The sequence below is a fragment of the Gymnoscopelus braueri genome (genome assembly GCF_963280865.1).
Source record: "Gymnoscopelus braueri genome assembly, chromosome: 10".
Classification (NCBI taxonomy): domain Eukaryota; kingdom Metazoa; phylum Chordata; class Actinopteri; order Myctophiformes; family Myctophidae; genus Gymnoscopelus; species Gymnoscopelus braueri.
In genome coordinates, this window is record NC_137611.1 from 24,362,318 (window position 1) to 24,489,012 (window position 126,695).

Below are 126,695 nucleotides of genomic sequence, written 5' to 3' on the forward strand. Positions count from 1 at the left end.
GTGAGGAAGCCATGTATACGCACGTATGCACATATGTACGCACACACGCAGGCATGCACGCACGCACAATGTGCAACTATCAACCTTTTGTGTATGTCTGTAGGTGCTCATGTGTATTGTGTACATGTAAGTAGGAACCAACCAACCCACCACACCTACCCCCCTGAGCTAACAGTAATTATGTTTAGTGATCATTTCCTTATGGAGCCATTACAATAACTCTGTTTAGCAAACATTTGCATGATTTATTCATAATCGGATCTCTCATTTCTGGTGTAGTCTGACTCACTGGGTGGATGAAGTGAACAGACTATATTCATTTCAAAGTTATCGGTTAACTTGTACGTTCACCAACTGTGTAAAGACACTTCCTTTGAATGAGCTGTTAAACATGTGTCCAACCATGCTTATTCAATGTGTGTGGAATAAGCACACACACACACATTGAGAGCCATATACTGTGAATGGCTGCCCATATCTATCTCTCTCTCTCACACTCACACACACACACACACACACACACACACACACACACACACACACACACACACACACACACACACACACACACACACACACACACACACACACACACACACACACACACACACACACACACACACACACACACACACACAGAGAGAGAGTCCCACCAACAGAGACTTGTACAGTAAACTCCTCAGTGTTATTTATACATTTCTAATTCAGAGTGTACAAATATCCAAAATGTATTGGTTCCATTTGTACACTCTCAAGAGTTAAATGAACACTCAGGATTTTACAGCGTGAGACCCCACAAGACCACACAAACTGTATTTACATCTCACACTTCTCCGCGTAAACATTGGGTGCTTATTAATTGAGCTCGTGCTGTTTGTGGAGCAGAACTGTGCGTGTTTTTGCAGAGAACAAAAAGCGCTGGCAGAGAGAGGAGAGCGTTCCCTCTCCCTGTTGCACTAATTGAGTGATTCTGTACAGAGCTCAGACACACTGCCCCTATGAGTCTATCTCACTGGACTATTATCGGAGTGGCTGTCAGACATGGGTCCAGAGCAGCTCGTGTGGAATGCGGTCCAACTGCGGGCCAGAAACGGGCCCCTCTACGCTTCCCTACCACCACCACCCCCCCAGCCACCTCGGGCCAATCAGTCAACAGGACCCCAGGGACCATTTTCAAAAACAATCACTCTCTCTAAGTAGTCAAGAGGTGCCAGGGCTAATTATAAACAAACTATTGATGTTCTAGCTCTAGCAGAAGCCTGTGCTAGACCGTGCCAGTGCTGTAAATGTTTGTGTGTGTGTGTGTGTGTGTGTGTGTGTGTGTGTGTGTGTGTGTGTGTGTGTGTGTGTGTGTGTGTGTGTGTGTGTGTGTGTGTGTGTGTGTGTGTTAGGGTCACAGGAAGGTTCTGCTTGACAGAACATTCAATTGGCCGTTTAGCAGCACTCACCCACAGTCAGACAGCATCAAGTTAGCTTCAGGCTCAATGACAAGTGCTTGGGTTTTGCCTGGAAAGAAGAATATTGAGTGATGTGCTCAGAATGATTAAATTAAAAGTGCACATACTCCACACGTAAAGTGTTACATCGACATACAGTACATTATGACGTAAATATGATAATTATTGATGATCAACCAGCATGGTAAGAACTAAATTAAACAATGCTGTTAATGAACTTAAAGGCTTAGTTCAGATTTTTGGACTTAAAGCTGTAGGAAATACTTGCCATGAATGTAGTGGTTGCAAAGGTATTAATTGATTGCCAGAGTCCCGTGGTCAGAGTTCTGGTCCGGTTCTGATGAATATTAAGTAGTTCCGGTAGATCAGTAAATTTGGTGGGGGCCGCTCATTAAAAATAAATAAATACAAAAAAACTAGCGTCATTTGTATTGTTGACCTATTTCTACCATATAGTGCAGGTTTCGTTCAACTTTGACCCCTCTGTCACATGGTACTATTTTTTCTGTCATATATTTTGTGGGTGAGTAGGCTGCCGCGGCGCAGTGATTACCATGTGACAGAGGGGTCGAAGTTGAACAAAACCTGCACTATATGGTAGAAATAGGTCAACAATACAAATTACGCTAGTTTTTGAGCCTACTTTCACTCACAAAACAAATTTTCTTTTACTCCAATACATTTCCCCATGCCCCCTTCATGTACGTGACATTCTAGGCAATGACAAAATGGCTTTCCTTTGAAAAGAAAATGATGTGCAAACTCTTGAAGCTGGCAACATATTCAGCCTGGTCAGCACGTCACTGCTACCAAGACAGATGCACCTCTCCCTGCCAGCAATGACGACAATCTAAACCTGATTTATACTTTGATATGAGCTAGAATCGTACCACAAATCTACAAGGTTGCAATGCAAATTTGCGCTGCAACACATTGTGGGCTTGTAGACCTACTTTTTTCTGCTTAGTGTAATTCAACCTCTACAACCAGCAAATTGTCTTTGTCTGCCGTATGTGAATTGAAAAACATTATTTTACATACATATCTAGAATAATGTGAACATGGTACATTGTCCCCTCAAACCGCAAAGACGAAAACCATAGCGACAAAACCCAAAGTTCTATAGTGATTAATGATTCACTCATCACAGCTTTTCAACACAGAGTGACATCCAATGAATCTAATGTCACAGCTTAACGACTGAAGCCGCCAGGCTGTACAGAGCGTATTTGGGTCTAAATCACACGATAAGAGCACTGTAATGTAATGGGCCCGGGGCTGTGTGAGGGAGACAGAGAACAGAGTGACAGACACACTCCAGAACCAAAGAGTCCCATCCTCCTCTGGTTAAAACAACAGCCTTTTCCGAGGAGCTATCGCTCTATGAAACACAGTCTGATCCGAGAATGAGAGAGAGCGTATTTATTTTGGTAGGGGCTTCCATTTCTTTGCTTTAAATAATGAATTGGGAAAACATAGGGCCTGCAGTGGGGATGTGGGGATGTGTGGGAGAGAGCTGCACTCGCCGTCCCATAGTAGGAGGGAAGGAGGGGGGTCTGGCATGGTGGGATGTTGAGGTGTCCAGGGATAGGAGGACCTCGTCATACATTCATCCGTTCATCCATCCATTGACCAGTTCGTTCCCGTCTTTTCCAGTGTGTCATGTTCTCGGCTCACATACCTCAGTGGAACATGGGGGGACGAGACACATTGTGAGAGGTGGAGGGTGGTGGAGTTGAAGTATGAAGATGTCTCTACAAGACATGAGAAAGCTGGACATTTTGTTCACGACAGCATGTCACGGCAAATGCGACGTGTTGGCATGTGTATGTGTGTGCGTGCGCGTGTGCGCGTGTGTGTGTGCGCGTGTGTGTGTGTGTGTGTGTGTGTGCATGTGCATGTGTGCATGTGTGCGTGCGGGCGCAAGTGTGTCTGTATGCATATGTGTACACTGCAGAATCACGATTCTGTGTGTTTACATGTGTCCGCACGCACACGTCAGTCAGCCAGAGCATGGTTTTGTACAACTACAGTACCTGCATATTTGTGTGTCCCTTTGTGCGTGTTTAGGACAGACGCCAGGGTCTGGAAACGCGATAGTCCAGCCAAAGAGACTGTGGAACAGCCTCCACCCCACCACACAACACCTTCTTTTTCTCATCCTCTGCTCTGGGGAGAGGGGTTAAATAAATGTTAGTGATGTGATAACCAGCCTGTTTATTGAGGGGGGCCTGCAGCAGCACACACAGCTAGGAGGGCTGCCGGGGTTTCCTCTCTGATGATGTCATATCAACCCGTCAACCACCGCACGCACGCACACACACACACACACACACACACACACACACACACACACACACACACACACACACACACACACACACACACACACACACACACACACACACACACACACACACACACACACACACACACACACACACACACACACACACACACACACACACACACACACACACACACACACACACACACACACACACACACAGCACTTCGCCATCACTTCTTGCACCATCAACAAGCTTGTAAGCTGCACTCTAAAGGGTGACCTTTTAGGACAACTCCTTGAGAGACAATGTAAACCCTTTTAGCCATGTAGCGTGCTATTAAACAATCTTGCAGGTCTATCTACACGCTAATCACATGGAGAAATGAGCACTCCGGGTTTTACAGTGTAGGAACAGAGAAACGCAAAGAATGTGTTCAGAGAATGTTACAAAGTGCAACTATTTTAAGCTATTGAGAATTTGGCCACTTGAGCCAATTTCAAAAATAGCAAAAACAGGCGATCTACAAGCTCACAATGCGTTGCATGGCTATTTTTTAAAAGGTTAGAAAATCTCAGAATATTTCAGAAGACTTTCTGAAAGGTTTCACCTATAATGACATGCCTAAAATAGTCTTTGCCATAGTCTTTGTGTGATACTCCATGTGTTTTGTGTACTCACAGTAAATCTTACACAACCCCAAAAGATCTGAGGCACAGATAACCACCGCTAGAGAACAATAGAAAGTATTCATCGGATATGGCTCGTGAAAGAATTTGTCACCTCCTACTGTACTTCGTTCTAAAATCAGGCTGACCAATAGACTTTTGGTCAAAATTCCCCATAAAAGCCCTTTTCCAAAAATGTTCCAGCCCTTGTTGGTGCACTCTTAAAGTCTTCACTTTCTCCTCCTTCTTCCTGTTTCCCTGTGAAAAACACAGGGTGAGGCCTAGAGGTGAGTTTCAGTTCAAAGTTGAAAAGGGCACCATTTGAAAACACTGGCAGGTATTCAACGAGTAAGGCACATTTTATGATAACAGTCAGTTTGACTTGTTGCTCTGAAGCGTTGGCTGTAGATTCTGTGCAATTAGGAACACAGGGCTTTTAAAAAAAAAAGGGGAGAGAGAGAGAGATGAAGTGTGTGTCTGCTGTCAAGGTCAGTTTGTCAGCTTGAGTGCACTGTGAGAATCTGGAGTGTTAATTCATTTCATTTTCTAATGTCTCTCGGAGTTAACACTCCGTATTTTACAGTCACGGAGAGTGTGCTTTGTTCAACTCACTTGGCAACGGCAGCCCATACGGAGCAAAGTTGCTGCAAATACCACAGCATCTTTTTGGACTTGAATTGTAGCCAGCCGATTGGGCCAATGCAAGTAAAAAAGCAAAGCCTGTCCTCGTAACTGTTCAGTGTTAATACTGCGAAAATCCACTGGAATTTTGTGTTCATAAATGAGCACGGGAAAGGGTTAGAGTGAAGGCATAAATCAGAGGATTTTCTCTCTCCATCTCTATCTCTCTCCTCTGAATAAGTGACCGTATGAGTGTAATAATAAACATCGTAGGCGGAGATTGATGTTGGATGGGCCTGACTCAGGGCACGTACTTACTTACCCCGTGCACAGGCCGTGCCCACCTCAGACACCGCTCTCCTCACAATTCCCACATTATACCGCGAGAGAAACAGGAAGAAATGACGGATACAATTTCCCCGTGATCAAACATTGTTGCTCCTCACATTAACACAACCCGATGCAATCTGCGCTGGGCACAAAATAATTGAATGTGCTGAAATTGGGAACTATTTTGAGGTATTTCCTCTCGTTCGAGCGGCGGGGCAGATTGGCTTAATTAAGCGGGGAAAAACAGGAAGTTTTAAAGTCATGTCTATAATTAATTGGTTGCCTCAGCCAAAGGGTCTGCCTGGTCAGTCTGGGTAGGGAGGGATCATAAGGAAGGAGATAGGCTGCCACACTAAAGGCTGATTTATACTTTGTTGTTTGTCGGTGTTGCGCCCCAAAAATAGCTGATATATACATTTTGTATAAGGCCCTGGATTCACAGGATTCATGGAGTATAAAATAAGAAGCTGGATTCAGACTTACGACTTGTCTAAATGCAGACATTTCAATCTTTTACAACATAGTAAATACTTCAACCCGTATTATGCTACTTTGTTAATAATCACACTGATGATTTACATTAAAAGCCGCTTTGTCAGAGGGCATTGTTTGAACATTTGAAAAAGCTGTGATAAAAATAAAACACATGGCCGGTGGTTTTTTTTAAAAGCTAGTGGTCCTATCTGCTGGTTGGGAGCTTGCCATGCGTCAGACTTGATTTATTCTGGTTGCTCATTTTGTTATCAGGGGCCCTTAATAAGAGGTCTCAGAAGAGGGCCATCCAATCAGCAATCTCGACTGGCCCCTGGACAGCTCTCGTTGGGGTCTATACCGTATACTCCCAGATCACTGGTCACAGCATCTTGCATCTTATCCCCAATCCCCACTATGTGGCTCCACAGCTATCTGGAGCACTAGATGAAAATTTATTGCATTTCTATCCTTCAGTGAGCCAAATGATGTTTACACAGGCATACCTCGCTCTAAGAGAGTGTGGGCCTAGAGTCTGGGATGCAGCATTGCATTCTGGGCAGGAAGGAGGGGCCAGTTAAATCCCACCAGACCTCATAGCCTGTACTTGACCCAAATGACTCAAGCTATGACTCCATGTGGATTCTACAGAGGACTGATACCAGCCAAGAAGACACACACATGTGCACGCATGCACACACTCACGCACACACACACATGCATGCATGTGCACATATACTACTGTACACAGACTTATAACCTATATGTATGTATGCACACAAACACACACACACACACACACACACGCATGCACGCATGCCCGCGCAGACGCACACACACGCACACACGCACCATGACCATCCCTCTCTCTGACTCACCTTACATTGTACTCTCTATCTTACCCCACACACCAGTATGTGTGCAGGTCTGGTGAGACCCTTGCAGATAAGGTGTGTTTTTGCATCGGAGCAGTGAAAGTTGTGACCGTAGCAAAGGGAGATAGCAAAGGACAGACACTCCATACACAGTAAATGGTCCACAGGTTCATAAACCAGCCATGAACAACATCAGCACAAATTGAAACCTGGAATGGAAGATGACATCACCTATACCAAAAGTGTTTCCACAAACATGATTGACACATCAGCATCATCAGTCTAGAATATGATTCCCAGATGAGAGAATGACTAGCATTTTCTTTGTTGACATATGTTTAATTGCTTTAAACAGGCCTGCCGTGATTTCACTATTGTTTTGTTTTTAGAAGGCCGGGGCTCTGACAGAAATACTCCGGGAAGTATTGCATTTGGCGGCGAGCGGAGGTTCTCATACACTGTCGCTCTGAATTGAATTCAAAACGCCTTGGACACAGGGCTGCCCGTTGAGCTAGCAGGAGAGAAGAGATAGTGGTAACCTTGCTCTGAACTCTGAACAAGACTCACCGAGTATTCCTTGGATCGACGCTGCAGAAAAATACTTAAATGAGTTGTATGATTTAGTGGCTGGGTTTCAAAGTACAGGCTCGCAGACAAAAAGCTTGGTGATATTAAAGGCTTTTCCAGCACAGAGGAACAGAGCTCTCGCTGACAAAACTGACATTGTTGCCTGAGACCTATTTGATAGTCAAATCATGGTAAATGCATGGACAGATATTTTCTACGGTTGAAAGACAAAGTGAAATGCAAAGTTTGGCTGATCAGTAACAATGCCAGTGGGGGGGCATATTTAATAGTGATGCTGGTGAGTTGATGTGAGGTGACCATGACCCATGGACGTGCAGTACCAAGGTTACTGGAGTCCCATTTTTGTAGACTAGTGATTTCAAATTTCAATGTTGTTGGTTGTAGGATGTCCCTATATGCGCCACTTTCTGATTTATATATTTTTTATAACATGGCCTCAGCTCACCCTTAATGACAACACAAAAAACATACCACCATGTTGTTTTAAAACTTGTTTTTTGACAGATCAAATACTAAATGATAAGCAATTTGTTACCAAAGATGGAAACATGTTTCCCCGGATTGTAGATAAGTTCAGGTGATGTAAGTGAAAGGGGCTTTATGCAGAAAAGGGGGGTCTGGACCTTCCTTACCACTAGCATCAGGGCAAAAGTAAATTGGAATCTATTCAGCTTGTGCAATGCCACAAGGTAAGACTTTAACGTAATAGGGAGGGAATGCTCTAATGCTCAACACATGCAAATCAAACAACCGTCAGTTATAATTGTACAGTAGCAGAATAATGTTGTTATTTTGGTAATGATTTATTAGGTGATTAATAGTTTTAAAAAAAAGGAAGTGGCTGCACTATGTGTGTGTGTGTGTGTGTGTGTGTGTGTGTGTGTGTGTCTCTCTGTGTGTGTGTGTGTGTGTGTGCGTGTGTGCGTGTGTGTGCGCGCGAGGGAACAAAACATTAAACAAACAGTGAACAGTCTCTTCATTGGTAGGCTGGTTTACTCCTGGCATACTTTTATTTGTCTCTCTAATACTTCCTTATTACAGCAAAGAATGTTTTAGAGCACTTCCTTTTGCATCAGATGACAGACAGGCAGCGCGCGCGCCTGCACACACACACACACACACACACACACACACACACACACACACACACACACACACACACACACACACACACACACACACACACACACACACACACACACACACACACACACACACACACACACACACACACACACACACACACACACACACACACACACACACACACACACACACAAGGGATTTCTAAATAGTAGGCAGCAAAACAAAAACACGCTATTCAAAAGCCTGGATCTTGGAAAGGTATGTCAGTTCTACTGGGCACCTTGATTGACTGCTGGGCAGTATATTTGGACAGTTTATCTATGCTAATGTAAAAACAACTGTCAGCTAGGAAATTAAATTAGTCCACAAGCCCCTGTGGCAAAGAAACAAAACAGTAGTTTAAAGAGTTTATTACAATGGAGGTCCATCCATTGCACTCTTTAATCCTCACAAAGGATCCCATTCCCAAGTATCTCAGTGATGGGAAAAAAGTACATTAAGCATGTTACATAATGATAACAGTTAGTTTACTTAAGGTAAGCTTCACATTATAGTGCATACTTGCTTCACATTATAGTGCATACTTGTAGTACAAACCTGTGTTACAGTAAAGCGCAATTTGCTAAACACTGTATTGATAATATTGCATGTGATGAGTTGCCATTCTATTATTAAGTTGCAACGTCTCAACAACACCATTGAGGAATGACAAGGAGTGCATGTTTGCAATGCAGCTCTTGCTCATGGCAAACAGTCTTCGGAAACTACAGATTAGAAGAATCCTGAGCTTTAATACCGAGTCTCAGAGTTAAATGAACACTCAGGATATTACAGTGTACTGTAACTTTAGTCTCACTTTCAGGTCAGAGGTTGGTAGGTTGTCAGCAGTGACTGATATTCACTTTTCCTCTTTCCAAGTAAAACGGCTCTGTTCTTTTGCCCTTCCTCCGTTCTCAGCCTTCGAGCTCATCCCCTCCCATAAAGCCTCATTCCCTACAACTTCCTGGAAGAGGCGTAGGAGCACATATACTGTACACATGCACGCACACACGCACACGCGCATGACCATGGCCCTGTGTCCTCCTTTGATTTTCATTCTTTGCCCCATTACACAGTAAAATAGTAGTGTTAATTCAAGAGTGTAAAAACAGAGTTCCATTAACACTAAGGATTTTACTCTATGTCACAGACACCCAGTCAAACTTACTGTACATGGACTCACTCCCACAATTTCTTTGTGATGAGCAACATTCGACTGACTGGAACAGAATCGCAACCTTACCGTATCATTTTATAATGGTTGCTAAGGTAATAACTGTCACTCTGATTACAGAAAAGGGGTCTTACATTAGGACAGTGTTTCCCAAAAAGTGTGTTGGAACCCATTTTTGGGTCGCGGACCACGAGTAACTATACCTTTTCTCATTTACTACAACTTTTTTTATTTTAATCTTTTTCAAAAAGAAAAAAAATAATGTTTGAAAAAGAGCAATTCCATGAATAAAAAAAATAATCTTTGAGAAGCAGTGAAAATTGCAGATCTACAAGCTCGTTGTGAGCTTGTAGATTGCCTATTTTCACTATTAAATAGGGTTTAAGTGATTAATTAATTCATTTATATTTCTAAGTTTGAGTCCCGGGGAGACACCAAATTCAGGGTCTCGAGTGAAAAGGTTTGTGAACTCCTGATCTAGACAGGATGATATCTAATCCACACCGGACAGACTAATGTGCATTGTTGGTGCTTCGGATTATTAGAACACCCTTGCTTCTCGGGCAGCTTTGACAGTAGTGTGTCTAACTTGCACAAACAACTGCTTCTGCCTCTCAAGCAAAGAGTAAGCCTGTCGATTGGGATCAAGGGCATAACTAAAGAGTCTGATGACCTTTCACAATTGCTTGGACCACCTGATACATCTATGGTGCCGTTTTATAGCCACCCACACCATCAGCAGTGTACATTGGTGGTTGCATCTCAACAGACTTACACATTACCTTGGTTGGCAGGCCAGGAGGGGAACTGGAGCCAGCATCCGGAACCATGTACCTTCTATTGCAGAAGTTGAACTCTTGCAGGCTCATCGTCCACCATACCAACCTGGAAGTGAGTTCGGAGAGGTTAAAACCCCAGGACGATGCATGATCACTAATGACTTCAAACTTTCCCCTCCAAGTAAGATCACCACGTTTTAACTGTCCAGATCATTTCAAGACGTTCCTGTTCATATACTGAACAGTTCCTCTCTGCTGCACTGAGCTGACTGGCCTTCATCATCATTATCTCAAACTTCACATCTCTAAATGGTTTAAGTTGCAAGCATTCCACCATTTCTGTCTCAAATGCACATTCAGGTTTCCCTACGGACCCCTGAAAACACAGGGTTTACAATCTATTCATATACAGTTCCATAGTTACAGTACATAATAATATATCCCATGGTCACCTATGAAATGCTAAAGTGGGATTTTAACTAACCATTTAGGGAAACTGTTTCCTGTGAGTAATTCTTGACTGGTGTGAGGAAGGCACTTCCTTTCCGAGGAATTGCACGTTCTTTTTCTATTGTGCAGTTGCGAAATTGATTTAATAAAACAATTTAAAATAGAACACCCCCTGACATGTCTTGGATAGTAGACTTGGCCCTTCTAGGGATTTGGCCAGGCAAACACAAGACTCTGGGAGTACAATGCAAAAACAATAAACGCCTAATATAAGCCTTGAACAAAAAGACATCAAATGATTTGTTGTCCTTCCAATTCAACCCCCCCGAAGCAATGGCGTAATGATAATGGTTTTTCCCCCTAGAATGTGCCCTCTGTCTGTCGAGGAAACCCAAAAGGGCTGAGTCAGAGATCCCATCTCTTCCGGAGGCAGGGCCGGTGTGGCTCCCCTTTGAAAGGCACCGTGGAAAGATCAACGGGCATCTCCTAGGGGAGCCACTGTGCAGTGCTGCACCGCTGCCCATTGGTCAAACAGAGCTGGGATCTGCAGTGTGTCCACCAGCCAGTCAGTCTGCTGGCCTACGTTGTTTACCTTGGCCCCTGCCGCAGGACTTTCGATATAGCGCTGACCCTGAGATCTAACCCACTTCCTATCTCTTTAACTTGTTCTGGTCAGTATGTGTCTCGGTCTTGGTCACAGGCCTTGTTACTCATTCTCTGGCTCTGTCTGTTTTGTCCCTCTCTTTCTCTGCTTCTCCCGCGTTCTTCTCTCCGACCCCCCCCTCTCACCTCTGCCTCTCTCTCTCATCAAGTCTCTCAGGGAGCCCTCCCTCTCTGATTGCCTTCTAGGCGGCAGTTTGAATGTGTTGCCTGCTGTACTACAACCACTGAGTGACAAACACCAGCGGCTCATGGCACAACATTCCAGTTCATTATATATATAATTTATAATCTCTCTGCCTAAACCAGTGTGATGTCTGGTGTGAATACTTTAGTGCATTTGACTCTCGACCCTGTTGCACATCCATTTTTAAAAATTACGAGAACAGGGGGAGGACCTTCTGTGATGCTGTGTTTATGTTTCCTCCCTTATAGCACCATGGATACCGGTCAGACAGTGCCAAGCTGGGACCATCTCATAAATTCAGAAACCTATAAATATTTGCTCTCCTTTGTGTTTAACACCCGCTTGGATTTACATATCCCTGAGGTCGGTTTGTAATTTGTCCTGTTGGAAGCACATGGAGCTGTTCAATTCTTGAGCCTGGTGGTCTCTTAATACAAATTATGTTTTACATAACACCTCAAACAGTATATAGGTCTGCAAATGAACACGTACCAGTATTTGGCATTTGAAATAGCAAGGGCTTAGGCCATTGTTTGAAAAGATTGAACAAAAAGGCAATTTACAAATGATATGCCTGCAGTGAACATAAAAAGATTTCACAGCAGCAGTAATAATCAAAAGAAACAATCCGTAATAATTTAAAGCTACAATCCTGAAAGTTCATTTCTTAACCGGGATTTGAACCCAAGAATTGTCTCCCGTGTGGGAGATATTGTGCTGATGAGTTTTTCAGACAGGCAGTACTGCTTGACGACCAATGGGTGTCCTACCCGACACCAGGGTCTGCAGGGAGACCTCCACCCCTTATTTTTAAATCTATGCTCCACCCACTGCAAACGTAATTGTATTATTAACATGACCATACAGATGGATAAAATAACGTTTTCTTCATTATAGACCTACAAAAAGTTCCGGATCGCAGCTTTAAAAGAGAGAAAGAAGTGCAATGACAAAAACTTGACTCCAAATGGCGCAGGATCTGGCAGTTGAGCGGCCAGTCGAGCGCATTCCTCAGCACTCAATAAACTCGGCTAAATCAATATGTCAAAGAGCAGAGAGATAACGCTAAGCTGAGACATAAATCTTACCATCTCTAAAAAATCTTTTCGTCTACAAGCCGGTAGGCTATTACTCACGGGTCATATTCGCTTAAATACACCAAACACTGCGACAGGTAGCCTACTTTGTACTGGTGGTTCAAAAGGACACAGGGAAGTGGACTAAGCACGTGGAGCTCAAGGACCAGTCAGATGAAAAGGTGCCCTGGCTGGACCAACAGTGGGTCGCGGACCCATTTGTGGGTCGCGGACACATTTGTATGGGTCGCCGGTAAATGTTTCAAAAAGATTTTACCCTCAAAAAAGGGAAAAAGCTCAATCAGGAAGAAAATCTAACATTTTTCCAAATAAATTCATAAAAGCAAAGGAATTTCATGAAAAAAATACAATAACATTTGGAAGTAGTGAAAATAGCCGTGCAAAGCGACTTTTTCACTAAGTTTGGGTCCCAAACGTCAAATTTCTCTTTTGGGTCTCGAGCTAAACAGTTTGGTAACACGTAGGCCTACTACTGCACTGGACTAAACGTGAATAAAAGCCGACTATGGTGAAACAGAAGCAGGTGACAAACACCCAAAGAACAGGCTGTCTATGCTTCAATCCTGAACTGAACCCCCTCTTCTGACAAATGCAATATATATATTTTTACAGTGGTGTATTTAAGTATACATTTACTCAAGTACTGTACTAAAATACTTTTTTTTAAAGGTATTTTTTACTCTGCTGGAGTATTTCCAAGTAGGCTTTACTTCTACTCCACTACATCTCAGAGGCAAGTATTGTATATTTACTCCACTCCAATTATTTGAAAACTTTAGTTACTAGTTACTTTGTAGATTTTGATTATTATTACAAAACATACCCTCTTCAGCTATATACATTTTATTGTTTATTGTTTTATTGTACTTTAAGTACACTTTGATACCAATACTTTTGTACTTTTACTCAAGTAAATTTTTAATTCCAGACTTTTACTTGTAACAGCTAGAGTATTTCTACATGGCAGTATTAATACTTTTACTTAAGTAAAACATTTGAGTACTTTTCCACCACTGACTAAGCACATGTGCTCAAGGGCCAATCGAAGTGAACGTGAATAAAACCCGTCTTTGGTGAAACAGAAGCAGGTGAGAATACAAACACCCAAATAACATGCTGTCTATGCATCAATCCTGAACTGAACACCCTCTTCTGAAAAAATGCAATATTATATATATTTTCTGGCATGAAATGGGTTAATCCCAGCTAGATCAATCAACACGTTCTTTCAACAGCCTGGAGAATGGCATTGAGGTCTCTACTCTTTTCCCACCCACTTGTTTTCTTCACAATCAGGGAAATGTCCAAAGAAATGTACCTGGAGATGGAATTAAATCATAGATCGAGGAATGGGGAGTATAGGCTACAACGATTGATGGAACTGCCATGTATACAACTATGCTGGACTAGAGTGCTGTTGGGAAACAAGTTGGCCACTTTTTTGAACAATTTCACAACAGTTACGCCTATTCTAATTCTAATGTCTTTAAAACAGCAATGGTATAAAATTCACTTGTATCACCAAGAACAATTTATTTGAAAGATTTAAATAAAATATTTTTTATGCCATCTCAGAAATGAAACAACCAACAAACAAACAAGAAGGAAAACAAATACAATACCCAAACATTATAGGAAAACAATGTTATAATAAACATGATATTTCATAAGAAATAAATAAATCCAGAAAAATGACAGGCCCTATTTTTGATGAAGCAAGTTGTGGAAATAAAATAAAAACAAGTCTACGCCAGTTTGATAATGTAACTCATCATCATCATCATCATCAGACCTTCAAATAGCCACTACAGAAAGCATTATGGATCCACTGAGCCGCCTCTCACTCACACCCCTGCTGGAGCACTGGGAGAATTACACAGCATGATGGGTCTTCAATGGACAGTCTATAAAAAGGTGGAAACCCATGATACTTTGGACCCGACCCTCCATAACCTCCTGTTTACTATGATGAATATCATTTAGCCTGCTCTGATGTGAACGTTGACTAACCTAAATTAAAACACTTTCGTTTTGTTTTTTTTGTTCACTGGGTGAGTTCTGTTATCACTTTTATATCAGTGTCTTGCCAATGAAACCTTAATGGAGTATATTTATGTCTTTCAGTTCCCTTTTTTTGTTTTAGTTTTCAGTTTACAATTATGTGCAAAACGATGGGGACGTTATCCATATATTTCTTGATTTTTAACTTGTTTTCATCTCAATATCGTATTAAAAAATCAATTAGCCAAAGTAACAACCCTTACTTGACTTCATTGATTTCATTTTAATTTGCCTGTATGCTCAATTGTAGCAATACAATATTTCAATCCAAGTTTTTTTTTACATTGTGAGATGTCTGTAGTTTACAGTATCAAGTGTCAGTTGCATTCAGCAGTTATCTGTTCTAATAACATGGTCAGTCGGCCTGTGCATTCTGGGTGTCCTTTGTTCAAATAGTTCTACTAGCCTGTATCTGTCTGTTTTGCATGTAAAATGTCTTTAGCTCATTGCAGCTACTTTGAAACATCAGTCTACCATCGCTTTGAGAATAGTACCTTAACGTTAGCCAACAACCGACAATATGTTTTAATATCAAAATTATATCTGAAAAGATTATCTGGAAATTTCAGTAAATAATTCAACAAAAATTAAAATGGCAATAAGATGCCATTGTCATATTACCCTGTTTAAACCATACTAGTTTTCAGTCAGATACAGTAAGAGCTTTCAGTGGCAAAATGTGCAGATAAAAAAAAAACTATGCTACTAACAACAACTCAACAAGACAAAAATGAGAATAGAAGACATCAGAAATGTTATTTTTAAATTCTACTCTATATTTATCTCTTTATTAACAATCATAGCCATATTTTTAACAATGGAAGATTTATAAATACTTTCTTTTGATTCTTGAAAGTTGTCTTGGTAGTTGTAGCTTGATTCCAGTTGCAGAAAGAAAGAACAAAATAAAATAAAGAAGAATATAAATGTCCTTTGAGGATAGTGCTTCATCAAGCACTGGTATCCAATCAGCTTCTTCTTCAGAGGGAATCCATAACATTATGCACAAGATGGCGGTCATTTAAGAACCAAGGTTTGATTCTGCACCATGGACTGTAGAAATAAAAGAGTGCAGGACAGGTCCAGAGAGTATCCACGTCACGTCACGACAGGCCACAGGGAACATAATCTGGCCTCGTCCCAAGGGTTTCCCATGGCTTTACGCTGTTAAATTCCCCAACGCCATACTGGTAACCAACCCCAAATATTCCACACGTGTTTCAAGCTTCAATGGCAGTGAAGGTCGTCTCACCCTTCATCTTCTTTGTCCAACTCTCCGTGTGAAGGCGGAAGCAGTCCTCACCCGAGGCCACCAAATACTTCCACACGGCTTGACATCCAGAGAGAGAGAGAGAGAGAGAGAGAGACAGAGGACCTGGATGGGCGTCATCATCACCCAGATGTGGATGCCTCATGCCAGGCCCATGGTGCACCAGGGTTCACCCCTCACTGAGGAAGCTACATCTGATGCCTGGGAAAGAGCCACACTGCTGTAGATAGAGTCCTGGCCGGGGTACTTCACTGTTGAGCTGGAGCCTGTTCCCTCCCCTGAGCTCGACAACACAGAAGAATTGACCTGCAAATTACAATTACACATTGTTAATTATAATATTGAAAAATATTACACTGTACAATCCTCAGTGTTCATTTAACTCTGTCTGTGAGCTTACAAATATATACCAAAGGGTACCCATAAGGGTCCTATACTGAAGATTTTATCATGAACAAGAAGAAGACATAGTGGAAGAATATTTATCTTGTATGATTATATAATAACCATAATACACAGCTTGTAACAATGACGGTCACAGCAAAAAAAGTTTTAGTTTAACTCTGAGAATGTAAAAATAGACCAATTACTGAGGATTTTGTTGTGTAATAATGAGTTGGGGTGGGGATGAGTTATTACTGTCTCACGGTCAGTGGAATATGAGTAATATTTTTTAGAATGATACTATACTTAGATCTATTACTGACCACCGTGAACTTTATGCACATGCTTAGAACACAATGACATCAGATACATCTCCCATAACGTCATCACATTTAGTGCATGATTGAATCAAAACATCTACCTTCACACTCTCACACACACACACACACACACACACACACACACACACACACACACACACACACACACACACACACACACACACACACACACACACACACACACACACACACACACACACACACACACACACACACACACACACTTTCTTTCACATCTTTGCCTTGAGCAACAAAGTTCAGGAAAAAATAATAATCTAAAATAATATAATTTGCCAGATGTATTTATTATTTTATTTTGCCAGTGGTGTTAATTAACTCTAAACATTTTATTGACTAAAGGAATGTTCTAATTATGTTTTCTGCTACAATTTTTTTAAAAGCCTGTTTTTACATCTTTGCTGAAAATTACAAAATTTCAAGAATGTGTTTTTCACAGTCATTCAAAAATATTTCCGCTTTTCCCCAAAATGGTAAAATAGTAGACCTAAAAGCTTGCAAGCTTGTGAAATTCGCAAATGTCATGCAACATATGACATATGCAATAGGGCTTGTTAAGAAACCAATGACTTACTACAGACACCTGAGTGGATGGAGAGCTGTTTTTGGAACAATCTTCAGAATTGGATGAAGATGTAGAAGTAGGAGTCATGGGGACAGTGTTGCTATTTCCTATGAAATTACAAGATAAAAAAACAAAATCGTTGAGAGTCATATCAAAGGAAGTGTTTGCAACAGTTATTCTACTTCATTGTTGCGTTTTAATTATGTTAATTGTGTTGTAATACGTACCAGAGGATCCCTTTGGTTTATTCGGTGTTTTTGGCTTTCTTTTTCTGGTCTGGATTCCTTCTTTTTTCATCGCCAGCGGCCTAGGTACCTGGCGATTTGACACATATATTTTTATTAATTTATTTCAAAAACAAACATGACTTTTTTTTAACTCAATTCATTTTTACGAGGGAACTGTTTTGACTTACCCCGTGTAATTTAGTGTAGAGTCCGCAAGCATTGCATACTGGTTCTCCCTCCGCGTTTCTGCGCCACAAAGTCGTCGTGCTCGTTTGACAGTTAGCGCAGGACAGGCCGATTCTTCTGGATGACGACTGGTGAGGGAAAGACTGATTTAAAAAAAGCAATGAAATAATGGCAAAGGAAAATCATGATAAAACATTTCAGAGAAAACAATTGGTATTCCGAGATGCATCAGGCCTACGTGACTAATGGCATCTTTGGCAGTTACCCAAGAGCTTCATAAATCGTTTAAGACGAGGGCCACGATTCCGCTCATTTAATAATAATTATGTTATCTACACCCCAAGTTTCCTAACAATAATATTGGTCATATCATGTCGCCTATTTAATGTTTATTTTCGGTGGGGTTAATTGTCAGTGAGTTGATACACATGGCACCAGTGAGCCTATCAAAGACGGTGCGTAATGCCGTGCGTAATGGCGCCAGGAAAAGTTGAGTCCTGGAAGATGTCCTTCTCTGTCGCCTGTCAGTTATGGCCCCATATTCCTAGAGGCCTTCTGAATAGGAAGGCCATGATTTTAAAATGTATGCCGGCGTGCGGAAATTGTGTATAAACACACGGTCATTTACTGAGTGTAGTCCACTGTTTCCCAAACAGTGGGTCGGGACCCATATGTGGGTCGCGGACCAATTTTTATGGGTCACGGGTAAATACCCCTTTATTTTTTGTTTAATATATTTTGTTTTAATTATTATTGTTTTTTAAATATTAGAAATTCACCCAAAAAATCACAATCTTTCATAAGTTTTTAATTTACACGTTTTTCAAAAGAAGTCCATACATATTTTTTTTTTAATCCATTAACTATAGGGACATTTTATTTTAAGAAGTAGTGAAAGTGAGCTTGTAGATCTGCTATTTTCACTATAATTTGGGTCCTCATGGGGCAAACATCTAATTTCACTTTTGGGTCTTGAGCTAAAAAGTTTGGGAACCAACTGGTGTAGCCTGGTCTATGAATATCTTCAGCGATAACCGCAAGACATTGTTGTGAAATTATAGGCAGGAAATTGAGTGGTTAAGTGGTCTGGTCTAGCTTACCATGCGCTTCTGTGGTTTAATTAATGGCCGGCTGAGGCCATTCATTTTGCTGTAAAGTCCACAGGCGTTGCAGAGAAAGTGACCGGTGCCGTCGCGCCTCCATAGCGGCGTGGAGATGGAGCCACAATTGACACACTCTCTGCTCTCCCCCATGTCGTCAAGAATATCTGGAATAGAAAGAGCAAAGATTTGAGTTAAAAAATGTTCCCTATAAAATAATACATATTCAAAGAGTTGCACACATTTTCAAGATTTTTCAAAAATAACAGATCTACAAGCTCATAGAGGGCGGCTGGTGAGCTTGTATATCTGCTGTTTTTGAATAGCCAAAGTATAAAATCATGCTTTTTAGCTCAGATCTGAAATGGAAAGAGCAGACCAACTTAGTGACATTTGTTGGCAATACCTGCAGGCTTCATTGTGATATTAATTTATTTAAAGGGCGCTGATGTGGACTTAGATAAGCTATTAAACCCATTTGACAAGTGTTGCTACTGGGCACTGAGTAAAAAAAAAAAGAAAACAAATATCATACAATGCTTATAGGCTACATGCCTTTGTTCGCAAACATTAATTACACATTAGTATCCTAGCTATACAGGCCTTATCGGGCATAGGCTTGCGGGCTGCGTCAGCTTAATTAAAGGGGGAAACAAACTTTGAAATAGATAGTCAATTGTAGGTAGGCCTACTGCAGAAATTACTAATTGTATGAGCATCTACTGGAGAAATTATCAATTGTATGAGCATCTCTCCACAGTTTTTCTTACCTCCATTCGGTGCTCGGATCAAGGGCGCACCCCTGCTTTGCAGGGTGTGCAGCATCGTGTTATCGAAACCCGTCCAGGGCGAGGGCAGCTGGGACAGCTGCGGCGGGACGTATGGAGAGTACGGACTCGGGTAGGATCCACTCAGTTGCCGAGAGAGGCCGTACTGGTCCCTGCTGGACACGTTCAGCGTGTTCCCGTAGCCGGTGTCCCTGGGGGTCCCATTGTTCATCGGCGGACTCGGGGGATAGTGGAAACGGTTGGCGGCGTGCGGGCTCCCGGTGTTGTACGAGGGGCTCTCCGGAGCGGACTGCGACCAGACCGAGTGGCTGGTGACATGGCCGGACTGCGAGCCGCTGGCCTGCAGGTACGAGAGGCTGGGTATCATGGGACCCACCCGAGAGCTGGGCACATACACCGGGGAGTTGGGGTTGGAGTGCATATAGCCGCCGGAGGGGGAATCATATCCAGTCTGGCTCTGGGCGGCCGCGATGGCCAGTGTCTGATACATGTCGGTGGGGTCGACGAGCAAGCTCGTCTTGTGCGCTCCGCTGGAGAGGACGAGCTTGTTGCCCTGGTCTAGATCCGTGAACAGCGGGATGTCCTCCGGGGTGGGCAGGGTGTTGTTATGGTGTCCGAAGTGAACGTAGGAGTGTAGAGATCTGCCCTCGTAGCGTCGGTGTCCCAACGCGTCAAGCTCGCTCGGCGGCGCCGGTGACCTCAGCTCGTCCGAGGCGTGACCGTCCCTCCTGTCACCGTGTAAGTAGCTCTGTTCAGCAGGTGACCCTGGGCTGCTGGACACTTCTCGCTTGACCATGGACCAGCCGTTTTCGCCCAGGTCCATCCAGGAGCACTTTCCATACACAGTAGGATTAAAAATGGTGAGGGTGTAGTCTACCCTGTAGGAAAAAGGAATGGAGACATCCAGCTCAGATTTAGCTGTACATATATAAACACATGTATAGCGGTCAATGCTATTTATCTGTCCCAGCAGAATAATAACCACATCTGTTCTCTGATATTAGAGAACAGATGTGGTTACATTAAAAAACGCCTCTGAAAACTTCGCCTTGAATAATATCCTACTTTTGATCATCTCTCGGGCTTGGTTTCGTTTTGAAGTGGCAGTGCATTCATCATTCATTTAATATGACAAAAGAAATGTAATACTAAACGAAAACAAAGGAACTAATTCACGGCCACGGACGTTGTTACACCCCTGGCTAAATAAATCCATGTTGAATGCGGTCTAATCGTCAGGCGCTCTTAAGAGGCACTGGATCCATCCGTGTCAAATCCCTGTCCTCCCTCTTGCGATAGCCTCATCATAATTACAAAAAACACACACACCGTTACAGATAGGAAACAAAACGCAATATGTCTTCGCAGCAAAGAGATAACCGCTTGATAAGACTCATAACAGATAAGGCCAAGAGGCAGGCAAGGGTGATAAAACAATACCCCAAATGATTTAGGTACTGCGCAGCTGGCACTCGGACCACTGGAAACAGATGTTCTAAACCAGCTGTTTTAGCACTGCGAGCGACAAGAAAAGAGAGCAGGAAAACGAAGAGAGGAATTAGTTTCACCACATACCTGTTAGCTCTGTGCCATAGGTCGAGCGCAAAGTTTGCAATAGTGTTCCGTTGCTGCGCTTGAAGATAATGAAAACGTTGCTGGGCTCTGACGAGGTTTTTGAGAGGAGGCGCTTCTCGTGGGTGAAGTTGCAGAGCGCTGTCTGGACCAATCATGTGGACGTGTTCTCCACCGGAGACACGATGGGGGTGCTAGCCATGCCTCGGCTCTGACAATCAATCAGACACAGACAGAGACTTGATCACATCTAAAATCACAATAATGTAATCAGGGCTCCTTTTGATTTCGAAAGCGATTTGGCAAAAAATAATGTTTTAAATATTTTGTTGTTGATGACAGTTTCTCTTTAAAAGCAGTTGTTTAATTAATTTACCCAGTGATATTGTTAGTTGAAACCGCTTTTAAGTAGGCTACATTCTATGTAAATGTATTTCCAATGTTAAAATTGTTATAGAATTGTTATAATTCACTAAATGACTGGACTAAAGTTTAGTTGGGTCTAGCATAGCCCACTTAAATAAAAATAAAGGCCAGATTGTAGATTGAAATACTCTCATTTAAACCATAGGGGCATATTGAAGATTGTCCTTTAGTATTCAATAAATAACCGTTGGAGTATGGACTACTGTAGCAAATATTTGCCAACGTGGAGTCTGAACTAATAAAATGTATTTAAAAAAACAACAACATGGGTTTAAACAGGCATATATTATCCTTTAGGAAAAATACTCTAACACTAACTAAATACTCCCCACAACGAATGTAGACATATAATGGAATAAATGAGTGAAGTAAAGCATTTACATATTATTATTCGGTTTGTTTATTCTCCATTTATGCCAAACCAGCGCGTCCCTAATTAGTTTATTTAAGTCAGACGCCTTCGTGTGGGATCAAATGTTTTAGTAGTACAAATTCTCAGCATGCCCTAACTGTCCTGGAGGGATTCCGCTTTGAACAACGACGCTTCATTGAGGTGGAATATACATTGGTGAGTGAAGTCATCAAAAGTGAAGAGGTGTCAATTGAATCATTCATTTACTGCAAGGGTCTTCAAAGTTTTTCAGGCCAAGGACCCCCTATACTGTGAGAGAGAGAGAAATGAAGCAGGGACCCCCTCTATATTGTATCAAATTGTGTTAGATTAAACTTCTTATTTTTTAGCTTGGTCTACTCTTTTCTCCCCTCTCCACCTATACCTCTTTGCCAAAAATAGCCGATTTACAAGCTCACAAAGCCTGGCAGTGCAAGGCCTTGTGAGCTTGTAGATCTGCTATTTCTCCTGCAGAATAGCGATGCTAGGGTTCAAGTGGTTAATGTAAAAAATAAAATCATATCACACAAAGATTTGACGGCCCCCCTGTAGTAACTCTGAGGACCCCCTAGGGGTCCCGGACCCCTGTTGAAGACCCCTGATTATTACAAGTCTTCTGTCGTGTTTCCCGGGGGTTAACAAATAGTCCCTCGTTCATCACCCGCGTGAGAACAATTCAGCAGGTATTTCTGTCTATTTACATTTTGTCTGGATAACAACACTGGCAAGAGATAGTGCGCACGGCAGGGTAAATTGTAGGTCACATTTTGCTACACAAAAACAGAGGTGCAGGCATTTGTGAGAACTGTTTAAAATTTGTTTTATGTTTGAACAGACGGAGAGAGGACAGTTTGCTGCTATGTGGTTTTAATAGGACTGCTTTGAATAGCAGGGAGACTGTACAGTTGCTTATTTGGTTATTATTCTATTCATTCCCCTTGACCTTTACGCAGTATTACTCTCTCTTTTCGTTGCAACGGAGACGGGTAATGCAAGTGCATTTTTCTTTTTTAGATATATAATATAATTACAAAGGTGAATTGGTTTGAGTTATTATAGTTACAGTATTTCACAATGCGATGCATTGTGAGCTTGCAGGTTGGCTATTTTCAAATGCAAAAGGTATAGGGCTGAAGTGGTTAATGTATGTTTTGTAATAATAATCAAAATCTACAAAGTAACAAGTAACTAAAGTTTTCAAATAATTGTGGTGGAGTAAAAGTACAATATTTGTCTCTGAGATGTAGTGGAGTAGAAGTAAAAGGACTGAAAATTGGAAATACTCCAATAAAGTAAAAAATACCCCAAAGTTGTACTTAAGTACAGTACTTGAGTAAATGTACTTAGTTACTTTACACCACTGGTAATTTAAACTGGTCATTATACAGATTTGCACCAAGCAGTTCAGGGCTTAGAAAATATACTTGCAGGTTTCCCCGAGGCCTTAGTGGTGAATACAATTGTATCAGGGGGTGTCACTCTCTCCCCCTGATATTATTACACCAAGTTGCCAGGCGCTACTGTCTCCGATCATGTTTGAATGAGTCACTTGTCAGAGAGGTGCGAGTAAACGAAATCCTGTTGTTTCTTACTGTCTGTTCAGCTCCAAGTTGACGAATGAGGTGTTTTCGCAGTGATGTCAAAGTGTGTCTCTGTGACAGGGCCGCTTCAGACGAATCAGTCAGGGATAAAGTGGCAGGACGCCACGCAGTCTCAGCCTCCCTATCTTCACATTGTCCAGGGACAGTCCAGCATGCAAAGCAAGCTGCATTCACATCTGAAGATCAATAGAGTTATGTGATTTGAAGTAAAATAAATAAATAAATACAAATAAATTAAATTAAAATACTGTAAACAAAAATATACTTGGAGAAGGCCCCTTAAAATCAGTATTGCTCCAGGCATATGTGTATGTAATATAGGCCTATTGTGGGTATAATAATAATAATACATTATTATTATTATTATCATTATTAATAATATTATAGTTATTAGTATTATTCTGCATTTTTTAAGTGATCGCAGGGTATATTTTATTTATAACGAGTCAAATTTAAATGACTTCTCATATCCAATTTTGAGGATCTCTTTATTGATTTTTGAAGATGACCATCGCTACAGTGCTATCTTAACAATGTTTGTTTCGTTCATTGCATAATAGCTGCCCCTCTTCAGGTGTCATTGCCTTATGTACCGACTTGATAATCATTATCTCCAACACTCGCAACACTCCAGCACTTGTTATAGCCTTCTACTCTGTTCCTGATTAGCCAATACAGCTTCTATGCCTGCAGATATTATGTAGTAGGTCTATGTTATTGAGATAACAGTGATTCAAGAACACGAGCGCTGATTTTTATAGTGAAGATTAGGACTGTGATAATTCCCACTGTTGACTATTTATTAAATATTCAGATTATAACTATTTGGGCTACTATTAATGATAATGGTGTTATTATGAACTTGTACAGATTTATTCAAGTCAGATTTAATGAACACACACAGCAACATTATAACACATGACTCCAAAAGCTTAGTAATAGAGTAATCAACTCAGTATAGGTCATACTATAATAAATGTATTATTATTATGAAAATATTAATTCTATGCATTTTAGTACTTACCCATTGTGTGGCAAGTTTTCTGTGTTTTAATTTCAAATGTTAGAATCTGTGTTTAATAAAAAATACAATGTAACTTTAAACACGTATAGGCTAAGAGAAACCATTCATAAATATCAGAATTTGATATTAATCATCACTTAACAATTATTACTTAAATACATACCACATATTTAAGTAATAATAATAATTAAATTATTTAATTATTATTCAAGTTTTTTTAAGCATAAATATACATAAATAATAATAACATTATTTAGGCTGCACATATTTGCTCTGATTATACTGAGACAGTAGCCTAGGCATGAGACAAGCAACAAGTAGCAATGGTATTAGCTACACATTTTTTCCTCACATGTGATTTGCATCTCAGCTTATGCCAAACAATAACCAGACTATATTAGCACCGTTTCGAAATCATTCCATTATGTATGTTGAGCGAAAAACTGAATTGTTGCTCTTGCAAGCCAATAGGGATGCTTATCAATCTTATTAAGTCATAGCTACAATAATGATACCATATTATTACAACAAAAACAAATAAAAGTGTGTCTTCCGCGAATGTATTATTATTACATGTCATTTAAACTCCCTGAATTGTGAAAGCTATCATCAGTTTAAAAATAAAAAGTGAGTTTTTTTTTCTTCCTAAAACATGAGAGCTGTATAATCCTAACCCACATTATCAAGATTTTAAGAAATAATGTTAATTCTAGAAATTATTTGTGGTTCTCCTAAAGCTCTTGCATCAAGTTTAAAAGGAAATACATGAGCACTTAATACAATGCAGTGTTCAGACTTTGGCCTTCAACCATGAAACCCAGATTTTATACATTATGGTGTCTGTGTGAAAGTCATTTCCTGTATTTGATTAAAATCTGGCTTGGGGCCCTCCCAACAATGACCTATTTACAGTTATTTTATGGATGACACTGTTAAGTTTTATGCCTGCATGAGAGATGAGAGACAGTAACCTGCTCCCCATGAGCAGGCTAGCAGGCTGCTATAGCTAGGAGGCTGTGAAACACAGGGCCAGCCTGTTTGGAGTGGTAGATGATTCAATGATTAAACGGGCCATGACAGGTGTAAAAGCAACCTTTGTCATTTCGAAATGTACCGTCCTTGCTTCCTTGGCTCGCCCACAACGGAACGCCCTGCTCACCTGCCTGATTATTATTAGTGCATATGTGTGTGTGTGTGTGTGTGTGTGTGTGTGTGTGTGTGTGTGTGTGTGTGTGTGTGTGTGTGTGCGCGTGTGTGTGCGTGTGTGTGCGTGTGTGTGTGTGTGTGTGTGTGTGTGTGTGTGTGTGTGTGTGTGTGTGTGTGTGTGTGTGTGTGTGTGTGTGTGGTGTGTGTGTGTTGGGGGAGGGGGTATACAGGGGTATTGGAGCCTGCCATCAATTCTCTGTGGGTTCCATACCCTGTTGGTGTCATGTGATGAACCACTGCCAGAGAAAGATATGCATTCCTTCCATAAGCTGCTGAGAGGTATAAGCTTGCAGGCTATTTGCCAGTTTGGCTTGGTCTCACACCCACCCGCACGCACGCGCACACACGCACGCACGCACGCACGCACGCACGCACGCACGCACGCACGCACGCACGCACGCACACACACACACACACACACACACACACACACACACACACACACACACACACACACACACACACACACACACACACACACACACACACACACACACACACACACACACACACACACACACACACACACACACACACACACACACACACACACACACACACACACACACACACACAGCCAAACAAGATCATAAAATGACAACAGATATAGATATAACTGGGAAAAGGATCTAGGCTTTTTATTACCTTTAGACAGAGGGAGACTCCTTTATCTGAGTTATTGTCTCTGTACAGCACTCGCTAGCTTCAGCCTATCAGCACACTGTTGTGATGTCATCCTGCACTAACCTGACACTTTTCATCTGACCTCTTCCAGCTACTTTGGCCCCATTCACTCATTAATTGCTTTCAATTATACTGTAGAGTTATCATAGCAACAAAACACTTTTTTTTGACTGAACAAAATATCCATGACACTAAGTTCACAAATTAAGATAGTTAGGATATCATGTGAAACCTCATATTTATATCTTCTTCATTGACCCCAGTCATATTCTTTGCTGACTGCGACCCTCTGGGGTTGTACTTTGTCGCCTCCTTTTTTCCCTCTTCTACACCAAACATCTTTGTCAAAAATAACAGATCCACAATCTTACAACACGCCACAATGTGTTGCTTTACGAGCTTGAAGATCTGCTATTTCCGCAGAATGTTTGCCTATTACGTCTGAATAGGGTCGGTAGTAACAGGGTTTAAGTAGTTAAATAATAAATCATTCATGTATAACGTTATCATTGCAGTATTGTGTAATTCAAGCAACTTGCAGCTGTATAGCCTATTAACCACTTAAATGCTTGTAGATGTGCTATTCTTGCCAGATGTTCGACCCCAGAATAGGTACGCTGGGGGTTCATGTGGTACATTTGAGTGTGTCTTGTATTTGGGCATGTGGCTGGGGGGAGAGGAGCATATTATGTTCAAGTTGAACTTCCAATCAGTATCCTTCATCTTCACAGACGAGGGGTGGTGATGCGGGCCCCATGGCCTCCCCTCATCTGTATGGGCCAGCAGAGAGGGTGTGTCAGGAGACTGCCATGGCAGCTATGCCAAGCTGTGTATACTAGACTGGGATCAATTGATTTTGAAGGGTACAGATGTGATCTAGAGCAGTGGTTCTCAACCTTTTCAGGCCATGACCCCCCAAAATAATCACATTTGAACTGGGGACCCCCCCAAAATAATCATATTGAAACTGGGGACCCCCCCAAAATAATCATATTTGAACTGGGGACCCCCCCCCCTCCCCCACCCTGGGAAGCACTTGGAATGGTTTTGTTTGATTCGGTTCCACAGATAAATATTGTTAAAATAGCAGATCTACAAGCTCACAACGCCTCGTGTTGCAAGGGTTGTGAGCTTGTAGATTGGCTATTTTCTAAATATTTGCCTCTTTATATTATTTGACAATTTGGCCAATGTTTGATCAGTGTTTTTGATGCAATGATGGTCTTTTTCTTTTCTTTCTTTTATGTTTGAGGTATTAAAAAGGTCTTAAAGGTCATTAAATTGTCACTTCACTGACATCTGGGGACCCCCCCCAATCTTGTGGGGGTCCCGACCCACAGGTTGAGAACTACTGACCTAGAGTGGATACGGAAGCGGTCTGTGTGCGTGCATGTATTTGTGTGTGCAAAATAAATGACTGGATACAGTAGGTGGGCTCTATATACTGGATCTGAGCACTGAACAGTAAATAGAAACCAGGCTTTCCATAGGTACTGGGGAAAGCCTTGTGCTATACAAGGTTGGAGAATCAAGAATTCATTAATAAGGTTTATTTGTCATTACTCATACTGTCATACAGGTACAAGCAGGTGGGATATTTTCTGTTAAAGACTGTTCTAACACAACAATACAACATCAAGATAATAATAAAAATAATACTGGATGTACTGAAGAAAAAAAAGAAAAGAAAGCTAGGCCTATAGCTAAGATAAAAAATATAGATAAAAGTAAAGGTAGAATGGCAGGTATATGATAAAACTCTTTAAGGCAGGTATATGATATCCTTAGCAGCATTGGGGAATATGGAAGACACCAGAAGGCATGCATATCAATTCCACTTCTCTATTCCACTTGTCTATGTACAATTGTCCAAGTAACATTATGAGCAGCTGCTCAGGATTCTTACAGATGAATGCAGTTTTTGCTTTTTGTTCTTTTGTTTATTTTTTGTCCTTGTCCTCTGATGCATACTCTGATGCAGAGAAACACTCTTTCTGAGCCTTGAGTCCCGGGCTATGAGACACCTCCAGCGCTTTCCATTCTACTCCAGTCCAGTCCAGATGATACTGTATTCTGTAAATATTCAGTAGTATGCATAGTCAGTGCCGGTGTAAAGTAACTAAGCACATTTACTCAAGTACTGTAACTTTAAGGATTTTTTTTACTTTTTTTACTTTACTGGAGTGTTTCCAATTTTCAATACTTTTATTTCTACTCCAATACATCTCAGAGGAAAATATTTCACTTTTTACTCCACTACAATTAGATTTGGATTATTATTACAAAATATGCATTAACCACTTCAGCCCTATGTATACTTAGGCTATTTTCAAAGCATTTTTATACATTAGGAAACTTGTGAAATGGGACATTCTGCAAAATTAGTACTTTTACTTTCAGTACTTAGGTATATTTTAATGCGAATACATTTGTACTTTTACTCAAGTAAACAGAGTAGGCTATTTCTACATTGTGGTATTGGTACTTTTACTTAAGTACAAATGTGAGTACTTCTTCCACCACTGTGCATAGTATGCACCACTATATACTTTGTTGGCCGGGGTCTGCCAGGGCTCTATACTTGGTCAGTATGACATGCCTAGAATAGGGACGCTATAGTTCATGTTCGTGTCTTTGACACCATGTACATAATAATAAACACTCCTGTTCCCTAAATTCCACCTCAACACCTAATTTATTTTCCACTTTTTGCAACTGTTGTACATCTCTGCTGTACGGCAGAAACCAGCCAACTCCAAAATGTTAATTTTTTAGGAAATGACAAAAACAAAACAAAAAGTGGAGTTAGGAGGTTTTGTTCATCATTGATAAGAACAGCTGAATGGACCTCCAAGCTCACAATGAGGTTGGAGGTCAAAAGGGGGTGGAGCCTGGAGTCAGCAAAACCAGCTAACTCCACCCCCCTTTGGTGGCGTTAGCTGGTTTAGCAGAAAGTTTGAGGATCCAATGGAGTTAGCTGGTTTTGTCAGAAGCGCTTTTTAATACTTTTCATTGGTTCAATATTTTGTTTACCAAACCACAGACGTAAAGGGTGTTCAATAGCACCGATTTATGGGAAAAAATGCAAAAGCGTCAAAATAGAGTTAGCTGGTTTCTGCCGGACAGCAACAATATTTAAATGTGTCCCTGTGAACAACTCAACAACCAAATGCATTGTATTTGCAAAATTGCTTGGCCCATAAAGTAATTCTGATTCAGTTTTATCCCTTTGTGGAACCTCTGGAAGCAATGGTCACATGGCAAGACCCCCTCTTTGGAAGAGCCAGTAGTCCACCATCCATCACCATTACATGTGACTTAAGTGTTTAAAAAGCTATTAGACAATTCAAATCCAAGTATTCAACACACTAAGCAGCTGATTCAAATGAGAATGTGACCGCTGACACTTTTTGATGTTTTAGGCTGAGAGAAATGCCCACACGTTCAGCCCATAGATATATAGTGGAGGGGAAAAAAAATCAAACCAGCACTAAAGAATCCATAGATAACTGCAGAGTGCAAATAGTTTTCGGTTAAAAGACACGAGTGGAATGCACCATTTTCTTCAATTTAATCAGGTAATTCCAAAAAGGTTGCACGTCAGATCTCATCTCGTAGCCTCTGTATGTGCAAAACCATACAAGCTCATCTCATCTGTAGCTTGAGAGTCATTGTTATCGTCTCTCCATGCTAACGTCTCCAACCGTCTCCATCCTGTTGAACGAGCCCCTGTCGCTGTGTTGTGTCTTTGGATGAGAAGGTCAGATCTCTAGTAGCCTACACTTTCCCTGCATCAGCTGTTTTGAGGCCCGGTCAGAGAGGCAGCAGCCTTGGTAGAGATGACGTCATAGATAGTGAAATAGAGACAATTGAGGGCGGTGGGTGGGGGTGGGGGCATGATAAACTAGCAGAGCAGTGTTTATGTGGGCGATAAACAACATGGGTGTGGGGGGGGGGGGGGTGTGGCTGCGTGAGGCCTAGTCAGTTTTGAGGTAGTTTTCTTTTTTTAAAGGACGACTTCACCTATTTTCAACCTGTCTTCATATAATTGGTCCTCACTAATGTTCATGATAAAATGGTACAATTTCTAGAAACCCGCCTACCAGTGACATCATCATTAGGCAGATTTCTTTTTGAAGATTTTTATTTTAATTTTTTACATTTTTATTAACGCGAGAACAATGGCTTCCATTATAGCATGCTAACTTTCCAGGAATAGAAAGCCAGCAGTTTCTATTAGCTTGGATTCCCCATCGATGATGGCACTGGTAGGCGGGTTTTCTGAACTGTCCACAGCCCTCCTCTGAGACACAGAGTGAATAGACAAAATGGTACCATATTATAATGAGCATTAGCGAGGACCAATTATATAAAGATAGGTTGAAAATGGGTGAAGTCGTCCTTTAAGCATGTTGCGCAAAATCATAACTCATTTCTCTGATCATTTCTAAATAAGTCCTTGCTTTCATCCACTGTCTCTGGCTGCGTGTTCTCAATGTGATATCAGAGTCCTATCAGACAGTAGCCTATCTGTTATCTTGACATTTTATCATGAATCAAGATGTATACAAGGTACAAGCAGAAAAAAGCATGTGAGGTCCGCAAGAATACTGTGCTGCCACAACAACATCAACTGGCAGCGTGATAACATTGTTATATTTTAAACATATCAATTTCTCTTAACTTGGTTCCACAGATAAATATTGTGTTTTGCCTCTTTCTTATATTATTTGACAATTTGGCCAATGTTTGACCAGTTTTTATAGTATAGTTTGTTGATTACTTTTGATGCAATAATGGTATTTTTTTTGTATTAAAAAGGTCTTAAAAGTCCTTAAATTGTCACTTCACTGTCATCTGGGGACCCCCCAAAATCATCTGGGGACCCCTACCCACAGGTTGAGAACCACTGCAGTAGAGGATACATTGTACAATCCTGGAGACATTCATTAAACACATTAACCCTGGGCATATTTTGGGAATGTCATTAGAATTGAGTTTTTTATAAAAAAAAAATAAAGAAAATCAAACCTTTTCCAGAACTTTCCAACATGTTTCAATTGCTTTTCGAAAATAGCACATCTACCAGCTCGCAACACGTTACATCGCAACACGTTGTGAGATTGTACAGACTATTTTCAAGTGGCCTAAGTCTGAAACTTTAACCCAATTTCCATCTGGACAAATAACAATTGCTTTGTTTGAGCCTTTTGCACTGTCATTAGGACTCAGGGTTTTACAGTAGGCTCCACAGAGACAGAGAGGCCAACGGAGCAGCTGCCAGACCTTGCAGCTCTCCGGCCCGCTCACGCATTCTCAAGGTCTCTACAGAGTCTCAGCTGCTTGCTGGCGAGATACGACATGATAGGGGAGTGTTCTGTATAGGCAAAGCAATTGTCAATTGTTATTTGTCCAGATTGAAATGGGGGGAAAGTTAACCACTCAAGCCCTCTATACTTAGTAAAACACACCTGAGTTGCGACTTGTTACACTCTTATTTCATTCTACATCAAATCTCTTTGCCGAAAATAGCCGATCTACAAGCTCACAACATGTCACAACTCGTTGTGAGCTGACCTGCTGCTTTTTTACATCATGTAGATACGTGCATGTAGATCTGCTATTTTTGGTGATCGTTCCCCCCCAGAATAATAGGGATACTGGGTTTCAATTGGTTAATCAGTGGCTCTCTAAATTAGATCAAGGGTCCCAAAACTTTTCATGCCATGACCCCCCAAAATAATCATATTTGAACTGGGGACCACCCCCACCCTGATAAGGACTTGGAATTGTAGGAGTTGAGGCTTTCAATTTTGTTTGACTCTGTTCTCTTGTAGATCGGCTATTTTCAAAAGATTTGCCTTTTTCTTAGGTAATATTTGACAATTTGGCCAATGTTTGTTTTTATAGTATAGTTTGTTGATTACTTTTGACATAGTAATGGTCTTATTATTAGTTAATTCTTTTCATTTGAGAGGTATTAAGTAAGTCCTTAAATTGTCACTTTAGAAATGGGCAGATACCCTGTATACACTTCTACTGTATATTGGCTTGTTTACTGTTGAGTGAGAAAACTATGTTGCACATTAAGCTAATCATCTGGGGACCCCACAAAACTGGGGGTCCTGACCCCCAGTTTTGGAACCATCGCTCTAGATTGCAATCAATCTGTGAATCAACCAGATTTGTTCTTTCTAAGAAACTGAGAAACTGAAACAGACATTAAACAGTGTTTCATAAATCCTCAGGCAGTGCTTTATTGAAATTCCCAGTCCTGCCTGCATGGCTGGAACCTTGACCTTCTACAAAACACAAAACAAAAAAAAATTGTTAGAGTTTCTTTCCGATGGAAAATGTGCTCGAATGTGTCTACAGCCTTTTGAGCCTGGAGAACAAATAAGCTCTCCGTAGATCTGATAAGATCCTGGCTTTACTGAAAAGAGTCTCAAGCTCCACCAAACATGGCCGACATTGCGCGGCCCTTGTCCTTCCATGACCGCGCTGGCCTCGCCCCGTCTCGGCCTCTCTCTCTCTCACACTTGACACAGTCACACCACAGACCAACACACACGTGTGCACGCGCCCATGCACTCATGCATACACACACGCACACACACATGCACGCACACACACGCGCATGCACACGTACACACGCACACCACACACACACACACACACCCCCACACACACACACACACACCCCCCCCCACACACACACACACACACACACACACACACACACACACACACACACACACACACACACACACACACACACACACACACACACACACACACACACACACACACACACACACACAATTACCCTTCTGCACACATTAAACACTCTCGGTGTGACTCTGAGGTTTCAGCCAACCTCTACTTTACTTTTCTCAGTTGCCAGACAATGAAAACATTGAGAGGCAGTTTCTATGGCGTGACCGGGGCTTTTGTTTGACTGAAAAACATATGCATTCTACATGCTCCAATTATGGGTTTTATCAGATCTCCGTCAAACACACCAATCATGCGCCCTCCTTTGTGCCGTCTCCAACGGTGTGTGCTGTACCACGCAGAGCGCTGGTGCGCCGTGTTTGCATGTTTACCCATGGTGGGAGGACAACGTCCCTGTGCGCGGAAACAAGACACGGCTTGGTCGGAAAACAATGTGTCACAGCCCCGTCCACTCGACACGGTAACAGATTGGCTTTCAATCTTTCCCTGTCTTGACATCATTTCAAAATTAAATATGCACTGTAAAAATCCTCAGTGTGAATGCGACTCTGAGAGTGTTGAAATTGACCCCTTTGGGTCCAATTCAACACTTAAACTTAAATTAACACTGAGGATTTTAATGTGTGGGGAGGTCATATCAGGATGATCTGTGGCACATATACAGTAAGAACGGTCATTGTGAGCTGCACAGTCCACCTCCACAAAGACATGGCAGATCTGAGTGACCATTGGTTCTGGGCTTGGTTGGCCTTATTTCCGCCCAATGTCAAAAATGTCACATCCGCAAAATCTGGCCATTGTTGATTTCACGTCAAGCTGATATTTTGACTGGGGCCCATTTTTTAAGTCACATTGCCATAAGATAAATATCAGAAAGTACAGTTATGCGTGTGGACAAATGAGTTGTTCATAGAGACCTTATGAACTCTCAAAACAGCGTTTAAACCATTCGACAGGTATTTTATTCTTCACTCAATCGTAACACACACAGTTCCAGCCTTTTTTTCTTAAACCTACAACCAATTAACTGCAGTTGGGACCTTCAGACAGAGACTATTCTCTCACTCACAGTGGACAATCACTCTGGCCTTCTCTACTTTGACCCCCTGCCATTATCTCCGTTGACACAAACACAAGCCCTGGCCATTGTGCATGGTTTGTTTTGATAGACCGTGGTCTGCTGCAGCTTGTGTTTACAGATCTGGGAGAAAACAGCCTTCAAACCTTAAGATGCTGGAGGTTAGCAGTCTGTACTGACTCGTATCAAATACTGTGTAGTGTAGTGAGATAATCATGAATTGATATCACTGCAGAATCTATGGGAGAAGGGTGGTTGTCACAATCAGTAACTGGAGCTCTATTCTGTGATATAACGTGACCTAGACTTTCTGCAGCAACTCGGATGAGCTAGACGGATGAGCTAGAGGGGTTTATTTGTCACTCACTCAAACAGGTAAAATAATATCAGATACAATAGGATAGAAACTTGCAATTTGGTTGCTTTACTTGCGATGAAAAGCTGGCAGCCAACTCTTAAGCCTAAGTTACATTTCATCATAAGACAACAAGCAACACGATCGTACAACAGAATTGGACTTAACCACTTAAACCATTTAGACTTTATATACTTTGTTGTACATCAAATTGTGAAAATAGCCGATCTACAAGCTCACAATGCATCGCGTTGTGAGCTTGTATATCTGCTTTTTACATAAATTGTGGTGTGGTAATTCACAGCAGTAGATTACTAAGCCAGTGGTTCTCAAAGTGGGGTAAATTTGGTAATACAGCATCACAATAATTTTAACCACTTTATCAATATTTTATAAGTTGGCTATCGATGCTTTTTTAACACATATCTTCAGATGGGGGTCCGCCGCCAAATACATATCAATTTAGATTTTTTTTATTTAAAAGGTTTGAGAAATAGTGTACTAAACAGCTGCTTTCTCCAGACAATCAGGGTTATTAATGATCAGGTCAGGAAACTTAAAAAGTATTCGGAAAATGAAAATACCCCCCCGGCCCAAATAAGAAATTAGGTACCGTAAGATAAAGAATCAAGTGAAAAGTACAGGTAGAACGGCAGGTATGATAAAACTCTTTAAGGCAGGTATGATATCCTTGGCAGCATTGAAAGAAGCCAGAAGGCATGCATATCAATTCCACCTCTCTATTCCACTTGTCTATGTGAATTGTGCAAGTAACATTATGAGCAGCTGCTCGGGATTCTTACAGATTAATGTAGTTTTTGTTTAGTTTTGTTCTTGTTTTTGTTTTTTGTTCTTGTCCTCTTTCTGAACCTTGAGAGCTGGGCTATGATGCACTTCCAGCGCTTTCCAGTCTGCTACAGTCCAGAATATATTCAATAAATATTCAGTAGCATTCATAGCAAGCATAGTACTTCACCACTTAAACCCTAAACTTTGCTGACTGGGGTCCTCCAGGGTTCTATACTTGGTCCCCTCTTCTTTTCGCTCAACACCAAATCTCTTCGCCAAGCAGATCTACAAGCTCACAAGCTTTCCAACTGTCTGCCTTTTATAACGCCACCAGGAGACCGATTTTTGCAAAACACATTTCTTGATATTATTCCTATAGATTTTGTCCAAACATCACGCAGATCGGAACACATTATCTCTATAGTCATGTGATCAACATGGATCAGTCCGATTTTTCATATTCAATCCTGATTGGCTAAGTTTGGCATTAAAGTTTGCAGGAGTGGCTCCATTTGAACAAAATTCCTCAAATCATGAATGTCCGATTTCCGTGAAACTTTGCACACACATTCCCACTAGGCCGAGGAAGAAATGCCACCCTTTTCACATTGGCCACCAGCAGGCCGATTTTTGCAAAACAAATTTTTGGATGTGACCTATGGTCATGAAGTGTGGGTCATGATTGCCGAAATTAGTTTTCTCAGACGGGTGGTCGGCCTCTCCCTTAGAGATAGGGTGAGAAGTTCAGTCATCCGTGAGAGACTCGGAGTAGAACTGCTGCTCCTTGACTTGGAAAGGAGCCAGCTTACGTGGTTTGGGCATCTAGTACGGATGCCTCCCGAGCGTCTCCCTAGGGAGGTCCTCACTGCATGTCCCACTGGGATGAGACCCCGTGGCAGACCAAGGACCAAATGGGGGGGATCTCCACACTGGCCTGGGAACGCCTCGGGATCCCCCAGGAGGAAGTTGCTAATGTTGCTCTTGAAAGGGAAATCTCTGTTGGAACTGCTACCCCGCGAACCGATTCTGGATAAGCGGTTGAAGATTGATGGATGGATGGAATTTCTTTTATATTACTCCTACACATTTTGCCCAAACATCACGCAAATTGGTACACATTATATCTATAGTCATGTGATCAAGACGGATCCGTCAGAGTTTTTATAGTCCATCCTGATTGGCTAAGATTGGCATCTAAAGTTTGCAGGAGTGGCTCATTTTGAACAAAATGCCTCAAATCATTAATCCCTCAACTTCTACAGATTCCACTCACCTCTATAATGACTGAATTCCCAACAACCTACCTGACCTACAGGTTACTATACATGTACAGTATACTATTTGCACATATGTATACATACAGTATATACACATGGATCGGTATATACATATATATGTATATACATAGTAAATATGTATATTAATGTACATTTATGTGTATACATAATATATAGAGTATGTGTGTGTGTTGAACAAATACATTTGACTGTTACGTAATGTAAAACTCAAGATGTTACAATGAAGACACCTTGACACCTACTTCTGACGACTGTTGTCCTATCATGACATGGCCCAGAACAGGGACGCAAGGGTTCATGTGGTTAACACCATGTAGGGGACATAACAACACAAAGTGATTTCAGTCCACTGCTACACCCATGCACTCCCTCTGTGTAACCTGTGTGCAGGGTGCAGCGTCACAAGAGGCAGCGACACATTCTGCTCATGTCACAAACATGCCCCGCTGTACATGAGTCATAAATCATGAGACCTTTGCACCAGAGGAAAGTCCTACGGGCTACGAAGTTCAAACATGGTTTCCCTATGAGACATCGTTACACCTTACACTTCCAATTCAATATCACGACTCTTTCAAACCTTTGCCTCCATTACGATTAATGAGCAATTATTTCAGAAGCGAAAATAGCAGATCTACCAGCTCACGATGTGTCGTGATGCGATGCATCGTGAACTGGTAGATCGGCTATTTTCAGTATTGTTGTACTACACCACCATTGTACAACGACTATAATACAAGGTTATGTGGTAAATCAGACTAATCGATTTAGTCTATCATAAAAAGAAAATCGAATACTCGATTAACCTACATGAGCAAGATTAAGTCGGAAGCAAGAGGACTGTGATGAATGGATGGATGGATGGATGGAGAGGGAGAGAGGGAGAGAGGGAGAGAGGGAGAGAGGGAGAAGAGGATAGAAGAATTATGACTGAATCATTTTCGAACAATTTGAGCGCTGGGTGGGGGTGGAATATTGATGTGTGTGCTGTATTAGAACAGCATGGCATACACACTCACGCACTCACGCACTCACGCTCACACGTTTGTATAACTATATTTGTGAGGACATCAGCAATTTTATGAATTGAATGTTTTACCCTAACCCTAAAGCCGAAAATGGCAGATCTGCTATTTTCAACACATCACAACACGTCGCAGGTGCATGACACTGGCGCGCAACTAAGTACAACTTCAACCCTAACCCCTAAACCTAACCTCTAAATGCCTCATCCCTAACCCTAACCCTAAACCTAACACCTAAACCTAACCTCTAAATGCCTCATCCCTAACCCTAACCCTAAACCTGAATCTGTTCCTAATTGTAAGCCTAACTCCCCAACGCCTTTTTAACCATAAAATAACCATTGTCTTGTGAGGACAAGGAAAGTGGTCCTCACAATGTTTATTTCACAAATTCTACTATGCTTGTGGGGACATTTGGCCCTCACAAGAATAGTAATACAAGTACGTACACACACACACACACACACACACACACACACACACACACACACACACACACACACACACACACACACACACACACACACACACACACACACACACACACACACCTACCTGTACCACAGGTCAGCAGGAGTCTCAAGAACAAGGGGCGTCAATCAGTAACAGTGTTATATGGCTGTGTTAATAGTTAACATGGCTCGTAGACATGTGCCCCTCGGCCGAGCACCTGCGGACCCCTTTTTACAGGCATCATCCACGGCCAAAAACAAATACTCTAAATGCTTATTGGGCACATCGTCCATACCCGGACCCCCACCGCTGACATGCCCACAGGTGTTTGACCGCAACAAGGTCCGAAAACAAGAAGAAGGCAAACAGCAATAACTCTATTACTCCATAAGTAGAGAGACCCCTATACCTACACAGCAACATTCTCAGTTTTCATTTATCTATTTGTAACTCAAGAGAGTTTACAAATGTAACCAAATACATAATAATAATAATTGGTCTGCAATCCTTTGCTGTGTTTGTCACTGTATAGTTGCATATACAGGAAATATAGTATCTGAATTTAACCCATTAAAACCGGGACCGCATCTGTGTAACCACTTTAACCATTATTTTATACTTTGGCTATTCAAAAATAGCAGTTCTACAAGCTCATAGTGCGGCACCGAGTGCGAAAGCGATTTATTTTTACTAAAATCTTTGCTTCTGGAGGGGGAGGGGGGGTCCCTGGAACAACATATCTGAGATGGGGGTCCACGGCCAAATACATATCATTTTGGGTGGTCCCTGACATGAAAAAGTTTGAGAACCACTGATATTATTGCTGTTATTATTTTTTCAGAAAACTGTTTTAGAAGGCATTTGTAGAATCCCCAGAAGCAAAGATTTGAGTAACAAATGTACGCTTTAAAAATATATATATTCAAAGATTTGCACAAATAAAAAATAATAAAAAAAAGCAGATACGAGCTCATAGCGTGGAGCTTGTATATCTGCTATTTTTGAAAAGCTAAAGAGTAAGATAATGGTTAAAGTCTAAAATGACAGATGCATTCTCGGATTGAATGGGTTAACCCAGTAACCACTCTAAATATCAGGAGCAGTGGGCGCTACCGGAGCAGCACCTTGGGAGCAGTAAGGGGTTAAGTAGTATCTTGCTCAGGGACACTTCGACACTTCGACTGGAACCCGGGACACGAACCAGGGACCTCCTGGTTCCCAGGCGGCTTCTCTACCCACTCAGCTACGGCCGCCACAATAATGGACATTTACTTGAAGGCAAATAGCAATAACTCTTGGAGGAGAACGGCACTTCTTAAGTAGTGACCCCTGTTCCTATACACAGTCAAATCCTCAGTGTTAATTTATCCATTTGTAGCTCAGAGAGTTTACAAATATAACCAAATGGACCTTTACGGGTCTATTTGCTTACATCTGTAAACTCTTTTGAGTTGCTTTACTGTGTGTGCATGCACACGCTGGAGGCCTCTACATGGAGCGAGTAACGTGAATGTCCTCATCATGTCTCATGATCGTTTTCTATTGGGTTACTATTGTGTTCTACTGTCTGTGAGTTAGACAGGCCCATTACCCTTCCAGGGTCACTGGGACAGGAGTGTGTGGGCCATTTGTCTGCCCCGCTCCCCCGCATGGCCTTGTGGCATCCCACACACACATGCAAGCACAACACACCATCCTTGACAGACACCTTCACGTAACCCTGAAGCTGTGTCCATCTCATCCTGTTGTACTCAGCCTCCCCGCACGCACGCACGCGCACACACGCACACGCGCACACACGCACACACACACACACACACACACACACACACACACACACACACACACACACACACACACACACACACACACACACACACACACACACACACACACACACACACACACACACACACACACACACACACACACACACACACACACACACAGAGTGCTGGATAAATACAAGCAGAAACTAAGCTGAGGGCAGGATAACCTCATGATGACCCACCGTCTCCATCTCATGTTGTGACCTCTGTCACCCCCTGCCAAGTCTGTCAGCCCACCCCTGCCGCCAACACACGCACGCACGCACGCACGCACCCACAGCTTTCGTTTACAGAATTCTTACACCTTTAGTTTATGGATTCCTTTTGACTTTCTTGTGTCGCTCACTGGAAAGAAAGACTGAATTCTCTGATGAAGTCCAGTAACGTAATGTACATAAAGGCAGTTACATCCATGTTAACCACTTAACCACCCCACATTACTTTGAAAATACCCAGCTTCTGTTTTTTTTCCTTTTCATAAAGGATAGGATAGGACAAGGGCATATCTGGAGATAAGTGTTGTCACTGTCCTATCTGACAAAACCGGAAGCCGGCTCGATTAATCTCTGTTGTGTAATCTAATACAGTGGTTCTCAAACCTTTTCATGTCAAGGACCCACAAATGTATTTATATTCTCCATCTGAGAATAGGTTTGTGCCAGGGACCCCATACAAGATCTGTTTCGTTAAAATGTTTCAAAAACATTTTTCAAATATTCTTTAAAAATAGGCAGTCTACAAGCTCGTAAAGCCTATATAGTTACAGTGGTTCAACAGATTCTGATGCTATATTAACACATTTAGCTGGGGACCACCTGGAACCGCCTCAAGGACCCCTGAGGGTCCCTGGACCCCACTTTGAGAACCACTGATGTAATAGGAGCTAGCTCGCGCCGCAATGCGACACACATGTGAACATGTAGATCTGCCATTTTCTGCCCACAATGACATGCCCCAAAAAATTGGGACGCCAGGGTTAAAGTGGTTAATGCTTCCCTATGCAGGCAGATGGAGGTGTGTGTGCACAGTGCAAACAGACCCTTGTACCGGGGGACGCTAACCTGGAGCGCTCAGCAGCACACACATACATACACACACACACACACACACACACAAAAAAGAAAAAGAAAAGAAAAAAGAAAAGAAATTGGGCTAATGTCAGTTTCTCTCACTAAATTGTTTTTTGATAAGGGAATATCTGAAGATAAGTGTTGTCACTATCGTATCTGGGAAAAAAACGGAAGCCGACTCGATAAATCTCTGTTGTAATCTAATGGGAGCCAGAGGGGAGTAGCTCACACTAGGGAAATACTACTTGTCCAGTCAAATCCTCAGTGTTAATTTAACAAAATGGACCCGTTACGCTATCTGAGTTACAAATGGATACAATGACACTGAAGATTTTACTGTGTACTGTCCTCAGCCAAGAGTTGGGGTTTAAAAGTTAAGAGTACAGGGAATTTAGGGCACACGATTACCTCATAGATTTGATAACATCTGTGCAAATGACTATCACTACTCATTCAGGATTATTTTGGATTTGTTGACATATTGAGGAGATACTGATAGCCCTTGACTGTTGCCTAGCACCAAAATGATATGTTTTACTGTGCACCTTGCAAAGAAAGAAAGAAGAAAGAAAGAAAGAAGCTAAAGCATTCAAACTGACATGAGCATCTCATTCTGTGTACCTTAGAACAGGATGCATCAGGAATCTTTTTAAATGTAGAAAACATAGAAGACAAACACAAATATCAAGTCGTCATAATGGCCACCTGCCATTTCACTCAGTGATGTATTGACAGTAAACGACTGACCAAGGATAAGAGTAATTTGATTTATTTTTTAAATAAAGTAAAATAAATAACAATATTTGCATCATTAGTTGAAAATAATATTGGATCAAATGTAACCTTTTGCAGGTTGAAATAATCATGGGAATGCTGTATATACATTTATTTTTACTCATATTTTTACTCATATACTATTTGGCCATATCCCACCCTGCAATATCCCGGACACCATCACCCCTCTTATCCGCCCATCTGCCAAAAATCTCGGTGTAACCCTTGACAGTTCTTTTAAATTCAATCAACACATCAGCTCCGTGGTTAAAACCAGCTTTTTTCAGTTAAGGCTTCTGGCCAAGATTAAGCCTTACCTCCCCCGCCACCAACTGGAGATGGCTATTCATGCCTTCATTTCATCTAGAATAGATTACTGCAACTCTTTATACACCGGTTTGGATCATAAACAGATCAGACGCCTTCAACTAGTTCAAAATGCTGCTGCCCGCCTCCTTACAGGTACAAGAAGGCGTGAGCATATTACCCCTGTCCTTGCCTCTCTACACTGGCTCCCCGTGAATTTTAGAATTGATTTTAAGGTGTTTTTATTTGTCTATAAATCACTAAATGGGCTCGCTCCATCCTACCTCTCCGCACTTGTTAAACCATATGTCCCAACCAGGGAATTGAGGTCTGCCGAAAATTTTTTACTTGAAGTTCCAACCAGAAATTTTAAAAAGACCAGGGGTGACCGCTCTTTCATGGCCACGGCCCCGCGACTCTGGAACAGCCTGCCCCTCCACATCCGATCCCCCCAATCGATCGGGGCTTTCAAAGCCAAACTAAAAACCCATCTTTTTTCACTCGCTTTTAACAGCATCTAATTTCCATTTATGTAATTTAAACTTTCCACTTATACTTATTTGTCCTTCCCTCTTTTATGTTGTCTTTTAATAGTGTTTTCATGTTTTCCTTTGTTGCTAAATATTTTTTGTGAACTTGCTCTGTTGTTTTGCATTGATGTTTTTAATTTTTGCCTGTACAGCACTTTGGTTCAGCTTGCCTGTTTGTAAATGTGCTATATAAATAAAGCTTGATTTGATTTGATTTGATTTGATGACTGCAGTGTGAAATAAATACTGCCCAATAAATACTGATACTAATGAGCAAATTTGGATGAAATTGATCAGATTACATTTTAAATAATACTTTGGTCCCCACACCTTGGGGTGTTTTTTTGTCACTACATTTTTGCATATACGTGAAATTTGTCCTCTGCATTCTACCCATCCTAGGAGCAGTGAGCACCCATTGGTGTAACGTGCTCGGGGAACAGTTAAGGGGTTAAGTGTCTTGCTCAATTTGACACTTCGACACATTGCTGAAGGCTGGAATCAAACCTGGGACCTTTGCGCCTTCCCAGGCGGGCTCTCTAACCATTCAGCTACGGCAGATATATGTAATCTTGTGGATTCCTAACCTGCCAAATATAACAGATGTGTTTGTCACAGCAGTCTTTCCTGCTTCCAGACAACAGACAACGTCTGGATGGGAGACAAAGCCCGAATGACCATGAACCATGAGCTGGTATCTCAGCTATTTCACTTTCTTTTCCAACGTGATACATAATTACATTTCTACGTAGGCATGCGGTTCAACTCTTGATATTTTAAATATAGAATCAAGCAGTGTCTACTTTGTAAGCATAAATACCATTCTTCTGTTTGTAGTGACTTTCTTTAATACCTTTTAGGAACCTTACACAGTGAAATCCTCAATGTATCCACTTGTAACTAGCGTGCATTTGTACACTTTCCCAATTAAATTAAAACGGAGGATTTTACTGTGTATTCTTCCAAGCCCATCCCATTATACAGTGGAGCGAGGAGCGCCTTCCCCCCCAAAAGGGTGGGCAGCTCTAGTTTGCTGTGTCTGTGATGTGCCCCCCCACTCTCCACCCCCCACCGGTGACCTCTGCTTCCCAGGGGCTAGTGTCAAGTAAACTCTGTCGGCCACACAACGATCCCCAGCAGAGAGCTGTCTCTGTGGTCATCATACTCACCCCGACCCCCCCCCCCCCCCCCCCCCGCCAACCCCTCCCTCTGAGGCCCTCCTTGTCTGCCCGGCCATTCCTCCTTGCCTGGCCATACTCTGCAGTTATGTGGAATGCGTTACCTGCAAGCCTTAAAGGAAGTAGTTCAACCAAAAAATGACTTATTTTCTATCAATTAGACACCCCATGAATCAATGGAGATTGTTTTGACGTTATCGCATTCCTAAGCCAATAATTTTATAACCGGCGGTCTCTCCGGTAGGAGACAGAAAGAGTCTCCTTTGTGTCTCCTATACCGGAGAGACTGCCGGTAAGCTTAGGAATGCGATAAAAACTAAAAATCTAATCGAAAATGAATTCAATGCTTCATGGGGTGTGGGTGAACTACTCCTTTAAGGTGACTGTTAACTTCAAGTCCTCCATATAGACCTGGCTGAATAGCAGCTGGATCTAACCCTCAATTAGTTGAGTTAACAGGTTTCAGTTCCAGTATACGCATTTTTTTTTGCAGTAAATTAATCCTGCCCAAACCCATTAGCGGCTCCACTCCTTCTCAATTCTTCCTTTCCATTAGAGCCTCATCTAACAGTATAGCCTACTGTACGGCCGGCGTCGCTCACTAGAAATCAGTTATTTCCAGCAAGCATAAATCAGCCATCGAATCCTCACCCTCATCCATTCTTCTCATCTTTCCCTTTAGTATCGGGTTCCTGCTCACCATCTAACCCCACCCTCAAACCCAAACCCCCCCCCCCACCTCCGTCACTCTCCGCGTCCTGCTCTCTGTCCCGGCGGGCGGGCGGGCCCGTGAGGCTGCCGTCTCCCTCGCATGGAGACAGCCTATCAGGGGCCTCACGTCATCTGTCTCCGGGACCCGACTGACAGGGCGACCTCAAGAGATTACCAAAGCCACTATCAGGAAGGGATGCCTGCCCTCCACGAGTGGATGTTCCTCTCTCTCTCTCTCTCTCTCTCTCTCTCTCTCTCTCTCTCTCTCTCTCTCTCTCTCTCTGGTAACACTGGCTGGGAGTCAGACCTTGTTTTTGGCGTCTGATCCTCCGATACAAAACGGTTATCTTTGGGAGAGTCACTCTGTTGACCTGCCACAAGGCCTTTGGGGACAGACGCATAAGACAATGATGGATAATCAACAGTGTAGACCAGCTTAGACACACAGTAGGGAAAATAAAGCCCCTCTACCCCCCGCCTTAAGCTTAAACAGTTTTCCAAACTGTGTTTCAACCTTACCCATAAACATTCTACTGGTTTCAACTGTACACCCTACCAGGGCTGGGGTTGGAATAACACAGACGGGAAAGTGCAGGTCTGCTATCAAGGGCATGGCAGAGCCCAGATGCTCCTTTCCCAGGCCTTTTCCAAGACCTTCAATGGAAAGTTCTTGTGAAATTTCACTCTGTGCAGGTTACATCCACAGGCAAATGTGTGATGAAACTCATTTGTGTAATTCTCTTGACTGGGAGAGGTGAAAATGAGAAAGTAAAAAATGTCCTTGAATATGTTTTTTTATTAGGAATACTGAGACAGGAGTTGAGCACTCTTGCATTGGTCAGTTGCAGGCAGCCTCGATAATTGTGAAACCATATATAACTATTGAATATTGAATGTGAAACACTCTTGGGCACCACAACTCTTCGAATGTCAGCAACTGGTACAAGTTCTAACCTCACTGTGTCTACATTTGGACAAAGCCTAATACACCAGGGCATATATTTGACAGACTGCTCTCTTTTCCAGGTGGTGCGAGGCTGGCTGGCTCTCAAGCCCTCATCATGGCTCTTTGTCTGGAACACGGAGCCCTGGGATATTTGTGTATCATGTATTGATTTGGGGTACAACCCTTAGCTGTAAAGGACAGATAAAGAAGTTACGCATTAACTTTCTTTTTTTCCCTTTTTTTTTCTCTCTCCTAGGGGTCATTCTGAGCTCTTTCACATAGCTAGAACCCAGTGCAAAAAAAAATGCTTGCTTCTGTGATGGACTCTGGAATATTGATTTCTCTCCCTCCCTCTCCCCGTCTGCCTCTCTCAACAAAAAGCCCTCGCAGTCAGTATTTCCCTCTGAGCTTACATACACAGCAAAATCCGGAGCATTAATTTAACTTAACAGTGTTGGACCCGCACGGGTCCATTTTCACACTTTCAGATTTAAATTAACGCTCCGGAGTTCAGTGTGCAGGACTGCAGCATTCCGGTCTACTCCCTTCAAGGTTGCTGCCTGCCTGGTGGAGGCGAGCACCTGCCAGATGTAGCCTTGTTTTGTTCCACAACGTCTCTTTGTAGCATTTTCTCTCCCCACAGAGAGCTTGTTGTCTCGCTTTTCACAGAAAAATACAAGCCAATCAGCAGTTAAACTCTGAATCCAAAAATCCGGATAAACTGAAAGATATTCAGTGATTTCAGTCGAATGCAGACCTGGCAGTGTGGTGAAAAGGCCAAGTATTGTGCATAAGTTATTACTCCGTCATACAGCGGTGTCCCACGTCGAAAATAGCAGATCTACAAGCTCACAACGTGTTGCAAGGCATTGTGACTTGTGAGCTTGTAGATTGGCTATTTTCGTCTCAGGACACTGTCGTATGACGCAGCATACATCAGGCATTTCACCACAGCCTGTGAGTTTGCTTAGCGTAAGCTGGGGTTGTTTAAGAGCTGCAAGTGCTGCAGTTTGCACTTGTTGCTTAAGTAGGTATGTCTACGCCATTGTTCTCAAAGCATGTAGCAGTGTGAAGCTAATCACACCTAATAGAGATAGAGCACAGTGTGTGTGCAGTGGCTACTATTTTCTCTCTGCTTGGTACTAATTCCGTCATCAATTCTTTGGAGAATTTACTAGACGCTGTAAAAGCAACAAACTAAAACTGGAATAATGATTGTCAGGAATTTTAAAGAGCTTAACTAAAAATCATAAATAAAATAATTGTAATAAATATTACAATCTTATTTTATTTGATACATCACTTGCTTCCAATATTCTAGTGTTTTCCCATATTTAACAGATTTCGCCCTATGTAACTTTAACAGCAATTTATGGATTTAATAAGCCACAGTGCAAAATGACGGTGTTGCAGCATTTACAGCCTTTCATTCTCAGAAATCCTTTTAAATCTCTGCATCAAAAGCAATTGACAGTTTACTGCTCCAGGCAAAGGTTACACCTCTGCCGTTTTATAGAATTATTAAGTAAGCAATTATGATAACCCACTGTTTTAAAGATAATAGGATGATAACGTTCTGCCAAACTCACACTGCAGTTTGCCCCTATGCTGCTCTCCCTGAGCAAAAATCTATATCCTCTGTTCTTGGCGCTGAGCTCTCCTGTTGGTCAACTCTTTGGAGTTATTTCTGCCAAGCATGATGTACCAAATGCACTACATAAATATTAATGGCAATAATAAAGAAAACCTCACCACCATATTGTAATGACCCCGGCTTGGCTAGTGGCATTTTATCAAAGCTCATAAAGCTTGAATGACTATATATTGATAAAGGTTGTTTAAAGTGTCATTGGAACGATAACATTTGCACTGTAAATGCGGCTTGCAGGCTCCAGCCTCCCAGCTCCAATCATGCTGGGATGATAAGCATGGAGCCTAGACCGCAACCCTCCTTGCATCAATAGGTCAAAGGTCACTAACCTTTGAGTAGAGGGGATATTGCTTAGCAGGGGAGTTCAGATGTACGTTAAGTTTCATTCAATTAAAATGATGAAATTAATTGTGCGGCATTATAAGAAAATAAATTTGGACGCTAAATTAACTTTAAGCAATGAACAATGTTTGGCCAAGGAATAGAATGGGATTAATTTGTCCTTATGGACTATAATTGAATAATGTCAGTAGGCCTACTGGGTGTTCTCCAGTGACTCTGTTCACAACCGGGGAATTAACCACTATGTTCAAATAATTAAAATGGGAATACAGCATAATCTTGCAACTCAACAAAAAAATATTGTATTGTTGTTTTTGTGCATTTTAGCTATCGTGGTTGATGTGTTTTCACTGTTGTTTGTTTTATTTGTTTTTCTCTTTTTGGGGGTATTATCTTTGTTGTTTGTGATTGGCCCTTTGCTTTGTTTTTCCAAGACTGATCTATTTTTATTTGAATACTATACATCTGCGCTGTTGTCTTGATGTCTTCTGTGTGTAAAAGATAACTTTAATAAAATATAAGATAAAATGAAAAACATTTTGTCATTAAAACAAAACCACGCTATCTTACTGATAAGCAAAGCAGTTAAGTGTTCTGATTGTCATATAGCCTGAACTGGGACAGTGAGGATAAAACGCACATCCATACAGGTACATTATTCCTTTTTAGATCTAGCAGGGAACACGGAGTCATTTGTGTTCTTTCGTTCCCCTTGACACGCACACAAACAAATTACCCACCATTGGAAGTTTGACACTTTGCCCTGATCAATATCAATAAAGCAATCAGCGTGTCAGGAACCTATATGTTTGGAGGAGGGACCTGTGGGGTTAATATAGCTACTTTATGGCTTTACTGTGGAGGTGGGGCACAGGTTGCAGGTACACACACACACACACACACACACACACACACACACACACACACACACACACACACACACACACACACACACACACACACACACACACACACACACACACACACACACAGAGAGCTCTCTCCTTTTCTTTAAGTCTAATTCAGTGGCTCTCAAACATTTTAATTTTAGGAACCATAACTGGTTCCATTTGTACACTGTCAGAGTTACAGACCTGTAAGGGTCCATTTAGAAACCCCTCAAGGAACCATGAGGGTCCCTGGACCCCACTTTGAGAATCACTGGTCTAATTTATACTTTGCCCAACGACAATGTCACTTCGTGGAAAATAACTCGATTTTCAATTAAAAAATGTTTTTGTAGAAAAGCTGTTATTTATAGCAAGCGACAAGGGAGGTATAAAATATCCCGTAGTCCTATAAGAGGCTGTTCTATCCAGACAGCCCTGAGTGCACTTTGCTCAGTCCAGCCATAAAGACAAGACAATAAATACAGCACTACTTCTGAACTGGATGACATTACAGAGGACCTTCAGACAGCGAGCAATCAATCCCTCCAACAGGGCATCAAGGCACAATGAATGGCCAAATAGAAAGTTCTGAAAAAAATAAATCATTCTTTTATCTGGGCGGTCAGTTTGAATCTGAGGATGAAGAATAATGCGTTTCTCCCACAGGGAGGATTTTAGCTGAGACAGATTTGTTGAGAACCAACAAATATGATCTCTGAAAAGATCTTAAAAATGTCACTTAAAATTAGACTTAAATGGGTTGTATTTTGCGAAGTCAAAATTTCACGCAGTAGTAGAAAGGGGGAACGTAGATATAGCCTATCAAATTGTCATATCTAGTATATACATGTATAGTTACCACCTACATCCCTAAAATGTATTGTTTTCTTACTACACGTCTTGTTAATACTTGTCACACCTGTAATAGGACCCATGCCAGAGCTTAGATCATAATTGCAAAGAATGAGGGAATGCCAAGACCTACACTTAGATTTAAAATACTGATCCAAATGTATGTATTATGATTATTTTGCAGAAGCTGTTTGAGTCTGTTCAACTGGCCACCATCCTGTCTTCTGTTTGTATCAGTCCCCTAGGTCTGAAGATTCCCAGATGTGCTTGGATCTGGTAATTAGACAGAATTATTTTCAGGAGATGTGGAAGCTCATGGCAGGTCAATTTTGGGTTATGTATAACTTTTCTGAACCCTGCTTTTCAACCAAAATTAGAAATACCAAAAGTGGAAAATGGGAATAACTTCACTACTTAATATGTGGGTTTGTCAGAGGAGGCCTGTTCAATCTGCTCTGCATTGGATGCACTGCCACCTTGTGATATGTAATGAAATCTGCACCTCCAACATTGACTGCCCTCATACCTTCTCTTCATACTGAGTGTATAGAATACATTAAATTCCTTGGTGAGTCATAACATCAGAACCAACGCCAGGGGCCAAGCCAGAGGGAGAACATCAACTTTCTAATGTTCCTCTGCCAGCGCACAGACTCTGACAGAAGATGAATGCCATTACCTGACACCGTGGGCCCTCGAACACGATCACAGCGGAGACTCGAGGGAGGGTCAAAGTCACCCCGATCCTGAAAACCTCCCCATGGCTGTCACTGGCCACCTGCGGTTGCATTCGTCTCCGCGTGCCACCGGGGCCGAGGCCTGCAGAGTTTAGGCCGCCGTCACTCACACCCCCAATGGAGCTGCCTGCGGATTAGCTGCTGGCCCCCCCGGTGGGGCGAGTTAACGACTCCTGCGATCCGGTCAGCAAACACACAGCACTCTGCAAGCAGCCTGGTGGGCAGGCAAGCATGCAGGCAGGCAGGCTCCCCCAGGATCAGGTCCAGGTAGCGGGGGGGAGATAGTGCTGTCTCCACCACCCTGACAGTCAGTCAGTACGGCAGGGCTGCAGTCAATCAGCATAATGGATGACGGGGCTGGTTTATCAGCCACCTCACAAACACCTCTGTCACAGTCTGCATTGATCTGCAGTCTGCATTGATCTGTTCCAATCAAATGGTCTGGTGCAGTGGTAAAAAAAATAAATAAACACACATTTCAAAGACCCCCATACACATGGAACCAAATGGACCCCAACCTCAGAAATACAGACCCGTAAGGGTCCATTTGGAACCCCCCAGGGAACCCTGAGAACCACCAGTATGATTCTACTGTTGTGTGATCCTTCCAGTGAATGTACACACAGGTAAGCAAGCCACAGAAGAGGAAAGCTAGGTTTAAGGATGAGCATGTCGGTTACAATTCCTGTCCTTGGCGAGAGGCCATTTCTCTACGACAGATTCTGCTGTTTAAACCCACATTGGGCGACATTCACTTAACCTAAACTGACATGGCATGAGACAATATAACAGTAATCATGAAGGCCCTCATTTCAAATCACAAAGACTTCAGGGCGTAGTGAGGGTGTCAGAAATTCCCTTCCATGGTCTCCATAGACGGGAGTGCGAAGATGACAGCTTGATGAATGTCTTCTTCTAAAGGAGCTGCAGAGCGCTGCTGTGTGTGAGCCGAGCTCAGAGATGTCCAGGTTATGAATGGCCCGGTCAATGAGCTAGAACGTAAATGGCCTTTGATCATACGTTTCTTTAAGGCTCACGAGATGGGCTTGTGAGATGTCTCACTGTCACATCGCTCACTGGAGAAGATGCATCACTCCATTTGGGTAGAGAGAGCGCCTACTGCAACTCTCCAAAGTGTTTATTTTCCCTTTTTTCCCCTCTCTGTTGCTGATTAGCATAGCTGACTTATCACATCTTGGTGCCGAGTCATTATTGAGTAAGCATCAATAACGCCCCCCCCCAGCCTTATACTTTGCGACACAACCATGTCACAAATGAATAAAATAATCGACTCGTCTATGCATATTTAGGGGATGTCAATATAAGCGAAGGGTTACTGAAAATACTGAAAATAACCGATCTACAAGCTCTCGAGTCAACACGTTGTAAGCTTGCAGATCTACAATTTTCAGTATTTTTGCATGACACCATTGTGAGGCGAAGTATAAAGTAAACATTTTAAAAACAGGAAAAAACACGCATCGATTATTCGATCGTCACAAGAGTAACCGATAGAATAACCGCTTAGAAAATAATTGATAGTTGCTGCCATTCAAAAAAAAATCAGCGTAATAATTTTCAATTAGCCAGGCCCCAACCCCCCTCGCTGCTGCCCTGCCCCCTTTGTAGACGCTACACAGCAGGGTAAAGACAACAAAATGTTAATTCTCCAGCTTGAGGAGAAGACAACTACATGTGAGATTAACTAACAACTACATTAAGTAAATAAATACATGCATAAATAAACAAGCATGAAAATGACTCAACAAAATTACACTGTCGTAAAACAAAGCAATACTAGCAATGTCCCAAGGTTCATTTAGAACTTTATTTCAGCTATATGGTTGTTTTAAAAGCACTTATTAGCAATACAGAGTGAACAGCTTTCATGATACATGTTGTACTGCATACATCAAAACATTCATGCCAAAAATAAAGGAAAAGAATAACTACTGAAACATTTTCCACCTTGACAGTTATAAGCATTGAAAATAAGGTACAAAATAGACATTTCCGAACAACGGTAACAAGACGACACTACCATAAAGCGTATTAGTGCTTCTAGCTTAAAATGTTACCAAGATCGTTGAAAAGAATAAAAATTGGCTGTCAGAAAATTTGCTTCCTGTTCTAAAAAAATTGGTTGTTTGCAAGCCCACACTCCTGTGACGGAGCGAGCATGTAATTTCATGGATTCTCCACAGAGGTAAGTGCCTTTTTAAAAACAGGTAAGGCAAGCTCTGTTTTCAGAACCATTTGCTTTCCTCCCCAATAAACACTGGTCACAAGATACATGAGAATCTTGACAATGCACAATGGTTGTTGTTTTTTAATTCACAATGACCTTGTTCAAAGGAACAGGAAAACAATTTCACTACGGATGAAAAAAAGAAAAGAAAATTAAACAAACCCAAAAATATCAACATTGATACTGTATCAAAGCAGAATGTTTTGGAGAGAATTTGAGGCTACATATCATGGAGGCAGCGATACCTATAAATCATTTTTTTCTCTTTCTTTTAGGGCAGCAATACAAAATAATTTACTTTCTACAATTTCATCTTTGTGTTCCAAGAGATTGTACACTCTAGTTCCATAAATGTTCTTTCTTTCTTTTTTCTTTTCTTTTTTCTCGTAAAAGGAAATACATTTAAATTTAAATAAAAAAGTAATACAAGGTAAAGAGCACCTTATCCCCATACAAGTCGATTAACAAGTACATCATTTTTGGAAGCAAATGGCACAGAGTAATCAGTGGTAATCAGCAATGCTCATAGGATCTTTGTCAGACAACACCACCTACAGCCTTATAACAGCTTAACATCCAAATCGTGACATGATGACACTTTTGTTTCACAAAATGTTCACGTGGTGTGAGTTCACGTGTCCAACTAATGTCTCTTTTCGACTACAAAGGGTAACCCAGAAGTTCTGTGATGGTTTTTTGTTTCGAAAATAGCCGATCTACAAGCTCACAATGCATTGTGAGCTTGCAGATCTGCTATTTTCACAATTTTAAAAACAATTCGACAGTGTAAGTTCTGAATTCTGGGTTCCCAGAACTCGGGGTTAGTACTACCTCCTGTGCAGGGACCAAATTAGGTTCTGAGAACCTCATCTGAATCTGAGCTGCAGTGTATGGAAACAAATCCAGAAACCGTGAAATGCTTCGCACGGCACGGTTCACTTTGTTCTTGCAGTCGAAAAGAGCCCCAACAGGGTGCAACAGGACCATTCAGTAGACAGGAAGCTGAATGATTCTCTGTTTGTCTACTGGCTGCACTTGAAGCTACAGCCAAGGGCTGTTGCAACACTCGCTGTGTGCCACTGTTCTTGGTAAACAAGGTACAGGTGTGGTGTGCTACCTAGTGATTGGCCGGCTCTATCAGCGTTTTATCAGCGAGTGCTGAAGTGGGACCTCCGAAAGGCAGAGCAGCACAGCACTTTTAGCTCAACTCTGATTCAGCTATTTTTCCAACACTAGAGGACACGAGCATAGTGCAAAACTGTCGGCTTCAGTCAGCCGGTCTTGAAACAGTGAGGCCAGCGGGCGTGCAGTATGTCACAAATGCCTAAGCTCAAAATACACCATGTTGTTAAAAGGTCTCACTAGACCTTTTTGAGCGGTACACATTTGCATTTTTAGTGTCAGAGAGATGCGTCATATCATAATGAAAAATTAAGTACCCAACATCTACGTCAGTAGCTTCCAATACCAATGTGCTAGCTTGCATAAGAGATTACAAATATAATAGAACTTATGACAGCCGGGCTAAATCTCGCCATCAGAGACCATTCAGACAGAAAAGCATCACAGGACATTACGAAGGTGGCGAAATAAGGCCAAGCGTCAAGCCCCCCCCCCCCCCCCCCCTCCGCGTCAAAACTTCAACTTGGCTCGGCTTCCCGAACCCGATCATCCATAAACACGGTGTGAAGGTGGGACCTGGCTGGCTCACGCCCTTCTTTCCTCCCTCAGGTCCACATCCAGAAGGCCATCAAAGTCCAAAGAGCCAACACAGATTCAATAACAGGAAGAGACTTTACATATTACAGTAAACAAGAGAAACAGAGAGAGAGAGAGAACGCTACCGAGGAGGGGAAAACGAGGGAGCTCGGATAGCAAACGAGCTAGATAGAGAGGTTAAAAGGGGGCATATCTGTGAAGCAAGCACCTCTTTCTGACACAGAGGGGGAGGCGGTCGTTCTCAAGGGAACAGCAGTTGCTACAGGCTGCAATTAAGATACAGCAAATAAAACAAACTCAAACTGATGACTCAGGATTCTTCCTCTTTTTTCTTGTGTTTCTGTAACAGGTTTCCATTTGAACACAATCATGGTGCTAAACAGTCTTGCTTGTAGTGTTATAAGACATTTTTAAGGATTGCCCTTGGCTAGCTGATGGGAGAGATGGGGGGTGAGGCAGCAGCTGGTGGTAGTGGTGTGTGTGTGTGTGTGTGTGTGTGTGTGTGTGTGTGTGTGTGTGTGTGTGGGTGGGTGGATTGGTGGGTATAATGTGGTTTGTAGTGTTTTCTTGGCCCAGAGAGACAGGGAGAGTCCAGGGGCTTTTAGTACAGAAGGATGCGGCGCTCGATGGCTTTGCGGCAGATGGGACACTCACTCATGCGGTCCCCACAGAGCTGGCAGGTACCGTGGCCGCACATGAAGATCATGTTCTTCAGACGATCCAGACACACCGGACACATGGTCTGAACAGAGAGAGAAGGGGGTTGGGGGGGGATTAAATTGGGGATTTCAATTGGCCACTTTAGGACCAATGATCTACTGATCAACTCCATTTCATTACCACCATCAGCAATACATCCATAACCTCAGGCTGCATCCCATTTGCCTTCAAGTCAACTAGACCTACTCCACTCCTCAAGAAACGACTCCTCGTTGGAAGACATAAATAAAACATAAATAACTACTCCTTTCCTTCATTTCCAAAACTCTTCTAACCAGCTCTCTCCAAATCTCACAGAACAACCTTTTGGATCCCAACCAGTCTGGATTCAAACCTGCCCATCCTACTATCAAATGAACAAAACTCTTATGAGTCCATCCATCCTCATTGTCATTTATTTAACCAGCATAAACGAAGATCGGAGACGGTCACGCACATCCATAAACCATTTAAAGGCAGGTACTGAACAAAAAAAACAATATAGGCCTAACAAAGGCTAGCCTCAGTACAAGGCAGGAAATCCCAAATTTAAGCTGTGTATTCGCATTTTTGCCACAGGTTTTGATCTATCACATATTGCTGTCGCTCTACTGAGTTCTCTTCATTCACCTCCGGTTGCTGCCTGCATCCAATTCAAAACACTGCTAAATGTTTTATTTTATTTAAGAGGGTGGTGTATGTACCAAATAAAAAAAGTTTTTTGGCTAATCTATTTTCTAACTATGAACAGTATGCAATAGGATATTAATCTTTTATTTCCTTAATGGAGAACGCTATTCCAACAGTATATACCGTCTGCCCTTATAACCATACCGATGGGTAAGAAATATTCATTTATTTGAAACGTTTTTTTTATTTGTTTGTCATATTCCATAATTCTATGTCAATCAAATCTCTCTCAACAGTAAGATTTCATGTAGAAATAAGTAGAACCGAGGAAGCCAAAATTGCCCTGAATGGCTGTGTATTGGGAACTTGGCTTAACATGTATTGCACTGTATGAATCACAACAACAGAAGGCGTCTCTGAGAAGCCGATGAGCTTAGCACTGACCTGCTCCTTGATGTCCTGCAATTGCTGTTGCAGCTTCTGGACATCTGCGTTGACGTTGGTGTTGTCCTTGTCTCGTTGCATGGCCGGGATGTTTCCGCTCGCTGTCGGGAGAGAATAAAACAACACGCCAAACATTGAGCAAACACTCAGGAAATCAACACAGGTCTAAATAAGGCAGAGAGAACGAGAGAGAGAGAGGATGAACAAGCATCTTCTGAAGGTGACCATATGAAACCTCCCCTCTCAGTCATAATGATCAATGAACACATAATAAGGCCAAGCAGAATAAACCCCCACACAGCTTGCCATTTTGAACGGGCTCAGCTCAGACATCGGTCATATTTAACCCTTTCCATAAACAAGCAGGTGAGATGCATGCACTCGGACGTTTCTTATTGGGCACTGTTCCTTTTTAATCACTCTTCACTAACGATACATCCTAACCTGGCACAGCATTCCTTATTACATCACCTGCTCTTAAGCGTGAGTTATACTGAAAATCGCAGATTCTACACGCTCACAATGTGTCACGCTGCAACGCGTTGAGTGAGATTGTAGATCCGCTATTTTCGGTGCAAAACACCCGCGCACAACCAAGTATAAATCAGGCATTAGCATCTGCCGCCTTGCGGGAGTTAATGGACAGACCAACTGACTTGAAATATAAAGTGGCAGAGGCCTGGTCCATACATCTTTGTTGGCAGTGCGTGTGTATCATGATATGAGTGTAAAATATTCTGCATTGATTATCCGAGCACTCAGTGGGAATTAGATGGACCGAAGTGCTGTTGGCAGCTCCAGCCCAGGCCGGACGGCACGTGATCAGCCACAAGTCTGTCTGAATGGCCAGCAGCAGTGTGACTGTTTGTGAGAGTGTCAAGATTTATATCAACACTTAGTGTTTAGGGTGTGTGTCACTGAAAGAGAAAGAGTGGGCACCCTGCAAGACCCAGATACGGAAACCATTAGCAAAACATTTTCTTTTCACCTTGCGTACAGTATGTTGTACGAGGCCTCTGATGAAGAAATGAAAGTGTTTTTACATTTTTAATTTATAATAAAAGTGATAATTTAATTTTGTTCTAATGATTTGTTAAATTTCACTATGGTGGCAGTGGTGGTTTTGTGTGTGTGTGTGTGTGTGTGTGTGTGTGTGTGTGTGTGTGTGTGTGTGTGTGTGTGTGTGTGTGTGTGTGTGTGTGTGTGTGTGTGTGTGTGTGTGGTCTCTTAACTCTATATACTTCCTTGACCATGGTCTTCCAGTGGTCTAATACTAGTCACCTCTTCTTTCCATCTACACCAAATCTCTTCCAACGAAAATAGCATGTCTACAAGCTCAAGCTCCCAAAATAGCAGATCTACAAGCTCAGAGCTTGTAGATCTTCTATCTTCACTGAATGTTCACCTATTATGACATGCCCAGAATTGGGACGCTAGGGTTCATGTGGTTAAAGAAAGATTTGACTAGGGAGGGGAAGGGGGAAGGGTAATGGGAGGTATACTTACACCAACTTAGCGCCAGGTTGTTGGGCTGGAGAAGATCCTGCGACCCCCCTGCCATAGAGTTTGAGCTCCCTGCTGAGAATAACCAGTCACATTGTTATAGCGGGAGCAGCCGCGCGCACCAGGCTCAGACAGTTGGCCTGAGGACCAATGCTACTCACTACTAGCCTCAAAGAGAGGATCAGAGAGTCAGGAGGAGGAGGAGGACTGGCAAGTCAAGAGACAGTGATCAGAGCCAAGGTCAAGGGAGAGGAAAGCGTGCGAGAGAGAGAGAACCCTTCTATCTACGGTAGAGTGGGTGGTTAAAAAGCTTTTAGTTGGGAGACCGATTCCTTTTCACTGTGCTGTTTTAGCCAGCACTTGAGCATGAGGCACGGGGTCAATGGTTGTGGTCACTGGGTTATGGCGTGTGAAATGGAGGCCCTAGTAAAAACACTGAAGCCATGGAGAAATGAAAAACAGCTACACTGTGTTCCATATTGTCTTTCTGAGTAGCATCTCAATATTTCAGTGCTACTGAGCTGAAGGGAAAGATGGAGAATAACAATCAATGCTACCCCTTGCTTGAGTGTGTAGGTGCGTGCATTTGACACTGCTCGTCTCTGATTTCCCTTCAGCGGCGTCACATCTGAGTGTAAATCCAAGGACTTTGCACGCCACCATACTGACACAGTCAAATAAAATACAAATAAAAGTGAATCTGTAGTATTTTTAAGATGTGAAGCTACGACAGTTTCCCTTTTAACTCAACATAAAAATAAGGAAAACACACAATAGAGGGAACCGCTAGTGATGTGCACCTCTGAAGAAGGAACATGGATGATGGAAGATGCTGTAACTTAAAAGGCAACAGGACAGATGGTGAACACAACTGAATACAGATATATTCACATTAAGACAGATTCACAGATGTTGAAATAGTCTAATATTTATGGAGGACAGTAAACTAAACAAAGGGCCCCCAGTGGAACTGAAGAATATCCCTGTGACACATATTTTCTGACATTTGTCACAATCACCATTTGAATATAGCACTGTGTGGATGACAAAATGGAAGAGAAATATTTTCCCTTGGATATATTTCGAGCCTTCCATTTAATTAGCATGGCTAAACGAAAGTGACAATGTCATTAAATTCAAATGTAAATTGATTTGCCCTGTCACATCTGAAAGGGAAAATGTTACGCATCTTGAATTCATTCTCGCAGTCATAAAGGCTCTAGGAAATGTATCGTGACCAAAAAAGGACCACATTCCTCTGTAATACACACTGGGCTTATGAAGTGAGAGGTCATTTCTTTACCACACAGTAGGAATAACAGTGGGGAAAAAAAGTAGCATGTACTTTTTTTTGTGATATGCCAGGTTCAAACAATAGGGTTTGTCCTGTAAATATTCACAATGTCCACTGAAAAGGTAGTGGCTATACTTTGTATAACCTGCACCTGCAGGAAAATGGGAACTGGAACTTCAAACTAATGAATGCACTCTTCTGTCTTGCCTTATTGTATAAAAGAACCGGCTGTCATGAATAAAACATTCCACAACTCTGAACGGAAGAGGTTGTCAAAGCAGGTGCAGTTGATTCTGACTCCTACCTTAATACTCTTTCAAAGTGGTGGATAATATTATGGGGCCAGCTTTCCCCCCCCCCCATTGCAAAACAAGAGTAATGACAACAAGAGGATAACATGCATGAGAGAGAGAGAGAGAGACAGAAGCAAAGCAAAGGATGACAAATAAAACTACAAACCAAATCAAATATTTAGAGGAGACATGAGAGGGAATAAAAGAGAAGCAAAGGAAATGGAAAAAAAAGTAAAATAGAAGGGAATTAAAAGGGAACATGTGGAAGATTCACTCACTAAGGTCCTCATCATCCTCATCATCCTCATCATCCTCATCATCCTCATCATCATCATCTGCGGCATCATCATCCTCCATACCTTTCCCTCCACAGCAGAGAACGAAGGGTATGCGGCGTTCAACAACAGCCCGGCACTGTACGCACTTCTTCATGAGGCTGGCACAGTCTGCACAACAGACACAAGAGACAGACACGTTAGACACCATAACCAAACCTTGATATCTCAGTGTTTTATTTGAAAATGTATCAATAACCGATATTTTTTTAAATAATCTATAATCTAATTTATCGCTATTTTGGGCAAGTCATTAAAAGGTGAGAAGTTTCGAAAAATGTCAAAACATAATTTCTTAATGAAAATAGCTGATCTCCAAGCTCACAACGTGTCACCGCGTGTCACATTGTGAGCTTGTAGATCGGCTACTTTCACTATGTTTGCATGGCACCCATGTGCAACAATTCTTTTTTTTTTTTTTGATAAAAAAATCGACACACCTTGATTATTTGATTAATAAAAAATGTAATCAATACAATAATCGCTAAGAAAATAATCGATAGTTGGAGCCCTAAATTCCCAGTATGAAATCAGGAAGTGTTCTTTTTTATAAAAGCTGTAGAGGACTTACTCTCACAAGCGCACATGTGTCCGCAGGGCTGGAACAGCACGGCGGCCTTCTTGTCGGAGCAAACAACGCACTCCTCGATCTGTGTGGGCGGAGAAGTCGCATGAAAAATAAATGTCAAAGAACAAGAACATCATCAATAATTATTTATTCATATGGTTGCTTCACAAAACAGTGTTACAAAGTGCTTCACGGCTGTGCAAAATAAATAGAAGATAATCTAAAGAGCTCAAACTAAATGTGCTATATAAATAAAGTGTTGCAGAAACATTATTAATTTGGACAAATCTCATCCAAATTAGTTTCATATGAGCTCGGGAGTCATGTGACTATGTAATTGGCTTGCAAAATTTGTGTGAGGGGCCTATTAAAAAAAAATGAAAACCATCATGAACATTCAATCAACCACCATTTGAATCGCATGTTGCGGGCCTCTAACGCTATTTTTCACAATACATACACGCGGCGTAGCATCATCAGCGCGCCTTAGCTGGGGGGCAGAGTCGGGATGGGGGTAAACACATTTCCCCCAGCTGGTATAGTCAGTGGGGTGTGGGATTTTCAAACTCAGAAGCTGTAAAAGAATAGTAATTTCAAAAGTACGTGTCATGTCTTACACAGAATCCTTGTTGCCACTCGACAAAGCTATGCTACATTAGCAAATTAAACAGAGTCGGATTGGAATGTCCCTATATCATGACTGGACAGATGACAACACAACACAATGACCCGAGGTTATCTGGTTTAATCGCCTGGTAAGAGATACTGTTTTTCTACACATTTTCTATAGATTAAAACCATAGTATCAAAAAACAAAAGCCATTATTTCATCAATGTTGTTATAGAACACAGTACCGAGTACAGTTTTGAGACAGGAGTTTATCGAGGCCATTACCGTTTTGATGAAGTGCGCTGTTATCGTGCAGGGATTTATACTCACAAGCCAAACCCTATCCTCGTTTCAAACCTACACCTACAAACTCTATGAGGCAGATATTTCCCCCACGCTAAAACCGGATGTGACGTTTGTGGGCGTTCCCGTCTATCTCTGTGTGTATCTATGGATTCCTCAGGTACCAACAGCCGCAACCCACCACTTGTGTCGGGGCAACCACACTTAACGGAATTGCACCTTTATAGATAATAGCTATAGTCTGCTAAAACAAAATCAGAAAATTCATTTAAAGTAACGGCGGCTACTGTGGCGACCATGGTGTCCATGCGGAGATGTGGCGTGTTAATGCTTCACAGGAAGAGAGGAACAGCTGGGGACGCATGGGACAAGTGGGGTCTGGGATACCTTGGTTCTGGACTGGACCTGCTCCTTGCAGATGAGACACTTCTTGACGCGCGGCGAGCAAAGGGAGCAGGTGGCAATGTGTCCACAGGGCCCAAACAGAGTGTCTCGCTTCAGGTCCGAGCACACCATGCATTCCTCCAAGGACTCCATGTTACTGTTCAGAGATGGGCTGCGAGAGCCTACCTGGCCACTGAGAAAGATAAATAACAAGCGTGAGAGAGAGCAGGAGATTGCAGGGGAGTCAGGAAAGGTAAAGAAAATAAAGACAACAGAGAAAGGGAGAGAAAGGAAGAGAGAGAGACAGCAACAAGGGAAGGAAAGAAACAAAGCACTACATGGACCATCTTTGGAAAGAAAAGAAGAAAAATCAATAAGACATTTTGATGATTTCTCTGAGAAATTCAAACTCTTCCAGTTTCATTACAGACTTGAAAGTCTGAGCAGAGGCTGAGCATTCCCATACTTGTGTGTTAGAGAGGGAGAAATAAATACAATGGTAGCAGAATACGAAGTACAGGTATACACTCGTGGGTTGACCTTGATAAAGCCCCAGTCTGTGGATGTTTACCTGCTCTTCTCCTTGTGGCATTTGGCCAGAGCCTTGCAGAGGCTGGGGTCAGGACACAGGTCTAGAGGGGACTGGCCCTTCTTGTTGCGGATAGTCAGGTCAGCTCCATTAGCGGCCAGGAAGCACGCAATGGATGCAGCGCTCTTCTTTTCTGCCCCCTGGGTGCCCAAACCCATGATCAACTGGAGGAGAGACATATGCACACACGTCAGAAATGGTTCACACGGTGAACTCAGTCAAAGGTAAATCCACAGTGTTAACAGTGTTTTGCGTCAGCAATAAATGTACGCACTCTGGTCAGTGTGTATGGTATAATAGCACTGACATTAGGTAAGGACTCTTAGTTTCAGTATTATATTCAGATGACTTTAGAATCAAATTAGTGAGTGTTAAATTAACATCGCAGCGCCACTGAATAGCCAATCAAAGAGTCTCGATCTGAGCAAGGGAAATGTTTAAAAGACGTCCGTCAGGCAGCATGACTTCAGACCCTGTCTTCTCCCCATCACTCTCATTAACTCCACACCTCTCTCTCTCCCTCCTCTTCTGTGTCTCACTTGGCCGGTCCACCTCGAAGCTGTTCTCTCTCCCCAGCATGTCTGAGTGTCTTCAACCACTGGCTTTTTACATCACTGCTGATGGAGCCATCAGGCTGGCTAATTCAATTCTCATCGCGTAGGGGTGGGGTGGGGTGGGGGGGGGGAGTGCTATGGGAGAGTGACCCGGCCCGCACATGTCTCAATTAGGCCCGCTGCCTGTCTGTTCCGATCCTCCGCAGGGGGGAACAAGGGGTGAGAGAGAGAGAGAGAGAGAGAGAGAGAGAGAGAGAGAGAGAGAGAGACGCAGGTAGCGGAAAAGGCAGAAGTTGGAAGAGGTGAGGCTGTCGGTGGAACTAGACCTTCCAACTCACACACCTCATCCCTACAGGGATTAAGTGCTGTAGGGTTAACACAGAGGGGTTTAAGTCTGACGTGCCCCCGCAACCCCCACGGTTGGCTGGTCACCGGAGAGGGACATTGGCATTCAGGCGGGCGGACGAGGCGGCACTAGGCTGCTCTGTGCTCGCATCAGGCTGCTGTGTGAGTGACAGGCCGGGGAGGCCTAGTGATGCAGATGACAGGGGGGGGTGGGGTGGCGGGGGTGGCGAGGCACGCCCAGCCTGCAGCCCAGAGTGTGATCTGTCATCATTTACTTACACATCACCACACAGACAGACGCTGTGGGCATACCGTAGAGGTGACTGTATCGTTCTCTCACAGAGGACTCGCCGGGTTCAGGAGAGGCTCCATACTGCCAAATGACTGATCTCGAAACGACCTTGGGGCTAAATAATCACACAAGCCCGCAGGGAAGCAAATTCGGGATAATTATTCACAACGAAATTACTTCCCTGAATGCTGGAAATATTTTTGACCGGACGAAGAGTCGGTAAGTCAGGACTGTATAAAAAAATGTATCTCTAAGTGCTAACAGGTATTAAATCGACATAATAGTGTGGCCTCCCTGTTCGAACTTTAGATAGTAAGTTAGCGATACTTATAAATACAAAATTCAGCCATTTCGATCAAAGGCGGTTCTGTTTCATGACATCATGCAGCGTGAGCTGTGATTGGTCTACTTTTGAGGGGACAGACATATTATACTACTCAGAGACAAACAGTGTTCTGATCTAGACGGCTGTTCTAGGTCTTAACCATTTAAGCTCAATGTAGTTTATTGTACAAGAAATAACAAAAATAGCCAATCTACAAGCTCACAAAGTGTCACGTGTTGTCAGCTTTTAGATCTTCTATTTTTTTTTTTTAAAGTTAACTCATTCACTGCCAGGCTTATTTCAAGCTTGTTGATCCATATGCCAAAGGCATTATGGATCAAACGGAGAAATTTTTTTCTCCGTTTACATTTTAACATTGAAGTGGATAGAGAATTAACTTTTTGAAAATCGTTTTCTCCTAGTTCCTTTGAGATTTTCAAGAAGAAAAAAAAAACCCAAAAAAAAAAAAATGTAAAAAAATTATTTTGAAAAAAAAAAATTCTAGGTGACGTCAAAAGACGTCATTGGCACTAATGGCGCACTGAAAACGGCCGCCAAAAGACGTCATTGGCACTATATGAGTTAATTAAAAATAAATTTGAAAATCTGCCAAAACACGGAAACCAGGGTTAATGGGTTAATACCATGACACTTTAGTGAGTCACTTAAGGTAGTAAAAACAAAAAGAAGAGTGTGTTTATGTTGGTGTGTGTGTGTGTGTGTGTGTGTGTGTGTGTGTGTGTGTGTGTGTGTGTGTGTGTGTGTGTGTGTGTGTGTGTGTGTGCGTGTTTGTATGTGCACCGTGTTCTTGGAAGGCTCCCAGGGCTCCACTTTGCTGACATCCTGCATGTCCTGGAGCTGGCGGAGCTGGGACAGTGTGTGGTGACGCAGGGCCTCATGGAGCGGAGTGTCTCCATCCTTGTCCTGAACATCCAGCTTGGCCTCCGCTCGCACCAGAAGCTGTAGACCACAGTGCATACAAAGAAACAAGACATGGATGGACAGACAAACAAGAGAAATGTTAACGACTGGATTTTGCGGTACGAGGCATACGTACACAAAAAAGGTTCTCGGTTTAACCCATTAAGACCTGAGGCCGATTCTACAAATGTCTTCTACAACCCAACAGTATTCTGAAAAACCTATGTTTCCATGTCAGTGGTGCTCAAACCTTTTCATGTCAAGGACCCCCAAAATGATATGTATTTGGCCGCGGACCCCCATTTCAAAATATTTTGTTTCAGGGACCCCCAGAAGCAAAGATTTGAGTTAAAAATGTTCGCTTTGAAAATATATATATATTCAAAGATTTGCACACATTTTCACGATTTAAGAAAAATAGCAGATCTACAAGCTCATAGCGCGGGACTCGGTGCCACGCTATCAGCTTGTATATCTGCTATTTTTGAATAGCCAAAGTGTAAAATAATGCTTTTTAGCTCAAATAAAACAAAGATGCGTTCCAGGTCTTAAAGGGTTAACACATTGACTGCCAATCACGTAGATCTACGCGAACCGCTTTAAAGCCGTCACGTGCCAATCGCGTAGATCTACGTGAAGATTTTTTTTTTTTTTTTTTGTCCAATTTCACCCAAAGACCAAGGAGATATGATTAGTTGAAGATCTAGACTCCTATCCACTTCAATTTTAACTTAAAACTTAAAAATGCTGTATTTCGGCTCCTGAGTACTTTTTTTTTTCCAATGAAAAACTCTGGCACTGGCTAAAAAAATATGAAAATAATTCTGGCAGTTAATGTGTTAAGGGTGACCTTGGAGATAATTTTTAAGCTTCAGCAGCTTGCGGCCTGCATTTTTCCCGGGGTCCACAGGATGGCGATGTGGTACACCTAGCTTCAGCACATATAGAATGACTCAACCCAAGACACCCCTCTCCCAGAAAGCATTTCCCCAGTTTGAACCCAGGCGATCCTTTCGGCCATAGGACATACCACCCATTTCAATTAAACACAGCTTTCGTGTTCTTTCTCTACCTTTTCGTAAAACGTCCAATAAATGAAGGACAGATAGCCGACATCACTATTAGATAGGATCTTCAATTAGTGCTAGGAGGGGAGGAAAGAGGAGGAGCGGAGAGGACTCACTGACCCGGACTATCTGTGTGTGCTGACGCTCCACTGCCAGGTGTAAGGCCGTCTGCTGGTTCACATTCTGGATATCCAAGCTGGCGCTTCCCTGCAAACACAAACACACGTATAATCCCAAGAAAACACCCACAGTCACGTGCACCCCCCCCTCCCCCAAAAAAAACACACACACAGCAAGAAACTGGAAGAGAACCAGAAAAGAAGGATTTCGGGCAAAAAATCCATTAGCCATCACATTCCTATAGTGTGGAAAGCATGCTGGAACAATGCCTCTGCTCCTTCACCCAACGCAGTATTACCTGGGGAAGGGGGGCAAGGAAATCACACGATACATTCCGAACGATACATACATAACGAGTCATTTCCAGCCACCTCACTGAGAAAATGTGGGAGGGAGATAAGTATTGGGATCTGTCAGTGTGTGAGAATGACAAGTAAAACGAGTGACTGGCTGGCTGGCTGGCTGGCAAACGGACTGACTCATTGACAGGCTGATTTGCCGGCTGGGAATCTGCAGTGCACCTTCCTAGTGCGGCGCATCGCTGTGTAGAGAGCTGAGCCATCACAGTGAACCAGCCCATTGCAGGGACCTGCCAAAAGGGCGTCCCCCCCCTACCCCACAAAGCTCCAGCCCACCGCCCCCATCCTTTGCGTAGCTAACACAGCAAACGCTCCCAAGTACGACGGCGGAATGTTGCAGCAGCGTCGTCGCTTCGCACTACGTCCCTAATTAACCCACTTCCTGCTTGGCTGGGTCACTGGCGCCATGCCACCCTCCTATGCTGCGTGTTCGGGGAGGTACCACTGCAATCTCAGCATGGACCTACGGTTTTACACGAGGAGGATATGGAGGAGGAGGACGATATAAGGCCCATGCTGCACTAAGGGATCCCCCCGGAGACACTGAGCCGTATGGATTCAATAAAATAAATAAATAAATAAATGAAGAACAGCAGTTCTAGCTACTTCAACCGGCCCACAGATTGCAGGCTGCAGGGAGGAGAGGCAGCTATTTAATGGTGTGTTGCGCTGAGGGCCAGCAGGCGAGGCTGACGCAGCCATGGACCAAGAATATGTGGGAGGGAACAGAGGGGTCTCTTAAGGGGATGTGAATAAATGAGTTTGCATGTCAGGTTTGCACGATTTATAATTTAAAAAAAAAAACATTTAACTGTACAGTGAAATCCTCAAGTGTTAATTTATCCATTTATAACTCCAAGAGTGTACCCGGATTCAGGACGAGTGGGCACCTAAAGATTGGAGACACCTCAATGTTGCTGAATGTGGCGATGTTTGCTGAATTTAGACACTCAAATGTTTTCTTCGTTGTGTGGAATAATACATGGTATGCGGAGAAACTGCAACGGGTGCTGTATCTCAAATGAGCGATAGTAAAGCCAGATTTTGTCTATACTCTTGAGTCTTTAGTATGGCGGATGCGTTGTGACATGGTGTGAGCTTATAGATATCTCCTCAGTGCATTATATTTCAAACAACCAAATGGTACCTAATGGGTCCATTTGGTTCCATGAGGCACCCAGTCTTCCGGGGGAAAAAAAGGTGCCTAGACTTCTCAGGTACCCACTGTTCCGTTTACCATGTACCCACTCCGAGTTTCATTTGTACACACTCAGAGTTAAATATGTATGTGTGTGTGCGTGCGTTACCTGGTGCACCAGGAGCTCGGCCACCTCCACATGGTTGTTGAGCGCGGCCAGGTGCAGCGCGGTATAGCCATCATCCTTCTTCTCGTCCACGATCCAAGGCCTGGGCAGCTTGGAGAGCAGCACACGCATAGCACTGAGAGAGAGAGAGAGAGAGAGGGGTGAGCGAGGTCGAGTGTGTTCGGAGTGTGTGAGACAACTTGACCTGAGAAGGTCAAGGCAATACAATCAGTTGGATCATTGGTGTGAATATGGCCGTAACGTAGCTCCATCTCATCTGTCTGTAGTTAAATGTCCCATGCACTCTATTAGACATAGCTTGGCCGCTGTATACAAACACAGCATAGGGTCAGTGTGGCGGATACACAATGGACGCCAAGTTTGACAACTAAACTTTTTTAAATTTGTTGCCCCCAAACAGTGATGCACATCCTATTTGCGCACAGCGAGATGAGAATATTCAACCAACCTGAGAGGAGGAGGAGGAGAATGTATTTACACCATGCTTTGAACGGTACAAAAGGCTGTGTGTTATTTTAGAGCAACCCATCCCCCTCACCTCGTCTCCTCTCACAGTTAAAAGGGAAGCCGCTGCTCCCTCGGTGATGCGCAAAAGCGCCCATCATTGGGAGGCAGGCAAAATGGTAATTACACAAGATTTAGCTGCATTCACTCAGGTCTTCTCTTGGGGAACAAAGATAGGAATAAAATCTCTCGTTTAAAAACGGACTGTTTAAAAGAGAGGGTGCCTGGCCGTGGCAAAGGAAGCCAGTCGGTTCCGTTCCGTTTGAAGGTCATGAGGAGGCGCCGTTCCACATCGAGAGAGAGATGTGGCCACAAAGGCGACTGTGTGAGAGGAAGGGATGAGGCTGTGGAGTGGGATCTATGGCGAAGTTAACGGAACAGTCCCTTAAGCCTGGTTCATGTTTAGTTGCGTGCCAGTGAAGCTCATGACACGCCGCAAAGCGTAGCTTGTAGATCGGATATATTTGTGCGCAACACTGAAGCGCAACAAAGTACAAATGAAGTGAAAAACAGCCACATGCCTACACCGTTGGTAGGAAGCCATATTGTACATATACCCCTGTTTCCTTGAGCGTTATACCTAATGTCAGAAAGGCTATTCATAAGGAACTTCAGGAAGAACTGATGGTATGTAAGGACAGTAGGACACACATATGATGAAGATGCATACAAAATAGGAGTTGGGCAGAGGCCAGCAGTTGTCTCTCATACACGCACACTCACACACATGTGAACACCCACTGAGATGTCCATGTCTCAAAACAAGACTGCATTGACGGCATTGCGATGTGTCGTGAGCTTGAAGATTGGCTATATCAGGCAAAGAGATTTGGTGTAGGAGAAAAAACTAGTGGGCTAAGGATCAAAGGGGACTGCAGTCAACTAATTATATAGGATTTAACTTGTTAAGTGTTTAAGAGGACTAAGGTTTGAAGTATCATTATTTTACTGTGCGAACTGTGCTACCGTCAAGGATATGACCAAAACATTCGTGTGCACACTCACACCCACCAAAAACCCTCCAAGCTTACTCATTAGAGATGAGTGGGAGGTGTAGAATGCCTGAAATCACCTGGAATGTTTGCATCTGCTGAAGTGTATTTAGATGTGAAGTGAGGCTGGGTACACAATGTTCCACCATTGAGCACTAAGACAGAGAGACTCTGTGGGGAAAACTTCTAACCTTGGCCAACCCTGAATAATTGTGCAGGGGTATATCTTTGAACTGCGACAAAAAAGGAGGCAGTCGAGTTTGCCCCGACTTTGATACGGTTGACCGCTGCCCCTCGCCGCCCCAAAACCCCCGGAACATTTTACGCGCATGGCGTCGAGAAGGGGGAATAGGCTGAACGAGAGTGCAAGAGTTCACCTCTCATAGAGTGCGCTACGAGAGGCAAGCGCACGTGCCCCCGATGGCAGGCGTGCGAGGCGCCGCTGAGGTGTGAGGGCTCCTCTCTGGAGCGCAGGCTTCCCTGCAGAGTTCCGCTCAACTCACGGTCTGTCTCTCTCTCACTCTCATTCTGGAGTAATAAAGGAGATCGTCATCAGCATACATAGCCCCTTCAGGGAGGCAGAGAGAAAGAGACAGAGAGAGGGGCAGACGGGCAGGCAGTCAGCAGACAGAGCTGGGGCTGCTGTACTACTGCAGTGATGAACAGCGCAGCACACTGATCCCCGGCTCCCTCGCACGCCCGCTCTCTCTCTCCCTTTCTGCCTCTCTTTGCACAGAAGCTTATGCACGCACGCACACACACACACGCACGACACACACACACACACACACACACACACACACACACCTGCATTGCTTGCAGCTATCTCCAAGCACTTAATGCAGAGGAGCGCTGCTTAAATGTGATAGCAACCGCACCCCTCCTGCCTAATCGTACATTCACAATGTGTCGTCTTCTGTTTAAAGTGCTATTTGCCAGAGAACTGTAGATATTTCATCTCGTGGGGGGGACTTTTTGAGCAATTTCGTCTCGAGTGCTCCCACTGTGTAGGAGTTGAGACTTAAACAAGCAAATCGTTTTTAAGAGAAGACCTTTACCCCATGTCTGACTCTGTCCCCAAATCAGATACATTATAATCCCAACCTTTAAATACAGTATACGTTATTGCAAAGTTTCTAGAGAATCGAGAATCAGCCTTGCCCGAGTACACTTTCTTTGCTTAAACTACTACAATTTCCATAAGACCCAAGGGTAATTGTCCCACACAAAGCCTTTGTTCTTGCCTTCCCATTGTTACTCCTATTGGTGCATTCTGGTGACGAGGATTGGCTGGAAATATCTCCTATATGGAGTGCAAACTGTCCAATGAATGCACACGCCTACACCCAGCACCCCCTGGCACTATTCTATAGGGGCAGTCTGGCGCCTTCTGGTGTCCGAGCCGGGCATTGCAAGCATTGGCCCCACACTGCTCACCAGGGTGGAGACTGAGAGCCCCTTCGGTAGAAGCATGGATTGACAGGCTCCCTGCCACGCTGGGCGAAATGGGCGGACATTAATATTAATGCCCCAACGCTGGCACTGCTGCACTGCAGTTAACCCTTTAAGACCTGAGGCCGCGTCTAAAAAAATCTAAATCCTAATAAAAATTCAGAAAAAAAATATAAAAATATAAATTTTCACGGTTTTTAAAAAATAGCAGATCTACAAGCTCGTAGCGCGGCACTCGGTGCCGCGCTATGAGCTTGTAGATCTGCTATTTTTGAATAGCCTAAAGACATCTAAAAGTGACACAGATGCGTTCCAGGTCTTAATGGGTTAAGCTATTTGCTGTAAAAGCAGGGGAGAAAAAAAGAGAATGAATGAACGAAGGAATAAATCCTTGTTATCTTTCTCTTTTTTTTTTGGGGGGTAATTTTTTATCTCTTGTGTAAGTGGTGCTGGCTTTGACTGAGAGGGAGAAAGGCTGGGGGGGTGGTGGGGGGGCTTGAGGTGATGACAGAGAGAGAAGGCTAGAGGGAGAAGTAGAGAGAGAAAGACGGATAAAGAGAGGAAGATCTAATGGTGAGGTCTTTCCTGTTGGACCTTGTAGTGGTCAGAAAGCATTGACTTTGACCTGGGAGTTAACCCATTAAGACCTGGAACGCATCTGTGTCACTTTAGAATTCTTTGGCTATTCAAAAATAGCAGATATACAAGCTCATAGCGCGGCACCGAGTGCCGCGCTATGAACTTGTAGATCTGCTATTTTTGAAAAATCTTAAACATTTTTTATTTTTTTTAAAAGAAATTTTAGGATTTAGAAAAAAAAATTAAGAATCGCCTCAGGTCTTAAAGGGTTAACAACAAGTCTGCTGAGAGAACATGAACCTGCTGTGTGTGGGGAGGAGGTGAGAGAAAAGAAACACTGCGCCTATACCTTTACAACTAAAGCTATCGGCTCTGCAAATGCAGAAGGACACGTAGTGTAGGGAAAGGGAAGAGCGGGAGAGGGAGAGAGAGAGAGAGAGAGAGAGAGAGAGAGAGAGAATAGAGGAGGTGAAGGGGAGGCATGATGGAACTGGGTCACCCTGTGAGAGATCTCAGGAGTCCCTCAGGAGCGCTACACCAGGGCCTGTTGTCTTGGGCTGCAATTTGTCATTGACCGGGACGTACCCCGACGCTGGGAGCTCTGTGTGAGTGTGTATGTAGGTGGGGCTTGTGTGTGTGTGTGTGTGTGTGTGTGGGGGGGGGGGGGGGGGTGTGTGTTTGTATTACTATACTTGTGAGGACCAAACGCTCTCACAAGTATATATAGTAGAATTTGAGGAATAGACGTTGTGAGGACCATTTTCCTGGTTATGATTAGACATTTAGAGGTTAGGTTTAGGGGTCGGGTTGTAGATTTTTCCCATTTCATACTTAGTTGTGCGGCGATGGCACACACCGTAAAATAGCCGATCTACAAGCTCACAACGTGTCGCAGCGCGACACGTTGTGAGCTTGTAGATCTGCTATTTTTCGGCTTGCGGTTAAAAATGCCCCAAATAAATCATAAATCAGTCATAAAATCGGCTTCCTAAAATGTTGATGTCCTCACAAGTATAGTAATACAAACGTGCGTGTGTGTGTGTGTGTGTGGGTGAGTGTGGTTGTGTGTATGTTTCAGGCTGGCGTTTGTCAGTGGGTGTACATAGCTGAACTCTATGCGTGTGTGTGTGTGTGTGTGTGTGTGTGTGTGTGTGTGTGTGTGTGTGTGTGTGTGTGTGTGTGTGTGTGTGTGTGTGTGTGTGTGTGTGTGTGTGTGTGTGTGTGTGTGTGTGTGTGTGTGTGTGTGTGTGTGTGTGTGTGTGTGTAGGGGTCGACAGGGCCCTTCTGTTGCCCTCATCTGGCTGACAGCCATCTGTGGTGGTGGTCAGTGGCCATTTACTGCAACAGGAAGTGAGAGTCGTGGGGACAATAACTTGGGTAGGACAGGGCAAAAAACAGGAACAGTCAACAACATCCAGCCCGAGATTAATGGCTGCGCACAAACATATGGTTAGTCTGATGTAGGAGACGTGTTCGGCATACTTTCACCCCTTTAACTAGTGAGGCGATCGCTTGGAGCCCAGGGAAGGAGATCCAAATTATGCATTGAAATTGGTCGCCCGAAATGTGCCACCTGTCTGGGGTAAAATCTAAAAGCCTGATGAAACTGATAATGATAATTAAAACTTCAGCCTTGTGATGGTGGAAGAGTCAACGTGGTCAGAAATACCCAATAGTGCAGGGTTTTCTTTTTCAGTGTTTAATTATACCTGGAACGCATCTGTGTCACTTTAGATGTCTTTGGCTATTCAAAAATAGCAGATATACAAGCTCATAGCGCGGCACCGAGTGCCGCGCTATGAGCTTGTAGATCTGCTATTTTTGAAAAATCGAGGGAAAAAAAATTGTTTTTTCTTTCAAAAAATGTTTAGCATTTAGAAGACATTTCTAGAATCTTCTCAGGTCTTAATGGGTTAACCACTTAAACCCTTTATACTTAGTTGACTGGGGTACCCCAGGGCTCTATACTTTTCCCTTTTTTCCCTCTACACTCCGAAAATCGCCGAGCTACAAGCTATCAACGCATCGCAATGAGACCCGTAGGGAGCTTGTTGATGTGCCGTTTTCGCTGGATATTTGCCCCCAGAATAGGGACACTAAAGGTTCATGTGTTTAAGTGTTCAACCGCTACATTTGAACTCCTTTTTCCATTTGAGATGACCTCAAGAGGAAATGTGTCAGCTCATCAGAGACGGGATCAATACCGTCAAGCCTCTTTGAAATAGTGACCCCGGCTCACCACAAATCATTCACAAACACAACACATGGACTCTAAATGCAATCCCCCTTCAACTCTGGCACTCTTATATCAAGTGGGAAAGGCTTAGAAGACACTGAGCAGGTCCGTAATTCAGTGGCCTTTAGGTTGTATCCTCAGTGTTTGAGAGAATAAAAATGTATAAAACTAAATCGGCATGGATTTAAAAAGTCTTAAATAAACGTGTATATAATTAAAGTGAATATGCAACCTTATTGTGTGTTCACAGTGGATGTGAAGCACATTTTCACCTTGCTTCACTCACCCAAGTTTATTCATGGTACTCACTCAAGCTGAAATACTTCAACTTACGCAAGAATGCGATATCGTGTCACCTGGTGTGAAGTCGCGTGCATTCACGTATTTGCTTTGACTTTGTATGTAATCATGGCGTGCGAAAAATTGTCTTCACGTCCAGTGTGAACAGACGTTGGCAAAAACCCTTGCCTTATAAATTATGCAGAAAAGATGCCACAACCTCAAGACGAAGGGGAGGGGGGTGTTGTTGTGTTGTCACCGTCGGCAAAATAACTCAACAAACCCGTTTGTGAAACAATGTAAAAACAGTGTATAAAACCTATGCAAAATGAAGAGCGTTGAAATTCAGCGTTCTACAAAAGTTCATCCCAGCGCACTGGCAACCCAGCAACACTAGGTTGCATTTGACTGTGCCAGGGCTGTCCAAAGAGCAAACGCCGGGGTGCCGCTATGGGCAGGGTAGATAAACACCAGCAGTGTCCAGACCCGTGGAATGACAGAGAGGGCTGGGGAGCAGAACCTCGCTGGCCCTGCTCCATTAAAAAAAAAGAAGGAAAAAAAAGGTGGGTGGGGGGGGGGGGCTGTGGTACTTTCATTATCATGCCGTGGAGAGAATAATTTCCCCCTCAATGTGACCTTCCCCCGCCTTTGTCTACCTGAGGCCCCTGAGTGAGCATGATTTTATTAAGGACTATTTGCATAAACCGGGAAGAGAGGGAGACAAGAGAGGGGTTGACTTGTGCATTTCTATGATGTTTTTGGTTACGTCAAGCAAAATGCTGTCACAGTTTGAACGCTGTCCGTGGAAACCGCAGGTTGCGTGTTCTCGCCATCTCAGGTACGGGATTTCCGTCTGTTCGGTTTCCGTCCGGTCGGCGAAGTAGGTGGTGGGCTTGTGCCCGCCTTAGCTTTAATTAGCCTTAACCCATTAAGACCTGGAACGCATCTGTGTCACTTTAGATTTCTTTGGCTATTCAAAAATAGCAGATATACAAGCTCATAGCGCGGCACCGAGTGCCGCGCTATGAGCTTGTAGATCTGCTATTTTTGAAAAATCAAGGAAAAAATATGTGGGTTTTTCTTTCAAAAAATTGTTAGGATTTAGAAGACATTTCTAGAATCTTCTCAGGTCTTAATGGGTTAAATCACACTGCATTATGGGCCGTCCTGATTCAAAGCGATTTATGAAGACGAAAGGATGGCAGACAGTGAAGAGAGGCCCAATGGCACGTTAATGTCCCATTGGTTCTAGATGACCCAATTATTTTTCCCACATGCTCCTCTTCCCGTGCACTTTATTCCCCTCAGCAGCTTGAAAAAGCCTCATTCTCATTTCTGCACCAGCCATAATAGTCATAATACACAGCCCTTTACTGAGAATGGGACTGCGCATGGGGAAAAGCAAGGGCATCGAAGAATAAAAAGACATCAGAATCAAATATGGTATATGCAGCAATTAGTCGATGGCATTGTGATGTCCTGGCCAACAGTCGCAACAATGCACTATTGCACTTCATTTTTCATATAGGCCTAAAGAGTCTGAACGTCTCAATGCATTGGATTGTACAACAGTCTGGTGGAAAATCTAAACAGGCTAGCATGCGTTATGAAAAAAAATAATTGGCTGTTTAACCCATTGAGACCTGAAGCCGATTCTAAATGTCTCCTAAATCTCATTCTCTATTCTGAAAAACGTATGTTTCTATATCAGTGGTGCTCAATCTTTTTCATGTCAAGCACCCCCAAAATTATATGTATTTGGCCGCGGACCCCCATCAAAATATTTTGTTCCAGGGACCCCCCAGAAGCAAAGATTTGAGTTACAAATGTTCACTTAAAAAATATATATATATTCAAAGATTTGCACACATTTTCACGATTTTTCAAAAATAGCAGATCTACAAGCTCGTAGCGCGGCACTCGGTGCCGCGCTATGAGCTTGTATATCTGCTATTTTTGAATAGCCAAAGTGTAAAATAAAGATTTTTAGCTCAAATCTAAAAATGACACAGATCCAGGTGTTAATGGGTTAACCAACATTTATGGTAACCAGGGGGCAAGTGAGCAATCTTCCAAGTTCCAAACTTTTTCCTATTTTAACTTTCAACTTTGAAAAAAAAAGAAAGAAAAACTATCTAGGCAGTATCTTACATGCATTGGTGCATTGGTAACTATTGTTTAGAAGCCATCACCCTTGAGAACATCAATTGCCACCATACATCCCACACTATAACTACTGTACAGTCAAGTATTGCCTCATTAATATCTTGTTAGAAAGATTCAAATGAAATTGACTGTGATGTCAATTTATTTTATTTTGTCATTAGATATGAGCCGTTGACAGTAATAACAGCACCTCAGGGGCTACTCATCTGGTTTGCCGTTATGCCCGATTATACTTGGCTGTACGATGGTGTCGCGCACCTAAAATAGCCGATCTACAAGCTCACAATACTTCGCGCTATGATGTGCAGTGAGCTTGTAGATCTTTTCGGTGCGACACCAGCGTGCAACAAATGATAAATCAAGCTCTATTTTGAGATTGTTGCAATAACCTGCATCTGTGTTCCCCAAATACAGCATGAGTTAGTGGCTGTTTGTACATTAGGGAAGTTCCACAGCATTCTCTGTGCGCTGTGTACTACACCTTCAGAATTATACACGCCTGCTGGGCTCAACATTCTGCATTTCCACACAGAGGTAAATAGCAAACGAGGGACTTACCACAGGGACATTTCAAAGCAGTGTGGGGGATTCAGCAGCTCTAAAGGCCCTTCGATCGGCAGCCCCGCTGCACTGTCAACATATGGGCAGACGGTCTGAGAGGCACCTGTGATCTACAACTGCACCATAAATCCACCGCTCTAAATCACCCAGGCTTGCCTCCCAGTACTCTGCATGCGCTTACACCTGGCTGGCTTGTCTCTGTATGTGGTGCCGAGTGACCAGCAAGGGTACGTACGTAGCTGCACCACCAGTCAGCAGTTGTGACACTTTCTAAACCAATACAAGAAAAGATGCCAAAATAATCCTCTCTGTTCAATTGTGTTGCCATAGGGGCGGGTGATATTTGTTTAATAATATCTGTCTTTTTAGGCAATATACAAATATATACTGATATTTCAGTAATCTCTCAGAAATAGCTTCACAGTATTCTTTTCAATCAGTCCCAACCAAGCATGTGATGTAAATCTACACCTTTAATTTACTCCAATAAGATGTGCGCAGCATGAAAAGCTAACATTTTCACTGACATAAAGAAATGTATTCCTTGCTGAACAGTTTCAAATCTAGCCGAAACATACAAATTAAAGTCATGTAAAATTAATGCATGAACCTTCATACAGCTTGATAGCTGGTAAATGAAAATAAATGATTGAGTATTGGCTAAATGACTCTTGGCTAAACATAAAAGGTAAACTATATTCCTCAGCTAATTCAAAATGTATTTTTTTGATAGCTTCAAACTGCTTAGTGGGCACTTCATGGGTCCTCAATAAAAGTGGTATACTATTCAGGGCTCATTTGAAATGACCACAAGACCACAAACAAAGAGTAAAACAGCAGAGTTTTTAGTGAGGCACACCTGGAGCGAAGAGAGCTGTTAATGTTATTAATGCCAGAGCCTGCTCCGCAGTTTGAGCCATTCCTCAGAGATGAGGTGATGTAACAGATTGGAGGTACAGCTTTTCATAGCAAGCTTTTTTGGCTACACCTTACAAATGGGGGGCTTGGAGACAAATTGTTGTGGGACTTTGGTGGGCTCAATTCTATTTCTCCATGTAGTTGTTTTGTTGCTCTTTACCATTTTACGTGCCGGGATGGGCGTGGCTAGTGACTGGTGAGCCAGAGGGGAACATATCCTTGACATTTGGATTCCCTCTTGCTCGCAAAGCGTTGAAAAGTGAGATTTGAAATCATGCTGAATAAATTGCACAATGATGAGAATTACTTGAATTGCTGTCTCAATCGCAAAAAAATGTGTGTATCAAATATTGTGTCAATATTTGATAAATATACACCACTCACACCCTGTGCCGGTTGCCATATTTTGCAGCAGATGGGGAATATGACTTCTTAGCTACATTCACTCCCAGACACATGGCAGAAGAAGGAGCAGTGGCTGAAAGAACCCATATTGGTAATTAAAATCCATTGTTTGCACAATGAAATAATGGGGAGCAAAGGGCCTTGTATCAGCAACTGTCTCCCCTAAGCACTGAGACAACAGACTATATGTCCCACTGCAGCACACAAAATGTCTAACAGCCAATTTGTTAGTGGCAGGGGAATGGGTCTTGTATGAATGTACGTTAAACAGATAAGGTTCCGTGCAAACATGAATGCATTCCCCACAGATCAATGAGGCTACAGACAGTACAATGAGGGTTTTCCCCCCGTTTTCCTACAGCGAAAAGACACTGCGTCGTATACCAATAATGTATAGTGCCTTACTTCGCCGGAGGAATGTCAAAGATAGAGGTGTCGTCGTGGCATTTTCAGTATTCGTTCAAGCGCGCTTGCACGCTCGCACACGTACACAAGCCGAACGCATTCAAAATCCTTATCCTCCTCTCTGACCTGCCACACTGCATTTACATAGGAGCCTTTGACTCCTGCCCGTCTGTATGGGTTACCAGGGAAACCCGGCCTACATTATTCAATAGCCAAGCCTGGGTCAGATGTGAACACGGGCCTGGATGTGTACCTCACAGTACATCAGGGTTACTAATACACAACTGTGTACTGTATTCTGTACTGTAGATCTCGCTGTACTGTCCCGTACATGGGCGTGCTGCGAGCTACAACTCCGGAGACATTGAAATGCTCCCTCGATGCTTGCGTTACTTGGATCCATATTGAACGCGTTACAGTTTGTATACCGACGCCTTACGAGCCCGTAACGATGACAGCTAGGCAATACCACGTGCGCACCTCAGCGCTTCACGACGACAGAAACCGCAGTGCCATCATTGCTGCTAAAGTACGATCGCCCGCACAAATAAATTCTGCCGCCCGTTCCAATACGTCATAATACACAGCCCTTTACTGAGAATGGGACTGCGCATGGGGAAAAGCAAGGGCATCGAAGAATAAAAAGACATCAGAATCAAATATGGTATATATGCAGCAATTAGTCGATGGCATTGTGATGTCCTGGCCAACAGTCGCAACAATGCACTATTGCACTTCATTTTTCATATAGGCCTAAAGAGTCTGAACATCTCAATGCATTGGATTGTACAACAGTCTGGTGGAAATCTAAACAGGCTAGCATGCGTTATGAAAAAAAGTAATTGGCTGTTTAACCCATTAAGACCTGAAGCCGATTCCACATGTCTCCTAAATCTCAACAGTATTCTGAAAAACATATGTTTCTATATCAGTGGTGCTCAATCTTTTTCATGTCAAGCACCCCCAAAATTATATGTATTTGGCCGCGGACCCCCATCAAAATATTTTGTTCCAGGGACCCCCCCAGAAGCAAAGATTTGAGTTACAAATGTTCACTTAAAAAATATATATATTCAAAGATTTGCACACATTTTCACGATTTTTCAAAAATAGCAGATCTACAAGCTCGTAGCGCGGCACTCGGTGCCGCGCTATGAGCTTGTATATCTGCTATTTTTGAATAGCCCAAGTGTAAAATAATGATTTTTAGCTCAAATCTAAAAATGACACAGATCCAGGTGTTAATGGGTTAACCAACATTTATGGTAACCAGGGGGCAAGTGAGCAATCTTCCAAGTTCCAAACTTTTTCCTATTTTAACTTTCAACTTTGAAAAAAAAGAAAGAAAAACTATCTAGGCAGTATATCTTACATGCATTGGTGCATTGGTAACTATTGTTTAGAAGCCATCACCCTTGAGAACATCAATTGCCACCATACATCCCACACTATAACTACTGTACAGTCAAGTATTGCCTCATTAATATCTTGTTAGAAAGATTCAAATGAAATAGACTGTGATGTCAATTTATTTTATTTTGTCATTAGATATGAGCCGTTGACAGTAATAACAGCACCTCAGGGGCTACTCATCTAGTTTGCCGTTATGCCTGATTATACTTGGCTGTACGATGGTGTCGCGCACCTAAAATAGCCGATCTACAAGCTCACAATACTTCGCGCTATGATGTGCAGTGAGCTTGTAGATCTTTTCGGTGCGACACCAGCGTGCAACAAATGATAAATCAAGCTCTATTTTGAGATTGTTGCAATAACCTGCATCTGTGTTCCCCAAATACAGCATGAGTTAGTGGCTGTTTGTACATTAGGGAAGTTCCACAGCATTGGAACCTGCCACACTGCATTTACATAGGAGCCTTTGACTCCTGCCCGTCTGTATGGGTTACCAGGGAAACCCGGCCTACATTATTCAATAGCCAAGCCTGGGTCAGATGTGAACACGGGCCTGGATGTGTACCTCACAGTACATCAGGGTTACTAATACACAACTGTGTACTGTATTCTGTACTGTAGATCTCGCTGTACTGTCCCGTACATGGGCGTGCTGCGAGCTACAACTCCGGAGACATTGAAATGCTCCCTCGATGCTTGCGTTACTTGGATCCATATTGAACGCGTTACAGTTTGTATACCGACGCCTTACGAGCCCGTAACGATGACAGCTAGGCAATACCACGTGCGCACCTCAGCGCTTCACGACGACAGAAACCGCAGTGCCATCATTGCTGCTAAAGTACGATCGCCCGCACAAATAAATTCTGCCGCCCGTTCCAATACGTCAAGCAAATATATAAACTACATTTGTTTTTAAATGGGGGGGGGGGGGGGGATATTAATAGATGCCTCTCAGCTGTGTAGTGGAAGTAGATCACTTGGCGCCGTCATATTTATTACCTGCATTGCTGAGGCACTTAAAGGGAGCTGCCACATATAAATCCTGCTCTTTCTAGGTTTGGCAAGGGGGCAAAAAAACATACCATCACTACTTACAGTTGGTGCATGGTGCAAGCGTTTTCCTTTTGTCTGTATACTATAGTCACTTTCCCAAAAGCTCTATATGTCCTTGAGTCCTGCAGGAAAAGCTGCACACCTCCCTCCCTCCCTCCCTCCCTCCAACCCTCCCTTGCTTCCTCTCTCTCTCTCTCTCTCTCTCTCTCTCCATCCATCCATCCTTCACTCCCTCCTTTCTCTAGCCCCCACTACCACCCCCAGCATGTGCTATAGCAACCATAGCAGCCAGGACTCAATGTTTCAGCACGCTACAGACAGACGGAGCATTACAGCACGGCTGAGCTTATCTATTGGCCCGGCGCCACTGTTGGCCCGGCCCCCAGTGGAAGTGTGGGCGTTCTGATTGGTCACGGGGGGATTGGGGCTTGTATCAGCTTGTCCTCTGGCTGATCTCTTGGCCCTGGTCCCAGCTCAGATAGGTGGACACTAGCAGGGCTATGCTGGGACTGGGGGGGGACATTTCAATAAAGTCCCTTGGTAAGCTAGAGCAAACCCGCCCCTGGCCCTGTTGAAGGGGATGATCACCAACTTATATAGTGGTCTGCACCTACAGTACACTCTGTACCTTAATGTAGGAAGGACATATAGCGGAATGCACCTATACTCTGTAACTTAACCCATTAAGACCTGAAGCCGATTCTACAAATGTCTTCTAAATCCCAAAACGTATGTTGCTATACTGTATCAGTGGTTCTCAAACTTTTTCATAATTGACAAGGACCCCATAAATTATATGTATTTGGCTGCCGACCGCCATCTCAAAATATTTGGTTCCAGGGACCTCTAGAAGCAGAGATTTGAGTTTTTAAAAAAAAGTATCTCAAATCAAAAAATGGCACATATGCGTTCCCGGTCTTAATGGGTTAAGTAGTACATGCTGCAGCAACATGATGGCAACCGCACCTATACTCTCTAACTTAGCCAGAAACATGAACCTACACGAATACTCCTTAACTTAAGGTAGAATATGCGCAAAAAACACAGTGGCATCTCTACACCTACACTCTGTATCTTAGGTAGAACATGCACCTGTACTCTAACTATAGGCAGAACATGATCAGTGAGCAATTTCAGATAATAGTAGGACAGGAGGGAAAAACTTAAACACAAGGATCAGCATTATAATCTAGCCCCACCTATCATAAAATACTGACCCAGGTGGGGACATTGTCTTCTATAATAGATTGGTATGAAGACCACGGCTCATCTGGATGCTAAAGGTTACCTGGGAGTCGTATCTCTGCCATCGCTTTATCTTTTAATGAATTACAACGGCGCACTTATCCCTTCTCCTTTGACCAATCTTAGCGGCTCATCTTTCCTGTCATTAGAATTAGCTTATATTACTCTGCAAAGAGTAAGTGATCATATACACACACACACACACACACACACACACACACACACACACGCCTAGATAGAGACAAAAATTAATAGTCCAAATGGTGTGTGGCTGCATTATCCCCCACCATTTTTACCCAGCAGGAAGGTGAACATTCCTGCATACACAACAACAGCATGTGTGTGGGTGTGTGTGTGTGGGTGGGTGTGTGTACGTCGGCGCACGTGCACGGGTAAAACGTGTGTCTGCGTGTGAACATATGGTGACAGGGGAGGAAGTCGTACATTATCTTCATCAAACACAACACCTTCCCTGTCAACGCTGCTCACTGACGGTGGCAATGCACCTGTCTCTGTCCCCACCTGTATTAATCCACTAAGACCGGGGAAGCGTGATTTTAAGATTTCTTTTGGCTATTCAAAAAGAGCAGATCTACAAGCTCATAGCTTGTAGTTCTTTTAGCTTGTAGATCTTTTGTTTTAAATCGTGAAAGTTTGTGCAAATATTTGAATATATATTTTTCTAAAGGGATTTTTTTTTTACTCAAACCTTGGCTTCTGGGGGTCCCGCATTACAAAATATTTTGATATGGGGGTCCGCGGCCAAATTCATATAATTTTGGGAGTCCTTGACATGAGAACCACTGATTTAGAAACTGTAGGATTTAGAAGATGGAAGCAAAGATTTGAGTTTGCTTTATGATATATGATATATATATATTCAAAAGATTTGCACAAACTTTCAAGATTTTTTTCAAAAATAGCAGATAAGCAAGCAAGCTCGTAGCGTGGCACTATGAGCTTGTATATCCGCTATTTTTTAATAGCCAAAATAAATCTAAAATATGACACAGATTCTTTCCCGGTCTGAATGGGTTAACTTCTAAAGACTGGGACGAGCAGCCAGGTCACAAAGATAAGAGAATCATTCGGCGTTGTTGGCGTGTGTGTGTGTGTGTGTGTGTGTGTGTGTGTGTGTGTGTGTGTGTGTGTGTGTGTGTGTGCGTGTGTGTGTGTGTGTACACAACAGCCCGTTCTGGAAGATGTATGCACAGAGAGAGGGAGAGACGTCGTTGATCTGAAACGTCCCACTGCATATGCAAAACCGTAAACAATAATTTGCAAATATTAATGGAGGGTGCATGTATTACGGGCGTGTGCCCCTGCATAAGTACACAGAAAAAATCCTCAATGTTGATTTATCCGTTTGCAACTCCGAAAAGTGTACAAACGGAGCCAAATTAACCCTAAGTACGGGACCATTCGGTTCCGTTTCAGAATTAAATGAACACTCAGTATTTTGCAGTGTATTCGTGCAGACTTTTCAGTGAGTCACTTGACAGCAGCATTTGGACGGTAACAGATCAGAGTGCTAGGAAGAAGAGGAGCTTCCCCTGCAGTGAGGCTGGAGTGAACAATGGACTGCTGGATCAGAGAGTCTGACTGCCACCAGAAACCCCCCCCCCCCCCCACACACACACACACACACACACACACACCCACACACACACACCCAGTCGGCCATTCATAAATCACTTTTATTCCAGAGAGCGCTCACACAGCCTCACCCCTTCAAATGATGCACAGTGTAAAGGGATGAGGGTGGGTGGGGTGCGGTGGGGTGGGCAGGACTGACTGACGAGGGAGTGATAAAGTAAGCGGGGGGCTGATGGAAGAGGAGGAAGGAGATTTACTCCGAAAGAGCCCAAACTGGACTCATTAGTAGCAGCTTTAATCCCTCTATGTTGTTGTACCGGTAGAGTCGGACGCACAGAGACGAGGAATTAACCGGTTCAATCCGGGAACGGAAAATGCTTCTGGGCGGGTCCCTGGAACAAAATATTTTACAAATGCTCGCTTCAAAAAAATACATATTCAAAGATGTTCACAGATTTTCAAGATTTTTCAAAAATGGCAGATCTACAAGCTCATAGCGCGGCACTCGGTGCCGCGCTATGAGCTTGTATATCTGCTATTTTTGAAAAAGCCAAAGACATCTAAAGTGACACAGATGTGTTCCCGGATTGAATGGGTTAAGAGACGGGCTGAGGGACTGGCCGAGACTTCGTCGAGCATACCGCAACATCAAAGACCGAAGGCAGAGGAAAAAAAGACAGAAAAAAGGAAAGACAGAGAGCTTTACGCCACCCCCAACCCCCCATCTGAAGCTCACCAGAGTCCACTGGTTGAAAACCTCCCGTCTCTTGTCACTCAAGTTGGAGATGAGGGCCACCTCCCCCGACTCACAGAATCGGTAGCAATGGCCCCTCGTCATGCCAGCTGATGATGTGACCTGCCCCCCAGAAGGAATGTTGCCCTTATATAGTAGTAAGATGGTGTTGCATGCAGAAAATAGCCGATCTACAAGCTCACGACACGTTGCATTGCCACACACGTTGAGCTTGTAGTTCTGCAAGGCCTACACCTAAAGTAAGCTTTGCTGACAATTTGCAAAGTGACTTGGACAAGGAGTTCAGGTAACCCAACTCTAGCAATGATTTGGGAAATGTAATTATAGCGTAATAATGTGTAAATAAAAGGCAATGTACAACTGCAAACTTACATTGATATGTATGCAGTGTAATTAAGTTTCTAAAAGTGAGTCAAATTTCTTGGGCTGAGGAGAAGTTGCAAATCAGCCATTTTAAACGCTACATCGGTCTCTGCTCCACAATAAGTATTCAGGACAACACAAGGCAGCATTGATGCATACAAATGGACAATCTCATTCAAAGTTTGGTGAATAGAGATGCAGGAGTCTTAAGTAGGACTCAGAGAAGGGAAAACAGGTCGTCCCACCCCTTTATCCAGTGAAACAAAACGCGTCCATTAATGGCCTCTTTTCTTATTGATCGATTAACTGCTCAGCTAAACATTCGCCCCGTACTATTCATCATGGAGGGAGGATGTATGCCCTGCTGCCGGGTTTCACGGGCAGATGAATGTCTGGCTGTAATTGAGATTAAACTGGTGGGTTGGGTGGTTGGAGCAAGTAGGGTGGAGGCCCAGAGAGTCCATAAACACAGATAACAACATGTGTTTATTTATGTTAAAATGCTTAAAAAGTTGAACTTGACTTTCGGGAATCTGGGAATTGCTATAATATCTACATCAGGGGGAAAAGGAAGACATCTTCCTTTAATTAATAAAAAAAAAAGTTGGAACTCGCACAACTTTGTACATGCACGCACGTACGGAGGCTGGCATGCACAGACACGCCATGCACACACACTTTATATGAGCCTGCACATTACGATGACAAGTAAGTGCTACAGGGAGGAAATTATGGCTAGCTGGAAAGTTACGGCTGGTTTAATTTAAAGTGGTCTGCTAAAAATGGAGTCTGCAGGACCACCCAATAACAGGTGGACATTCACGGCCGCCTCTTTATGGTGGTTGCAAGTCTGCACTTTCATTGGCCATGTAAGGTCAGGTTTTGAGCAGACACATTAGCCTGGAATCCATTTCACCTGGCAAATGGTCAATTCTTGTAATAGCCATAAAGATAATGTAATCGAAAGGCTATAAATTGCAGTGACAATACATTAATTGAATTGCGTACTTAAATCTATGCAGAATTTTCCCCCACCCATAAAACAAGGCCTGGGATGTATAACGGTGAGTGGGGGTAAGTATGCCAGTGAGCTTGTTAGAAAGGCATATCAAATCAATCACCAGACATGCACCGAAAGAGAATTACATGTACAAGAGACATTCTCCTTTCTGATGACGATACATTTTCTCCCGCTGCTGCATCTAAGGGTGTGTTTGAGCACATTCTCGCGTTCGCCCCTTTATTAAGACTAAACCGCTACAGTCAGGTTTCCATATGATTACTTAAAGGGGACATAACAGTAAATGGTGTGCCCAAACATTAGCATATACATCCCGGGGCATTCTGCAGCAGTTAGAATGCTAGGTGGGGTGGGGTGGGGGGTACTGGTGCTGCTCTGTCATCGAGGTATGAGAGAGGCTAAAGAGAGGAGAGGAAATGGACAAGAGAAGAGTGGAGAAAGTGATATATAAAGAGAGAAATGAGAGGGAAAAAGAAGAGAGGGCACAGAGGACGTACAGTATAGCTGTGCCCTGTGATGAGTCCAACTAATTAAACAGATTCTTCAGTAGCTGTGCCTCGGGAAGTCTTGGAAAAAAAAGACACTTGAAAATTAATGAGAGCTCAAAAAAGGAGAGAAGGCGCCCAAAACTTCTCGACGCCTCAGAGGTGGGGCTTGCCACTCAAAACAAATAATAAAATTGGTCACACGAAATAATGCAGAGAAAGAAAAAGCCCACAGGACAACATAATATTTGCTGCCATTTAATAGCCTCTCTGGCTCCCCTTCATGACACGTCGCCTCTCACCCCAAGCTTGTCCATTTGGCAAATAGGCAGCCATTCTAAGTATAGTGTGTGGAGCAGACATGAGCTCTACCATAAGCAGTGTGTTCCAGCTCTATTTAAAAGAGATTGAGTGAGACAGACCGAGGTGGGTGTGTGTGTGTGTGTGTGTGTGTGTGTGTGTGTGGGGGGGGGGATTCAAAAGGACAGAGTAAGCGAGGGTGGGGGTATAGTGGACATGGTGGTGATGATGGTGGATGTAAAACAGGGGAGGGGAATTGGAGTGGGGGGGGGGGGCTCGAGATTGAGAATATACAAGTGGAACCATGAGAGACCACTTTATTTGGAGCTTCTAAAAATAGCGCAGCAAATGGAAGCGGGGGCTAGCCGGGCTAACGCTCCTCTCTCCTTCCAGGCCGGTGGAATCGATAGGCAGGGAGGCTTCCCGGAGCCTGTGGCCAACAGCTGCTGAGGGCGGGTACTGGTGAGGAGTTACGGAAGAGAGAGAGAGAGAGAGAGAGAGAGATGGGGGGGCAGTAGAGAGGAGCAGAGTGAGTGGAGCAAAGCGGGGGGAACTATTTTTTGCACTGCTTGACTAAATATGGTCAGGGAGGTGGTGAAGAGAAGAGACACGGGAGCAGTCCCAGCAGCAGGGGCCGACGCACGTTTCAAATGCCTGGGCTACCCATAAAGTGCTAACCGATTAGCTTAGCCCTTGTGCGCCGTAAAAGGGGGGGAGGGAAGGAGCGGTGGTGGCTGGTGGAGTGGCCTCCCGTGCCTCAGTCACTGTGCGAACACGAACAGTACTCACTCCCACAACCCAACGCTGGCCTCTTCTCCTTGACCTTCTCTCCCTAAAAAAGGTGACCCTGTTCAGTCGTTGCCAAGAAATGGCAGGTGGTGGGGTAAGAGAACCACATTGAAAAGCGTGTGCCGTTAATAAGCCTAAGCGCCGATCCAGACTCCGGATATAAAAAAAAGGGATGAGAAAACGGAAACGGCGATATGCTCCGTCTATCGTCTCAGACAATGGCAATCAAATCTGGACGGTTTGCGCGCCGGCTATTAAAAGTAGTGTAGATATGTCTCTGCTGCCACGGAGCTGCAGGCATTTAATTTTGTAATACCCATTTCACACTGCTGTTCTCATGCTCTCATTTGGCAAACTCCTTCTTTCTACGCTGGCGTGTGAAGTTCCACTGAATAAGTAAATGTGTGTGTGTGTGTGTGTGTGTGTGTGTGTGTGTGTGTGTGTGTGTGTGTGTGTGTGTGTGTGTGTGTGTGTGTGTGTGTGTGCGCGCGCTAGTTATTACGCGCTGTCGTCAGAATAAGAAAAAAAGGCAGGGTGGAGAACCCGGCTGCTGCACTTTTCTAGCTCCTCCACAGACCAGGGCATCCTCCCAGCTCTCTCCCTCAGAATGCACATGATGGAGAGGAGAGTGCTGCAGAGTCCTCCCCTCCTCCTCCTCCTCCTCCTCCTCCTCTTTCATCTTCTTCTTTTCCCTGCCTGCCCCCCCCCCCCCCCCCTCTTTCTTTTTTTTCCCCCTCGCTCCAAGCGGCTGCTCTTCACGTCAGCTCAACGCCTTCCCCTTCTGAAAGGTATGGCTCGGGTGTTTGTATGGGAATGTGCATGCGAGTCTCTGCTTTCTCTTCTCCCCTCCCTGACTCTGGCACCCAGAGAGCTCCCCCACCCCCGCCCCCGCCCCCCACCAATGAGAGAAGCTGATTCAGCGAGTCAGGCGTACAACCAGCGCACAACGATGGCTGCAGCAGCTGGAGCACTCTATAGGTCATTATGGCTCTCTTCACTACAGGGAAAAGGGGAAAGAGGAGGAAAAGGGAGAGAAAGGGAGAGAGCAGGAGTAGAGAGCAAGAGAAGAGAGAGCAGGAGAGGAGAGGAGAGAGAGAGAGAGGAGGAACGGCCCAGATAAGAAACTGATCTGACAGGTAATATATGCTCTCCCTTTGCGTTCGGACAGGAGTTCACCCCCTGATGTGTGCCGTCTCTCTCTCTCCCCCCCCCCCCCCCCCCATCCCTCTGTTTTCCGTCTCTTCTTCGGATGCGATCAGTTATTAACCGCATGGCTCGGCTGCGTGCAGCGTAGTGGGAGGAAGGGGGAGTGGGATGGACCGTTCTGCAGCGAGCAGCAGCGCTGGGACACAACTTCACCAGCGCACGTATCTTTTTTTAGGGGGGGGGTGGGTGGGGGGGGGCTTATTCCTTTTGTGTGTGTTGGTTCTTAGATGGAGAGAACGAAAAAGTGCAGGGAGGAGAACAAAAAAAGAAATGAACGACACCCACAAGAAGAGGCAGGTGGATGGAGGCTGGGGAGTTGCTGCTATGGCCCCGCATGGATTTTTTTACCCTCGCTTTTTTTTGCACTCTCGTTTCTATCTCGCTCTCATCATGTTCGTTCTCTCTCTCTCTCTCTCTCTCCCCCCTCCCTCCCTCCTTCCCTCCCTCCCTCGTGTTCCCGGCACTGGCCGGACATGCTGCAGCAGCAGCAGCAGCAGCAGTAGCAGTAGCAGCAGCAGAGCTCTTTGGCTCATTACGCTTCACGGTTGCAGCCCCTGCCGCTATCTAACGACGGACTCGTTAACTCCAAAACCTGCACCGATGTGGAGAAGACCTTCTTTTCCCTTCTGCCTCAGTTCGCCCTCTGCATCGGACACCTTTACAGCTTTTTGTCATTGTTCTTCTGCGATTTTGCCAAATACTAAAAGGATACAATATGTATTGGGACTTTTTTTTCTTTCTTTTTTAAAACAGACGTCTTTTCAGTTTGTTGGGCTTTTTGGTAAAGATTTTTGGTCTTTGGTCGTAGTTTTTTGACACTGAAGTGAAAGGGTGTGGGGCGCTAGGAGGTACAGTATACAGTATGTGTATAGGGGTGGCACTTCTTAATCGATGGCGAGGTAAGTTTAAGGACGCGTCGCACGCATTTAAGTCCATGGACGGATGACTGGGGTGGTATTGGGTGGTATGGAATGTGGGTATCAGAGGGATGACGAGGCATCCGAAAAACGCACAAACGGGACGGGAAGCTGTAAATGATGGCAGAGATTGGCATCACACAGCTGTGAGGAAGGTGAGGATGGGTGGGTGGGTGGGTGGGTTGGGTGGGCAGCAATGGCTCTCTGCGTAGATGGGTGTCACTGGCTGAACTCACTGCACTTTGGGGTAGTAACCCAGTTTCTTCTCTCTCTCTCTCTCTCTCTCTCTCTCTGTACTGGTATTATAGTCTAGGCAGGGCATGCATGGTACACAGTACTGCAGTGGTTCTATCACCCAGGCCAGAGCAGAGCAAACAAGATAGCAACCCAAGCTCATTCACTCGCTCACAATCACCCCTAACCTCCAGCCCACTGTCGTCGGTAGGAAGGAAGGAATGTCCCCCCCCCCTCCCACGCCACCCCCAACCCTCTCCCATTCGCTCACCCTCTCGGGCGGCTGTGACATTTCCTAAACAGGACGTCACACCTTTAGGGACCAGGCTTGTCGTACGTCCACCCACCCGGCACCATCTTTGTGCTGAGAACAACTGTCACCTCTGGTTTAAGCGCCCCTTCATTGCTATTCTAAACCCTTCTGCCTTTGCCAAGCACACACACACACACTCTACTGCCTCTTCTCCTGTCTGCCATTCATATAGTTCTAACACCATCCATTCACCCCCCCCCCCCCCCCCCCCACACCCCTCCAACAGCTTCAACTCATTTGTACATTTTACACCCAAACTGCCACAGCGTACGTTCAGCCCGCTAGCCCGGCAGAGAGGGGGAGCCGTGTTGACTTGTGGAATGTGTGGTCCGGGGGTAAAGATTCATTAGAGACTCACTGAACATTTCACACCGCCACGCAAATGGCTATTGATCCATTCCCACAACACTTGCACCAATAGGACAGCAGCTGCTTGGACTGGTCACTCATGGACAGGTGAGGGTGTGTCGGGGGTGGGGGGGGGTTAGGGGTGAACGGGGGTTTCGGGGGACAGGAGGTGAGAAAATGTGGGGGAGTGTGGGGGGAAAATATATGGCCGCCCATGGGGGATAGAGAGAGAAAGAGAGAGCGCAAGAGAGAGAAAGAGAAAGGGAGGGGGCTAGCATAGCCATGTAACCAGGGCCAATCCACAAGTGCTGAGTGGGCATTAGCGCCTGCATGTGACCTATGGCCTGCCTCTGCGCCTAAAGCCCAAATCCCGCTCACAATAGCTTCCTGTTCCACTTGGATCACCCTCGTTTTCAAACATCAGCAGGCAAGCGCTCCTGACAGACCACTGGGGACGCGGCTGACACCAGAGATAGACAAGTGAGGGACAGGCCAAAGAGAGAGAGAGAGAGAGAGAGGGAGGTGCATGGGGGAGGTGAGAGAGGAGGGGGCGAAGGAAAAGGGTAAGGAGATAGTGGGAATAGACTCAGAAATAGAGAGAGAGGGAGGGAGAGAGAGAGAGAGAGAAGTGGGAGGTGAGAATGTGTAGTATGTCAGTAGGGCCATTAAGCTTGAAGGTGCACCCCTATTCCCAGGACACAGCGACTGAGCCTCGCACAAGACGAGGAGCTCGAGGGGCCACGACATCATCGAGGACACTCAGTGAAGGAGAGAACTCTTCCTTTTCTTTTTCGGGACGTTTTTGTCACAACCACTCTATCTCCTCCCTACTCTTTTTTTCCAACCCCACTTCTGTGGAAGACAAAAAAGGGACCACCTTCTACTGCTGAAAAAGGGAGGTGAGAGAGAGAGAGAAGCAGCATCCATGCTCTAGTCCTCCCTCTATGTCTCTCCACCCCTCACTCCATGATCCTAATGGTTTCTCCCAGCTCTCTGGAGGACAGCGGGGGTCACTGGGACAAGCCGGCAATGGTATGGACCGCAACACCTCTGATACATTGGTGGGGGGACTGGTGCTTTTAGCCTTACATGGCCAGTGAAGGGAAAAGCCTTGAGCGCTGAACTGAATTTACGCTCAAAGTCACCTTATGGTGCAGACTGACTGCCTTTCTTGGGAGGGAACACGGTGAGGAAAAAAAAAACTACAAATGTTCTGCTAATAACTTCCCTTGACCTTGTGAAAAGATGAGAAATTGTGATATCTTCAGAATGCCTCCTTGGAGTACATACTTCTTTATGTACCCATATGAACATATGATAGCTATGGAATGTAAAGAAGTATGTATTCTTGGTGGGGTGGTGAGTCCTCGTGCAGGGCGGGGGGTAAAAATGTTGTTGGACAGTGGTGTCTGAGGACATACAGTAATTTCATGCAGTGTAAGATTGTTAATGTGGCTGTGATCATGGTTTTGAGTGAGAACAGCAGGCGTAGATGAGAGAGAGTGAGAGAGAGAGAGTGAATGTGAGTGGTGTATGGCTCATACATTAGCTATACTGTCTCTGGGCAGTCTCACTGCAGCAATAATCGCTGTAGGGAACTTAACTGCTTTCTCAAACTAGCTGAGTTGGCCAATAAAATCCTCTTATCCAATCGACGTCGATTATCTTTTATGGCAATTAATAGCATAGGGTAAGAGAGAAGATAGCAATCGTGTGTTTTGCCTCTTCCCCACTTTACCAGGGGCAGTGTGAAATGTTAGCGTGCGACTTTTAGCCATCTCCCCTGAATGGCGGGCTAACAATCATCCTGCGACATCACCATATGAACAGGGCCTCCTTTCATCATTGCGTGGTTTTTACTGCATTACTGCATTGAAAGGCGGCCAGCTGCAACTTAGCCCCAACTTCAGCAAGCAGAGAGGTATGCTAGAGCCGGGCCCGGGCCATATTAATACCATAATCTTTCCCCCAACGGTCCCATGGCTCAGCCAGGCGGGGTGGAGGTAAGGTGAATCAGGGGGGATGACGACTCTGCCATCTTTAACGCCCCTTGTTATTATTTATTTAATTTTTTTTTACATGCGAATGAAAGAGCACGACAGGAGTTGCTGAGGAGGCAGATCAGAGAGAGGCGCCGAGGCCACTGCTTGCCAAACACTGGCTCTGCCCCAGTGCTGTATCATATGGCTGCTGTGTTAACCATACTGTGTGCTCCATTGTGAACCCCCCCCCCCCCCCAACCCCTTTACCCACCCAGCTGCCCCACATTCCCCTCCCTCGCCCCCCCCCCCCCCCCCCCCCTCCCGATTCCTGCTCTCATTGTTCAACGTTTGCTATGCTTGCCAAATGCTTTGCTGGGCCACATGGCAGTCAGATTAGGCCATCAAAAAGTGACAATGCAGGATCAGGGTCAACTCTGGCCTGTCAGCTGATTCTAATTGTCAACTGGTTCAAACAAATAAAAGGCAACAGAACAGGCACAGGGACACAGAGAGAGAGAGAGAGAGAGAGACAGAGAGGGGGGAGAGGTGGGGAGCTTTTTTGCATGACCTACTATTCATATCTAGCACTTTCACCTATTCTAATACCTTTCAGACCCTCCTCTGGCCCCCCTGGATCATGAGCAAGGCCAGTACCAGCCGCTAGGCATGGGCTCGCCACCCTTTGAAACCCAATTGCCTTTTATGCATTGCTCTGCTCCATGATGTTTGCAGTTGAATTGTAGGTAGCGTTTAAACATTAATAAAAAGTAAAGTATGAAACCAGTTTAATGGATGATTAATGCAAGCAACCGGCCTGTCTGGGCAAAGTGATGTCAAATAATACATAAGGTGTGTGGGCAGCCAAATTAGCAGTCCCCCTCCTCCTCCTCCCAAAAAACTTTTGTTCCACTTACGCTACTTACTTATTTACTACTGACACACCTTGTCAGGTTGAACCGTTTTAAAGGAGTTAGGTATCTACAGTTGCTACACGGTTTTGCTAAACGGCAAATGATCTTCGGAGGAGGCGGCATTACTCCAGTGCAGTGCAGCAATAGGGAAAGTGTGCGTGCGAGCCACCTCAATGCTACAGCACTATTTCTAATGAAAAACATGACACTCTATTCTGAACTGATTAATATGCTGAGTGTAGCGCTGAGACTTATTCCATTTGCCGTGCATGAGAGAAAAGATGTAAAGCTTGAGGAGAGATTTCTTAACGTTGACAGTCTGAATGCCGGTTTCACTGACATCTGAGCAGAGGAGGGGGGAAAAAATATATAATGTATTTTTAGAAAAAAGTTTCAATCATAAAAAGAGAAAGCTAGAGAGAAATGGAGTTTGTAACCTGCTAGGCCCTTTTAAACACTTTCCATTTTTTTGCTTCAGTAAAATCCTATTTGATGCATGAAGACAAAAATGGAGTGAAAACACTTCTTTGGGGGGGGGATAATCTATGTTGAAGAGAGGGGCACTAAGCTGGGAAGGCTGACTTTGAAAACTAATTCTACATAATAGAAAACCCACTTTTTTTCCACTATCCACTTTCATTCTCACTTAATTGGATGAAAGCAGTTCATAATAATCCAACATAAAAATAGTTGAGTAGAGGTAAAAACTCAAATAAATAAATAATATCCTATTTCCGATAAGGTCAAGGAGGAGAAGGTGAGTGGGACAACCCTGCCTTTCCTGGCTTTGGTCCCGTTTCTCCCCTCATATAGGCCTATCTCCATGTGTCTGCGTAACTCCTCTGTCAAGACATCTAGACTGCAGAAGTATGGCCCACTCTAGTCTTGAAGGGAGGCAGGGGGGTTTAGAGGGGGGGGGGGGCTGCACTGCATGTTCCACCCGGGCCCCCTCAATAGCATTGACCCGCTGTCTGAGTGACAAACGCAGCAGATGCTGACATTATCAAATGCTCGGTGGTGCCTGTCGTCCCCCTTGCTTTTTTGCCCTGTTATGGCCAGTGGACGAGGTGAGCAGCCAGGCTGCTGCCCCGGCCACCTGACTCTGCTTTGCGAGAATGTGTATGGAAGCTTGTGTGTGTGTGTGTGTGTGTGTGTGTGTGTGTGTGTGTGTGTGTGTGTGTGTGTGTGTGTGTGTGTGTGTGTGTGTGTGTGTGTGCGTTACAAATAGCCTGGCCTCTGGTGTGCCATATCGAGCTGGCCCTGTGTTGACCTCCAGCCTGTCTACAAGCAGCGCTGTCTATCCCTCAGCTGTCGCTGCCCACTCTCCCAAACTCACTTCAGCCTTGGTGGAAGGAAGGAAAAACTAATAACAACTAATAACTAACCAAAATAAACAGCCAATAATTATTAAATCTGACTAATAATTAAAATCACGTTGTAAAAGATTTAGAGTATTTTTCAACTCAAGAGTGTACAAACGTAAGCAAAAGGACCCATCGTGTACACTCTCAAGAGTTACAAATGGATGAGTTGACACTGAGTATTTTACTTTGTAGTACAAAATGGTGTCAAATAAACATTAGTAATGACCACCAAAGAGCAGGAAATGAAGTGTGGCGGGGTGGTGGGAGCTGTGCTTTGAATGGAATGACTGCACTGTGTCCTGTCATCATTCTTACGGTGTCATCTGAAATCTAGTCTCTGGGATTTAAAGACTGTTCTAAATTAGTGTTGTGAATTGACACCCTAGAGTGCTGCTTTAGGCATGTGAGTGAGAGGCATTACAGATCGTGTGTGTGCGTGTGTGTGTGTGTGTGTGTGTGTGTGTGTGCGTGTGCATGTGTGTTGGCCGTCTTTGCTGACCTGAGCACCGGCGTACTTGCAGCGGGGCCCATCTGTCACAGCCTGTAATTGCTACACGACTTCGGGACATTTGACTCAAGTGCACTGCCACAGATTATTATTATCCTTTTCGCAGGGAACAATTTTTCTCTCTCTGTATGAGAGGGAGTGAGAGCGAGAATATAAACTATAAAAGAGAAATCCCAACGAAGATAAATAGACAGGCCTGGAAGGCAGCATAGGAGGAAGTTAGCAAGGGGCTGATTGACTGTAGCTAGGTGTCGCGTGGCGATAGTGTGTGTGTGCGTGCAGTGTGAAATGTGCACCCGTGTGTCACAGAGAGTGAGGGAAAGTGAGAGTGATGAAGTGTGCGAGAAAGAGAGACAGACAGTAAGTGAGATGGAGCTCTCGGTGCCCATGTTAGCTAAGGGGTGGGAACGGTTTGCACGCGGGCCCCTCGACTGGGCGAAGGATGCGTGACCTATCTCCTCTCTATGCCCAGTTGTTGACTCGGGACTCTTGTCGGGAGACTGGGTTTGGATCTAGCGCACTACACTCCTGTCACCTGGAAAGCGGCGATTCCACAATGCTGTGCTAAAGCTGGTAAAATGGAACCAAATCACCTCTTGAATGGATTTGGTCCCCTTCAACCAGCTGTAGCTATGCTTTGATGACTACGGGAGATCAATTCGCTGAGACGCCTCTTCCACCACCCGCCATCCCCGCGTTGAGCTGCAACGATGATGACAATGACTCGCCTTCCTCAAGGACTTGTCTGGTCTCTATGAAATCTGTCTCAAAATGTTTACTGACTGATGATGATGTTCCATGTTAATCCTGTTTCTTTCTCTTTTTTTGACTAATAAAAACAAAAAGACTGATCACAGCTTTGAAGCCTTTCGTATTGTCAAACACACATTCACTCTCTGACTTTTGGGTTTTTTATATTTCCCTGACTGAGCGTTGCCTCGCTGCCCCCCGAGAGAGATTGATATTCCAACCACAGCGTCAGCGGCTGTTTCAAAAATAGCAGGGGGGGTAGACATACTGTATGCGCTGTACGCTTCAGCCACACAGTGCTCACATGTCTGTATGAGAATGCAGGGGGGGGGGGGGGGGTGGCAGTGGAACTGAGACGGAAACTCGTGAACTGACAGTCACTGGATGATAACAGTCAATTACACTGTAGGGGAGAATTATGGGGGGGGGGGGAGAAAGGGGGAAATAAGCAACAAGGGGAACAGTCAACGCAGAACAGTGGGGGTTGCAAAAGTCTATATGTATATCTGAGGTAAAATTAAAGAAAGATTCTACGGGTGGAAAAAAGAGAATGATCCAAGTTTGGATTGAAAACTGCAGTGTACACAACACACACTTGGAAGCCTCCTGTGCTGAGACTGGACAACGAGGAGGGGGGAGACGAGAGCCAGATGCACCAGCGGACAGCAGCTAAACACACAAATCACAGAGGCAGACTCCTTGTAGACAGTCCCAATCACACACACACACACACACACACACACACACACACACACACACAGAGAGCTGCTGCCGCAGTACAGGCAGTCAGATCAAAATAAAAAAGCCATGTCTCTGTGTTCCCTGCCACCCCAACCTCTCTCTCTTCCTCCCTAATTTGGCTGATGCTTTTCAGCCTATGTCAAACTGACCGTTTCCCGTGTGATAACACACCACAGAATCACATACAAGATAATTGCCTAGTTCAGACTGATATAGAATCACTTTATCTTCTACGCTGAATTATTTCAGCTTATGTGTAGGGTAGAGAGCGTCTCTAAAAAGGTATAAATGTCTTGTAATGTTAAAAACACCAAGGAGTATATTCATCATCATCGCATGTTTCAGGGATAAGAAATTACTCCTATTTACTAGAATTTCTGAATGCATCGTTTACCAATATGCATTGAGTTTACCCCATGACCACCTACGTAGGTTACAGTAATACAAGTCAATTGCGGCAGCCCAATTCAGCTTCGTAGATTAGCCTAATCTAAGCAAGTGCGTGAGCCGAGAGGGAGAGGGGAGGGGGTGGGCGGGGGTGGGAGTGGGGTGGATGGGTGATAAACTCTTAATTCCACAAATGCCGGCAGCAGCGAACCAGCGGAACGCAGCAGTAAAGCCTAATTTACACTTTGTCGCACAACTGTGCCGCATGCCAAAAATAACAGATTTTCAAGCTAACAATGCAACGCATTGCATTGATGTGTTTCTGGGGGGCTTAGCCCCCCAGAAACACAAACATTCCACCCATTTCACGCAGTTGTCTCTCCGCAGGCCCGTAACACTATTTTCTATCTAATTATGATCCCTGTTAGGATGAGCACCATTACAGCGCTGCCTATTAGTTCTGGCAGAGTGAATCAGTAGATTGGGAATACTTGTCGTTGGCATTTCAGAAACACGGTGAAAGACAGCGACCACGACCAGTAACTCTCTCTCGCCCCTTCCTCCTCCCCCTGGTAGCCCAGGTGAAGTGATTACCATGCAGGACCGTCCCGTATTGCTCTGCGCATTAAAAGAAAGCAGAGTGCCGTATCATAGGTGGGGGTTAAAAAAAAATAAAAGAGAAAAAAAAGGCACAGACCACCGCTGCAGGGCCTGTTTGGAGCCCGTTTATGAGTCACGGGCTATTAATCGTATTGTTTACAGTGCTGTAGCAGCTACTGGCTTCAAGCAGCCCGAGGGGAGAGACACGAGAGACGAACCAGGCGGCCCTCGCAGGCAGGCGCTGCGGTAAACACGTGCAGCGACAGAATGTGCATTATGGATGGCCGAGGAAGGCTTTTCTTTTTGCCCTGCCGACGTGTTTCAATTGTGTATTCCAGTGCTTTCAATTTACCAGCAACAGTAAAACTTAACAACGGGGCCTAATTTACGAGGAATTCCATTTACACGCGGCCTAACGCACTGTGTGTGAGAGTAATGAAGGGGGTGATATATAGTTCAGGCTCCCAGATTACTGGGCACCCCCGCTGATAGAGTTGATTTGTCTCGGTATTTGGGACTCCGCGTGGACCAGACTCATCTGTCACCTACGGGGCCCCTCCTCCTGTGTCCTCCTCCATCTTCCGCCCACTGCTGGAGGGCCCACCCGTGCTCTCACAACGTCTAAATACATTACACATACGCACACAACAGGGACACTGCTTGGTTCCAAAAACTACTAGTGTTTGATGTTTGATAGCTTACATCGGGGCAGAAAACAAGCAAGCTGATTGCAGTGTGGAGGTATATCTACTCCGTGCTTTCCTGTGAATTGGGTCTTGTGTCACAATGTAACAATTGGAGATGTGTCGATGATTAGACTTGTTTTAGCCACGCCTCTCACAACTGCATACCCCGGAACATTACGTGCCGTCGTAGTTCAATCTAAAACACGAGGAAAGCACGCTCGTGATTGTGAACCCACGCAAGCCTTGGAGCCATGAATCACACAAATCATTAAGCCTCGGCATCTACATTAGAGGGACCCAGCCTCATATTCCTGTTCAGTGGGTAGGACACAGCTTCGGATACAAGTACCTCTTCCTGACAGTTTCAGAGGGCACTCTTCAAGAATATGACTCTACAGCAGGACTTCCTTTCAAGCACTCAATCGAGACAACCGCCTCTACACTATAGGAAAAAAAAAACAGCTGCACGACAGTGAAAGTATTTTCACTTCAACCCAGGGAGAGATTTTCAAGGGTTTTAGGACTTGGGCTGAGTCTGGAGGGCCGTCTCCACAATATTGCGGGAGCTCGAGCGTGAAATAAAAGTAAATGGCGAGATTGGAGAAGGTGACATATATCTTCGTTTCTCTGAAGGCGAGGGGGGACCGAGCATGGACTGAAGCAAGTCGCCCCACGCTCACAACACGACAGGGGCCCTGCAATATAAAATATTACTAACACCAGCACTTGGACTGCGATGTTACACTCAGTGGTGGTGAAGAGGGTGCTATGTATTGTTAAGTCCTAAGGGTGACCAGCTCCCTATTTCCTTCTCCAATAAATTCTAGTCAGCACACACACACACACACACACACACACACACACACACACACACACACACAGACACACACACACTACAAATGCATAAGATTCATATGAAACCATAAGTGAAAAGATTTGTCTTCCGTCTTTGATGCTACCGCTGGCTAAAGGGAAAATCATAAACGGAAAAATATATATAAGAATACATATACGCTTTATCACGGTACCATGAAAAATGACTCCAATGCATTTCCGGGCACAAGGCTCGAAATAGAATGTCAGGCACAGGCTGATTGCAGTGCAGATTATTGTCTAACAGGCTATCTATCAGGGTGTTGGTTTGGTGGAAGGAGGCAAGGGCTTTAGACAGAGCCATTCTGCAGGCCGTGCCAGGGGTGAGGGGATGGGACTGGCCAGGCTTGAGGTGGCAGGTGCTCCATGGCCCTCTGACCCCAATTTCATTTGTCCTCGTGCCAGGCCAGCAGAATGTATCTGTCCCCATGGTCACACGCACACACACACACACACACACGCACACGCACACGCACACGCACACGCACACGCACACGCACACGCACACGCACACGCACACACACACGGCAGCTGTTGACTTTCCTAAAAAAAAACACTACAGTCTATATAACCCTGACCCTCAAAACACAAATGTCCATCACCTTCAGAGGTTCATACAGACAGTAGTCTCTATAAGCCACCCTTTAATATTCGCATGCATGCGAGACCAGAATAGCCCCTCACAGAGCGGAGCAGCAACCAGGTGGAGCCAGAAATAGCTGTGGCCAAGGACAAGACAGACTTCTGTTACCGTGTGGGCCAGCGGCTTCAGGCTAGCCTCTGCTAACATGCAAAGCAATAGAGTAGACCAGCATTAACAGTAAAAGAAACTAATGAACTTCAAGGACTATTAGGTACACGGCAAAAAAAAAAATACTATTTGACAGATGCTTTCGGCGCCGCACAGGTAGTCTAATGTCAATGTGAGTCCATACCATCTGGTGCAGAGACAGATGAAGCCTGTAGGCTTATACCTTGAGCCCAAATGAACGAAAAAGAAACAGTGAATGCCAGAGAATCTGTCTAAATGCAACATTTATGTAAGATATGTGAGTTAGTGCTAATCCTCTTGGACCTGATAGTGGCATAAAAAAGTTGCCATTTGGCATGGACAGTTGGCATTGACCTAGGACTCACCAAACCTTCCTCTTTACACTGTGTGTTACTCCAAGATGTGACCATTTGATTTGCATTTAAATTATTTGGTAGCTGCAACAGGGCAAGCAGCACGCTTTGTTCATTTTCAGAATGACAAGTCTATATCAAGGAAATTAGAGTCAAGCATGTTTTCCTTACAGCAAAACCTGCTGTCATGCAATCTATATCTACAAAGCAATGATCTTTCTCAACTGCTACTCAACGCTCTTTGTGAACTGATGAGCGTAATTTACTCTGATCACAGATTCTACTTCTTGCTACCTTGTAATTAAAATTGAAGCATTTCCCAGCCTGATTGGGGTAAGGACCGACATAACAATGAACCAAGTGTGTTATTCGACAAGATGTGAATGAAACTCCTCGGGCCCACTTGTAACCTAGAAAATCATACATAATGATACACAACCATGAATATTTATGTTGCTTTTGGGCTACGTATTTATATTGCTTTTGGGCTGCATATGATAAAATAAACAACTAAACAGCCAAATGCTGCAAATCGCGTGCCTATTGGATTCTACCAGCCACTAATGTATTCCAGAGAGCAGACACCATATAGTCTAACAGCATTGCCTGGTAGGCCTTGTTTGGACACTGAAGCAAAACACAGCCTTCAACATCCTCTGATTTAGATTTATGCACGGTGGGGGGGGGGGGGGACAAGGGAAGTCAGTCATTCCATCAGAGGATGACTGAGCAACGTACAAGCAGCTACGCATTAGCGCTCCACTGTGGCCGCAGGCAAAAGATGCTCAAAAAGGAATAACCAATGTATGCTAGCGTTAGTTTTGTGAGCTACTATGGTAGATTACCCTCCAATAAAAAAAGAATCAATGTCAAAAGTATTTTAAAAAGCGACCGTTTGTCGCTTCAACTGTTCAATAAATAACTGTTAGTAAACAAATGTATTTATTGTTTTCGTTACTAGTGCAATGTCCTATTAACAAGATAAATATGTAACTGAATAGCTTTTGTGGGGCACTTGGGGATCTTCTGTCCGTTTAGTATGACTTTAGTTTACTTTGGATTCAGGCTTGGTGTGAAAAAGATTTTCTTCAAACCCCCACGGCTGAATAATAAACTAACATGAAATAAGAAATCTCAGTGGTGCAACTGCCACCAACGCTCCAGAAAAACTGTTAAAAATGCCAAAAAAGTGCATTTACATAGTGTGTTTGTCCAAAGCACTTTACAATGTGCATTACTGTACATCCACACAAACATTTACACACAGACGCCAACCTGCTCATCAGGAGCAGTTGCCGTTGTATGAATTAACCCATTCATTCAATGCGGGAATGCATCGCTGTGTCATTTTAGATTGTTTAGCTATAACCATTATTCTATACTTTGGGCTATTCAAAAAATAGCAGATCTACAAGCTGGTGCGCTATGAGCTTGTAGATCTGTTAGTTATTAAAAAAAATCGTGAACATTTGTGCAAATCTTTGAATATGTATATTTTTTCAAAGCGAACATTTGTGACTCAAATCTTTGATCTTTGATTCTACAAATATCTTCTAAATCAGTTTTTTGAAAAAACGTATGTTGCTATAATCAGTGGTTCTCAAACTTTTTTTCATGTGAAGGACCACCAAAAGTTATATGTATTTGGCCGCCGACCCCCCCCCCCCCCCCATCTCAAAATATGTTGTTTCAGGGACCCCCAGAAGCAAATATTTGAGTTAAAGATGTTCGCTTGAAAAAGTACATATATTAAAAAAAAAATAGTAGATCTACAAGCTCGTAGCGCAGCACTTGGTGCCGCGCTATGAGCTTGTATATCTGCTATTTTTAAATAGCCAAAATATAAAATATGACAAAACATTTAAATGACACAGATGCGTTCTCGGATTGAATGAGTTAAAAGTGTGTGCTCCACAGTAAAAAAATCACCAGCCTCTGAAACGACATTGTCTGGATCCAATCCAAGTCATCACACCCAAAATGTGAAATCGCATATATATCTCCAAAGGAATTCTGCATCCACAGATTCCTCCAAACGAACCGAACCATTTCCTGGTCCCCCAGCCAGGGTCGAATCATCATCAGAGGTGACACAGTGGGGTATAATGACAATGCGTTCAATGGGTTTGTCTCCTACCTGGGGTTCCCCCGCAGGGCGGCATGGTGCAGGGCGTTGAAGCCATTGTTGTTGGTGATGGTGACGTCGGCACCGGCCTCCAGCAGCACGGACAACATGTCGTCCCGTTTCTTGCTGATGGCGTCGTGCAGGGGCGTGTCACCCTCGGAGTCCTGTAAGTTAATCTTCTGTCAATTATTCCACTTATTATTCCACTTTCAACCTGGTGTCTCAATTTTGATCATTATGGGAGAAAAAGTTCCCAAATAACAAAAACTCATAAGCTCACAGTAGGACTTAAAGGGATACTTCACTTTCGGGCCGGGGAAACATTTAAAAAATATATAAAAAATAAATGAAAAAAGTTATGGAAAATTCATGGCCCCCTCACGCATTAGTAGGACACTCTAATGCGTGAGGGGGCCATGAATTTTCCATAACTTTTTTCATTTATTTTTAATATATTTTTTAAATGTTTCCCCGGCCCTAAAGTGAAGTATCCCTTTAACACGGTTATGGGCCTTTTTACTCAGTGATCAATGTCACTTTATGTCTCGAGTGATCTGACCTTGGGGACTATTCTGACTAACTTTAATGTGCAACATTTTCAGAGTAGGTGCAATGAGCAGCTATACCTGGAGGCTGGGGTGGCAGCCAAGATCCAGCAGGGTTTTGACCACCTGCAGGTGGCCTTTGTTGACAGCGATGTGCAGCGGCGTCTGCCGGCGCTTGTTCCTGGCGTTCAGGTCGGCCCCGCCCCGCTGCAGCACCTCGATGACGGATCCCTCGTCGCCGAACGCCGCGTGGTGCACCGCCCGGTCGCCATCCTTGTCCTGAGGACGGTCACAAAGACACAGTCATGACACTGCTAGGCCTGTCACAATTATTACATAATAGTCTAATCGCAGTTATTTGAGATAATCGTTTCCACGTGGAAAAATGTTCATACATTTTCAAACATTTTCCAAAAATAGCAGAAATAGCAGATGTACAAGCATACACAACACAAAGTGACGTGTTGTATATGCTTGTAGATCTGCTTGTAGATCAGCTATATCTGCAATTTTTTTCTAACTTTATTTTTTAAAGTATAAAATGATTAAATGTGTCAGTAATTCCTTTGTATATTTAAGTTATTTGTCATATCTGCCCTGCACAATTTGTTATTATGAAGCAAATAAAAGACCAAACAGAAATTAAATTTTCCAATGTTCAATGCCAAAAAAAAAACAATTAAATTGTTAATCGCAATTATTTGTGTGACAATTAATCGTCAACTTAAATTTGTAATCGTGAAAGCCCTAGACACTGCGCTCGAACTGGGATTGAACCTTTTTTTTGTTAAACCACATTGAGACTTCCACACGATATGAAAACCGCTTCCAGTCAAGATGTAGAACCAGCCACGTCTGTGTGCAGGGGGTGCTTCAAACTATCTCCGCTGACTAATACGAATTTAATGGCATGGATGATAAGAGCGAGTGGGAAATATTGAGGGAGACGGAAGACGATACAGACCTCGGCCTCCAGGTCCACGCTGTGTTTGAGCAGCAGCTTGAGCACGTCCACGTGTCCGTTCTGACTGGCCGCCTGCATGGCCGTGTGACCAGCACACTGCCCGTTCACCTGCAAACACACCAGCAGTCACACACTAAATACGTGTGTGTGTGTGTGTGTGTGTGTGTGTGTGTGTGTGTGTGTGTGTGTGTGTGTGTGTGTGTGTGTGTGTGTGTGTGTGTGTGTGTGTGTGTGTGTGTGTGTGTGTGTGTTGCAACCATCTATTATTTTCTCTGTGATTATTCTATCGATTACCTTTTCGATGAATCAAATAATCGAGGAGAGCGTTTTTGGATACTTTTTTTAAAATATTCATTTTAATACAAATATTTGAATTATTAGCGAATATAGCAGAACTACAAACGCACAACACTGTGACGCATTGTGAGCTTGTAGATCTACTATTTTACCTATTTTTGAAAATAAATTATTTTATCGATTGTGTTAATTTTTTCCTTTCCATAATCGATTAAATCAATTAGTTCAATTAACTGTTGCACCCCTAGTTAGTGTGTGTGTGTGTGTGTGTGTGTGTGTGTGTGTGTGTGTGTGTGTGTGTGTGTGTGTGTGTGTGTGTGTGTGCGTGCGTGCGGATGCGTGTGCGTGCACTTGTGTTTGTCAATGTGAAGCAGCATCATTTTATGTCGATCCACAAAACTAGCTGTTCACCTGGAGCACCACCAGCGTAGTAAGTGGCTGGGTGTGTGTGTGTGTGTGTGTGTGTGTGTTTCATTGCTAACTGCAGCACTGCAATAACTCAGAGCATAAATATTAATGCGGACTCCTTTGGGAGTCTCGAGACGTCTCTTGTCCTGGCGGCCGGATCACTTGGCCAGGCCCAGTGTGCTCAGCTTTAAGCAAATAATTCCATTGAAAGGCGCTGGGGCATCTGGCCAGCCTTCAGCACACTGACACACACACGCACGCACGCACACACACACAATCTCTCCCTCACTCTCTCTCAGAGTGAAGACAGTATTGCAAAGTGTTCAGGTGGCTTAGACCTTACCAACTCTAAAAAGTAATATGGCTCGTGTCCCCGGCAAATGGGTGTTTGCCCCCAGAGCCCCCTTGTCAGGACAGATCCTCTGGCCATGCAGGACTAGTGGATATCAGCTGGACACTGAGAGTGCTGCAATGCACACCGATGCACCTCAATGCCTCCTCTGGGCCGAAGCTTAATGCTTTTCTGATTGAGAGAGCAGCGGGAGGGAAGATCTCATAGCGCTCTCCTAGGAGCCAAATTGGCGGTCCTCTGTGTGTGTGTGTGTGTGTGTGTGTGTGTGTGTATGTGTGCCTGTGTGTGCACAGGGGGGGTGAATTCAAGAACAAATATCAGTGTACTCAGAGAGACACTCTGTGGTTTGCTATAACGCCCGAAGGCCAAAGGATTTTTCTTTTCATTAAACAGTAGCTAGCTACGGCTGCATTCTCAGGCCATCGTAGCTCAGTGTAAACTGATCAAGTGATCTGCTGATCAGAAGAGACTGATGCCAGGGAAGACACACACTGAAGCACTGTGAAACTCAACATAATAACATTAGCTAATACTAATAATAATACACCCCACCCCCCCATAGCAAAGTATGTTTGTTGCAGCACTTACGTCCACATCAGGTCGTTTAAGAATGTCCTCCACTTTGGCCAGATCTCCATTAGCTGCAGCCTTGACCAGCTCCTCATTGATATCTCCGGACTCCTGGGTCTCAAACAGCTTCTTCAGCAGCTGAGACAGACGTTCTACACACATGCACGCACGCACACGCACGCACACGCACACAAACAATGGGGCAAAAGCCATATCAGAGTGGTACTTTGTGTAGGTGAGAGAGAGAGAGAGAGAGACAGAGACAGAGACAGTGAGAGAGCATGTTAGGTTTTGTGCATTTAGTGCGTCAACAGAGTTGTACTGCGGTGGAGAGCAGCTGTATCCGTGCCTACCTCCAGAGGCGTTGGTGACAGCTGAGCCAGAGGGGGCAACCTTGGTGACAGCGGCGGGGTTGTACGTCCACGAGGTGCCACACACCTCTACCTTAAGGTCGCTGTCGGAGTAGATCTGCTGCACCCGCCCCACCTTACCCAGGGTCTGTGCAGAGAGACACCACAAACTCATTAGAAAAAAAGGGGGGGGGGGGGGGGGCATTATCTGTGAGTGAGACTGTGTGTGTGTGTGTGTGTGTGTGTGTGTGTGTGTGTGTGTGTGTGTGTGTGTGTGTGTGTGTGTGTGTGTGTGTGTGTGTGTGTGTGTGTGTGTGTGTGTGTGTGTGACTGTGTGTGTGTGTGTGTGAGAAAATCAGCTCAACATAAATAGTCAGCCATAGAGAGAGGGCAACAGGCATAAAACAGAGAGGTGGTTATTCGGCTAAGAAACTACTGGACCAGGAGAAGAGGAGAAAGTAATCGACAAGCCTGTTCCGTGCAAGAAAAAAACACTGACAGACCAGAGATTATCACAGGCAAATTTCAACTTTTTCCTCTCATTAGTCATTCAAAGGGCATCGACTCGCTGCACAAACAGCGAGAGACACAGAGAGAGAGAGAGACCCGTCTATTAGCCAGGTTATTCCCCATCTATACAGCCAATAACGGCATCCTCTCCAGGGTTTGGGAGGACGCGGCAAAATGCCTTCCAATTTCCAATCATATTGTGCCGTGCTGCACGAGGAGGAGGCACTTTGGAGTCCATGGAGCTACGGGGCTGGGGCCGTCCTGGAGGATGCTATCAATAATGGGGGGGGGGGGGGGGACTGCTGCAATAGCGGCAGCCGCAGCAGCAGACGGGGAACAGCCGTGGTTAGTGATCAAAGCTACAGCCCATCTCGGGGTTTTAAGGCTCATTAGCTGCCGAGAGGGGGCTAGTTTGGCAGGGATAAGTGGCATATTGTACTAGACTGGCGTTACACAGCCAACGGCGTTATGGGGCAGCAATGAATAAACTTCCATAATAAGGAAAGAATAGATTCTCTTTGAGATAGAGCAGAGGAGAAAAAAAGTAATCACTACCATAACGGCCATAATCTTTATGGTGTCCAGGCTAATTTGGCACAGAGGAATCTTTGGCATGTTTCTGTTATTTCTACACGGGAGATGAAGTCAGCACTGGCTAAAGACCATAGCGAGTAGCAGGAAATTACAATGGCTGTTAAAGTCACTCGGCCTTGTATTTAATTTTTGTGATTTATGAAAAGCAAAGTACAAATAAAATGACTTAATTGGGCCAAATTTCAGGTGTGAAAACTTTGCTGCTAACACATTAAGTGCCAGAGTTTTATTAAAACAGGGTACATCTAGTGCTGGCATTCTTTACCCGCTTACGCTGATATGTTTAGCGCTGTAGTGGCCACGACGAAGACACGGATGTAAACAATGCGGACGCGTGTACGATGGTCCCGTCTAACGCCCGGAACAATAACATCTCTCACGCGAGCCGTATTGCGGAGTGATCACGCACCGACAATGGCTCGTTTTCACCACTGTAAAAAGTTAAGGAGATCCGGCGGTTTTTATCAAGGAGATATAATGGGGAGTGGACGGAAGCCATGTTTTTTGGCACCCATCCACATCTGTCCCTTCCATTTTAGAGGCACCGTGGGTGATTCCAAAGTTGCACTAGGGCGCCCCTCGTAAAAAAGAAAAAAAGGAAACAAATTGCTAAAACGGTTTTAACCGTTTATGGCACTCCACGCATGGCTTTTCAAAAACGGTCCGGACCGTTTTTGGCACACAATATGTTAAATGCATTGGTGTATCTTATATCGTCGCTGTCGGGTGGAATACAGATGTACTTAACCGCTTTCAACATGGCATCCATAATTAGGGGATATCATTACGAAAAATGTCCAAATCTTTCAACAATGGCAACACGTTGCTAGCTTGTAGATTTTAGCTACTTTCGTGAGAAACTGTCATAGGCCGCAGTTTAAAATAGGACATTAAGTTATGAAAAAATAAAAGATGAAAAATATGGAGATACATGGTTTCTGCCCGACAGTGATGATACACAGTGTATACTTTATGTTATAAAGTATGAGACTCTTACAGGCAGCATTGCCTCAGCCCACTCTCCATGGCCCCTCTGCAGCAGCTTGATGCGGTCGATATCATAGCATATCTGGACCAAGTCTCCAACCAGAAACTGGGAAGTTCCACCCTCTGCCCCAGCTGCCACTTCTCCACTACGCACTACGTTGGCCTTGGTCAGCACAGCTGGGTTAAACGTCCACCTGAGGACACACAGCGTACCGTTACAGTATGTGCTGAACATATAGCAAACAGTAAACTCATTCTCATTACTCATAATAATCAGGAAATGTCATAGCAATGTCATGTAACAGTGTAGGCTTTAGAGTTGCACGGTATATTGTATTTAGCGATTATTTACAACTAGGGCTGTCCTCAACTATAGAACTCATCCGTACTCAGTCATAGGAATTTGACGACTAATCAACAAATCTGTAAAATTGTGTTTGATGCATAGATTTGTGCAGAGAGCAGCCTTTTCAAGTTGGTGGGGTTGAGGACTGAGGACTTAACTTCCTAGTGTTAATTTCACAATGGCTACTGGCAATTGAAAGTCATATACTGGCAAAATGAAAGGGTTATATGTAGAGTTCACAATTGGTAGTGTTGATCGACTAAGACCAAAACGATTCATCAATCGACTATTGATGGGGACTAGGAGGGGATAGCCCCATTTACAACATAGACTTTGGTTACAAATTTGAACTGACAACCATAAATGATCATATCAAAGTGATTAAACTTTCAATATTTGAAAGTCTGACTTAATTTATATCCAGACATTACATCAGATCAAGTGCATGCTGGCTGACTCTCACATTAAGAAGCTAAATGGAACAAAATGAACAGAATCATGCAACTATAATTTCCGTCCCGTTTTGGACATTGATGTGATACATTCAGAGAAAATATTCAAATAAAACTTTCTGTCACATCCTCCAGCCCAAATAATGCATTTAAAACAGCCAGTGAATCATAGAAGCTGACAGGGAATGTTCTCAGAGTCCAATTCAGAGAAAAGCTGGCCATATGAGGGTGGTGGTGGTGGGGTTGTGCCCATGACCTTACCTGTTCCCACTGGGGTATTGAACCACTATGTCATGGTCCTCGTCGATGCCACACACTGTGCCAGTGGTGGTGAGGGTCTCAAACATGCCGTCGGTCCACCCGCCATGACCATGCTGGAGGGACTGGACAATCTCCAGGTCCAAGTCAATGTTGACCAGGTCTCCAATCTGAAGACCACCAGGGTTCCTGTTGCCATTCTGCTCACCTGGGAGGGAGGACAGGACTAGGTTAGAATGAAGGAAATAATTGTTCAATTCTTAAAAGGTGGTTCAAGTGATATTTCTTGGTGTTAAAATGATTGATAAATAGCTCTATATAATGATAGTAATCCAGCTTCAGCTCTTCAATGAACAGAGAATAAAAGCTCTGGTTAGGATAGCAATTTTACCCAATCAGGAGAAATTATGAAACAAAACTAAAATGAGCAGACCCAATTGGAACTGGAACACTATCAAATTGAAGCTGATAAAATGATATTTGTGGGGTTCTCTCTCCTGACTGGATGAAATTGGTATTCCAACCTGAAAATATATTTTCTTTTTAATAAAGAGCTGAGGGAGACGCCTATTACTGAACTCTATAGAGATGATTACTATCTGAATACAGAGCCTTAACTTTTGAACAAAAAACGATTTGTTTTAACCCAAGAAAATATCACTCACAGAACCTTTAAACACTTAAGCCCTATTTTATACTTTCCAGAAATAGCGAAAATAGCCCATCTACAAGCTCACAACGTGTTGCATCACAATGCAGATTTTTTTAATTTAAATCATTAAAGTTGAAAATCAATGATGGCATTAAAAGTCGAATTAAAGTACAATCATGTGAAAAATACAAATAATTATTCAAATAATGTAAAACACATGAAGAGACAATAAAACAATCAAAAATTATGGAGCACAAAAAACATCAATTGCTCATTATTTACAATGTAGACTTTGCTTCCAAATTTGAACTGACAACACAAAGCTTTGATGATGATGCAGCGATGTTAACGCTGTTTGCATCATTTATTTTCTTTTTTTAACCAATAAGTGAGTGGATATTTGCCGTACATTGTTTTGACACAGAGGCATGTCTTCCTAATTGTACGATACACCCTGCAAGAAATAATTGTTACAGTGCTATATTCATATATAATAGGCAGTATGTGATCAAGTGCAGCAGGTGATGCATTCCTAAGAAAAGCGCTGGACTGAGGGGACGATGACGATGACAATGACGCCATCACACTGTGGAGGGGCTTTGCTGCAGTGTTGTAGCCGCTGCCAGGCCTTGCCCAGATACCCCTAGCCAGGAAGTCACTAAGGAAACATTTCCCTACTGGAATTCTTGGAATGCTGTGCCGGCATGACCCATGCCTTGCTCTGGTATCAAGGCACCCAGGTGACTGTGTGGTGCTGCCATCTTGTGGCCCCGGTGTGTAACTGCGACAGAAACTCTCCCTAACGCCCTTGGAATCCACTGCACCAGAACGCTGGGAGAAAGGATTGGTGCAATAATGAGGGTGGGCACAGATCACTGGCTTACTTACCTAGAACAGGACAGTGGTCACGGTAAAACGAGCCTCCTTTGGCATCCTGCACGCATTTCAGGTCCGACTGAAGGAGAGATGGGAGCAAGAGGATGAGATAATTAGCCAGTGGGTAATTCCATTAGACACTGATCATGAATTATGTCACGAGAAGTCACCATAAAAGCACAGAATAGGGACAACAGAGTTACCCTAAGGGCAAGCAAGGACAATGAAACATTACATTGCTGGGGAAAAGAAAGCGTTATCGTGTGGTGTTTTTTTGATGACTCAGAGATGTGCAGCCACTGTGGCAGAGTTAGAGGGCAGAGATGATTACAAGGCAGTGCAGACATTCCTCTGAAGTGATGGGACCTTACAGGCCTCAGGAACGAATACAAGTCCCAACAAATGAAGAAGAAAAACCTGCGCCAACGGGATTAAAGTTGATCTTATTGTGATGCTATTTGCACAAAATAATTACTACACTGTAAAATCTTCAGTGGTCATTTAACTCTGAGAGAGTTAAAATGTAACCAAATGGATTTGGGTTAAATTAACAGTGAGGATTTTACTGCGTACAACACAGGAAAAGGAGTTGACTTGCTTGGGTGTTTTTTTTGTACATAATATAGCTGCAGTGGCTTCTTTTTTTTTTTTTTCTCACTGTCTCTCAAGAGTGGGGTGCTTCAGTTAAAAATGGCCGTGCTGAAGGAAGGTGGGGGGGAGGTGGTGTAATCTGTGACTTGCTTAATTCAGAAGCAGATGCCATCTACCTTACCCTCAAGACCGTTTCAACCTATTAGGATAACAAAGGACAAATCTGTTACACGACCGAGAAACCTCATTGGCCCCTTCGTAAAAGGCAGAGGGGGTCTCTCCGCCAATGAGAGATAAGCTTTTCATTGGGGGTGTGTGCATAGCCAGAGCTCCGATAAAAACCAAGGACCCCCCCCGTCTCTCTCATGCTGACCTCCATGTTCACCCTCCCCCGGCAAAAAAAAGAAACGCCAAAAGAACCAGATTGTCTTTATCATGTAGATACCCTCTCTTTCCAGCTGCCTACACAATAGTGCCTCACGCATGCTGGCTGCGTGGCTCCAACAAAGCCCTGGCAGCCTCAGCCCTATGGTCAAACACAAAAGCCACACGGGCAGCTGATCCTTTGTAAGACTGAGTGTGTGTGTGTCTGTGTATGCGTGTCTGAACTGGAAGTTTACTCACCATCCCCTCAAAGCCAACTCTGTACAGGTTCTTGGCCCCGTTGTCCCACAGTACGTAGGCAGCACTGTGAGGGCTGGCGGCACTCCAGTCCTGTATCTCTGTCACCTGCAGGGAGGTACGCAAAAGGCACAAAACGAAACCATTACGTCAAGGCACCTGAGATGGGGTTTCCATCTTGCAAATGGGCATAAAAGTGCACTTCAAGTTATACGTCAATAATATGTCTTTCAACCACTTAGGCCCTCGATGCTTCATTGTATGACAAAGGGTGAAGATAGCAGATTTTTGTAAATCTTTAGGAACACCATGGTTAAGAATATGGTTAAGAACAGTGCCACGGACCATTCTTGGAGGAGTTGATCACGTTATAATGCAGTATGGAGGTCCGTCTACAGACCAGCTACAGGGGCAATAATTTGCACTTTAAGATGAGCATGTCAGCTTTATTGTTCCCGAACCCCCACCCCACCTCCCATCTTCGGACAGGGCCTCAGTCTGTGTGCAGGTATAGCAGCTAATCCATAGACTGCATTGTCTGCAGTTCTGTATGCCATTCCATCACTATGTTGAGACTTCATGAAGGCAGGGACATATTAGTGAGTGGGAGTCGGCAAGGACCCAACGATTTGATTGCATTTTGATTCTTTTGACTTGCAATTTGATTTTGTCTCGATTCTCCATGCACTGCAATTCTTTCTTTGAATAGGCTCCACTTTTTCTTTTTTTTCATTTTACTGCAGTAGCAAACCTCTCAGGTGATTTTTATTATACCTTTGTGACTGTTACAGCAATTGTTTCCAGAGACGCAGTAAAAACAAGGATCAAGCACAACTGCACTAAAATACAGCAACATGCACACACACTGCAAAAATTCCCTACCACGCTGGCTGTGATTTTTTTTCCTTATTTTTTTTAATTAAAAGTGACTCAAGTAAAGTCATCTGAAATGAAAAATCTTTTGCATTAACAGTCATTGCAGATAAGTCTTCTTTGTCAGAACCTGGGACTTTATTTGAATAATTTTAAAGCAGTCCCAGAGGGACACTCTAACTAAGAGTCTGTGGTAGAGGCAAGAGTAGCCAATGAGCAAGGCGTTGTGGAGAAACTTTTCCTTTTCAAGAGCTCCTTGGCTGCCGAGTTTAACAAGAAAGAAACAAATGAGAACTTAAAAGATGTCAAGTGTGTCCACTTTATAAAATATGCCCAATTAGAAAACATAGAACCAAAATTATCTACATGAAGTGATTTTCAGGCCATTTATGCGTGTGTACCCATGGACGAGTCAACCGCAATTTGTAAAAAAATGGTCGGAGCTGTATTACAATAATTAACAGTTTAGCCTACGGTAAAAACATATTTCAAATCATTAGATTATATGAATGCTCATTCCAGGCATAATAAATTAAGCAGCCTTAGGAGGCTACATTCGCACTAAACTGACAGCTCATCTTGCTACAGGACATGTAATAGCGGTTTTCTGGGGAGCATATTGCTTACAGCATCATAAAACAATAATGAGATATGCCATTAAATAACAGCAAAATGAATTCTTAAATTGCCTGCAGGGACTCTTAAATTGAATACATCGGGGTCTGGACCGGAGTCAAAATACAAGCTCTTTATGGCGCTGCTCCAATGTAAATTTTAATAGACAACCCCATCAGACTGCAAGGACATATTTGTATTCTCTGAAAATAATATGAATTTGAATGGGTGGGATGAAATCAAAATAAGATCTTAATAGGAACCTTTTATTAAGGAGTTTTATGAATTCTGAGTTGAAAAATACAATTATTCATACCCGATTGCCAAACAATTAGCCAGCAATGTCTATTTTAAAATCACCCGAGTGCACCAACAATTCCAAAATAAACCTCTGCTGGTTCACAACTATTTGCAGTCACATTTCATACATAATGGGGCTGTCAAACTATAAAACAATTTAACCATATTAATAATGAATTAATCATCAATCCTAAAAGATAAATGACTCTCTCTCTCTCTTTCTCCGTTGCTCTCGCTCTCACCCAGTTGTGCCGTGTGATTTGAGCCGTTGCCTACGTAAATTGTGCAGCATTTTCTGGCAATAACTGACTTGTGATTTTTCCCCATCCAGATAGGGCCACAGACAGGGTCTCCATCCATCTTATTTGGATCATTCTTTGGATCTATCAGCTATCAGATAACAAAGCGACGACTAGGCATTATGCTAACTTACTTTCTATTTCGTCTACAACGCTGCAGTGAAATCCACGTAACTGCGTTCTACTACCTTAGTGTTGTGAAAGGAAACACAAATCCCTTGGTGGGTGTATAATGTAAATACCAAAGAAAAGTTATTAACCACAAAATCATTATAAACGGCTGTTTGTTTTTTAGCAAGAAATAACCTCTAGAGCGACTAGTTCCAGCAGGGGGCGGAGGCAAAAATCTCAAACAGCATAAAAGAACAAAGAATAGCCCTGCAGACGCGCAAGAGACCATAGACATAAATAGGTATACGTCTCATTGGCCAGTGGGGTCGCACGTCAACACCACCCCCATATTATGTGGGGAAGGTCCCATTTCTACTGAAAGAAATATGCCTGTGTTGTATAGAAGTACCTGAGACTTTAAAAAAAATCTGTTTTATAACCATTAAGGCGGTTACACACCGGCGAATATGCGAATATACGCAAAATTCGGACTCGTTCCGAATAATTAAAAGACGCTTTTTTCGCTCCGCGAAACTGGTGTGGACACTTGCATTGACTTTATAAGGTTTTTAAAAAAAACATATTATTCGCATGAAAAAAATCGCCTTGGTGTGTACTGTTACCATCTACACAGTATGTAAGATAAGGTGTCTTGGTAATGGAAACCCACATTGTTTTTAATTTAACCACATATCCTATATCATAACATAACTACATGTCTGACATTTCGAAGAAACTAGACCACGTGAAAATCAGAATGGGAGAACAATGGGAGATCCGGGCACACAAGTTAAAAGATGGAGCAGCCTTTATTTAATACACCAACATGTTTCGACCACAAACGGTCTTCATCAGGGATAAAATGTAGACCGCTTGTGGTAATACACCAAGATGCTGGTGTATTATATGAAGGCTGCTCCCTCTTTTAACTCAAGTGCCCGGATCTCCCATTTTTTATCCGATGTCTTATCCCGTCTGATGGAGGAGGACTTTTTACTATTTTAACTCTGTTGACTTTTAAGTCTCTGGTGAGCACCTGGTTGCCTCGTTCTCTCTGCCACAGTTGAGAATTCAGCAAGTCATTATTATTTTAATTGTGGCGAGACCTCCTGCTTCAGACATACATGGGTCATAAACGCATTAGGAGGCACGGCTCTCCCCACAAAATATGGTGGCTGCGATGAGATGCATTGCTCCAATGAACCACCGTGGCCAATGAGGTATCTACGTGTATGTCACAGGGAAATTGGCATTCCAGGGAAATTGAAAGAGGAGCGCTCGCTTTTTGGCGCGGGGCTTCGGCGCGAGCTTTTCGAGACAGGGTTTTTTACGCGAGGCTCGCGAGGAGGAGGAGGCCCGAGGCGGGGCTTTGATACGAGGAGGAGGAGGAGGCGCGAAGCGGGGCTTTGATACGAGGCGGCGCGAGGAGGAGGAGGCGCGAGGCGGGGCTTTGATGCGAGGCCGACCTGGCTTTTGTTGTTCCCCCCCACATAGCAACCAGGAAGCTACGCTAGGGGAACGCTGAACACACGTTCACACGCACACGTGATAATAGTTATTGTCCATGACGGAGGCGCGCCGACTCAGCAGAGCTTGAGGCCGAGGAGGCGTGCCCAGGCGCGAGTGCCCGCGCCGACTGGCCGAAGGTCTGCTAGTCGAATCAGCGCCGTCCGAGTTGTGAACCGATAGGGGGAGAATAGATCTTTTCATGGGTTACAGTCTATGGTTACTATCCAGTGTCCACGACGACACACATGTGTGCGTGGGCATGTGTGCGCAGCGCATGCACACACGCACACGCGTGCGCACACATGCACACGCACACACGCTTGCATTCATTGCCCTCTAGTGTTGGTTATACAGAATTGCCTGGGTGGGTGGTAAAAACAAGCGCTCCTTTTCCAATTTCCCTGGAATGCCAATTTCCCTGTAACATATATATCTATGCAGGAGACAAAGGGACTGTAACACCCGCGAAGCATTATGGGACAGACATATTTTATGAAAGGACAGTTCTAATGACTGTCCGTGAAATCTCTGTTGTGCCGTTTTCAGTTCAGTTATTTACTCACTCTAATTAACCCATTAAGACCGGGAAAGAAATCAGTGTCATTTTAGATTTCTTTGGCTTTTCAAAAATAGCAGATATACAAGTGCATAGCGTGGCACCGAGTGCCGCGCTATGAGCTTGTAGATCTGCTATTTTTGAAAAATCTTGAAAATGGGTGCAAATGTTTGATTATAAATATTTTTAAACCGAACATTTTGAACACAAATCTTTGCTTCTGGGGGGTCCCTGGAACTAAATATTTTGAGATGGGGGTCTGCGGCCAGTATCATTTTGAGGGGTCCTTGACATGATAAAGCTTGAGAACCACTGATATTATAGCAACATACGTTTATTTTTTTCAAAAAACTGTTAGGATTTAGAAGATATTTGTGGAATCGGCCTCAGGTCTTAACTCTTTCACTGCCACACTTATTTCAGACTGTGTCGTCCCAGTGCCAGGAAAAAGGTGCATTTTTTCTCCGTTTGTTTTTTAACATTGAAGTGAATGTAGCAGCATTTTTTTGGATAGCGTTATCTCCTAGTTCCTTTGAGATAACCAAAAAAAAAAAAAACCAAAAAATTCCAAAAAAAACAATAATAATAATAATATTTTTTTCAATTTTTAAAAAAAAAATATTTCCGTCTTTCCGTCATTGGCCATGATAGCCATAGAGCCATCGGACGGGAATTCCCGTTTTTGGCAGTTAAAGAGTTAATGGGTTAACCAATCCAATATCTAATTATTTTGCTATTAACTGCCTTTTCATATGATATGAAAAAAACTAAAATGCCATCCTCCCCAATATCTCACCTTTCCTCTCCTGCCGTTGCCTCCGTCCTGGTCCTCCCACTGCCAGTCCACTCCTCTCACCACCCGGCCACCAGTGAAGATCCCCCTGGCTGTGATTTTCTTTGACTTGCGACGGGACTCCAGTAAGACTCTGTACCAAGAGACAAAGAATGGTTCTTCATTAACATCACTTCTTTTGGGAATTAGCATTGTTAAAATTGACCATACTCAAGAAGCTGTAAACCAGAAATACGGTCAATGGAGAAGAACTGCTACTGAAACTGAAAGCATACACATAATAGAAATAGACACCGCATTGGCCACTGGATTGTACGTCAACATCACCGCCATATTGGTATGGGCGACTTGCCATAATAACTCCACTGCAAGAAATATGCCTGAGTCAACAGAAGTGACACCCTATAGACATTTTTGGCTGTAGTTCTTTTACAGGCTTTTCTCCTCATGAGATGAGAAAAGGCTGGGAAAGAGGTTAGATAACATGTGAAATGGCAAAATATAATTTTAACCACTTTCAACCTGGCATCGCTATTTTGAGCATGTCACTACAGGCGAAAATGTATAATTTAAAATACTTTCTAAAATAGCCCATCTACACAATGCACTGCAGTGCCATTTATAATTATGAAATAGGTCTGAAGTGGTTAAAAGAACATGGCATGGTGGAGGTTTATTGTAGTTGCCCAGAAAGTATATTTTTTTGTCAGCAGCAACATACGGTAATCATTTCCACCGACTATTCCCAGGACACCGATATGGAGGCCAAGTTTGACTGTGTGGTCTGAAATATTCCCATTTTTTGATCACAATGGAAGGGAAGCCACACTCTTACTGCCATGGGGCCAGGCTGGTGGTTTACCAGAGAGCTATTAGACTGTCAGATGGCAAAGTCTGAGCTATATAAGAATATGAACATTACATCCCGTTCTTCATGACAGTACAACCACAAGCTCCCAACAACCAGCCCAACAGCAAGGGGTGTCGCTCAAGTATTGCGACATATAAATACTATGATCATATGTATTCAACAACGGTAAAGAGAAATGCACTTGGCTATTGTGTTGTGTTAGGGTTGATTTTCTGCTGACGCTGAAATCTAGTGCCAGCCACAAACAAACCTTAGTTTATAAGGCGATGTTATTATTTTCATTTTTTTTTACTGCAGTCAAAATGTACGAAAGGTATCACCTCACAACACTGTGTGTTCTTAGTGGCAACTCCTACCCCTGGCCCTGCTATACCCAGCCATCATGGGACTGCCAGTGCAAATCATCAGGTCTTAGTTAAACCCATTGAGACCTGAAGCCGATTCTACATGTCTCCTAAACCCCAACAGTTTTCTGAAAAAACGTATCTTTCTATATCAGCAGTGCTCAAACTTTTTCATGTCAAGGACCCCCAAAATTATATGTTTTTGGCCGCGGACCCCCATCAAAATATTTTGTTCCAGGGACCCCCCAGAAGCAAAGATTTGAGTTAAAAATGTTCGCTTTAAATATATATATATATATTCAAAGATTTGCACACATTTCCACGATTTTTCAAAAATAGCAGATCTACAAGCTCGTAGCGCGGCACTCGGTGCCGCGCTATGAGCTTGTAGATCTGCTATTTTTGAATAGCCCAAAGTGTAAAATAATGCTTTTTAGCTCAAATCTAAAAATGACACAGTTCCAGGTCTTAATGGGTTAAGTAGCTGTGGGTAAATATCAGCCAGGCCCAGGAGGCATTTACTTTGAGGTTGAGAGTGTTACTAGTTTATAGTTCCAGTATGTCTACAAGTATAATATAAATGACTAACAAATTGCCCAGAAGATCTTAGACCATCAAACCACAATGCACCTGTAGATGGTAGACATGGCAGCTGGACAGTGCAAGTCTAACCAAAGCTAACAGCTTGTGGCCTCTAGACACTCCCCCCTGCAGCAGTCAGTGAAAGAATCTAATATGGCATAACAAAGCACCCCACTACTACGCCGTCAGAGCAATGTGGATAGGGAGACACCTCCAGTGTCCATTGTGTGCTACCATGCACTAACTGTCTCGGGGGAACTGAAGTCACACTTAGTTGAAAAGGCCGCCAGCTGTTGGGCCATGCGTTCATCTACTCAACATCACAATAGAGGCTTCCCTGAAACACGGCTGAACAGGATTGCCCTATCTCAAATATTGCCACAGTGAGCTATGGCAAGATTTAGTGTGGTTTGTTCATTCATTGTTCACATTCACACATTGTGAAAAATACAGAAGGAAAAATGTATATGCACAATTCAAAAATGCCTTTTTCTCGAGCCAACCATGAGCTGCATGTACAATATGAGATATGTAAAATGCTATAAAATCTAAAGTCTTGCTTTCAACCACCTTATTTTATAATAAGGACACGCAAGTGCCATATTTATTTGCATAAATGAACACAGCAATATGATAATGATAAGATCAGGTTCAGAAGTGACGTCACTCGACTTCATGCTAAGCAAACCATCTTCTATATAACCCTTTTGCGATACAAGCTACTATTATTATACGGTCATCGTTGAGACAGAACCCAAACAACATCTAAACCTGGAGGTTGAGCTGTTGCTTGGCAACAGTGGGCTAGGAGTGGTGGACACTGGACACATGTTGTGGCGGTTGGCTGAGAGGCAGGTCTCAAACAAGACCTCTCAAATGTCACTGACACATAGGGGCAGCACAAAGCCAAAGTAACGGAGTGAACTGCTGGGTCACCCAATACATGAGGCGCTAGAGCTACAAAACCACCTGGTTTGGTTTAGTTACGGGTGCAGCAGACACGACGACGCGAGGTATCCTGTTGACGACAGTGGTGCTGTGGCACAGACTAACCTCTCGCTGCCAGGAGTGGTGATCCTGTAGAACCGGTGTCTCAGGTGATGCTTGTCTCCATGGTAACAGGTTGTGCAGAGGTCATAGTTGGTGCACTCGGCACACTTCCAGCGAATCCCGATGATGGGCTGTTGGCGGCAGGTGTCGCACATGGTCCCGTCATGCTTGATGCCTGAGGGGTTGCAAAGCAAAAGCGAACACCTCGCATTGTGAGCATGTAGATCCGTCTGCTATTTTCGCAGAATATTATTCGCCTATTATGACATGCCCAAAATAGAGATGCTATGGTTCATGTGGTTAAAACTAAAATGGCTTTAGTTTAACAACTTGAAGTTCACCCTATCACCCTATTCTGGGCAGGTCAAAATAGTGGAACATTCGGCGGAAATACGCAAACATTCAGAAAAAATAACAGGCACCGATATTATGCTTTTTTTTAAATAATCGGCATCAGACGATTTTGCGCCCGACTATTCTTTTTTTTTATTGCCCATCTGCAGTTTAGAACACTGATCACAGCTTTCTATGTCCATGAACATGTGCACTGTTATCTACAGTTATCTACACAGGTTAATAACTGTTTCACATTATTAATGTTGTATTTCATTAGATGCAACAACAAAAACAAGATAATCGTTTTTCAATCAGTCTTCCCTATAAATATCGGCATCGGCCACTGAAAGACCATAATCGATCGATCACTAATTATGAGGTTGCAGATTGGCTCTTTTTGGCCGAGAGAAAAAGGAGAGGCCCAAGACCCAGGACAACAAGGTATATAGGGGTTTTAAGTGAACTACAGTTTGTTTTTTATGCTTTGATAAATAAGATTATGATTTTGTTCTTACATTTGTATTAATTATCTTTCATCAGGGGGGGGGGGGGCACATGTATCACCCATTAGACATGTAAACAAGGGGGCACCCTGCGGCTCACCTGGTAAAAAGAGTGCAATCAACATAAAGCTACAGTACTTCCACAGCAGGCCAGGGTTCGTATCCGACCCAAGTCTCTTTTCTGCATTTCAACCTCTCTATCCAAATTAAGCAGACATGCTGAAAAATCTTATATAAAAAAAAAGGCCACCAGGCCAGGGCCATTGATAGAGTATGGCAACAGTTTAGTGATGCACCATCACTACCAGTCTGAAATGATCTAGTAAAAATAGACAGCATCTATCTTGACAACATTTTTGTAGATGGAAGGATAGTATTGTCACATTCTGTATAATCTTACTCCCCATTATGTTGTTGATAGGTCTAAAGTTGCTGACCTGAATCATTATCAAATGAAACATCACTTTAAGAAGATGAAAAGCTGAACTGAACTCTGTCACATTCACTTGGCAATGAGTAATCATAAGCAACACTGACAGTTATCAAAAATGATAACATACACGAATTCCCATAATTACATCCTTTCCCACACTAAGATCACTGCTTGCTCTGGTTAAGTTTGCAGCAGGTAAACCCTTCACAGGGTCCCTGTTAATTCATCTATTTGTAACTCTGTGTACAAATGTAAACATTGATTGATTGATTGATTACTTTTTTTACTTTATTAGCAGTTTGCAAAAAAAAAAAGCACAGCAAAGTACAGTTCAATACAAGGTCTGCTAAGAGGAGACCTTGGGTGAATCACCAAGTTTAATCTGCAACATACAAACAGTATACAATATGTAGTAGGGGGTCCCTGCTTCATCTCTCTCAGCTAAGGGGGTCCTTGGCCAGAAAAAAACGTTTAAGACCCCCTGGTCTAATGAGCTTAACTACCTGTGGGTGCGCTGTCAAAGATCCTCACGTCGTAGGCTCCGGAGCAGCGGTAGTTGGCCGCGGTGCCGTTGTCCCAGACCACCACCACCTCCTCGGGACTTTCGAAACTCCTGACCGTGCCGACGTGCCCCTCTCCGCCGTCCTGCTTGCCCCACTTCCAGTCCGGTCCGCGGAGCACCCTCGCCCCGACCCCCTCCATCATCACCCGGTTATTCCTGCCCGTGGTCATTGTTGTTGTCGATAAGGACACCGCAGCAGCAACGCCACAGCGAGTTGTATGAAGTTAGCCCAGGGAAGCTATGCTGCTTGCTAGCCCGTTATAGTGGACCGACGTGGAAAAAGCAACAGGACACAGAAGCTAAAACAGGCTAGCAACACCCCCTCCCCCCCGCCCCCACCCCAAGGAAGCTGTTCAACACCACGCACTTTCTTACATAAAAAAAACCTATTCTCAGCGCCTTCTTTCCATGTTTTAACACATCCAGATGGGGAAAGCGATCACCCACAAGCTCGTAAAGTGAAGCCACATTGCTAGATGGTTGCCAAGATCTTTGTTGGCAAAGTGGATGTCCCTCCTCCTCCTCCTCCTCCTCCACTTCCACACAACAAGAATGTATCTGCCACCTCTTACACTGGGCTAGCTTGATGGCTAATGCTTCGCTAGCGAGCTACCGTAATAAACCCCCCCCTGTTCGTTCCTGGTTAGCAGCTAATGTTGATCGTTAAAGAAGTAACGTGGTAGTCCGCCCTTCTGCGTCTCCCCCGCGGTCGGTGTTGGATGCGAGGAGCGCCGGGGGTTTGGTCCGTTATGTCGGGCTTTCTTTGTCCAACGGCTCCCTGCTGGAGTCAACTCAGAACGTACGCGTCGCCATTATTGTCAATCAGACTCAGCGTTGAAGCGACTAGACTAGAGCAGTGGTTCTCAACCTATGGGTCGGGGAACCCCAGGGGGGTCCCCACATGATGTTCGGGGGGGGGGGGGGGGGTCCCCAGATGACAGTGAAGTGATAATTTAAGGACTTTTATGACCTTATTAATACCTAAAAAAAAGAAAGAATACATTTACTGCGTCAAAAGAAATCAACAAACTAGGCCTACTATAAAAACTGGTCAAACATTGGCCAAATTGTCGAATAATATAAGAAAGACAAAAAAATGAAAATAGCCTATCTACAAGCTCACAGCATGTGTGAACTTGTAGATCTGCCATTTTCACTATTTATCCGTGGAACCGAAAATGTAATGCCAACTCCTACATTCCAAGTGCTTATCCGGGTGCTTATAGGGGGTCCCCAGTTCAAATATGATTATTTTGGGGGGTTCCCACAAACTTCCCAGTTCAAATATGATTATTGTGGGGGGTCCTCAGTTCAAATATGGTTATTGTGGGGGGTCCTCAGTTCAAATATGATTATTGTGGGGGGTCCTCAGTTCAAATATGATTATTGTGGGGGGTCCTCAGTTCAAATATGATTATTTTCGGGGGTCGCAGCCTGAAAAGGTTGAGAACCAATGGACTGGAGCAAGGGTCTTCAACGTTTTCAGCCCAGGGACCCCTAAGCTAAGAGAAAGATGAAGCAGGGACCCCCACTACATATTGTATAAAATTGTGTTGCAAATGTAACTTTTTGATGATTTCATAGTGTTAATGTGTATTTTCAGACAGTTAACCTTTTAAACTCTCAATATTTAGTCAACTTGACCGTTGGCTTTGTACTTGGTCTGCTCTTTTTCCCTCTACACCAACTCTCCGAAAATAGCCGACCTAGATCTGCTATTTTCGGCTAATGTTCCCCATCAAACAAAGATTTTGGCGGACCCCCTGTAGTACCTCTGAGGACCCCCTAGGGGTCCCGGACCCCCTGTTGAAGACCCCTGGACTAGAGCAGAGCTAGGCTAGCCAATGAGTACAGAGTCAGACGGAGGAAAAAAAGACACTTGGGTTTGTTTGATTTGGAGCGTCATTTGACCGACCTGCCCGACCACCGGGGCGGAGCAAAGAAGGGTCTGACTCTGACAAAGAGAGGAAGATGCGAGGAAAGGGTGACCCATAACTTGCAGGTTAAAACTCTTCATAAAATAGTTGCACTTTAATCATTTCAACAGTGGCTCTCAAACTTTTTCATGTCAAGGACCCCCGGCCCACATTAATACGTAGACCTTAGCCTGGACCCCCATCTGATACTATTTTGTGCCAGGGAGGGCACAACATTTGTGCTGGTAGAATGTTTAGAATAAAAAAAAACATTTTGAAAATAGCCAATCTGCCAGCTCACAACTGATTGGCTGTGATTTTGATGCTATATTAACAACGCTTGTTCACCTCTCCGGTGATAAAATGGCCGAAAAGAGTGATTAAAAAGGTCAACCAAAGAACACGCTTTTTGTACAGGATTTCCTCTCTAGTCAGTAAGAATACCTTGATGATTCTTGCAGGGGCCCTCATACAAGGTCATTTCGATTATGCATTCTCCTCATGGTATCACAACACCACCAAGGCCTTAAAAACAAGGCACCAAACATCCCAAAACAAACTAGTAAGGCTACTTCTTGGCCTCAAACACAAAACCACAATCTAACCCCAGCTCATTTTGCTAGGATTGGATGGCTTAGGGTTGAGGACAGAGTACAGCAATTTACAATGGGCCTGGTCTACAAGATATGCCACAACATTGGTATCCCCCTGTATTTGTCAAAATACTTCCAAAACGTAAATGAAGTCCATGAGGAAATGAACACCAGAGGCAGCTCCACGACCACGGATCATGTTCAACCCAGATTTGGCTCAACAAAGGGAATGAACTCGTTCTCATGCTATTCAACAAAAATGTGGAATGCCCTACCAAAAGGAGTAGCCTAAAGGAGTGTAAAACCCTACTCACTTTCAAAACTGCCCTAAAGAAACACCTTCAGGAGGCTGCAATTCCAAACTGGCCCCTGTCAAAGTCTTAACCTCAAGGACCCCTGTGGGGTCCCACAGAGAAGAATTATCTGGCCTTATATTATAAATATAGGTTAACAACTGCAATTTGTTAATGTCTGTAGACGACTCAGCTCCTCTTGGACAGGGACAACTTGCAGGTCGAAAGAGTCCTGCATGCACCAAACTCAGAAATATATATTCTTTGCTTTCTGATAACAAACTGTCATTAGCCAATTTACCAACCTAAGTAAATTGGCCAACCTAATTTACCAACCTAAGTAAAGTTAGTAGTGGCTTTGTGATCAGAGTTGGTGACAATATAGGCCTATAGACTATAGTCACAAGCAAAGAGCTAGAGGACAGGCTACGTTGTATTTTGGATAACAAACTTTCCGGTAAAAAAAAATGGCATTAAAAGTGATCACGATACACAAAAGTCAATCAAAGAACAAGATTTTTGGTCATTGTTGCATATTTTGAAAGGTACCTTTTTGTATCGTTGTTTGCTGTAGGCCTACTGCTGTTTGTCTCTAGTTTAAATATTTATGGACCAAAAGCGAAACAAGCCTTTGGCCTTTTTGTGATTATCCATTTGGATAATGCTACGTCAATCAAATATTCAATCAAACTCCTGACCTGAAAACATGTTTTCTGTACTAAAGAGCTGAGAGAGACGGAGAGACCCCTAGGAATGATTAGCTGCCCATATCAGTCCCCATACCCTAAGTGGGGTTGGCGAAAGGGCCTTTTCTGTGTGGAGTTTGCATGTACTCCCTGTGTCCCTGGCCCTAGGGTAGATACCCTTACAAAAAACATAGAGTAATACTGGTGCCTGGTCAGCGGGGGCGCCTGATGGAGGGGAAAGGAACTGGTTGGAATAACGTGATCCTTCCACGCGCTATGTCCTACCGGGGAAACTCCCCCGGTCCCCCGTGTCAGGAAGAAGCGGCTTGCTAGCTCATGCATTGAAGGAGGCATGCATGAGCTCAGTTCTGGGCTCTCCCTAGGCTGGCAGAGGGAGTGTAGCGGCCAGGATTACATAGACAATCGGCACTGGGTGAAAAAATATGGGTTCCAAAATCCTGAGATAAAGATTTTGGGGGGAAAAAATGATTAGCTACTATGGCACCACCTACAGCTATATTTAACACTTATATTTTAACAAAACAATCACTGTATTACCCCCTTTAACTGTGAAGAGGGGACACAGTAAGCATCTTTCGGAAGATGTATTTGGAGTGTGTGCTCAATGTATATAGTTTTTTACCCACAGGGAATTCCCCAATTTGTGTGTGTGTGTGTGTGTATGTGTATGTGTATGTGTATGTGTATGTGTATGTGTATGTGTGTGTGTGTGTGTGTGTGTGTGTGTGTGTGTGTGTGTGTGTGTGGCTCGCGCGTGAATGCGTCCGTGCGTGCCCACACTCATTTTTAATTCCTGATGATTATTACTGCCAGAGTATTTTCATAAAGTACTCCCAGTGCCAGCAATTTTCGTGTTTTTTATTTTTATATTTTGTAAATTTTCATGAAAATATATTATCAGAGAGCTTTTTTTAAAGACAGCGCACAAATCCGCCACTAGAGAGCAGCACATGACAGCTTGATCAGCTGTCATGACAGCTCGCACTCCACACACAGTGTCAAAGAGAGAAATACATCAAAACAGATGTGACGTGGTCCCAGATTGTCCGATCGGACAAAATTACGATGTGATACACGACGGCGATGACTGATCGTCACCCAGACCAAAGATTATAGAAGAGAACCTGTGCGTTCGTTTGTTATACAGTGTGAAAAAACGTTTGTTTACCTAATCTGGACGAAAATGACCGGGGGAAAAGAATCAAAAAACGGAAACGGAACCCAGGTCATGAAACCGGATGCAGATGTGGGTGAAGTAAGTGGAACTCGAAAATAACATTGAATTTTAAGCAGCATAGCGCGATCAGAGATTAAACAATGAACGCGAGTCCAACGCGTCAAACGCGTCAATGGCGTGGGTGGATTAAGTAGTAATTGGCGCGTTTTCGAGTCAATGGCGTTTATAGAGTTAAGATAACCTTTATTAACAGGTCCTTATGTTAATTGAAAAATGGATATCATCCAGATTCAGTTATATAGCCGTGACTGTAAATCCAACAGACTTGTAGCTACAGGTCTAAAACCCACCTGATAAATGTATTAGGTGGGTTGTCAACTTCAGCCAATCAGCAGGAGAGAGTACCCATTGTTCCAATTTTGTATGCTCACTGTATGCTCACTCTTTGTGTCATCCTCATTATCCTATTTCCTGTATTCTTTCTCCTGATTTGATCAAATTGGTGTCCTGACATGACAATGCATCTTCTGTTTATTAAGGAGCTGGAGAGACAGGGAGACCTGTTACAGAACACTATAGCAATGCTTGCTATCAGAATATAGAGCTATTTAACACTTGTTTTAACAAAAAATATCACTTACTGCACCATTAAAATTGCCTCACTCTATCTGCTAAATCAAATAGAGTAGCTAAATGTTTGTAGCCCTAACAGACCAAAACTAGAAAAGTGCGCTCCTCAGAACAGATCTGCCAGGCCAGATTGCCTACCCATGGCCCTCAAATGTTGGAAGTTAATCTTAGCGAATTGGAATGGAATATGAAAACCCTGATACATCTTGATCACATAAGGATAAGGACATGACCCTGATAATGTGTATAGCCTACATTTGTGTGAGTTTGGGACCAAATCTGTATGAGTAGCAAAATGTGTGTGTTTTGAAGAAAACCTTCTCAGGCACAAATGGACAGACGGCTGGACACACAGACGGACAGGAACGAAAACATAGTCTCGAGCCTTCAGCCATCCGGCCTGGCAGAGACAACAAACAGATGACAGACAGACACACACTCGCGCACACACACACGCACGCACGCACGCACGCACGCACGCACGCACGCACGCACGCGCACGCACACACACACACACACACACACACACACACACACACACACACACACACACACACACACACACACACACACACACACACACACACACA

The 126,695-nt window shown here is 43.6% G+C and overlaps 2 protein-coding genes across 7 annotated transcripts; both read right to left on the bottom strand.

Annotated features, from left to right (window-relative positions):
• Positions 1-14,408: 14,408 nt before the first annotated feature.
• Positions 14,409-21,381, bottom strand: gata6 (GATA binding protein 6). 2 transcript variants are annotated; one of them, XM_080439385.1, is made up of 7 exons: positions 21,286-21,381; positions 19,693-20,588; positions 18,923-19,089; positions 17,825-17,950; positions 17,637-17,724; positions 17,419-17,516; positions 14,409-16,407 (listed from the first exon to the last, which is right to left on the bottom strand). In XM_080439385.1, the coding sequence occupies exons 2-7, from the start codon at positions 20,531-20,533 to the stop codon at positions 16,243-16,245; spliced, it is 1,485 nt and encodes a 494-aa protein (XP_080295511.1). In that variant the 5' UTR covers positions 20,534-20,588; positions 21,286-21,381; the 3' UTR covers positions 14,409-16,242. The 2 variants fall into 2 exon arrangements, with proteins under 2 accessions (XP_080295511.1, XP_080295510.1); XM_080439384.1 differs by lacking the exon at positions 21,286-21,381 and adding an exon at positions 20,776-20,873.
• Positions 21,382-51,972: 30,591 nt separating this feature from the next.
• Positions 51,973-121,087, bottom strand: mib1 (MIB E3 ubiquitin protein ligase 1). 5 transcript variants are annotated; one of them, XM_080439377.1, is made up of 23 exons: positions 120,731-121,087; positions 118,959-119,130; positions 116,112-116,241; positions 111,056-111,160; positions 109,853-109,919; positions 108,316-108,520; positions 107,267-107,450; positions 105,169-105,313; positions 104,834-104,967; positions 103,189-103,296; positions 102,306-102,503; positions 101,692-101,843; positions 67,073-67,205; positions 65,407-65,493; positions 64,100-64,258; positions 61,765-61,946; positions 61,197-61,386; positions 60,357-60,470; positions 59,900-59,978; positions 59,272-59,439; positions 57,410-57,481; positions 55,904-56,004; positions 51,973-54,872 (listed from the first exon to the last, which is right to left on the bottom strand). In XM_080439377.1, exons 1-23 carry the CDS (start codon positions 120,957-120,959, stop codon positions 54,732-54,734), a joined length of 3,255 nt encoding a protein of 1,084 aa, XP_080295503.1. In that variant the 5' UTR covers positions 120,960-121,087; the 3' UTR covers positions 51,973-54,731. The 5 variants fall into 5 exon arrangements, with proteins under 5 accessions (XP_080295503.1, XP_080295502.1, XP_080295501.1 ...); XM_080439376.1 differs by having other exon boundaries at positions 57,410-57,478; positions 101,692-101,855; XM_080439375.1 differs by having other exon boundaries at positions 101,692-101,855.
• Positions 121,088-126,695: the final 5,608 nt, after the last annotated feature.

What these genes read in the sequence shown, in the direction of transcription:
- gata6 (XM_080439384.1), bottom strand. Translation starts at nt 20,822, where the DNA reads ATGCACTGCCACTTCAAAACGAAACCAAGCCCGAGAGATGATCAAAA. An exon ending in TTAAACCACAGAAGCGCATG is followed by an intron (nt 17,951 to 18,922) that starts GTAAGCTAGACC and finishes TTCCCTCACCAG; the next exon opens with TCGTCATCCAGAAGAATCGG. An exon ending in TCTACACTAAATTACACGGG is followed by an intron (nt 17,725 to 17,824) that starts GTAAGTCAAAAC and finishes TCAAATCGCCAG; the next exon opens with GTACCTAGGCCGCTGGCGAT.
- mib1 (XM_080439375.1), bottom strand. Translation starts at nt 120,959, where the DNA reads ATGACCACGGGCAGGAATAACCGGGTGATGATGGAGGGGGTCGGGGCG. An exon ending in CTTTGACAGCGCACCCACAG is followed by an intron (nt 119,131 to 120,730) that starts GTAGTTAAGCTC and finishes GCAACCCCTCAG; the next exon opens with GCATCAAGCATGACGGGACC. An exon ending in TGACCACTGTCCTGTTCTAG is followed by an intron (nt 108,521 to 109,852) that starts GTAAGTAAGCCA and finishes CCTCCCTCCCAG; the next exon opens with GTGAGCAGAATGGCAACAGG.